Raw genomic sequence first — 102,852 nt, forward strand, 5'->3', positions numbered from 1 at the left:
AAGATCAGAGAGGAAATAAAATAGAGACCAAAAAACAATAGAAAAGATCAATGAAATCAAGACTTTTTTTGAAAAGATAAACAAAATTGATTTAGTCAGCTTCATTAAGAAAAAGAGGATCTAAATGAACAAAATAAGAAATGAAAGTGGAGAAATTACAAGCAATATCACATAAATACAAACAATCATAAGAGAATACTATGAACAGTTATATGCCAACAAACTGGACAACCTAGAAGAAATGGATAAATTCCCAGGAACATAAATCTTCCAAGACTGAATGAGGAAGAAATAGATAATCTGAACAGACATATTACTGGTATCGAAATTGAATCAGTAATCAAAATACTCCCAACAAGCAAAAGTCCAGGACCAGACAGATTCACAGGGGAATTCTACCAAACATATGAAGAAGGGTTAAAACCTATCCTTCTCAAACTATTCCAAAAAATGAAGAGGAGGGAATACTCCCGAATTCATTCTACAGGGTCACCATTACTCTGATACCAAAACCAGACAAAGACTTTACCAAAAAAAAAAAAAAAAAAAAAAAAGGCCAATATCCCTGATGAATATAGATGCAAAAGTTCTTAACAAAATATTAGCAAATAGAATTCAACAGTATATAAAAAGTATCATACACCATGATCAACTGGAATTTATTCTAGGGATGCATGGATGGTTCAATATCTGCAAATCAATCAATGTGATACACCACATTAACAAAATGAAGAACAAAAAATATCATGATTATCTCAACAGACACAGAAAAAGCATTTGAAAAAAATCAATACTCACTCATGATTAAAAATTCTCAGCAAATTTGGTATAGAGGGAACATATCTCAACATAATAAAGGCCATTTATGAGAAACTCACAGCTAACATCATACTAAATGGTAAAAAACTGAAAGCTTTTCCTCTAAAATCAGGAACGAGACAAAGATGCCCACTCTCGCCATCATTTCCTACTAAAAGGAACCAGGGCTCTTTGGAAAAAATGACTGATTCCAGGACAGGGACAGGAAATGTACAATATGAGTCTGGGCCATCTTGTGCCAGAAAGCAAGAAAAATATCAAAGATTAATGTGAACAAATCTAAAATACATATGAAACAACTTGAATAATTTCTCATTGGCCAAAAGTGGGACAATTTAATCATCAAAAATAATAATTAAAATAATTCAAATATATGAAAATCAGTGCGTTCACAATAATATTTTAAAAGTCCTCATCTGTCACAATTGGAAGGTGCTAGGACACCAGCTCAATATTCTGAAAATTGATAAATAAAACCTATCTTTCATCTACAAATTGTATGTCAGGGTAACAAAAAAGTTGATGAAAAAAGTTCTCTATGGTAGAATTTCAGTTAGTAAATTCAGAAGGAATGATAGAATTAGAAATTCTTTTTTTTTCAACCTCTAATGAAATGTTGGATCTAGTCACAATCATCAATTGCTAAAACAATCAGGTGAAAAGTTGATGAAAAACGTTCTAATGTTGGAATCAAGCTGACATCACTTAAACCCATGAGCTATATTTCATCATGAAAAATGAAACCATGAGACATTATGTTTCTCAAAATGTGATGGAATAGTAAGCATACAACAAGCACTATGAAGTATTCTTACCTAAAATATAGAGGCTGAATCTAATAAAAATTCTAGATCTAACTGTCTATCTACAAAAATAACAGGAATATCATACGGAAGCAATCAGCTAAATCCAGGAAATATTCTACAATACAAGTGACATAATTTCTCCAGTAAATTAATGGTATGAAAAAGAATGGCAGGGTACTAGCAAAATTGAGTAAAAGGGACTTAAGAAACATGACAGTCAGGTGCAATGTATGAACTTTGTTTAGATCTTAAATAAAACAAAGCAACTGTACAGAGGATCTGTGAGACAATCAAATTTTTTAAAAAATTAATTTATTTTATTTATTTATGTTTGGCTGCGTTGGGTCTTCATTGCTGCATGTGGGCTTTCTCTAGTTGCGGTGAGCGGGGGCTACTCTTTGTTGCGGCAGGCAGGCTTTTCATTGCGGTGGCTTCTCTTGTTGCAGAGCACGGGCTCTAGGCACGCAGGCTTCAGGAGTTGTGGCACGTGGGCTCAGTAGTTGTGGCTCGCGGGCTCTAGAGCGTAGGCTCAGTAGTTGTGGTGCACGGGTTTAGTTGCTCCATGGCATGTGGGATCTTCCCGGACCAGGGCATGAACCTGTGTCCGCTGCATTGGCAGGCAGATTCTTAGCCACTGCACCACCAGGGAAGTCCCCAGACAAATTTTAATATTTGCTGGATGATGGGTAGTATGAGGAGATTTTCTTAATTTTGGTGAGTGTGATAATGGCATGGTGGATATGATTTTATTTAAAGTCCTTATTGGACATGCATATTGAAGTTGAGGTATGATTTATAATAATACTTCAGCCAAAAAAAAAAAAGGATAAAATTGGAAACTACTATGAGTAAATGCCAACAAATTGGACAACTAGAAGAAATGGACAAATTCCTAGAAACAGACAACCTACCATGACTGAATCATGAAGAAATAGAAAATCTGAACAGACTGATTACTTGTAAGGAGATTGAATCAGTAACCAAAAACCTCCCAACAAACAAAAGTCTAGGACCAGACAGCTTCCCTGGAGAATTCCACCAAACATTTAAATAAGATTTATTACCTATCCTTCTCAAACTCTTCAAAAAATTCAAGAGGAAGGAACACTTCCAAACTCACTTTATGAGGCCAAACCAAAACCAGACAAGGATACCTCACGAAAAAAAAAATTACAGGCCAATATCCCTGATCAACATAGATGCAAAATCCTCAACAAAATATTAGCAAACCAAATTCAACAATACATTAAAAGGATCATACATGATGATCAAGTGGGATTTATTCCAGGGATGCAAGGATGGTTCATTATCCACAAATCAATCAATGTGATACACTATATTAACAAAATGAAGGATAAAAATCATATAATCATATTAGTAGATGCAGAAAAAGCTTTTGACAAAATTCAACATCCATTCATGATAAAAGCTCTCAACAGAGTGGGTAGAGAGGGAAACATACCTCAGTATAAGAAAGGCTTATATGATAAGCCCACAGCTAACATCATATTCAATGGTGAAAAGCTAAAAGCTTTTCTTCTAAGATCAGGAACAAGACAAGAATACCCACTCTCATCACTTTCCTTCAGCAGAGCATTGGAAGTCCTAGCAATAGCAATTAGGCAAGAAAAAGAAATAAAAGGAATCCAAATCACAAAGGAAGAGTTCTCTATTTGCAGATGACATGGTATTATGTATACAGAAAACCCTGAGACTCCACCAAATAACTATTAGAACTAAGAAATGAATTCAGTAAAGTTGCAGGATACAAAATCAATATACATATCAGTTTGTTTCTATATACCAACAACAAACTATCAGAAAGAGAAATTAAGAAAACAATCCCATTGGGCTTCCCTGGTGGCGCAGTGGTTGAGAATCTGCCTGCTAATGCAGGGGACACAGGTTCGAGCCCTGGTCTGGGAAGATCCCACATGCCACGGAGTGACTGGGCCCGTGAGCCACAATTGCTGAGCCTGCACGTCTGGAGCCTGTGCTCCGCAACAAGAGAGGCCGCGATGGTGAGAGGCCCGCGCACCGTGATGAAGAGTGGCCCCCGCTTGCCACAACTAGAGAAAGCCCTCGCACAGAAACGAAGACCCAACACAGCCATAAATATAAATAAATAAATAAATAAATAATTTAAAATAGCTTATAAAAAAAAAAAAGCCCTTTCCATCTCTAAAGTGCAAGGATTCTCTAATGGGGCAACATGGACTATAGAAAAAAAAAAAAGAAAACAATCCCATTTAAAACTGCATCAAAAAGAATAAAATACCTAGGTATAAATTTAACCAAGGAGGTGAAAGACCTATACACTGAAAACTATAAGACACTGATGAAAGAGATTGAAGAAGAAACAAATAAATAGAAAGATATTCTGTGCTCATGGATTGGAAGAATTAATATTGTCAAAATGCTCATACAACCCAAACAATCTACAGATTCAGTGCAATGTCTATCAAAATTCCAATGGCATTTTTTCACAGAAATAGAAAAAACAAATCTAAAATTTGTATGGAACCACAAAAGACCCTGAATAACTAAAGCAATCCTGAGAAAGAAGAACAATGCTGGAGACATCACACTTCCTGATTTCAAACTATATTACAAAGCTGTAGTAAACCACAACAACCAAAAAACAGACCTTGGGTGAAGGGGGTCAGAAGGTAAAAGGAAAAAAAATCTTTTCCCTGAAATGCAAAACTGTAGTCAATTTAACTGTATGTCCTTGGGTTAGTTGCTCAGTTGCACAAAGACTGAATTTTCTTATATGTAAAATGAAAGTCCTAACAACATCTACTCCATAGTCTCATAGAGCATCATATGAGAATTTGTATGTGCAAGTCCTTTGTGAACTGTAAAAAACTACATTAAGGTTAGCTGGGTGTTTATTTACACATGCTTTTGTATACACACATTTTGTGAAAGTAATGGGATTTCATTTGATCTTTGTAGAATGGGTAGGAGTTGACTTTGCAGAGAATAGAAGAGATGAGTCAGTTGTGGGAAAATGGTATGATATAATAAAGAGCAATTAAAAAACAAAAAGACGGAGCTGAGTGAGAAAAAATTTTTTAATAAAATAAAATAATGACTAAATATTAATAAGAAGGAATGTAATGGAGGAAAAACATTCTTATTTAAAATTTAGACTATGACTACTTTTGACTTCTGAAGGTGGGGGAAGAGTGTGTAAGTACCATATCAATAGGAATATAAATCACATATCATTTCCTTCCATATTCAGGCACTAGTATATAGCAGAGGATGAAATTTCAAATTCGTCCAGTTCTGGGCTACTCAAGAGAAAGTCTCTGAGTATACTGCCTTAGAGATAATAGTGAGCAGTTAGATAGCTGAAGGCCAGCCCAGAGCCCAGGGATCAAGCTATATAGTGAGAAAATTCAGTTTCCTGAAGAGGTTTAGGGTGAAGGGTGCCCCAAAATGGAGTAGCCAGAGCAATGTAAAAAGACTCCTGAGGGGGGAACAGAAGAAAAAGAGCTTTAAAAAGAGCTGAGTTTTGAATCTAGGTTCTTTTTGGAGCAGAGAAAGAGAACAAGGATAAGAGTGAGATCCTTAGTTCAATGGGAGCAGAAATTCAGAGTCAGGGATGGCCACAAGAATGAAAACTGTGCTCCCCCTGCCCCTGTCCCCCATCTTTTTGCCCCTGCTCAGAGCTTTGCAGATCCCTGGAGAGGGAACTGGACTTCCCATTTGATGTGGGTAGAACTGTCAACACATTTACATAAGAATGTCTCCTGACAAAGAGATGGGACCAGGGAAAATGTATATAAAAGATGAAAAAAACACACAAATGTATGGTATTGGCATTAAAAAAAGACACATAGATCAAGGGAACAGAATAGAAAGCCTAGAAATAAATCCACACATATATGGTCAATTAATTTATGACAAAGGAGCCAAGAATATATAATGGGAGGAGGATAGTCTCTTCAATAAATGGTGTTGGGAAAACTAGACAGTCACATACAAAAGAATGAAACTGGACCACTATGTTACACCACACCAAAACTCAGCTCAAAATGGATTAAAAATTTGAATGTAAGACCTGAAACCATAAAACTCTTGGAAGAAAATATAGGGGGGAAGCTCTTTGACATCTGTCTTGGCAATGATTTTTTGGATTTGACACCAAAAGCAAAGGCAACAAAAGCAAAATAACACGTGGGACTACATCAAACTAAAACGATCTGTACAGTAAAAGAAACCATCAACAAAATAAAAAGCATTCTACAGAATGGGAGAAAATATTTGTAAATCATATATCTGGTACACTATATGTATTACAGAAAAAGAACAAACAATTCAATTAAAAAGTGGGCAGAGGATCTGAATAGACATTTTCCCAAAGAAGACATACAGATGGTCAACAGGTACATGAAAAGGTGCTCAACATCACTAACCATCAGGGAAATGTAAATCAAAACCACCATATCACCTCACACCTGTTAGAATGGCTATTATCAAAAAGACAAGAAATAAGTGTTGGTGAGGATATGGTCAAAAGAGAACCCTTTGTGCAATGTTGATGGGAGTATAAATTGGCGCAGCCACTGTGAAAAACAGTATGGAGGTTCCTCAAAAAATTAAAAATAGAACTACCATACGATCCAGCAATTCCACTTCTGGGTATTTACCTGAAGAAAATGAAAACACTAAGTGGAAAAGAAATCTGCACCGCCATGTTCATTGCAACATTACTTAAAATTACCAAGATATGGAAACAGCCTAAATGACCATTGATAGATAAATGGATAAAGAAAATGTGGTGTATACATATATACGTATATATATGTGAATATTATTCATCCATAAAATGAAGTACATCTTGTCTTTTGCGACAACATGGATGAACCTCAAGGGCATTATGCTGAGTGAAATAAGTCAGACAGAGAAAGACAAATTCTGTATGATCCCACCTACATGTGGTTTCTAAAAACCGAAAATAAAAAAACTGACTCATAGATACCAAGAATAGATTAGTGGTTGCCAGAGGCAGTGGGTTGGGGGGGCGGTGAAATGGTCCAAAGGCGTGAACTTTCAGTTACATGTAAGTCTGGGAGATCTAATGTACAGAATAGTGACTATAGTTAACAATACTATATTGCAGGTTTAAAAGTTGCTAAGAGAGGGGCTTCCCTGGAGGAGCAGTGGTTACGAATACGCATGTCAATGCAGGGGACACAGGTTCAATCCCTGGTCTGGGAAGATCCCACATGCCGCGGAGCAACTAAGCCCATGCGCCACAACTACTGAGCCTGCGCTCTAGAGCCCACGAGCCACAACTACTGAGCGCACGTGCTACAACTACTGAAGCCTGCGCGCCTACAGCCCGTGCTCCGCAACAAGAGAAGCCACAGCGATGAAAAGCCTGCCTGCTGCAACGAAGAGCAGCCCCCGCTCTCCACAACTAGAGAAAGCCCACGCGCAGCAACGAAGACCCAATGCAGCCAAAAATAAATAAATAAATAAAATTTAAAAAAGCTGCTAAGAGAGAAGATCTTAAAAGTTCTCATCACAAGGAAAAAAGACTGTAACTGTGTGAGGTGATGAATGTTAACTAAACTTCCTATGGTAATTGTTTCATAAAATATACATATATCAAATCATTATGTTGTACACCTAAAATGAATACAATGTTATATGTCAATTATAACTCAGTAAAAAATAAATTTTAAAAAAAGGCAAAATGGAGGGAATTCCCTGGCGGTCCAGTGGTTAGGACTCCGCACTTTCACTGCCGTGGGCCCAGGTTCAATCCCCTGGTGGGGAAACCAAGATCCTGCAGCCAAAAAAAAAAAAAAAGAAAAAGAAAAAGAAAAGGCAAAATGGGGGGGGCACAAGAATATAAAAATGTTGATAATTGTTGAAGTTGATAATTATTGACCTAATCAGGGCTGAGGTTGATTATACTACTATCTCTATCTTTGTGTATGTTTACCTTTTCCCACAAAAAAAAGTTACAGAAAAAATTGAGCTGTCTTTAACCTGGGTTGGTGTAAGTTACTGATTGGGACTACATTAAAAGTGGGTTCAACATTAAGGTAATGTTTGTTAACAACAACAATGACAACAAAAAACAACTCAGAGTGTAATTATATTAACCCATTATATTTATATACATTATGTAAATAAATCAATAAATCATTATAATGAGGAATGATTCTAAAGTTTTATGTTATATTTCTTAAGATGATCAAGTTTTAACTGGATTAGTGGGTAAGTTTTAAATCATAAGCTGATAAAGTGGGTGATAGATGAATTTTCCTGAATATATACAAAGTCTATTTAAATATTTTATTTTCATAAGGGAACCACCTTGGTAGACAGCAAACCTGGTTCGACGTACGTGGGGAAGCACAGCGCATGTGTGCATCTGGCAGAACACCCAGTACAGAAGAGAGCAGGTGCTGTTTTCCAAGACACCTACTTGTGCGTGTCCCGATACTATAGTTAGAAAATGGCTCAAATTTTTAGTTGCTTTTCCCAGAACTTGAAGATCGTCTTCCTGTTTATCTTGGTGAGATGCCTATGTTGTACTTGTGATCTTTCTGTTCTCTGTAATGTATTAAAACAAGATTGTCACAGATGGGGAAACAAGAGGGCATTAGTTAACAATCAGATGTGTGATTTCCTGAGCAGAAAAGACGCTCTCTTGTGCATTTTAAACATTTTTAAAGGAGAAATAGGGCTAGTCCCTTGAGGGCAAAGCCTGTTCACTGGGCTTTCCTCAAGACTCGACACAGTCATTTCTAAATTCATTTCCTCATTTAATTCTGTCCTTTGCATTTAATCTCAATTTTGCCTCTATTTTTTTGTAAGTCTCTCATCAGTTCATAGTGGTTACTGCTTTATAGTTTAAGTAAACATTGCCAGAAGAACAAAGGAAAGTGAAAGAGGCGGTCAATTAGCTTTCCTCCGAGTTGGTGTGATATGGAGATGACAGCACCTTTCCTTGAATTCATCCTTCAGGTTTTAGAACAGTTGATCTTCATTAGGTTTGGGGCAGGGAAAAAGTTGTACTAATTACTGGCTTTGGGAGACACAAGCCTTTGTTCTCCCCAAAGTATTAGGTAACACTCCTAGTGATACTCATCTCATTGCCTTACTCTTGTTTCATTTTCTATAAATGGACATAATAATGGTACCCACCTAAAGCGATTGTAAAGATTAAATGAGATAATATTTGTAAAATGCTTAGAACAGAGATTGGCACATAATAGTAAGTACCCTGTAAGTGTTTATAAGATAAATTCCTGCATGACAGTGTGGATCTTCTCTATAACATTTGAATAAATGACAACAGCTACATGCCGGTGGAGTTCTAGAATCTCCTTGATGAACTTGTCATTCACTGGCTATTGCATGGTCAGCAGATGGTTTGGTGAAACCTCACTAATTTGGAATGAGTTCATAGGTTATTAAACCTGAATAAGTGAAAATTCTGAAATCATCGATCTTTGGAAGTATTTGAAACACATTTTATATTTGTTCTATTCATGAAAAATTTGAAAGTGTCACATTTGACTAATTAAGTATTTTCAAGATACACATGTTCAGTTTGTGATTTTGTATACTTAATTGGAACAAAATGAAAGCTAATAAACGTTTTGATACGGACATCTAATCTTTTAGGTACATATCAACGAAAATACATGAAAAAAGCATAGAGAGATGTAAATACACTTCTTGGCATGCCGCAGACCTAAATAGTAATTTTTAAAGATATTGCTGGACTACTTTTAATATCTACAAATAACTAAACTTAGAAGAATCAAGTGTTTGTAGAATGAGTGTTCCCTAGCAAACTTGAGAATACTTAATCAGTTATCATTACTACAGCAAAAGGAGGCCAAGGAAGTCTTAGATTTCACTTGTATTGAAATTATATTTTACTTTTATAATTTACGTATGTCAAAACGTTTTAAAAGCTAACTTTTTAAGCCATTTTTAAGACTTTCTAAATTAATCGATTTGAAATCTTGATTAGTGCAGTGGGCAGGGCTAGCAATTCCTTTTTCTGTGTTCCCATCCCGTCCTATCCACCCTCTCTTACGGCATTTACTCTGAGCTCTAGGTTGTCATTATTTGTTTACACGTCCGCCCCCTGCACGGAACTTATCTGTCTTCCAAAGGCCAAGCTAATTGGAATTACTGTCCTCTTTCACCAGATTGGATCCCCAGGGTACAGTTTATTTATATGGCAGAATTTAATGACAGTTTTAAGTTCTGTGTAGTTGATTAAGAGTTTTTGGATTCAGGCTAGTTTTTAAAAAAATATTCTACAAAGTGGTTTATAAGTCCCTATATTATTCTGCTTTTAACCTTACACATGTCAGCTCTTGTGCTGTTAATCTGGAAGGCTAACATCTCAAGCACTGCTGAAGTTACCTGTAGTCTATTCAGATGCTACAGAAGCCCAGCACAGCATTTCCCACATTAGCAGGTGCTCAATAAAGATGGTGAACATCGCAATCACAGCCCTTTTTATTCCAAAAATAAATGACAGGGCGGAAAGAAACACCGCTGGCTTATTTCTGGTAAGGTTTTTATGTACTATAAAAGAAAGAAGTGTACTCATCAGCATAGCACAAATTCTAATAATAAGAGATACTTCTGTTTAAACTTCAAAGTCGTTAATGCAGTAATGCCCATTTGCCTTCCCTCCGCCCCGCGCCCCGGCCAGATCCACTTCTCAGGAGCAGTTCCAGCAGTTTGAGCTTAAGTGCCTGAATGTGGACCCTGAAATGAGCCTTGATTACCTTAGTCGACTAGGTAGCGAAACATTTTTTCACGAGGGTTTAAACTCCGCAAGATTTCACAGGATTTAAAAATGGTAAAAAAAAAAAAAAAAAAAAAAAAAAAAGCATCGAATTTCAGTACCTTTAAATTTGGATGAAACGGGGCACAGGGGCTTGGACTGACACCGCAGCAATACTTAGTTTTGTTTTTAACCATTTCGGGCCTTCCTGAAATACAGGCTGTATTGGCGTCATGGAAAAAGGAGCCTTGGAATCCTAGAGTCTGGTTTCTGGGTTCCGTCCCAGTTCTGCGTGACCTTGGGCAAGTTACTTTACTTCTCTGAATTTCCGTTCCCTCCGATGCAACACGACGATGGCAGCAGCCACCTTGCAACGTAGTCTGGAGCGCGCCTGGAACACACCCAGTCGGCCGCACACAAACAGCAGCCATATTAAGGCCGCCCAGCTCCGCGGCGACCTCGCGGCCGCGCTCTGCCCAGCAGGTGTCGGTACCGCCCGGAGCGCGGGCCCGGCGGCGGCGGCGCGGACCCCTCCCTTCCGCCGCTCTCGGGCCTGCCCCTCGGCGTCCCCGGGCGGGCCGCGGCAGCGTCCCGGGCCCGCCCCGGACGCAGTTGGCGAGGGCGGCGAGGGCCCCGAAGGCGCCAGACCGGGCTCCGAGCCCCAGCCGGCCGAGTGCGGGAGAGCGGAGGCGGCCAGGGCACCGCCCGCGCCCGAGCGCGAGCGCGCGGCCGCCGCCCCCTCGGCCCACCCCTCGCCCTGCCCCGCCCCGCCCCCCGCCCTGGCGCGCCGCCCGCCCGGGTCGCCGCGGGGCCGTGGTGTACGTGCAGAGCGCGCAGAGCGAGTGGCGCCCGCACGCCCTGCGCTGCTCCGCGGGCCGAGCCGGGCCGCCCGGGACGCTGAGGCGGCGGCGGCCGAGGCGGCGGATCTCGCGCGCCGGGCCCGCGTGCCCGAGCGCAGGTCGCCGTCCGCCGCGCAGGCCGCGCTCCCTCAGCCCGCGGCGGCGATGAGGCGCTGAGGCGGCGGCCGGCGCCGCGCGGCGGGACCGGAGGACGAGGAAGCGGCCCGGCCGAGGGCGCGGGGCGCCGGCCGCCCGAGGCGAGGGGCGGCGGGTGCATGGCGCAGTGACGGCCCTTGCGGCTCCGCCCGCTCCCCGGCCCCAGGCGAGGCCGTCCGGCCGCCACCCCTCCTGCTCGGCCGCCGCCGCCGCCGCCGCCGCCGCCGCCGCCGCCATGGCCAATGACAGCGGCGGGCCCGGCGGGCCGAGCCCGAGCGAGCGAGACCGGCAGTACTGCGAGCTGTGCGGGAAGATGGAGAACCTGCTGCGCTGCAGCCGCTGCCGCAGCTCCTTCTACTGCAGCAAGGAGCACCAGCGCCAGGACTGGAAGAAGCACAAGCTCGTGTGCCAGGGCGGCGAGGGCGCCCTCGCCCCCGGAGCGGGCCAGCCCCAGCATCCCGGCCCCGCGCCGCCGCCCAGGGCCGCCGGGGCCAGGGAGGCCAGGAAGGCGGCGCCGCGCCGGGACAGAGCCGCCGCCGCCGAGGCCGCGGGCCCGCGGGCCGCCGGAGACGCGGCCAAGGCGAAGGCGAAGGCCAAGCCGGCGGCCGACCCCGCGGTGGCCGCGTCCCCGCCTCGCGCGGCGCCCGGCGGCCAGGGCCCGGCGGCGGCGGCCGCCGCCGAGGCGGAGCCCGCTAAGGAGGAGCCGCTGGCCCGCTCGTCGCTGTACCAGGAGAAGGCGAACCTGTACCCGCCGAGCAGCGCGCCGGGCGAGGCGCTGAGCCACGGCGGCGGCCTGCGGCCCAACGGGCAGACGAAGCCGCTGCCGGCGCTGAAGCTGGCGCTGGAGTACATCGTGCCCTGCATGAACAAGCACGGCATCTGCGTGGTGGACGACTTCCTGGGCAAGGAGACCGGGCAGCAGATCGGCGACGAGGTGCGCGCCCTGCACGACACCGGCAAGTTCACGGACGGGCAGCTGGTCAGCCAGAAGAGCGACTCGTCCAAGGACATCCGAGGCGATAAGATCACCTGGATCGAGGGCAAGGAGCCCGGCTGCGAAACCATCGGGCTGCTCATGAGCAGCATGGACGACCTGATCCGCCACTGTAACGGGAAGCTGGGCAACTACAAGATCAATGGCCGGACGAAAGTGAGTGTGTGCCGGGAGTGGGCGCGGGGCGAGGGAACGCGGTGTCTGTGTGTAAAAGGGGTTTCCTTCTTGTGCAGCAGCCCGTGGAGCAAACGGATAGCATCCACCTCCGGCCGGCTCACACCCTCCTGCGTCTGATTGCACGGTCTTCTGGCTAAACTTAGGCTCTCCCTTGAACTTTGCAGTTTTCTCTTTTCCCTCGCACAGTGAGTCGGGTCAAGCCTCGCTGGAGCTCTAGGCGCCCGACGGGGACGATTAGAGTGCTCCCCGAAGCAAGTGCTGGTCCTGCATCAGCCTTGTGTTTGCAGCGGCTCTTAAAGTCCCCGTGGGCTTTGAACCACTCATCAGCTTCCGACTTCCACAGTCGAATGTTGTGTTTAGAGAGGAACCTGCCAGCCGACCACAGAAAGGTACATTTAAAATAAGCATTTAGGCCGAAGACTCCTTACGTTCAGGAAGAGCCTGGCTTTTCCCCTCCCCCTCTTACAGCTCTCATCCCTCTCCCTGTTCCTGCTGTTTTGAAACCCACTGCTATACGGGGGAAGAAGTATTTCCGTTTTCAGACCACTCAGTGTAGGTAGGTTACATTTTTAGCCTAGGTTTCCTTTATTTGCTTTTGTTAGTATAATCCCGCTGTTGAAAAAGAACTGTTTTGTAGCTTCCTGGGAAAAAAACCCAAAACCCCCATGGAATTGGAGCAGGAGAGAGGGCTCACTCTTAAGTCTCGATTTGGTGAAATCTTTGTTTTCTCTTGACTGTTGTAGTTTTTCCCCAACAGATTCTTCGGTTCCTACCTAGTCTGATGGCTCTTGCCTCCTCACCGTGGTAAATGATAGACTCTCCTTCTCTGTACTCTCTTGTGGTTCTTTTCCATTTTACTCTCCAGATCTTAATCTTTTCTTTGTATCCAGCTCCACTCCGGGCCACCCTACTCCACCCTCCTCCACCATCCATCTCTGTCTGATCTTGTGAGTTTGAGGAGATTGTTCAGGAGATCATCGCACGTGGGTGTTTGTACACAGACACTGACTCTTCCCAGTAGTTCTTTTGTGTGTGTCAGACCATCTGTTTTGACAGTCATTACGTGTGACTCTCAGACTGCCCAAAAGGCTAGCTAGGCATAGGCAATGAGGAAAGTTCTAAACGGGAAAATTTGGTGGGAAGAGACAAGGTAAAGTCTAGTTTACGCATTGCTGCTTCGTTGCTGGATGAAGGCACGTGTCTTAATATCATACGGTCGCCAAAAAAAAAAAAAAAAAAAAGGTGAACACTTGCTTAACACTAAGCTGGAAGGAAAAAAGAGCCTGATTAAACGCCAACTTCGGTCTTTAATGCAATTCTCATTTATATACATATATATTTTTTTAATTTGTTATGGATCAAATCTGAATCTAGCCATCAACCCTAGAGGAAGGAAAGCTTGAAAAAGCTTGAAGGCATATTAATGTAACTGTACAAAACTGACTGAAGTGTGTATGTAGTTGGGGCACAAGCTTCAGGTGAAGTCACGAAGAAGATAATGTCCTGAATCTTCCTTGCTCTGCTTTCCTTAGTTAATTTAGCTTTCTTTCCAAATTAAGCTAAATCCTCTTCTCTCCTATCTTCCTGTTTTTAACTGCCCTTCTCAGGGAAGGGACAGCAGGCAGCCTAGCTCTTACCAAAAGGGACTCCTAATGGGGAGGCTGTTAGAGAATAGCCACCTCTTTCCTCAGGAGTGCCAGTGGTTGAAGGACCATTTAGGTTTTAGATCACCTGACTACACAGGTCATGTGAAGGAAGGATGGATTTTAAACTCTTTAGAGTTTGATCTTATGCTCAGATTAATTTTAGGGACACAATTTCAGGATCTGTGAATGGTTTTAGGGAATCCCTTTCATTGTACTTCTTGGTTGAGAGAGGTTTTGGTAATCTTGCTTGATTGTGTAGTTTAAGCTTTCCTAAAAGAAACTAAAGTTGCTTGCTTGGGGGGAATGGAAAGGCAATCAGATTACCAGCCACCATATATTGAGCAACCTCAGTGTGTTAGGCACCAGGTTAGGCTCAATACAGCCGTGGTCACAGTAATTTTAATCCTATGACATCGGTAGGATTATTCTTACTGTACATTTGAGGATATTTTAGCTCCGACTTGGCTACGGCCTACCACTTATGATAACCTAGCTGGGGTTCAAACTTAGGGTCATTCAGACATCAAGCCCTGTGCTTTTTCTACTACACTGGATATGGGTAGGATATTAAATGAGAAGATGTAGATTACTTAGCACACTATTGGAACTGAAATTTGATATACGTATTTTGTTGACAGTGAGAGCATTAGCCTTGTATGTGAATAATTGTAGTTTATCTTTGGACTGTAGAAACTTCTTTTATTACAATGTTTGTTTCAGATAGTGACTGAAAAGCCAGTTAAATTTATCTGCCGGGATCATGCTTATACTCCTAAGAGAGGCAGAATATGGGTACTATATGTGATTGCAGAGAGGGTCTTCAGTTAAGGGTTTTATTATCCTTTACGACATTATAGTGATTTTAAAAGGTATTTGCCTCAAATGTGTGGTATTTTTCTCACATAGATTTTCACAGCAACTCTGTAAAATATTTAGGTTGTTGGTATATTATCCCTGTTTACAGATGAGGAAAGTGAGCCTCAGGAAAGGTCACTTGTTGGAAATCCTGCAGCATACCAGGACTTAAATTCAGGTTTTCTGACCGAGATTTGATGTTCTTCATTTACACTGTCTATTCTGTATGGTCTTTGTGCATGTCAGGGCCTGATAATCAGATGATGTATAATTTATAATTGGCTGTGGCTCATTCAGTATATTCTTGGATTTCTCCCAAGTTTCTGCTTCCAGCGCGCTTATCTGGCCACTGTTTGTCCAGCTACTTTAAAAGAGGAACTACAAGGGAAAGATGAAGAAATACAGGAAAAAAACAGGAACATGATCGTGGCCACTGAGCTCCAGTTTCCACTTTCTCTGGTCCTTTTTTGGGATTTTCCCCCTTTTTGCCCTTAAACTGCCCTTTGATCCTTTATCCTTTCTCACACCCTTTCTTCCATCAAGAAGACTTGCAGCGATGTCCAAGGGGAAGGAGTCACGGCCTGCTGATTTGTGAAGAGTAGCTTTGTGTGGGCTATAAGAAATCATAGGTGCCTTTACTTGGGGTAGAGGAAGAAGAATGCAGAGGAGTGCAGATCCTGGGAAAACGTGCAACTATTCAGTTGGAGTTTCTTTCTTTTTTTTTTTTAATTTATTTGTTTTATTTATTTATTTTTGGCTGTGTTGGGTCTTCGTTGCTGTGCGCGGGCTTTCTCTAGTTGCGGCGAGCGGGGGCTACTCTTCGTTGCGGTGCGCGGGCTTCTCATTGGGTGGCTTCTCTTGTTGCAGAGCACGGGCTCTAGGCATGCGGGCTTCAGTAGTTGTGGCACGTGGGCTCAGTAGTTGTGGCTCGCAGGCTCTAGAGCGCAGGCTCAGTAGTTGTGGCGCACGGGCTTCGTCGCTCCGCGGCATGTGGGATCTTCCCGGGCCAGGGCTTGAACCCGTGTCCCCTGCATTGGCAGGCAGATTCTTAACCACTGCGCCACCAGGGAAGCCCTCAGTTGGAGTTTCTTAATCACTCTGAAGGAAAACGTTTGCCTGTTACAATAAAACTACTAGAATCATATACATGTTTTTGGAATTTTGTCTGAAACTTACTCTGTTCAGTTAAAATGTACATAAAGGGAAGGAGTGATAAAATAAGACCAATAAGCAGCAGGTTCTATTCCTGAGATTTTTCACCAGTCCTGCAGTTAATTGGGCAGCTCTAGCTGATTATGGCTTTTAGAGCAAAGGGTAGGATAAGGACAGACCTGATCCTTTGTTATCACTACCATAGAGATGTGGTGTCAGTCCTCTTAGATGTTACAAACAACCCAAACAAGACTGCCTTCTCAATCTCCTTCTGCCACTTTCTCTATACTCTTGGCTCCCAGGATGTACTAATTGAAGCAGCTTGTTTAATGTTTTAATAGCTACGTCAGAGTTCAAGATCAAAGTCAATTATTCTGTATTCAGAAAGGCTGAAAATATTACAACTTCCATAATAGCAGTTTTGCATAGTGCTTTACTGTTTTAAAAGAGAAGCAGGTGGACTGGAAGAGTAGTCTTAATAGGTTGTGGCAACCAAGTTCAACTTTGTAGGAAAACATTTTGAACGGTGAATTAGTGTACGTGTAGTTTACGTATATGGTAACTTCTTTAATTCTAAAGGAATTTTAGTTTAAATTAACAGGTTGTTGGTTTTTCAAAAATGTTTATAGCTCTTCCCTTATCTACCGCCTAATAAGCCACAAAAATTTCCTGCAAAACCTTAGTCACACAGGAGGAGAGCATCTGAACATAGAAGGATAGTGGACTTTGTGCTGCTGTGAAACCTGGCTTGGATTCTGGATCTGCCACTGTTTCTGTGTCCTTGAGCCAGTTGCTTAAGCTTTCTGAGCCTCAGTTATTCCATTTGGAAAATGGTGTTAAATGATGCCTGCCTTTTCTGTCTCTCAGGCTTGCTGTGAGGAATGTATATAATCTTGAATGTAAAGGCACTTTTTAAATTGTAAAGCACTATGCAAAAGTGTCCTTAACTTACTCTTCTCATTTAGAAAATTTTCTACTTTTCTGGTTTCTTTCTTTAAAAGAGTTCTGTGCTTTTCCTGTCTTTTCCTCTTTAATAAGCTAGAGGAAAAAAGACTTTAGAATGATCACCCGTTTTTGACTTCCCCTCCGTAGACACACACACATACACACACACACACTTTTTTTTTTTTAAACAGAGGAAATAAGTCCCAGAGAGGTTAAGTGCCTTGTTCAAGGTCAGAGAGCTGGTTAGTGATTTACTTCATTCTTATATCTGCACCTTAATGCTGCATCTCATGTAAAAATCACGTGTTCCCACTTAACTAATTTTGGTGTCTTTTATGCCATTTTTGAGGCTACGCTTGAACATTTATGACTTCCTTTTCTTCTCCCTTTTACTCCTGTCACTCTACAGTTTGGCTTATCTGACATTCTCGTTTAAATTTTCCTCCTTTCGATAATTCCTCCCTAATTTCCCTAGATGTTCTTTATTTACCTCCTTTTTTCCTCTGTTGTTAAAGCCATTTTCCCTGAAGCAGGCCCACTCTCTCTTATTTCCTTAGTTGGAACTGTCTTTCTGCTCTGTGTTTCTGATTTAAATGTTTATTCTCTGTTTTCCTTTCCCCCCTTTTCCCCTATTAGGCATGAAGTCTGTCTTTGTTCATCTTCTAGCATGTTCTCTGAAGCCTGTGCCTTCCCAGTATGCCTTTGGATTGATGTTATCAGCTTAGTTGTTTTTATTTAATTTTTCTCTTTAGGCTTTTAAAGCAACACCAAATGTTTCAGTCTCCCTTTCATTTGCACACATTCTTGATCAGTGTTTCATAGATGCATTTTAGTGCTGCATTTGCATTCTACCTCCTTTTCCACTATGCCCTTGTTTCTGCACCTGAAACATTGTTTGTGACCACAGGATGGCATTCAGATGATTATTTGAACCATATTCGTGGCTTGTCTTTGACTCTTTCTGTTCCAGCTAAAAACTTTCTATTCTAAAAAACAAAACAAAGAAACAACCAAAAAAACTGACAGATGATTAACCAAAGTTTTCCCTTAAAATGGTTTATTTCACACCTGTATTCCTTAGCCCAGACTCTGAAATGTTCTGCCATCTTTATTGGAACGTTTTGTGTTTCATTATCACATTTTTCCAGAACCAAGTCACAGTTTTATTTCTGAAGAGCTTGGATCGTATCTGTACCCTGTGTCTGTTTGCTCGCTGAAATCACCGTAAAATTTTCTTGGGTTTGGCGTTCTCATTTTCCTTATTCAGTGTCCCAAGTCCCGTTTCTCTACCAAAGCGAAATACACGTACTCTTGCTCCTCCTGTCGTGTTCTCTGAGTCTTGTTTTGATAGTCTTTTCATGCGTTCGTTGAGTCAACAAATGACATGAAGTGAGTACTTTGCATGCACGGGTACTGTCCTAGGAGCTAGGAATACCTGAACAACAAGAACGAAAATGCCCCCATTCTCATGGAGCCTAAATTCCACTTGAGGCAGGTGAGGGGCGGGGAGAGACAGTTAATAAAGAGATGTATGAGTAAGCGCATGACACGTTAGGTGGTAAATATTAAGACAAAAAAATAAACAAGGTAAGGACAGAGTGACCAGGGGGTTTTCTTTTACATAGGATTGATAAAGTAATACGATATTACGTAGAGGCTTGAATGAAGTGAGGGCCCGGGTTACAGGGGTACGTGGGAGAAGAACATTCCAAGTAGAGGTACTAAGTAGCACATACAGCGGCCCTGACGTGGGGTGTGCTTGGCGTGTTCAGGACACAGCAAGGCGGAGGTCAGTGCGGCTCGAGCGGAGCGGAGGGGAGGGGACGGGCGAGAGCATGGTAGGAGGTGGGGTCAGTAAAGCGGGGCTTGGGAAGTAAGGTCGGTTCATGTGGGATTTCGCCTGTGAGCCGTGGCAGGAGCTCTGGGTTGTATCCTAGGTGACACGGGAGGCCCCTGGAGAGCTTGTTCTAGGAGATCTCCGTGGCTGCTGTGGGGGGCAGATGGGAGGGAGCGAGAGTGGAAGCAGGGGCACCAGGTGGGAAATTCTTCCAGCAGCCTTGGCCGCAGGAGGTGGTGGCTCACATTAGAGCAGCAGCTGCAGACCTGTGGAGAATTAGTTGGATTCTGGATATATTTTGAAAGTAGACTCAGTGAGATTTGCCGATGGATTAGTCGGAGGAATGAGAGAAAGGAAGGAGTTGAGAATGTCTCCATGTTTTTGGCTTGAGCCACTGGAAGGAGATAATTATTATTTCATCTTGCTCCAACCCTCCTGCTCTCCTCCTCTTGCCCGGCTCTTTCAGTTTCCGTTTATAGCAGATTGTTGACACTTACTTCGCAGCTCAGTCCGGAGGAGGAGAGTTCCGTGCTCTGCTTGGGCACATTCCTTCAGACTGGCTGTGCTCGCTGCCGCTGCTGTTGACCTCGCAGCGCCATCCTTTCTTCTGCAGAGGCTTTATGGCTTCTTTGCACAGTACGCTCTCATCAGCGCTGCCCCTGGGGCTGCCTGCGGGAATTACTGCAGGACATCTTGCTGAACTCCTGGTGCTGTCAGCAAGTAGGTCTGTGCTCTCTTACATGAACTGCTCACTTAAGATGGCTTGTAGATACAAATCCATGTAAAAAGAATTACACAGATTCTGAAATTTAGGGAAACATTGGAGAAAATTGAATGGTTCAACATGAGAGACAAGCATAGATTTAAATTTCAAAATAAAATTAGAAATAGAACATCTTTGTTTAAACATGCTGTTGGAAGTAAAGCTATTGTAGAAAATTGAGAAGAGGTAGGATGACCATGAAATATCAAAAATAATTCCTGACATATAGATGCAAACAACTATGTGATAGCTTAGTAGGAAAAGAAGGGGGAAGTTTATGATACCTTAGGGATCTGAAAAGATAGCAGAGAAATACAGCTCTCATCCCCTTGATGAGGAGCCTGACCCTGGAATTAGAAATAAAAGTACCACCTATCAGATGGGAAGAGATAGGGTTAAAATTAGAATATAGTATCCAGGCCTTTTAAGCATAGGAAACCTTGCTTTTGACTTTAGGGTAAGGGAGGGTCACAAAAGTATGGGTAAACATTAAAATACTCTATGTGAAATGATTAAAAAAAATTAAAACCTGAAAGGTCAAACTTGAGCTATAGAATCGAGGAACCTTATAATCTCAACTTAATTCAAACAACTTCAGTTTCAGCCTGATTTTTGTATACATGGGAAATGTCAGATCCGGCCAGTTAACTGAAAGAGTCTAATCAGGAGTTTGAGTTATTAAAAGATTGGCCGCATCTGAATTTTTTCTCATTAATATTGGTACTCATCTCCCATCTGTAGATGGTAACTAGAGGTTCTGAGTCCACAGTTTTGTCAGTAATTATCCTCTATTCTATCTCTAGGCATTTTTTACCATCTATTATGTCTTCCACTGACTTCTGTTAGCATTACTTCTCTGAAATACAGCCTTGAAAGTTACTTTTTAATTAGAAAATTGCGTGATTTTCCCCCATAGGCCAGGTCTTCGTGCTGCTTCAGTAGCACTATTGACCACCCCAACTCTAAAATCTTTGATCACTCATTTACTAGCCTGGATCTGAGCCTTTCACGTGTTGTTTTCTCAGCATATTTTTCAGAATTTTCCTTATTTTCTCAGCTTCTAACTGTAGTTTTTTCTTAAAGCTCAGTTCTTAGCTTTCTGCTCAGCACTGTGAGAAGACACATGTAGGGGGAACTTGAAGCATCTGTATTTCTAGACTTTTCTTCTCAGCTTATATGAGTTATCTGTTGCTATGCAACAATGTAACAAGTTGAACCAAAACGTAGTGACTTAAAATAACACACATTTATTATTTCAGTTTCTGTAGATCAGGAACCTGGGCACAGCCTAGCGGCTTCGCTGCCTCTCACGAGGCTGCAGTCAAGGCGTCAGCCAGGGTCGGTGGTCTCCTCCAGAGGCTCAAATGGGGAAGGATCTGCTTCCAGGCCCACTCAGTGGCTATCAGCAGCGTTCAGTTTCTCGTGGGTTGTTGGACTGAGGACCTCAGTTCCTTGCCATGTGGGCCTCTCCAACACAGCAGCTTGCTTCATCAAAGTATGCAAATCAAAAAGGCAGTAAAGAATCTTCTATCAAGACTGAAGTCCCAGACTTCTGTAACTTAACCACAGATGTGACATCCCATCACCTGTGCTGTATTTTTTTGGTTAGATAAAGTCACTAGGTTCATTTCACACTCAAGGGGAAGTAATTACACAAGGGTGTGAATACCATTTCTTAAATTGCTTCTTCCTTTATAGTGTTTGCCCCTGAAGTGATACTGTTTTTTTTTAAATTTATTTATTTTTATTTTATTTATTTTTGGCTGCGTTGGGTCTTTGTTGCTGCACACCGGCTTTCTCTAGTTGCAGCGAGCGGGGGCTACTCTTCGTTGTGGTGCGCGGGCTTCTCATTGCAGCGGCTTCTCTTGTTGCGGAGCACGGGCTCTAGGCGCGCGGGCTTCAGGAGTTGTGGCACGTGGGCTTCAGTAGTTGTGGCTCGCGGGCTCTAGAGCGCAGGCTCAGTAGTTGTGGCGCACGGGCTTAGTTGCTCTGCGGCATGTGGGATCTTCCTGGACCAGGGCTCGAACCCGTGTCCCCTGCATTGGCAGGCGGATTCTCAACCACTGCGCCACCCGGGAAGCCCTGAAGTGATAGTTTTAATGGTCTGTGGTTTGTCTTCTCTTTTTGCTCTGGTCTATATCTTTTTCTCCCTGGGTGATCTTATGTGCTGGAGGAAGCACAAGTTCTTAAGCTAGTTTGCCTGTGTTCAAGCTCTTGTTTTGCTACTTAATTGCTCTCTGGTTTTAGGCAAATTTTCTAACAAAGTATCGCTTTCTCATCAGTATATTAGGAGTTAATAATGGTACCTAATTCAGTAAGATTTGTTTAGAGATAGGTGAGATACATGGGAAATGCTCAGCAGGTTATCAGTGTTCATTTAATATTAGCTGTAACTATAATGACAGGAGGAGGAGGAGGAGAGCAACCATGGCTTCAGCTGTTAGGACCTCTTCACGCCTCCTCGAGCCGCCTGTCACCCTGGCGTCTGTAAGGGACTGATGGGCGTCTCCACTTCGAGTGTTCCACAAGTACTGCAGACCCAGCGTGGTTAAGACTGAAGTCTCCTCTCGGAGGGGATCAGCGTTGGTGGGGCTCTCTGATGGGAGAACAGGTTTAAAACTGAACCTGTTTGCAAAACCCATTTATTTTTTCAACAACTATTTACGGTGTCTAATATATGCCCGGATCAGTGCTAGGCACTGAGAGTACCACAATGCCCAGGTCAAGGTAATTCTCTCTGCCCTTCCCAAGTTTATTGTCGGAGGGGAAGATAACACTGAACCTGCAGTTCCATGTGTGATGGATGTTTATGAGATGCACTGGAGCCCATGGGAGCATGTTAGAGGAGACCTAGGTTGGTCTGCAAGCCAGGAAAGGTGTCCTTGAAGAAGCAGTTACTTAGACAGACTTCCGATGGGTGAGTTCATTTCAGTGGAATAAGTCCAGTGAAAGTCTTCAAGTCTGAAAAAGCATGATGTTTTAGAGGAGCATTCTTTCCTTTATCAGTATGTAAATTTTACTCACTTAAAAATTATTTCCTGTGTCTTGTTCCTCATTCCCGTTTACACTTTCCTAAGAGACTCATCCTTGTCTCTGTCCTAGATCATTAGAAACGCCTACTTTTTCTCTTTTTGTATCTTTCCTTGCCAGTCCAGTCTATCCTTTACCTCTCGTGTTATCTTTCTAAAACACAGATCATATCACTCTGCTGCTTGAAAAATATGTTTCCCCTTCGAGTCTTGGTATGCCATACAGATATTTTTTTTTAAGGAATGTTTCGTTTCCCATCGTGTACTTTCTGCTGCAGCCACTGGAGCCCACTTGCAGGTTCCTTGAACTGCATTCATCTTCTCTCTCTCTGCATGTCTACCTCTCTGCATTTCTGTGTGGAAAGGTAGTAGGGAGGCTTCCCCAGCCTCCTTCTTGCCCCAGTTCTTCTAAGCAGAATTACACCTCTGTCCTGTCTGTTGCTGTGGCACTTCTTACCACTGATGGAACACCTTCGACAGTGGTGGGTTTCCTCCACTACTTGTGAGCCACATTAGGATAAGACCCCTGTCTTACTCATGTTGATACACTCAGCTTCTTGCATCGGGCACTCAGTATTATATTTGGATTTTCACTGTACCACCCTAACTGAGATTTTTAATTGCTTTATACCTGGACTGTTATACAGTATTATTATTTAATTCATTCTTCTCCATGTACCACCTACATCTATCTAATATAAATTTACTAACACTTATAAAAATCTTACTCAAAAGTCTTCTGAGGTTTTTTTAAAGGGTACAATTTGATTCCTAGGCACTTAATGCTCCCCAGCTACTTAGGCCCACCGCACCTATCCACCCTTATTTGCTACCCGTCTTTGAAATACAGCCACTATTTCAGCCAGACTGTTTTCTGCCTTTTTGCTTCGCTTCTCACTCCTCCCAACACGTCTGTGAGTTCTTTGACTGGTTTATGCTCCCAGGATTCAGATCTTATGCGTCCCTTAGCATCTAGCTTAAGTCCCATCCCCCATATCTCCCTGAACTCTGAAACTCCATTGGTCTCTCTTTTCTCAAAAATTTTGTATATCTTTTATTCCTGAAGTATCTTCTCCAGAAAGTTATAAGGGCAGGGGAGCTGTATTATATACTCTTTGGTCTTACACAAAGCACCTTTTGTTGTTCTTGTTATTTATTATTCATATGTTAACACTTAGTGAATTGCCCTCAACCAACCTGCCATGTACCTCACCTCTGCTTCCCCTCTTTCTATCCATTTTCTAAAACTACAGTAAGACTTTTTGGAAGTCTGTGAGCATTTTCGTCCTATTGTGGTCACTCTCCTTTCTGTGCTTACTATGCTATTTCCAGTCCCTATTTTCCAGATAAAAATAACCCAGGCCAACATGGCCTAAACTATTTTTAACTCCAAGTACTGAGAGAAAGGTCTGAAAGTGAAATGAGGTTTTAACCATTGCCTTGGCCCACGGTCAGTTGGTAGGTTACGCGTTGTGGTTGAAGCCCGCACATCCATGAATCTCGAGGGCAGAGTGCATGTATGTCTTGCCTCCCTCATCCCCACCAGTGAGAATCCCCAGGGAACCTGTGTCACTTCAAAACAAAGCTGCATAATAAACACGATGTTGAAAGTGACCTCTTACATGCTCTTCTTTGTGACCTAGGAGAGAAACTTGTGCCTAGCAAGCTGACACAAAGCTCGACATTTTCTATACCATGGGATTGATGTGCAAAGTTAAAACTTTTCAAGAGCAAAATTATCATAGTTTTGATTTGGTTTTAGTATTTGGTAATTTATTCCAAATTTTAGATCACATTAAAGGAGTTGTATTTACATTTACATTTTTATGCTTAAAGAGAATTTCACTTTCCAGCTTTGCTTGATTTTGGTATTTAAAATGTGTTTTCATTCTCTGAGAACATTTTTCTAGTTGGAGGAAAGTAGCTTGAGATTTAATATTTACCGCAGATAATTTATGTGCAAAGAATGGGCGTAGTTTTGGGTGGCTACAGTCCAGAGTATTTGGAATCAAATTTCTTCAATGAAGAAAATTTTGGCTAAAAATCACGTATGATAATAAAATAGCACCCCTCTCCAGTAGCTTACACTTTTTGTTTCAAGGTAATTATATACACTTGAGGTTCATAACTTTGTTCTGCATCTGGACCCCTTTAGGAATCTAATTGTAGCCATGCACCTTCTCACCCTAAAAATGAACATACATGCGTGTTTTGCTTATACTAAAGCCCATCCATAGACAGTACAGTAAGAACCCCTGTTATAAGAAGAGTTCTAAAGAACAGAGCAAAACAAAAAACATTTTTAAGCTTTTCATGTCTGGTTATGGTTGAGTGAGGTTTCTGTATTTATTCAGTTGCTGTTCTTGCCCCATGTCCACAGAACTCTGCTTTGAATTTTTTCCCTCCATGGTAGTAGTCAATTTAAGTTATGGAGACCCAGATAAAGGATAACTTAAATCTAGTGGTATAGATGTACAGACTTCTGAAAGATGTTTGCCTTGTACAATCTGGCTATATAACAAAACAAAGTTAACTGTTGTGTACCAGGTTTGAAACCGTGACCTTAGGGAGAATGCCTTCCCAGAGGGCACACCTCTGCAAGTACGTCTGCTAGGTTATCCTTGCTTTCGAATTCTAGATGTGCAGTTTTGCCGTAAAGGACTGAGATCCTTTATCACCAATAAATAGCACTGGATCGTGATTCCTTCTCTTCTCCCTCTTTCCCTTTACACTGTGTTGTTTCCTGCTCCCACTGCACATGTCCATGTGTTCATGTGTATTTTGCTTTTTTTTTTTAACTTGTAACTGACATTTCAGTAAGATTAATCTGAACTTTTTAAAAAATAAAAACCTTGGTAATAATAGAGCATCAGGGCTGGGGGGATGGGGAGCAGGGGAGGAGTGCCCTTAAAACAAAAATGAAACTAGAACTCATATTGGTTGGTTTTGTTTTTATTAAAAGTAGTTGCTATAACTGTTAGATATGAAGGAGCTCTTGATAGTTTTGGTAGAAAATATTTTTAATACGTGTAAGAATAATTTGTCCATCTTGCTTATTGCAGGATCTGTGCTTTGGTGTTGCGTAATAACTGTAAGGTTTTTCTTTGATGTCAAGATTCTTGCAGGTGTTTCTTTATCTCAGAAGTGTCTAGAGTCAGGGGTGATTGTTAACAGAAGCCAGGAGTGGGAATAGGACCTGCGAGCAGTACTTTGGATGCTTGTCGTCGGGCTCTCTTAGCTCTGAGCAAGACACTCGGCACTCCTCCCAGGCTCCTCGTCTCTGAGATGGGAATGACGTTGACCTGATTAACACAAGATATGTGGAATAATTGATTATCGTAAGAAGCTTTTTAAAAAGGTCATTCTGGCTCTCATCAATGCCTTTTCAAGTCACTAGGCCTTGGCCTTGGCAGTCCTTAACTCTCCACCTTTGCCCCCGGTTGTTGTGTTGGTTAACCTTAGCATTACACAGTAAAGTTCAGTTTTAGATGAAGAATTCTTAACTTGCTTTTAACGGGACACCAGAACCTTATTTTTCATTAAGAGGAACCTGTTGTTGCTTAGGCAGTTGGTACGTAGCCTTGGCACTGTGAAAAAAGAAACTGCTCAGTTGATAAGGGCACCTTGAACTGAATTTCACAAGTTGTGTTACATCATGGGTAGTGAAATAACTCAGTCCGAGGGACACCTTGATCAAAGGCTCTTTCTCTCTCCATGTTCTCCCCTTTAGCAGAATGAAGTCAAATGGCAATAAATATTTTATTTATAATCATGGATTGAATTATTTAAGGTGCATTTAAAAAATTGAAACCTTTGGACGTTAATTACTTTTAAGAGCTAGTCGTGTATACAGATGAGCTAGTACCTGTAAAATGATCGGATCAAATCTCACACAAAGGAGTTTATACTTATTTTATAGTTTTTATTGGTGTAAACATAGATCAGATTGTTTGGTGATTTGTTGATATTAGTATTTACCTTATTTGCCATATAGGCTGTAAGTTAATCGGCTTTTAAAACAGAATCTGAGAAGTTAATTCTTCCTTCCCTGAAATAATGGGGGTGGGTGTTTGGGGTTAGCTATTTTTCAGTCATGCTTTATGTCTTTTTTTACTCTTAGTAATATCATCTTGTGGCTATTACCATTTCATAGCATTACTTTGGTGTCTGCACTGTTGAATTCAATTCATAATAATAATAATTGTGATTCTAGTGAAAAATGCATTTTAAGAAGCTCACGTTGTCCTTGATATAAGAAATTGCTTGTAGCTTCCACATTTTTCCTAAAATTGGTCATTTTTAACAATTGAAACCAGTAAGATGTGAACTACTCTACTTACATATTATGGGAAGTAGCTTTTTTATGTTGACACTGGACAAAATTATTTTAGTTGTTTACAAAGAAAATAAAGCTTATTTGAAAATAAAGAATTGAGAGGAAAGCAAAGTTAAACTACATGTATCCATATCTGTATTTTTCTTATAGAAATATATGCTATCGAGATATGGAAGAGTAATTTCTTTGAATTATACAATACTTTTAATAATATAGATTATATACGTGGGAATTTTCGTGCTTGCTCTCTTTTCAGCTTGGGAATTGCATGTATATGTTAACTGTAAAGATCTTACATATGAGAAGAGAGATTGCTCCTTTGTTTGTGACTTTATATGTTTTCTGATAATAAAAATAATCCAGTGCTTCAAAATCCATGAAGCCAAAACTGACAGAATAGAAAGGGGCAATAGACAAATCAAAAATTACAGGTAGAGATTTCAGTACTTCGTTCCAGTAATTGTTAGAACCAAGCAGACAGAAAATCAGCAAGGGTGTATGAAAGATTTGAACACTATCAACCAGCTTGACCTAATCGACATCTGTTGAACACTCCTCGAAATAACAGAATAAAATACACTTTTTGCAAGCACACATGGGGAATAGACCCTATGCTGAGCCATAAAACAGGTCTCAATGGACTTGAAAGGACTGAAATCATTTAGAGGCCGTTCTCAGACCACAGTGGAATTAAATTAGAAGTAAATAATAGGAAGAAATCTTGCAAATCCCATATATGTGGAAATTGAAAAACACATTCCTAAATAATGTCAAAGAAGTAATAGATATAGACGTCGAGGTCAATGGGCAGAAATAAGAATCCAGAAATAGACCCACATTCAAAACATCAATTGATTTTTTTTGTTTGTTTGTTTACAAAGACACTAAGCTAATTCAATGCAGGATAGTTTTTTTTTAATTTTATTTTTAAATAAATGGTTTTGGAATAGGTGGATATCTATATGGAAAAAGTAAACATGACCCTTACCTCACTTCATACAGAAAAAATTAATTCAGAGTGGATCACTGACCTAAATGTAAGACCTAAAACCATAAAAATTTTTAAAAGAAAGAATAAGAGAAAATTTTTATGATCTTAAGATAGGCAAAGATTTCTTAGGACCAAAATAAAAGGATGAACGATGAAGGAAAAAAAAAAATTGACAAATTGGACTTTAAACATTAAAGCATTTTGCTTATTGAAAAACACCATTAAAAAAAAAGACCCTTTTAGGAGAAAATATTTACAAGACATATCTGACAAAAGACTTTTATCTGGAATATAGAAAGCTTTCTTATAACTCAATAATAAGAAGGGAAACAACCCAACAGAAAAAAGGGCAAAAGATTTGAACAGATATTTCACAAAAGAAGATATGTGAATGACCACGTACGTGAAAAGATTCTCAACATCATTGGTTATTAGGGAAATGAAAATTAAAAGCACAATGAAAAATCACCGTATATACACTAAAATGGCTAAAATTTAACATACTGACAATACCACCTTTTGGCAAGGATGTGGAACAACTGGAATCCTTACACACTGATACATTCCTTCATCACTTGTGGGGATGCAGGGTGGTACAGTTACTTTGGGAAACAGGTCAGCCACTGCCCAAAAAGTTAAATACATATAGACTCATCATATGACCCTAAGTATCTAAGTATTCTACTCCTAAGTATCTACTAAGAGAAATAAAAACATGTCCAGACAAAGACTTGAGTATTACTCATTATCCTCAAAAATAGGAAACAACCCAAATGTCCATCATCCGGTGACTAGATAAATAAAATATGGTACATCATACAGTGGGATACTCTTCAGCAATAAAATGAACTACTCTTTTATTCAACAATGTGAATGAATCTCAGAAGCATTGTGCTCAGTGAAAGTGTACCATAAATTATTCAGCTCCTTGTGTTGGAAGTTTGGGTTATTTCTAATTTTTTGCTCTGACAAATAATTCTGCATCAGATATTCTTGAAGGTGAATCGTGTGCATTTTAGTAAGGTTTTTATAAGAAAAATTTCTAGAAGTAGAATTGCTGGGTTGAAGAATTTTATGTACTTATATTGCTAACGTTTACTCAATGCTTATTATGTACCAACCACTATTATAAGTACTCCTTCTACTCAGATTATCTTGTTTAATTCTCACAACAACCATATGAGGTGTAGATACTATTATCTTCCTCATTTTACAGTTGAGGAAACTGAGGCACAGAGTTTTTTTTAAAAAAACTTGTTCCAAATCACACAACTAGGGACTTACGAGCCAGGGCACAAACCAGGATAGTCTAACTGCAGAGCTTGACCTCCTAGGTAAGACATGTGAAGTATGTTTCTGTTTATGCATGTTTTAGGGGAATTGTATTTACTTTTATGTTTCCTACTTGATCTTGCTCAATGCATTATAGAAATTTCTTAATTTTAAAACATTGGGGATAAGCCAAATATTTATCAAGCGAGTCTTTCTCTTTCCTTACTGAAATAATTTCAGAAATGCACTATTGGAATGTTGTTTAATTTCAACATAGACAAACTCATACTCAAGAAAAATACAAACTGTTCACTTAAAAGAACAGTCTTTTGATAGTATACAAATATAGTGTACAATTCTTTGAACAGGTTAGTTTTTTCACATAGATCATAAAAGGTATTGGTCAAGTAGTAAAGTTCATATTAACCTGTAACGATTTTCAAATAGGCTGTATATGCAGAGGGTGTTGTAGTTCCTTTAAGTGTGTAAGCTTTGCATTAGAATCATGTTAATGTCAGGGGCCCCCTATAGATCTTCTGAATCAGATTTTGAATCCCAGGAGAAGGCCAGACAACTTCTTAAAACTTAATAGAGATCCTAGTTCATATTTGGGTCTGAGAAAACTGGTATAAGGTGTATTCTTAATTGATAAGGGATATAAAAAATGGGACATCTGATATCTCAGATATCCAAAGGACATTTATTAACTATTCTAAATACCTCTTAACCAATAAGTTGGCAAAGAAGAAATCGTTTATTAATGAAAACAGCTGGTTTACATTTTCTTGATTATATTAATCCCATAAATTAATGCTCTCTCATCTTTCTTCCCCAAGGCTTCTGTACAAGTAGGCAATACCATCTGCCTTCACTTGGTCATCACTTATTTATTCCTTAACCTACTTATCATGTGCGTTCAAGTGCTGTTTTGAAACTAATCTTTTGAAAGGTATTATTCCCCTGTTATAAGAGGATCTGTCCTTTTCTTTCTGCTGCCTTTTTTCTCCTGTTACTCTGTAGCACTTGATTGGAGGTAGTGTGTTATATTGGTGAAGAGTGTAGGATTCAGAGTCAGAATGCCTGGATCCTAAGCCTAGCTCTGCCATTGGCTAGTTGTGTGATGCTAGCAAGTTACCTGCCTTGTGTTCACATTTGTTTCACGGGATAAAAGGAGTGCTTATGTCATGATTGTGGAGAGGACTAAATGAGCTAATGTATGACAGGCATTGTAGCTGGCATGTAGTAAGCTAGCAGAATTCCCACTTGTTATTCACCCCTCCCTTTTCCTTTCTCCTTCCTCAGCTAACGTGATGCTGCACTGCCCTGGCTTTCTGTAATCTCTCAAACCATTCCTTCTCTGTTGGCTTCCTTTCTTCTAAGTGTAGGTATTTCCCTCCCTTTGGCATCAGCATTCTTCTGTTTACCCGTAATATGGAGATCAGCCACTGGCTTTGAGATCAAGCAGACCTGGGTTTCAGTTCTAGCCCTGCTGCATGTTAGCTGAATGACCTCAGATTTTAACCTGAATCCTTTCCCAAGCTCAGGTTTCTGACCTGTAAAATAGAGGCAGTTCCTTTTTTCTGGATTATTGGGAGGATTAGAGATAACAGAATGCCCAGTATAGGGTCTGGCACACTAGTCGCTGAGTGAATGGGATCCGCTGCTCCTGCTGTCATATCTAGCTTGTGTCATCCACTTGATCTCTTCCAGTTCTGTATCTTCAGATACCATCACTGAACTGTTGATTTTTTTTTTTTTAATGTTGTGTATTTTATTTATTTATTTATGTATTTATTTTAGGCTGCGTTGGGTCTTCGTTGCTGCGCGCGGGCTTTCTTTAGTTGTGGCGAGCACGGGCTACTCTTCGTTGCGGTGCGCGGGCTTCTCACTGTGGTGGCTTCTCTTGTTGCGGAACACGGGCTCTAGGCGCGCGGGCTTCAGTAGTTGTGGCACGTGGGCTCAGTAGTTGTGGCTCGCGGGCTCTAGCGCGCAGGCTCAGTAGTTGCGGTGCGCGGGCTTAGTTGCTCCGTGGCATGTGGGATCTTCCCGGACCAGGGATTGAACTCGTGTCCCCTGCACTGGCAGGTGGATTCTTATCCACTGGGTCACCAGGGAAGTCCCGAACTGTTGATTCTTAGTTCTGTTTCCCAAGTTGCATTTTCTTCTCTCCCTGTTAAGGTGCGCTTTCTCTATTTCTTACTGGTATTTTAGAGTTTTCATATCTGATATCAAATTAATTCTCTATCATCTTCCCTCTGAAACTTGCTCTTTATTGTGTGTTCCATTTTTTAATCCTTGTTCTTGACATCCTCCCAGCCATGGTACCTTAACATTGGGTTGATTCATGCTGTCTTTCTGTCTGTCTCTGCTTCCTGTCTCAGCGTGGGTTCCATTCTCACCAACACTGAGGCTCAAACACCCATCTTCGGCTTTCAGTTCCCAGTATCTTTTTTTGTGTGCTTTTTCCTAATAGCCATGAATGTCATCTCCCTGCTTCCAGTATTCCTTGTTCTCCCTAGTCTATCCTTTACATTCAACTTTACATTCATCTTCCTAAAGTGGGGGGGTTAGTAGATTTTTCCCAAAGTGCTAAGTGTTTTAGGCTTTGGAGGTCCAACATTCTTTGTTGCAGTTACTGAACTCTGCTGTTGTAACGGGAAAGCAGCCATAGCAATGTGTAAATGAATGAGCATGGCTGTGTTCCAGTAAAACTTTATTTACAAAAACAGGAGGTGAGCTAGCTTTGGCCCACAGGTCAGATACCATCTGCTGTCCTAAATGACAGCTCAGATTATTGTCAGTGCTTGCTTATATGACTTCAGGCATTCTGTAGCTTGAAAAATGAGTCTGAATTCCTTAGCATAGTATTTGAGATCTGCCTCGAGTTAGCTTTATTTCCCTTATCATATGTTGTTTATTCTACCAAATGAAACTACCTCCTGTTCTTCGGACACGCCATGCTTTATTAGGGCATCTCATGGTTCTTTTGTTGGTTAAGGTTTTAGAGTAAGCACTCTGTGTATTCTTTTTAATTTTCCTCCCTCCCTCCCTTCCTTCCAAATTACTGCTTCGCATAGTATTTCTTGAAATAGTTCCCTTTTTAAAATACTGACTGCCAGGTGGAACAGTTTTCCTAGCACCCTGCTTTCCTATTCTTATCTAAAGTATTTTGGTTTTAAGTGTTTTACTTCTCATCATTTGGAGAAGAAAAATATGATGCAATTACAAGGTTCCAGAAATATTAATTCTCATACCAGTTGCTCTGAATGGTAGTTCGTAACACTTTCTTAGCCATTCTAGATGCATGTGTGAGTGATGCAGTGGTACATGGAAATTCTTTGGGAAAATAGCTTTAGGTCTGATGGGCTTAGTGGCAGTTTCTTCAGAACCTGTTTTGACCTCTGTATAGTAGTATTCTTTTTCTCCTATCTCATCTCAGCCTTTCCGATCTCACTGAGTGATGAAGGAACATCTCTATTTTATTTTTTTCTTAAAAAAATTTTTTTAAATTTACAACTTCCAGAGAAGTTGCAATATTATTACAAAGAATTCCTGAATGCTATGCATCCAGATTTCCCAAATGTTAACATTTTAGTGCATTTGCTTCATTTTTTTCCTGTCTCTCAATATGTATTCTGAAATATTTGAAAATAAATTACAGGCCTGACACCCGTTACCAGTAGCTACCTTAGTACATTGTTTTATATAATCACACAACAATAATCAAAATCAGAAAATTAACACTGATAATTCTGTTATCTAATATACAGATCTTATCCTGATATGGCAGGTTATTCCAATAATGTCTTTTATAACAAATGAAAATCTTGGATCATGCATTGCATTCAGTTATCATGTCTTTTAAGTTTCCATTAATCTGAACCAGTTCCTCAGATCTCCTGTGTTTTATGACACCTACATTTTTGAAGTGTACAGGCCAGTTATTTTGTAGAATGTCCTTCAGTTTGGGTTTGTCTGACATTGTTTAACCATTAGATTAGGGTTATTTGACTTTGTCAGGAATATCACTCAAGTGTTGCTGTGTTCTTCTCAGTGCCTCTTACCAGGAAGCACATGATGTTGATTTGTCCCTTTACTGGGACATCTCTGTTGGATGCTGTATATCTTCCTTAGGGCTTGGGGGCATTCTGTGTCAACTTGGTGGACACGTGAGCCCCTTGGAGCTCCCTTATGAGCCCTTGGAGCTCTTCCTAGCAACATTCTAATTCCTTAAGTTAATATTTTTTAGTACTTTCTCTAGACATGTGCTGGGGACGTAAAGACAAGTAAAACACAATCCTAGCCTTAACAGTACTCATGGTGTAATGCAGGGGTCAGCAGACGTTTTCCCAAAGGGCCAGATAGTAGTTATTTTAGGCTTTGTGGGCTACATGGTGTCTGTTGCAACTACTCGAATCTGCGGTAACGTAAGTGGCTAACCATGGAATAGAATGTAAAATTGAAATGACTATTAGGATAAAACTGAGCCTTGCAAGAAATGTCTTGTTTATAGTGAGCTTCTTAGATCTGTATCTGCAGACCCTTCTGCTATTTGCTGGAAAACTTTGAAAAGCACTGCTAGGCGTTTTGAGCCATTGAAGGATTAGAGGAAGGCAGGGACATCAGATTTTGATTTTAGAAAGTTAACTTGGATGGAGTACAGAGAATGGTTTAGAGCAGGGCATGGCAGTCCTGGAGGCAGGGAGAGGGGTCAGGAGGCTGTTACTAGGAATCCAAGGAAAAGATAAGGACCTCTTTTAAGATAGAAGTACTAGCGGCGTAGAGATCCAGACATACATAGCAAGGGATATTTGATCTGATTGATTGTATAGGGCAAGGGAAGTGGAGAAGGGTAAGTCAAGGATGATTTCTAAGCTCCTCTTGGGAAATTGACCAAAGTTGCCACTTGGTAAAGGAAAGAATATATGAAGAACAGCAACTTGAAGACCAGGGATGACAGGCAAATAAGTTGTTTTGGAATTGTTGAGTTTAATATGCCTGTGTATGTACAAGTGGAAGTTGGTTTTATAGGTCTAAGGCTGCAGAGAGCCGTCTGGACTCTGGTGGTCAGCATATAGACCATAGCTGAAGCCACAGGATTGAGTGCCGTCCCCTGGAGAAAGAATTTTGCGTAGCAGTGGTAGTGCTAATTACAGAAGCCTTGTGGGAAGGAAAACTTCATTGGTGGAAAGGGCATGGGAGGAAAGCATATTGAAAGAAAGAGAAGGAAACCAAAAGACAGCGGTGTTTTAACCAAGGAAGAATAGAGGTGCAAGAAGATCAATAGTATGAAACACAGCAGAGAGGGTTAATTAGGATTAGAACTTGAGACATATATTGCTTTTATTAAAAAGGTTGGGGGGGGCATAGTTTGGGACTTTGCCCAAACTTTAATGGTATCTAGGAGTCATTTGAAGATCTTGTTAAAGTAAAGATTCTGAATCAGTAAGCCTGGGGTGAATTCCAAGATTCTGCATTTCCAACAACTTCCGAGCAGTGTGAACGCTGCTATTCTGAGAACTACCTAGACCACCCACAGTTATGAAATTGTGCATTAAGGCAGCCCAGGGCACTGTAGCAAACTCACAGGGGTGCCATGAATATTTTTAAATTTCAAGGGAAATACAGCAACATCTCTTGGACACCACACCATTAGGTCACTATATTCCTTTTGGTGATGTCATACCTTTGTGAAGCTGGGTTTTCAGTGCTTACTGTGATTTTTTTAAAAAAGTAAGTACTGCCTAAAAATCAGTGTGAAACAGGAAATGAGGCTGATTCCAAGGTTTGAAAAGTTATGCAGTGCCCAACAGACGCTAAATTATTAGGATTTAAATACTTGCTAAGTGGTTTGGCCCATACGACTTAATGAAGTGAACAATCAGATATTTCTTTTGGCCTAGGAGTGCCATGAAAAAATTACCGTGACACTAATTACTGTGTGAACCAAGAAAGTCTGGGAACCATTGGCATAACTGTTCTTCATAGAAACTTACCTGTGGAGCAAAACGGCCGAGAAGATTGGATGGTAGCTGAGAAAGGGCTTATTTTAAAGTAGAAAAGACAGGTATGTTACATGCTGGGGGAGGGAACAGCTGAGAGAGAAACAGATGTGAAAATATGGCAGATAAAGGTGTTGACTTAGAGTGAAAGGTCTCTGAGGAGATGAGACAGGATGGAATCTAGACCCTGCTTTTCCAAACCTTGCTCCAAACCCGCAGCACTGGTTTTCTGGAAGAAACGCAGAATCTCACGTCCCACTGCAGACCTCCTGAATCAGAATATGGATTTTCAGTAAGATTCCCAGGTGATTAAATGTGTGTTAAAATTTCAGAAGTACTGTATAGGCAGGATTATCCCTCCATAGGAGAAAGAATGCCCCTTTTGTTTATTCCATGACTGTGTTGTATATCTTGTACATGCCAGCCGTTCTGATTGAGGGAAGTGAGGTGATGAGGCCTATAGATTAGATACATTAAGAATTCTGAGAGTAAGAAGTTGCAGAAGTTTCTACCTGATTGCCTTAATTACCTCAGAGACGTAGGAAACATCTCCATCTATTGAATTAAAGAGTTGGAGCTGAAATAATGGCCGGAAGAGGTGAGTGATGGAGGTTTGGAATAATCATTTTGAGGAGTACAAATAAATTGACGAGGATGAAATTGCCAAGCAATTCTGAAGGTCCGGCTGAGGTCAGAGACCACTTTCAGTTGTTTAGGTGTTAGTCTGCATGGTAATAACTTTTTCCAGCAGTGCTGAGTAGCTTGGGTGTAAATTTGTTAGTTTGCAGGGTGAGGTTAAGGAAAAAATAAAAGGGCTAACAAAACCTCTATCCTGGATAAAGAAACAAATGAAGCCACAAGGAGAAATATGAGAAGGAGGGGTAGAAGGATTGGAGGTCTTCTTGAAAGCCTATGAGGTCACACATCCTGGATTTGGAGGAGTTCTGCCCTTGTTCTTATCTACCAGGAAGAGGAAAATTCTTTTTTGTCAGGCTGTAGAGATTTATCAGGACTTAGTGATTGATTGGGTAACAGGGAAGAAAGCTCAGTCTAGAATGACTCCTAGAATTCTGGTTTTAGAGACTGCTTAGAGTACATTATTAATCAGTGAGGAATTGATCTCCAGTGAGGGTTTTGTTTTGTTTTGTTTTGTTTTAGATGGGGAAGTGTGGAGGCAGGATAAGATCAGATTTGGAAATGTCAAATTTGAGGCTGGATAGGGGACTCTCTAGGTGGAGATGGCTAGTCCACTGGTAATATAGACATGCTACTCAAGAGAGGTCAAGTATGAAGATCAATTTGGGAGTCAGTGGTATAATAATAGCTTCTACCAATTGAGTGTTTACTCACTGTTAGGCAAAAGACTGAGCAGTTTATATGCATTATCACATTTATCCTCTCATCAAGTAGGCTTACACAAATTGTCCATGGTCACACAGCTAGTAAGTGGTAGAACCAAATCCACGCCCTTCTACTACATTCTGGGAGGTGATTGATACCAGGTGTGTTAGATCTTCTCAGGTGTAAATGACAAAAGAAAATGAAAATTTCCTCAAATGGGCTTAAGCAAGCCAAAAAAGAAATTAATTGCTTCCCATAACTATAGGTCTAGTGATTGACCTTCTGGCACAGTTGGAACCAGGGGCTCAAGCAGTATCATCCAAACTTGATCTCTCAGCCCTTGTTTTCTGTATTAGTTACTCTCTTGTAAGCTCTCTTCATCCTCTTCTCTTGCCAGTAGTTTCAGCCTTACATCCTGGAGATACACAGTTGACCCTTGAAGAGCAGGGGTTTGAACTGCGGGGAGTCCACTTATAGGATTTTTTTCAAAGTAAATACAGCACGACCTGCTGTTGGTTGAGTCCCCAGATGCTGAACCACAGACATGAAGGAACTATGTATACAAAGGACAGACTGTAATTTATACTTGGAGGTTTGATTGCTCGGGGGGTTGTTGTCCCTAACCCCGGCATTGTTCAAGGGTCAGCTGTACACAGAGAGAGAGCTTCCGTTTACCAGGGGCTCTGACAAAAATCCTTGAGTCGAGTCCCGTTGGCTCTGATTGGCCTGGGCTGTGTGCTTATTTGTGAACCAGTCTCTGGCCAGGCTTGAACCATGTGCTGAACCTGGAGGGTACAGAGTGAGCCTCACCCAGACATAGGCACTGAGGATGACAGATCAGCATTGCCCTAGGAAATGAGGCTGCTGGAACGAGAACAGGGGGAATGGACGCTGCGCAAACCAAAGCAGATGTCCGCACACGGGCAGGGATGAAGTCCCCCTGTGACTGTGTGAGGAGTGTACCAGGAATGATGATAGTGGCTAACATTCATTGGATGCTTACTGGGTACCACGTGCAATGCTAGCCCTTTATATGCATTCTCTTTTTAATCCTCACAGTAGCCCTTTGAGATATATACAGTCCACCCTCCTTATCCGTGGATTCCGCATACATGGATTCAGCCAACTGTGGATCAGAAATATTGGGAAAAAATATTCAGAAAGTTCCAAAAAGCAAAACTTGAATTTGCTGCAATGCTGGCAACTACAGTTGACCCTCGAACAACACAAGTTGAACAACACAAGTCCACTTATATGCACATTTTTTTCATTAGCAAGTACTGCAGTACTATACTATCGGCAGTTGGTTGAATCTGTGGATGCGGAACTACAGATCCGAAGGAACCTCAGATACAGAGGGCCAACTAGAAGTTATACTCAGGTGTTTGGCTGCGTGGCAGGTCAGTACCCCTAACCCCTGTTCAGGGGTCAGCTATATTCACATAGCATTTACATTGTATTAGGTATTATAAGTAATCTAGAGATGATTTTAAATATATGGGGAATGTGTGTAGGTTATTTGCAAATACTGTGCTATTTTATATAAGGAACTTGAGCATCCATGGATTTTGGTATCCAAGGAATAAATCCCCATGGATACTGAGGGACAGCTGTACTGTTGGTATCCCCACACGTAGCTAGTAAGTAGCAGAGCTGAAATTATAATCCAGGCTGGCCAGCTGCAAATCTTAATATACTTACTTAACCATTATACTATAAGTTGCTTTATCTCCTCTATACCACCATAACATTTCTATACCACCATAACATTTTTTTTTAAGGGCCTTTTATTTATTTATTTTTATTTTATTTATTTTATTTTTGGCTGCGTTGGGTCTTCGTTGCTGTGCACAGGCTTTCTCTAGTTGTGTTGAGCGGGGGCTACTCTTCACTGCAGTGCGCGGGCTTCTCATTGCGGCAGCCTCTCCCATTGCGGAGCACGGGCTCTAGGCGCATGGGCTCAGCAGTTGTGGCTCGTGGGCTCTAGAGTGCAGGCTCAGTAGTTGTGGTGCACGGGCCCAGCTGCTCCGCGGCACGTGGGATCTTCCCAGACCAGGGCTCGAACCCGTGTCCCCTGCATTGGCAGGCGGATTCTTAACCACTGCGCCACCAGGGAAGTCCCCGCCATAACATTTTATTTGTGTTTTTTTCATTGTATTTTTCACAGTTTGTCTATTATAGTTGGGGAGTTACAGCGGTTTAGAGCGTAGTGAATCAGACCTAGGTTACCATTTGTTCTATATAATATGCTTTTAATAAACATTTGTTAATGTGACTTAAATAACATTTACCTTAAATGTTATGGTGGAAATTCCTTGTTATTTTAAAAATTAAATTCTCATTTTTTCCCTTTTTAAAATGTTTTGTGCCATTTATTTATTTATTTATTTATTTGGGCTGTGCCGCACGGCGTGTGGAATCTTAGTTCCCCGACCAGGGATTGAACCCAGGCCCTCGGCAGTGAAAGCGCGGAGTCCTAACCGCTGGACCGCCAGGGAATTCCCTGTGCTTTATATTTTAACCTCACAAGTGGCTTTTTATATTTAGCCACAGAACACTTCTTTTTTTCTAAGACTTTTTATACCATCCTTGAATATGTAAAATTCTAGTTGAATTGTTGCATTTTAGTGTGTCTCTAGAGATTATGAAAATTTTTTTTGTTAATCTTGGTTGAGCCTTTATAACAGTAGTTTCAGAATCTTACCCAGTATTTCTGTAAATGTTTTTTTTTTTCAAAAAAACAAAACAAAATAAAGCTAATAGTGCTTCTGCAAGGCTTTTGTCATCAGAGTAATTTATTGAGGTCACCCCGTTTATTTATTAGAATTGGATATTCACAAAACTGAGCCGATATCCTAATGTGTCCGCATTTGAGATGTTTATTTTAAGCAGTGAGTGTTCTGTACTGACTAATAAAGTTTGAGTTTTTAGACCAATAGAAGTTATCAAGTACTGTTTAATTTTGGCATCCATTATTACGTGCGTTGTGATGCCAGTTATATTTCTTCTAATCCTGTCGGTTTGAAATGTCTCCTCTATGTCATTATAAAGGAAGCAGTGTAGGATTGGAAATTGGGAGACCCAGATTTTTGTCCTTTGGATCTCTAGTTAGAGGGGTCTCTTAACTGAAGAGTTTGGACCAGACCTTTATGGTCTCTTCCAGTTTTAAAATTCTAGAGTTTCTGTTTTCAATTTCTGCTATATCAGAAGTACTGCCAGATGGAACGTATAGTCTTCGAGCTAGATTGGAAGGTTATGTAGTCCAGGTTCCTCGTTTCAGAGCTAGAGAAAGCTGGCTAGACGACGTGGTCCACGAGCTCCGCCACTCAGCGGCAGATGTAGCAGGGACGGGGGGTTTCTGCCTCTGCTGCTCTGCACTCCTCTTTCCTCAGAAGAGTTGTGCCAAGGGGAGCACAGCTAGCATGCATTTATGTGACTAAAGAAACATTTTATTAGGCATGTTGCTAGCTGCCAAGATGCATAAACGAGGGAATGTGCATGAAAAGCCACATAGTGTGGAGCCTCAAAACTGGGCTGTGGAGTCCAGCAAACCTGGGTTCACAGTCTAGCTGGCTGCTTAGCGCTGCGGCCTCAGGTAAGTTAGCCATTCTGGATCTCAGTGGCCTTGTCCGTATATTGAGGACATTAGCATTCTATACAACTGTTGTAAGGATTAAATGAGATAATAAAGATTCTACCAATACTTCGCAAGGTGCCTGGTGCATAGTAGGCTCTTGTAGAGATTATAATGAAGGTGTTCATGAAGGAAGAAAGGAATTAAGATGTACAGAACTCTTTCCTTTGTTGTCTTGTTTAGCTCACGTCCTCTTGTGAGATAGTGCTAATTCTAATTTCTCAAATGAGGAGACAGCTCTGAAGGTTTGGGACTTCTCCCACGCCCCATAGCTGTCGGTCGTAGCTAACACGGCTAACGCTCTCTGTTTCCCAGGCTGTGTTTTAAGCACTTTTTGTGTCCTAGCTTATTTGCCATGCAGGTCAGGTATACCGTTGTTATTTTCACTTTACAGACAAGAGAAATCAGGCACAGCAAAGTTAAATAACCTCCCCAGTGACCCAGCACATAGAGTGCAGGCAGTCCCTGTGTCCTTCCTTTATTTCATGTGGCGTTTTGGGAATGTAAAAGCCATGTTGCAAACTGGAAAGCACTACGTAAGAAGGGGTGCTATTTTATCTTGGTCCCTGCACTCGGGAGATGACAGTCCACTGGGGATGTGTCTTCTCCATGCTAAACCTACTCACTTCTACCACTGTTACTTACGGGACGTTGTTTGGCCATTTTTTTTTTTTTTTTTTTTTATTTATTTATTTATTTATTATTTTTGGCTGTGTTTGGTCTTCGTTGCTGTGCGCGGGCTTTCTCTAGTTGCGGCAGTGTGGGCTACTCTTCCTTGTGGTGCTCGGGGTTCTCAATGCGGTGGCTTCTCTTGTTCCGGAGCGCGGGCTCTAGGAGCATGGGCTTCATTAGTTGCGGCACGCGGGCTCAAGCTGCTCTGTAGCATGTGGGATCTTCCAGGTGCAGGGCTCAAACCCGTGTCCCCTGCATTGGCAGGCGGATTCTTAACCACTGCGCCACCAGGGAAGCCCCATTTTTTTTTTCTTAATAATACTCCAGCTTGTCAGTATTCTTCCTCTAATGTGTCCCCAGAAATGGATACAGGCTTCAGATATGGCCTGAGTAGTACAGAATCTAGGAACTGTTTAATGTTGCTTAATGTCGCAGTAGCTTTTTAGTAACACAGTGGCTGGTTTAAGTTTATGGTCAACCCAAACTCCTAGATTTGGGGAGTGTTTTGTTTTTTAAGATATCTGTTGTCTAAACTGTCTTACCCCCATTTTATAGTTTACTCTGCCCCCCAGGAGTTGTGAGAATTAAATGAAAGAATGACTATAAAGTTCTTGGCACAGTGACCGGCATGTAGTGATACCTCAATAAATGGTGGTGGTTTTCCTGTTATATATATTTATCTAAACTCTTCCCCTTCAGGAAAGTTATACTGATAGATTCTTCTATTTTTGTGATTCAAGATCATTGATAATGATCAAAATTTGTGGTCAGGTTTCTGAGTGGCTACATTTGGGTAGAAATAAATGTAATTGAAGTTAAGTTTAAGGAAGGGTTGTAGAGAAATGGGAAGTAACATTTGAGAATCATATAAACTATTCTCACGCTTCTACTGTTTGTTTTAAATTCTGTTAGGTAATTTTAACCATTGTGGTTTGGTCTGCATGTTAAGTGTTTGGGAGAAGAAAAGTTTGTATTGTTGCAGTACTACCCTCTGCAAAGCCTTTTAAGATATGAGATGTTTACACACACACACAAAAAAAAAAATTGATGAAAAGGTAGATTAGGTAGAGGCTAAAGACAGAATAGAATCTCCAGGCAGACAGGGGCCAGATGTGGGATTTATAGAGAAGCAACCTGTTAGTTTGTCCAGCTCATGTTCCACCATCTTATCAATCAGATATATGAGAATTTTTTCAAGGTGTATCTGGTTGGTTCTTCATAATTAATTTACTTAAAATTCTCTCAAACTGTATACAAAAGTGGAGCCTCACCTTAAGACTTCTTGCAACATTCTCTGCAAATTAGTCACATCCTTATAACAGTGGCCCATCTCATGGCCCATCAGTGACTTTGGTGAGAGTCACTGGGCCCCATCGCCCTCCAGAACCAAAACAAAACTTCCTCTTCCGTCAGCAGCGTATGTAGAGATAATATTGAATAACGGTAAAATTCTGCCTACAGTAGATTTACACATAATGATGTTGATCAGATGAGCTGGATAGATCTGTTATTAACAGGATTCAATAAACATTGTGACATAAAGATTAACCTGGGCCAGCGGAAAACTGTAGCTCAAAGAAATAGGTGGCTCTGAAGAATAGGGGAGAAGAAGCAGGGTGGCACAGATGCTTGTTCTGGAGGGCAGTGGGAACAAGGGTTGGGAATACTGGATGTCAGTACTTAGTTACTGGCAATATGCCTGGAAGTCACTAGGCATAAGGGTTTAGAGAACTTGAATTCTTAATAGTTGTTATGGAAATCTTGTATTCCTTTTAGACTGTTTTTCTAAACCACTCACTAGGTACACTTGAACATTCTTAAAAATAAGCTATGCCTAGGGCCAAAATAAAGTCACATGGTACTGAATGAAAACCAGTCTGTAGGCTTCATTTAGTAACCCTGCCTGTGTGTGTGTGTGTGTGTGTGTGTGTGTGTGGTGTGTATGTTATTTTTGTCATTCCTTGCAAGTAGAAAGCTGTTGAACTTCAAATTTACTTCTTATGACCTAATAATACTTCTGTCAACCTTTAGCATAGATGGTAAAACTCAACTTCTATTTTAAATGTATTAAGGTTGTTTACATTATTCCCAACCTCCCCCCTTAGTCATTAATTGATTTATTCAGCACATAGTTGAGCACTTACGTTTGGCACAGATTAGGAAAGCCTGGTTCATGCCCTGTAGGAGTCCAAAATCTGATCGGAAAACCCAGAAAATAAGTATTATAAAGGTGTCTAGATATGGCGATTTATAAATAGTTAAGCAAGTATCCTCAGGATGATATGAAAAGCAAAGAACGTTAAAGAGCATTAAACTCACTCAGAGTGATAAAAGTAGAATAGAGGTTAACTGTATTTGAACCGGGCCGTAATTATTTTCTAAGACCAGATCTGGCTCTTACATGGATTACATTCCCGTGCAGTGATTTGGAGAGGCATATTAAACCCTTCAGCACTTAAAACAAAGCCCAGATAGGTTTATTTGTAAAATGTAGATAGTCGCTTTCCTGCATGACTCATGGAGCCGTTGCAGGACTGAAATGAGATGCGCTGTATGCAAGTCCTGTAAACTGGAGTTCTCTCCCAGTAAACTCGTCCTCACAAATGCTGCAACCTGAATCTCTGTCAGTCACGCCACAAAAGCTTTTCAGAAGTGCTTGGTTCTCTGCCTACAAAGAGAGTTGTGCTGTTATTATTGAAAAAAAAAGAATCAACTCATTATTGGAATTATTGATTTCTTAAGAGTCTGGAGTTATGTTTTTATGACCATGAGTTGTATGTTCTTATGAACTCAGAAAGAGTGCTGACTCTGTCTATTAAATCTTAAAATGAAAAAAGCATTTTAGTGACTACTGAATATCTCTCCAAGCATTGAGGTTAGGGCTGAGTTTAAACTTTTAAGTACTGCGTTTGAGCCCATTCATTTTGGGAATATTTTTTAAAATCTGACTTTTGTTGTTACTGTTGCATTGATTCTACATCAAGAACATTAAAAATAAAAAACAAGCATTTTGATAAACCATTATGGAAAAGAATATAAAAAAAGAATGTCTGTACATGTGTAACTGAGTCACTTTGCTGTACAGCAGAGAGGGGCACAACATTGTAAATCAACTACACTTCAATTAAAAAAAAAACCCACAGGATTTGGAATCACAAAACAAAACAGAAAAAACAACCCAGGGGCTTCCCTGGTGGCGCGGTGGTTAAGAATCCGACTGCCAATGCAGGGGACATGGGTTCGAGCCCTGGTCCGGGAAGATCCCACATGCCGCGGAGCAACTAAGCCCATGCACCACAACTACTGAGCCTGCGCTCTAGAGCCTGAAAGTCATAACTACTGAGCCTGCGCTCTAGAGCCCACGAGCCACAACTACTGAAGCCCGTGCGCCTAGAGCCCGTGCTCCACAATGAGAAAAGCCACCGCAATGAGAAGCCTGTGCACCGCAACAAAGAGTAGCCCCCGCTCACCACAACTAGAGAAAAGCCCGCGCGCAGCAACGAAGACCCAACGCAGCCAAAGAAAAAAAAAAACCCAACATTTTTTCCTCTATAGAGTAACCCAAAAGAGGAAACAGCTAGCTGTTTGCCAGCTCCAGAAAGAAAAGCAGACTCATTACTTTGCAGCTATACTTTGGTGCTACTCTATCACCTACTCAAGTGAATGAAAACTCAGAGCTGATTGTATCACTTCCTAGCTCAGAACTCTTCGGTGGCTCCCTATTACCCACCAGATAAAATCAAGTTAATTATCGAGGAGCACTCACCTTCCGGGAAGGGGCTTTGCCTGTGTCCAGCCTCGTGCTCACACTTTGGGCTCCCCCTGCTTGCAGTTTATACACAGCACACGCCCGACCTCGTAACACCGTGCTGTTCCTTGTCTTCATTTGTGACTTTTCCTTTTCCTGGAATGTTCTCCCTCTCCTCTTTGCCTAGCTAATTTGTACTCTTCTTTCAAGACCCATTTATCGAGAAGTTTTCCCTGATCCCAGCTTCCCCCAGTGGAATAATGCTCAGTGCCTAGTCTGGTCATTTTAATTGTTGGTTGTGTTGAAATGATTAGTTTTCCTTTCCGTTCCGCTGGAATGTAAGTTCTTCATGAGCAGGGACTGTCTTCCTACCAGCGTGCTCGTGAACCCTGAGTCTCCGCGTGTTCAGAACTGGACCCCTCGTCTCCCGCAGCCCCTGCCCTGAGCCTGTGCCGCCTGTTGTCTTCGTTCGTTTAGGGTGGTTACCGTTTTCCAGCTTCTCAAGCCAGAACCTTGGAGTCATACTCTCTCTCTTGCCCCGTGCCAGTCCCTCTGGGAATCCTGCTCGTGCCGCCTTCAAAACAGAATGAGAGTGCAGCCACTTCTTACCACTGTGGTCCAAGCCGTCAGCGTACTTCGCCTGAGTTATTGCAGTAGCCTTCTCACTCACCTCCTGCCTTCCACCCTTGCCAGCCTTCAGTCTGTTTTCCACATCAGGGGTTGCAGACTTTCTGCAAAGGGCCAGATGGTAAAAATTTTAGGCTTTGTGGACCAAACAGTCTTTGTCACAGCTACTCAGTCCTGTCGTGGCATGAAGACAGCCATAGATGATAATACGTAAACAAATGAGCGTTCCAATAAGAAACGGGCAGCGGGCGGTAGTTTTCCAGCCATTGCTCCACGTGGCAGCCAGATTGCTCAAAGCCCTCCAGCGACCTCTCTCTTACTTAGTCCTTTCAGTGGTGTCTGCAGCCCCCAGCTCTTCACCTCTGACCTCATCTCACACTGTCCCCTGCTTTGCTCTCTCCTCTCCAGGCACACTGACGCTCCTTTCCCTCCGACCGGCCAGGCACACTGTGCCTGGAACATTCAGTTCCTCATCTCTTTCAGATTTGCTCAGAGTCAGCTTCTCAGAGAGGTCTGCCTGACCACCCCATTAATAATTATAACCCCAGCATTGTACTCCCCATTCCTGTTTTTTTTTTAACAATGCTTATCTTCTCACGTACTATTTATTGTGCTCTGTGTTGACTTAATTATTATGTTTGTCCTTTCTCCTCCTAACAGAATATGTTCCCTGAAGGCAGTCGCTTTTTTAATCTGTCTGTTCATTATTGTACCCCCAAGATCTAGAACAGTGTCCGACATATAGTAAATGCTCAGAAAATAGTTGTTGAATGAATGAACAAATAGTGGATATTTTTAAGGTTGTTGTTGTTGTTTTTTTAATGCGTTCTTCCTTCTCTGTCACTGCACCAAATCCTGTCTGTTTCACAGTCTTAATTTTGCCTTAGTTTTCCTGTCCTCTCCAGTCCTGTGCCCCTTCATCCGGGCTCGCATCTCTCACGTGCATGTCAGTAACCTCTAATCCCCGGTCATCCACTCCATCCCCTATGAGTAGCCTGAGTGATGTTTGGAAAGTTGAAATATGGTTATTTTGCTACTGTTATTTGAAATTTGGCCCTCTGATAATCAGAATCCTATGGAGTGCTTGTTTAAAATTCTGAGATCGTAGGCCTCATCCCATACTTACTAAATCAAGATTTCAAGTATGGGGTTTGGAACCATATTTTAAGAAGTAGACCAGATGATTCTTAGTGAACACATTTGGGTTCACTGGCTTGTAAAACAAACTCCTGAGCAAGTCGTTGAGAGCCGTTCTGCCGGCCCCTGCCCGTCTATCCTGCCTCATCTCCCCCCGTCCTGCCCCACCACTTCACGTACCAGCGGTGCTCACCTGTTTGTGGTCCTCTCAGGGTGCCGTATTTGTTGCTGCTTTTTCCAAATATTGTGTTTACTCAGGATCTCCCCCTACTCTGGAAGAGTTCTGTGCTTATCCTTCAAAATTCTGCTCATTTGTCACTTTCTCCATCAAGTATTTTCTGCCGCCCCATTCCCACGAGTGCATTGATCATCTTTGCTGTCTGGATACCTTGTATAAAACTCTGTTTTGTTTATTACACTGTCCTGGATGCCTTTGTGTGACTGTCTCCCTGTTATGACCCGCCTGAGCCAATTCCGTTGTTTAGGTATTAGGCTCTTTTTGAGAGATACTGCTCACGTTTGCAGCTACAGATAAGTGAGTACTGTTGATCTCCTCCCCCAAAACTGAGCTTCCAGATGGCATGTTACTATGAAAACGAAACTCAGACTGAGCTCTGCCACACACACAAAAAGAGTCTTAGAGGCTGTTTTCTAAACTGGATGGAATCTCTAGTCTCCATTCGTTTAGAAACTCTGACAAGCACCTTTTATGAAAGGTTTATTCCAGGCAGAAGTGCTAATATGGTTTTAGTATTCATTTTAACCTAGATGAGATCAGACAACAGAATTCCCTTAGAGGGGACTAATCACAGAACCAGCAGGAACCTTAAGGCCTAGGGTACCATCCCAAAGCGTATAGGCCACTGGGTTCCCTAGACATCTATGTATGTGCTCATGCAAGAGCAGTGGTCCCTGTTTGATATCTAGCCAAACCACATGGCTTACTCACCACTCTTTTCTAATACTGTAGTCATTTCTAATATCGATTATGCTAATCACCAAACTCTCTGGATTTGAAGAGAGATAAGGATCCTGGGCTTACCTGAGGTTTCTGATTAGAAGCTTTCGGCATGAACCAATGACTGTCTGTATCCAGGAGTGGTTTTGCAAACGTTAACTGGCAATCCAGGATGAATATCAGGACCCTCTAATCCAAGCCCTCCCGTCCTCCGTTAAAACAAATGAGCACTCTCTATGCTGAAATAATTTAAATAGTTTAATCACACCTCTCTTCCAGACTCTGGAATTTCAGGAAGCAGGTGTTGAACTTTCATCTCTGTATCCCCAGGCCTAGCGAGGTGCTGAAGTGAATGAGGTGCTGAAGTGAATGTTTGTAACGTTAAGCAGCTGGGGGTTTTGTTTGTTTGTTTGAATGCTAAATTGCAAACTCTGCCAGAGAGTTATATCAATAATAAAACAAGTTTGCCATAGCTGTCAGCGACTGTGTCTTACCGTGCACCTCCTTGCGTGGGCTGGAATGCAGTCGTGTCGCTCCTGGAGATCCAGCTGAGGCCTGCCCGGGGTCCCCGCCTCCTTGTGCAGAGAGGTTGCTCTGTCCTCCTCCTCCGGTTTCAGCTTGGGGTGCTGCGGGTGACTGCCCTAGACACAGAGCCCGGCTTAGGAACCTGAGGGAGAGTTGTGCAGAGCTGGTGAGATTGCAGCCGAGGCTAACAAATGACAGGTCTCCTCTGACAGCAGAGCCAGGCGGCTCAAATATAAACTGCTTCCCCAGACCGATTCCTGATTTGTAAAGTAGAACTGTATCAGTTCCTTGCTAAAAGGGAAAAGGAGTGCAGTAAGGCATCATTATATATCTCTAGATTACACTGCCTGTTGGGACATTGCTCTTAAGCAGGTTGAGTTTTAAATGTATATTGAAGTTTTTTTTCTTTGGGTCTAGAATCAGGGCCCAATAAGGAAAGTAGTGTGTCTGGTGTTGGATTAAACAGTCCATCATGGTTGGGCCATTTGAGGAGTAATTTGCAGCAATACTGTTTATTATGTTTCCTTTTTTTTCCTGCATTTTTCATTCCTGTGAGTATGGAGAGAAGAGTCTCTTGGACTTTTTAAAACTTTAATTTATATTAGTAATCATTATGGTTACACTCTGCCTTACTACACAAATTATAACTAGCTTGTATTAAAATATTCTATAGGAGCATAGTAAAAATGTTGAAATTGTTCTTGTATTATATGATAGAAGATTAATAAAGAGCTCTCAAAAATCAGTAGAGAAATGATGAATAACCCAATAGGAAAGTGAATAAAGGATGTGAGTAAGCAGTCAACAAAAGAATTAAATAGCAAGTAAACATATGAAAAATGTTTACTCATAAATTGAGATGTGATTAAAACATTAATAATATAAGTTTTTACCTATTTTAAAAGAATAAAACTTAACAGCCGGGTTGGCATATGGGTGGGAATATATATGTACTCATACAAAGTATAGGATTCTGAAGGACATTTTGGCAATAAAAGTTTTTAAAGATTTATGTTTCACTTCCAGGAATTTGATTTCAGGGAGTTATTGAGGATGTTTACAGTGATTAGAGCTCCAAAACTCTTCTCGATCACAGTATTGTTTATAATAACAAAAAGTTTGAAAAAACATTTTAAGGAAACAACGTAAATGCCCTTATATGTCCTGTTTTATAATATGTCTTTAATCACTTACAATTAGTCAAAAAAGAATTAGTAAAAAAATTAGTCAAAATTCATTTACAATTGGTCAACTTTTGGCTAGTTATTTAACTGTTTTCCTGTGATGAGGAAAGCCACAAAGCTTAATGAGTTCTTACTCTAAATGAGCTTATTCCATAAGAACGTGTCCTCTGTTCCGTCTCTCCTCCCTACACTCTCTTCCTTCCGTGGCACTCTCCGGCAGCCGCATCGCCTCACCTGTCCCCTGTGAAGATGGCGCCGAACCCACATCTCCAGCCGTGACCTCTTTTTGGAGTTCCAGACTCGCATTCCCAACTGCCTTTTGAACATCTCCACCCAGATGGCCTAGCAGCATGGCAAACTCAGTATGTCCACAAAAAGGAACTCATCTTTCCCAAACCCATATTCCCTACTTCCATTAATGGTCTGTTCATCTCAACCAGACACAAACCCTCTTAAACCGTCTTTGACTCCACTCTGTCCCTTGCTCTGTCTGTGAGAGCGCGTACTAAGTCCGTTCACTGTTCTCAGTCTTTACCCCTCCCCCTTCTGCTGATACTGTGTCTTGCTCCCTCTTTCCCACACCCTTCACACAGCCCCTCCTCTCGATCAGGCTGTCATTTCTTTTCTTTGTCTATTGCAGTTGTGATCCGACTGGTATCCTCAGTGTCATTTTTCTTCTGCCCCCTTTCCCAAATCCATCCTGTATTCTACTTGTCATGTTTCTGAAGCACAGTTCTCTGATCATGTTGCTCCCTTGCCCCAAAATGATGGCTTCCCTCTACCTGTAGTATAAAGGTTCCTTATTCCTAAGTCTGGCCCACCTTACCTTTTCCGTTTTCTTCCCCCTTCTCATGAACCCTGGGCTTTAGCAAATCTGAGTAATGTTCTTTATTTTCTCGTTTAAAACTTCCCTTAGTTAATTCACTCCGTGAATTGAAGTGCCCTCTTCTTCCATAAAGTCTGCCATGATCTATCATAATACTGTCTCGGTACCTCCTTTTACATTCCCCTCTTTCTCCCTGGAATTAGTCGAGTAAGTTTTATCCAGTACTGAACTTCTGAATGGTCTTTATCGCCCTGTGTGGACTGGAGGCTTGTACCAGGAGAAACTGCCCTTGTTCTTATCGCTATTGTCCTTTTTCCCTGTGCTAGTTGTATTTTTTCCATGATACAGATTTGAAAAATTTACCTCCCCAAACACAAAGTCGAAGTTTATTTATGGTGAGATATGTTATTTATAACATTGAAGTTTAGCAAATAAGTCAAGAGACTTAAAATTTTAAATGCCTGTGATTGCCCTTCCTCATTACCCCTGTTTAACATGCTAATTAATGCAGTGAACAAAATTCATAACTTTATGAAGTTTTTAATTGTCTCTTTTAGGAAATGAGATGAACTAAGCAGGTGTAATTGAAATCTGCAGTTTTAAAAACTAGATTATTCTTATAGTAAATACCAACTTGCTGTTAGTCTAGTTCTCTTGATGACCTGTTTTCCCTGTATTTGAGCTAGATTTTGTGGACCCCAGAGGTAGTGATAGTGGTGGGTGCGTGTGCTTTGGGAATGAAGGAGGAGGAGACTTAAAAGCTGTAACTGCAGGGCTGGAGGCAACCTTCTGCAGCACATCTGGACGTGGGAGGACCGAGCCTTATGCACGTGTGTATCGCTGCGGCAGGTGGGCAGTCAGGCCGAACAGGGCCCCACTGGAGCCAGGAACTGGGGAGGCTGCAGAGCCGGCGATTTTCCCTCTGGGCTCCTCAGGGTCTCTGGGGCCTTTGGCAGGCTTTCTATTCTCATTATAGTTCAGTTTTCTGATCTCCAAAATGGAGACATTAATTGTACCTAACCTCATAAACTTGTTGTGAAGACGAGATGAGACGGTAATCCTTGCCTGGCTCAAGGTAAGTGCTTACTAAATGTTAACTGTCAACGTCTACAAAGGGCAGAGGGCTGGCGACCCTGGGGCAATATAGTTTAATAGAATACATTTTCAGATAGTAAAGCTTCTCCCCTCATTCAGGGTAAATATAGTACTTTGATAGCCTGTAAAATTTTACTTTTCTTAGCTTTGAATCAATGTTTTAAAATAATTCAGTTCAAAAAGGAAAAAGGAAAAAAGTTTCCTGGTTCAACTTCATATTGAATACAAGCCTTCCAATGCTAGAAATAAATGTCTTCAGATTCCAAAGAGGTATCGCAAGCCTCTTGCTTCCTTTTATTCTTAGAGTAAAAAAACAAATTTATGGTGTTTCTTATCTTAAGAACGCCCTCAATCACGTATATTTTCATATCAAAAAGGAAAAAATAGTATTTAATTGTTTTGCTTATGTTTAAATAGACTTTTCCTAATGGGAAACTGAAATATTTAAAGTTGGTGTCTCAAAGAGATGTCAGATTAGGAATGTACCTCAGAATGATATAGTAGGCAATTGCATTGTTTCTTTTTCAGGCTAATGTCTAGACTCTTCCACTGTCTTCCAACCCAACCCTTATAGGAGTGTGAGGTCGTGTCTGCTACTCCTCAGAAAGGACAGAAGGATAACCAGGGAGTATCGCTCCACTCCCCAACAAATCTCTAGGGATAGAGATATTTCACTTTTTCTTCGTAGACTTTAATGCCTTTCCTTATCCTTAGGACCAGTACATACAGTGTAAATCTCTTGGAACAATTTTATCCTTTATAGGTGTGTCTTAGTCCATTTGGGCTGCTATAACAAAATACCACAGACTGGGTAGCTTATTAACACAGAAATGTATTGCTCACAGCCCTAGGGGCTGGGAAGTCCGAAATCAAGGCGACCATGCTGGTCACTGTCTGGTGAGGGCCCTTTACTGGTTCGTAGCCAGCGACTTCTGGTTGTGTCCTTATGTGGGGGAAGGGGCAGGGTTACCTCCAGAGGCCCTTTATAAGAGCACTAATCCATTCATGAGGGCTTCCCCTTTGTGACCTCAGCACCTCCCAAAGGTCCCACCTCCTAAGTCTTTGGGGGTTAGAATTTCAACATGTGAATTTAGGAAGGAACACAAACATTCAGACCATAGCAGTGTGCATTATCTTACAATAATCTTTCATATAAACCCCAGAATAGGGAAGCTGCCGTCTTAAAAGCTTTTGTGGTGGCCATCGCCACCCAAGGACCACAGTGGCTCACTGCTGCTTACCTTTCATGTCCTTCTTCCTCTGCTGAATTGTCAAGATTTCATCCTATTTTTACCAAATTAACTTTACTACTTAAGTAATTAAGTGACAGAGCAGACCGTTATAAAAATACCCCACTGTCCCCTCAGCTGTTTCCTATGTTTGTCATGCTTATACTGTTTGCTTTTTATCCCTTCACCTTTCCAAATCACATCTGTCCTTTAAAGATAAGCTGGGGTCATGAGTAGCTCAGAACCATGTCCCTTTATTTTATCCCACATGTATAATTCCTTTTTTTCAGAATTCTTTTTCTGTTTATTATTTGCACTACTCAGTTTTGTAAGTTGATTTGTAAGTGCCTGGTGTTTTCTTTCTTTCCAGTTGCCTGTTGTTTTCTTTCTTTCCAGTTAAGTCCTTTCAGACAGATATCACACTGACCCTTTTTGTAGTGTGATATGGTAGGTATTCCATAAATATTTTTTAATACTGCTAATGACTTCTAGACTAATAACGTGCTCAAGCAGGTAAAATCAGGTGTAGAATGAGTTGTTATTAGTTGCTTTATCAAGAGATTAAGAGAAAATAAATTGAATTTATTAAAAGTATTGTGAATAAGAATCTTCTGCATATTAAAAACAAACAAAACAAGAACAGTAATATCAAGAGTCTTTTTTACACACATATATATAAAATATACCAGGAAGGGGCTTCCCTTGTGGCGCAGTGGTTAAGAATCTGCCTGCCAGGCAGGGGACACAGGTTCAATCCCTGGTCTGGGAAGATCCCACATGCTGTGGAGCAGCTAACCCCAAGCGCCACAGCTACTGAGGCTGCTCTCTAGAGCCCACAAGCCACAACTACTGAGCCCATGAGCCACAACTAATGAAGCCCGCATGCCTAGAGCCCATGCTCCACAACAAGAGAAGCCATGACAATGAGGAGCCCACGCACCGCAGCGAAGATCCAATGCAGCCAAAAATAAATAAATAAATATTTTTTAAAATTAAAAAATATATATATATACCAGGAAAACAAAATTACCAGTTAAGACATAAAGCATAAATATTATTTCAAACCTGGAAGCACTATGTTACATTTAAGGAACTTTAAATTTTGATAATCCAAACCATAGCTAAGGATAACTTTATTTAAATATGAATACTTATTTTAAATATAACAGCTTCCAGATTTCATGAGACGTTATAGAAATACCTTTTTGTGTTTTCTAGAATACAAATGGGGAGGAGTCTCAGGACGTACATGAATGGCTAAGTGCAGTTTCACTGTGTCATTTTTAGGCCACACAGATACTTGAATGAATTTATGACCCTTCCAAATCTTTGCATGTTTCCTACAAAATTTATCTTTCCCCGGAACCTCTAGGAGTTTGGCTGTTTCGGGTCTCAGGTTTTCCATGACGATCTGCTTTTTCTGGGTATGCTTGGCTCTCCTTTTTCCTCTTAGAGTCTCTAGTTGTAGGCACGGGAGGGCTTGTCTGTGTTCTGGGATCAGGATCGCCTTGCTTCCTTCTCATTTACGCATCCCTCTTATTTTATAGCCACCCGCAGTTAGCTGTAATTATTGAGAGGCCGTCTAGTTCGCTGGGTTACGCTGGCGTTTTGCATTTTATCCTTTTACAGTTGTACTAATGTACTACTGCCTTTCCTGCGGCTGGTATTGACAGGTCAAGCTGGCAGATAAAATGCAGGCCCTGTGTGTCACTGATCCCCTTCTCCTTCCTTCCTTTCTCTACATTTGGTGGCGTCCCTGCCACCAGAGCAGAGCTAAAGGGATGTAGGGAACAGCAGACCAGGCTAAAGTGGTAATGGCACCTCAGATAATACATTTAGGTGGGCGTGAGTGAGCTATATCAGGGATTACAAAATTTAATTAATACAATTGTTTAAAGCTTTTATTGCATCTTTTATTTTTTCCAAAAGTCTCACTTGGAATTCAAAGGACACAGATAAGTGCTGCCCCTAGTTGAAGGCTGGGGCAAGACCAAACAAATGTTTGGCCTCTTCTCATTTTACTGGACCCCCCGCCAGTGGCCACCCCCAGGTACCTCCAGTAACCCTAAGGAAAGCGGAGTAGAAGTGACTGACACAAACAGATCCCGTTTTGAGGCATAATCCTGGTGTCTTCAGTTCTGTTCTACTCTGGGATGTCTGGCTCATCGTGACTGTCGCTGAGAAACTCCTTTCCTACCCTGTGCATGTTACTAAAACCACTCTTTCACCTAGTGCTTCCATCTTGGTAAATAGTTAGCTGCATTCACTCAGTTACAGGCTGAAACCTGCAGTCACCCTTGACTCTTTCCTACTCTCCGCTTCCAGCCCCTGAGCACATCATGTTGGTTTTCTGCCTTCAGGATACATCCCACCTTGCCACCCTGGTCAGCCTCTTTTTTGTTTTTCTCCTAGAAACAAACTGCGGTAGCCAATTAGCAGTCTTCTTTTTTCACTCTCCCCCCCCAGTCCCCCAGCACACACACCACAGTCTAGTACAGTGGTCAGTTACACGGGTTCTGAAACCAGACTGCCCGCATTCACACCTGGGTCTACTGTCATATGTCATTAAGAACATTAATTAACCTTTCTGGGCCTCAGTTTCCTTAACAGTTAAATGAAGAGGAGGAGGATGGCACTAGTTACCGCATACAGTTGTGTCAGATAAGTTATTACACATAAATTACTTAGAGTATTGCTTGGCAAATAGTAAACGTCCAGTGAATGTTAGGTAGTGGGTGCTATTGAGGTTATTGCAATTGTTATTTTTTATTCATACAGAATCTAAAGTGACCTTCTTCAGACACTCATCAGATGTCTGCTCCGTTGGCCTCCTGTCACTTTTAGAGCAGTACCCAGAGTCCTCACCACGGCCTGCTGGACCCCCTCTGACCGTCCTTTGCCCGCGCTCCTTTTCCTGCAGCGGTCCTGCTGCTGTTCTCCACCTGCCCCGCCACTTCTGCCTCTGTGCTCGTGGTCCCTCTGCCGGACGTGCTCACCCCGCACACGGACACACGACTCGCCACTCCCTTCCTTTCGTCTCTGCTCAGTGTTAGCCCCTCAGAGCAGTCCTCCCGGGCCAGTGTTCCGGAGTATCGTTCTGTCATTTTCTGTATCCTTCAACCTAACACGTTATTGACCGGAGATGTATTAACGCCACAGACGTTAGTTTCTGCAAAAATCCCCCAGTCAGTAATGTGTTATCTTTTCACAAGATATGAAGAAAATTATCGCTACCTAACATCACGTTATATATCTATTTGTTTGTTGATTATTTACCCCACTATGCTGAGTGCCATAATAAATGAAAGCAAGAGACCTTGTTCATCATTTTAGCCCCAGGGCCTTTCATGTACATAGTAGGTGCTCAAGAGGTGTTTGTTAAATGGAGGGATGGGATGGGGTGGATGATCAAAGAAGGATTTTCCCATTTGTTCTTACACGAGAAATCCTGAGGTTACAAACCAGATAGTTGGAGGGAGGCCTGAGTAAACTTTCTCGAGGTGAGAACTCCTTAGGGAAGAGTTCAGGTTGATTTTTCTTTTCTTTTCTTTTTTTTTCCTTCTTTTTTGTTGATAAGAATGTATCAAGTAACTTACCATAATTGTCTCCATTAATCATATACGGATTAATTGTGTTATTAAATTAGTACCTTTTTATAGTTACTGTTCAAGGTCTGCTACATATGCCTTTCCTTTGCAGCTAATGACAAGGAAATTGGGTTTATCTTTTATTGAGCGTTATTAAATGCAAGAAGCATGTCATTCTCCCTCTTATTGCAACCTCAGATCACAAGAAAAGGGATTTAAAGTCTGTCTAGAATTATGAAAAATAGAGACATAAGTAATCGTCACCAAAAATTCTTCTTCTGGTAAAGAGCAGTAGGTCCAGGTGTCTATGAAAATGTGATATGTTTTTAAGCGTTCAGGTTTAAAATGCTTTCTAGGCCCTCAGAGATAGAACAGAGTTATTTGTTCACTTAGGAATTTTAAAAATTAGCATTTGCCGTTTATCTTAAATAATGATGTAATTTAATTACTGTTTGGTGACTTTATACTAATTCATTGACATTAATACTGATCCATTAACTCTAACACGTGGAGAAATTAGAGAAAGAATTTCAAGAATAACTGGTAATCTTGAGCATCTTTGTTTTTGTTTTCTTTGTAATTCCTGAGATTTGAAAAAAAAATTACCCTTACTAATTTCACTTGATTATAATGTACTACATTTCTAGGACATGCAAGTTATTTGGTGCTTTTTATTTTGGGCCTCTCTTACGCCTTCATACTTAAACCCAACAGTCTTCTGAACTACATCTTGCTATAACCTGAGTGAAAAAATGACTTTCTGATTTGAAGAGGGGTTCGTCACATGCTAATTTGTCATTTAGCCTTTTTTTAAAAATCACTGACGTTAAATGAGTTAATGTTTGGAGTTGATCTTCTAAATTGTGCCTGTCCAAATTGGTACCACTCAGAGATGGTATCAGAGGAGGTGTGTGACTGTCGGACGGTAACGCAGGTGTTCTGTGGCGAGCTCAGCGAGGGTGGCCATCTCCCATGGAGCAGGACAAAGCCCACCTGATCTTGATTATCGGCATGAGTAACGATCACGAAAGAGGATCCTGCAGGCTTTCCGATCCTTCCACGTCAGCTTTTCCCATTGCTGTAAGGCAGAATTCACCACACTTTGCATTGTTCACCAGCCTACCCTGTGTTTTTTATTAATGTCAACATAGAAGATTTTTACCTCTTCTATCTACAAACATGATTTTTATTAGACAAAGAATTTAAGTGTAAGTCAGAGTAGCCAAAAATCAGAGATCTTTGCTGTAAGCTGTTTTCCCTTTTTATTCATACGTGGACTTTTTAATTTATTATTGTTATTATTATTATTACAGGCCATGGTTGCTTGTTATCCAGGCAACGGAACGGGTTATGTACGTCATGTCGATAATCCAAATGGAGATGGAAGATGTGTGACATGTATATATTATCTTAATAAAGACTGGGATGCCAAGGTATGCCACCTCATTGAGCATTTTTTTTTTCTTACAGGTATTTTTTCCTCACAAGTAGTGTTAAGATTCATACTCCTCATAGGTGAGACTGTATTTAAAACGTGGAACAGTTAAACATTTCTCCTTAGATATGTTTCATTCAGGTATTAGGAGTGGATCTTTGTTAACATGAAACAGATCCTAATAGAACTCAAAAAGTAGATTCCCTTATTTCGGATGTTGAAACATTCATATCCAAAATTTAACTTTTCCAGAAGTATCTTCTATTAAAGTAATATCCCTTCTAATAGTTTTTATAAAAACACTTCTGAGAATGTTTGTTTTATCATGACTTTTGCGGGAGATTATGTATTATGATTATGAAGAGTTATTTGCTCTTTAGCGCCTGCATTTTGTGCTTTGCATTGTTGCAGAGGTGTTGTCTGGCACTGGGCTATGGGTTATTGGAGGCAGGATTTCTTCGTCCCCGGATTATGAAAAACTAGAAGTTTATCGGTACTGAAAAATCCTGTAAAACCAGTTAGAATGTACAACGCATCCAGTTTCTCGTGTTACAAATATTTATTCCCTTAACATCAGCCTGAGTTTCACTTAAGTTTAAATTATTTAAACTTTAGAAGTGTGTCATGTATTATTGCACTGGAGATTGTATAAACTAATTTTTCGTTGATTTTTTAAAAAAAAACCTCTTTTTATTTACATGTACTGAAGCAAAATATTTAGATAGAAAAGTGAACATAATGTATAGCCCAGTGGATTTTCAGAGAGTGAACACACTTGTGTAGCCAAGGTAATTTTTAAAAAATCAAATAACCTTTAAAACACCTTCTTCCACCACACACATACACACACAAATGGAAATCACCAGGTCTTAAATGTAAAAAACTTAGTCCTGTTCTAAAAGCAAATCCTAAAACTTAGAATATGCTCACAGTGATCCAGTAATCTTTCTATATCATACTGATTTAAAGAATTTCCTCTGTCCTTGATACTCTATGTAGAAGACCCTAAAGATTCCACACAGAAACTGTTAGAACTGATAAATGAATTCAGCAAGGTAGCAGGATACAAGATTAATATACAGAAATCTGTTGCATTTCTTTACACTAACAATGAAATATCAGAAAGAGAAAGTAAAAAAAATTCTGTTTAAAATCACATCATAAAAAGAATATATCTAGGAATAAATCTAACCAAGGAGGTGAAGGACTTACATGCTGAGAACTATAAGACACTGATAAAGGAAATCAAAGATGATGCAAGGAAAAGGGAAGATAGTCCATGCTTTTGGATTGGAAGAATTAATATAGTTAAAATATGGCCATATAACCCAAAGCAGTCTACAGATTTAATGAAATCCCCATCAGATTAGCCATGACATTTTTCACATAACTAGAACAGATCATCCTAAAATTTATATAGAATCACAAAAAAACCAGAATTGCCAAAGCGATCCTGAGGAAAAAGAACAAAGCTGGAGGCACAGCCCTCCCAGACTTCAGACTATACTCCAAAGCTACAGTAATCAAAACAGCATGGTGTTGGCACAGAAACAGACATATGGATCGGTGGGACAGAATAGAGAGCCCAGAAACAAACCCACACACCTATGGTCAATTAATCTTTGACAGAGAAGGCAAGAATATACAGTGGGGAAAAGACAGTCTCTCCAGCACGTGGTGCTGGGAAAGTTGGACAGCCGCGTGTAAATCAGTGACGTTAGAACACATACTCACACCACGCACAGAAATAGACTCAAAATGGCTTAACGACTTAAATATAAGACATGACAACATAAAACTCCTAGAAGAGAACACAGGCAAAACATCCTCCGACATAAATCGTACCAATGTTTTTCTCAGGTCAGTATCCCAAGGCAATAGAAACAAAAGCAAACATAAACAAATGGGACCTAATCAAACTTATAAGCTTTTGCACAGCAAGGGAAACCATAAACAAAAAGAAAAGACAACCTATGCACTGGGAGAAAATATTTGCAAACAGTGCGACCGACAAAGGCTTAATTTCCAGAATATACAGCTCATACAATTCAATAACAAAACAAACAAACAACCCAATCAGAAAATGGCAGAAGACCTAAGTAGACATTTCTCCAAAGAAGACATGCAGATGGCCAACAGACACATGAAAAGATGCTCAGCATTACTAATTATTAGAGAAATGAAAATCAAAAGTACAATGAGGTAACACCTCACAGAATGGTCAGAATGGCCATCATCAAAAAGTCTACAAATAATAAATGCTGGAGAGGGTGTGGAGAAAAGGGAACCCTCTTGCACTGTTGGTGGGAATGTAAATTGGTGCAGCCACTATGGAGAACAGTATGGCGGTTCCTTAAAAAACTAGAAAGAGTTACCATATGATCCAGTAATCCCACTCCTGGGCATATATCTGGAAAAGACGAAAGCTCTAATTCAAAAAGATACATACACCCCAGTGTTCATAGCGGCACTATTTACAATAGCCAAGACATGGAAGCAACCTAAGGGTCTATCAACAGAGGAATGGATAAAGAAGATGCGGTACATATATACAATGGAATACTACTCAGGTACAAAAAAAGAACAAAATAATGCCATTTGCAGCAACATGGATGAACTTAGAGATTATCATGCTAAGTGAAGTAAGTCAGACAAAGGCAAATATTATATGATATCACTTATATGTAGAATCTAAAAAATATTACAAATGAACTTATTTACAAAATAGACTCAGACATAGAAAACAAACTTATGGTTACCAAAGGGGAAAGGGGGGAGGGATAAATTGGGAGTATGGGATTAACAGATGCACACTACCTATATATAAAATAGGTAAACAAGGATTTACTATATAGCACAGGGAACCGTATCCAATATCTTGTAATAAACTATAATTGAGGGCTTCCCTGGTGGCGCAGTGGTTGAGAATCTGCCTGGCAATGCAGGGGACACGGGTTCGAGCCCTGGTCTGGGAGGATCCCACATGCCGCGGAGCAACTAGGCCCGTGAGCCACAATTACTGAGCCTGCGCATCTGGAGCCTGTGCTCCGCAACAAGAGAGGCCGCGATAGTGAGAGGCCCGCGCACCGCGATGAAGAGTGGCCCCCACTTGCCGCAACTAGAGAAAGCCCTCGCACAGAAACGAAGACCCAACACAGCCATAAATAAATAAATAAATAAATAAACCTAAAGTTTAAAAAAAAAAAAAAAAAAAAAACTATAATTGACAAGAATTTTTAAAAAAATATAGATATGCACACATATATGTATAACCGAATCACTGCTGTACATCTAAAGCTAACACAATATTGTAAATCAACTATACCTCAATAAAATGAATAAAGTTTAGAATTAAAAAAAAGATCAAGTAACAAAACAAATGCAAGAATAGAAAGTAGTATAGAAGTGTGACAAGTAGTTAAAAGTAAAAAAATGTTACTTTTCTGGGAAAAAAAGAATTTCCTCTGTCCTACTCCAAGTTCAAAGTAGAGGTAAGTTTTACTGCTAAGTATATTTTGAGGCATTATGTCAACAAACATCTTTTTTGTTATAGCTTTTAAAGTTTGAAATAGAGACATAAATTTGGTAATTCACCTCGAGCCCAACGCACAAAACAAATTGCTATAAATTTGGTTAAAACTTAAATTTTTTTTCTGATTTTGTGAGTATCTAGAAAACTAGGAATATGTTTGATCAACTCTTAAATTCTACATTTTGTTAGAATCTAGGTTCTTTCTAGGCTGATCTTTTAATTTTTATATGACCTGTCCAGGGTCATTAATACATTGTTTTTGAATTAGCGTATAAGCAGAAAAAAGTCTTCAGTATTTTTGTATGTAAAACTGAAAACTTTCACTGCAAGATTGCACTGAATATGTCAGAAGTTGTTCTTGGTGCTGGAAACAGAGCAGAAATAGAACTGTCCCTCCCAGAGCTTGGGCTGCAGTGGAGGGTACAGATCAGTAGACGGACGATTACAGTTGGCTTTGCCAAGTGCAGGACAGATTGCTGTGGGAACACGTGGGAGGCCGCCTAATGCAGCGATCAGGGAACGTTTCCCAGAGGAAGACTGGAAGCTTCAGCTACGTGTCTCTGAACATTTTCAGCATGTTCTCGGTCACAGTCTAGAGCTCCTTTAGATGTCTGCATGAGTGCTTTGGGAGTCGCTCGGAACAACGCTGGAACCTGAGGAAGGAAGGCAAGGGAGCCGAGTAGCTTGAATCTACCTTACTTGACAGTGAGCCTGTAAACAGCTTCTCTGGCTGTAGTGGAACCGAGGAATAGCCTCAGCCTCCATGGTGTCTTGATCAAGTATCAATGTGCCTTTCAATTTAAGAGTCTACCTGTTAGGAGTTTAGTTTTCCAAGGGTGAAGAGCTACTCACTTGGGTGGGGTTTACCTTGCTTTACTCCCCCCGCCCCCCAGATTATAATTACCACAAGGACAACATCTGTCTGAATTATTTCCTACTCTGCACCCAGGGCCCAGGACAGGTCCCAGAACAATAGACACGCAGTCAGTATCGGAGTGAATAGGTGAGTCCACCTGGTCCCAGACAGAGAAGGATATTTGCTGGCGTAAATAGTAATGATCCTTTGTGAGGGGAGTCATCGATGTGTCAGGCCCAGTCTGGGGAGGGAGAGCTGCAGTTTCTAATAATGACTGCAGCGCTGAGGACAAATGACACTTTCTACTGATTTAGTGAATTCCTTAAAAGGCATTAGATTTGTGACTGCCCAATTGAGGGCAGAGAGCTAGTTCTTTGACATACTTAAACCGTTTGTAGTAATTTAGTCAAGATGACTAGATATGGATACATTTTTAAGAGTAGGTTAAGCAAATCATCGCCATACATAAATAAGAAATGCTTACTAGTTTTTCAGGCTTTCAAGTGTCATTTTAAGACTTTTGAGTTCAGATCATATACATCTGTCTCATCAAGTATTTACAAAATTCCCTAAAAGAAGGAATGAATGTTTCCTTGTATTGGTGCATGTACTTGAAATCTCAGCTCACCTTCCGACCTCGTTAACCGAGATATATTTGTGAATAATCGGTTTAAGACTTCTGATATCCTGAATCGGTCTTTTTCCCCCCTAAATTTAATTTTGTAGCATTCTTGGTCACGCATGCTTACGTATTTGGCCCTTTTCCTAGGTAAGTGGAGGTATACTTCGGATTACATACTTGGCCCTTTTCCTAGGTAAGTGGAGGCATACTTCGGATTTTCCCGGAAGGCAAGGCCCAGTTTGCTGACATTGAACCCAGGTTTGATAGGCTGCTGTTCTTCTGGTCCGACCGTCGCAACCCTCATGAAGTACAACCAGCATATGCTACAAGGTAGTAGTCCTCCCTTTAAGGAAGAATTGGTGAAGAGCATGGCAGGGTAGGAGGGGACAGCTAGGATAAACGTGAACGTTTTCTAATGCGTATTTTCCTGTTCTTCACTTGCCTTTATCATAGGGCCTCGGTCGTAACTGTTTAATTTGAATAATTCTATAAGATTGATTCACAGTTGGTACCAAATGCTTGTGAGTCTCTTTGCACAGCCTCTTCTTGTCTGGGGTCAGACAGGGAAGCACGGGGCTCCCGTCTTCCCAGCCCTGTTTCCTTGTTCTGTGCATCTCTTAACTACTATCCGTTCTCGGATCTGGTGAGAGTATTCACGTGGGGAATAAAGATTAGATAGAGAAGGGAAAGGGCAGCTTTGTTAAAGGTGGTCCGTCAGGGGTGGGGGGCAGAGGGATGACGTAGAAAAATGATACAGAAAAGAAAAACACATAACCAGAGAGTAGACATACAGAGGAAGAAGAGTAGAGCAAAGACAAGTAGAGAAGAGGTATTTGGGAGTTAATGTTAGAAAAATCACCCTTCAGCTTTAACAGTAAGCATCTGTCAGGCTTGTTACACGCGTCTCTGCATTATTTTCTACGTTACACTCTCTTCCTACAAAGTTTAGTTTTCTAAACCTATTATGTTTAATGTATTCTTAAAAACATTTCTTTTACCATTTACCATGACCCAATTAAAATGTTTAGACTATTAAAATGGAAGATGTTACAGACATTGTTACCAAAATGAATATTTGGGGGAAAAAAAGTGCTACTCTTTAAATACCTATTTTTCATTATAGAAGGGACTTTGAACATTACAGTAGTGAATCACTGGCATGCAGTTGCCGAGATCCCTTAGGTACGCAGGGAGAAGAGCTGCCTCTTGATAATGATGTCAGAGACGGGCCAGCATTTGATGCGGTTCAGACTCTGAAGACTCTGTCACCTGTCCCTCCTTCTTGCGTCTCTCCGAGCCGTGTTGCCTCAGCCCTGATGCATCGTAGTGAGTGCCGGCTGAGCAGGGTGGCTAGCGGCCAAGAGAGTCCCTGGGTGGAGGCCAGGGTCCCGTCACATCCCACGGCGCGCCGTCCTGAATCGCCTTCTCGCCTCTCGTTCCCCCCAGTGCCCATCTCTGCCCCTACTGCCTCTGCCCCAGAAACCGCTTCATAGACCTTCCTTTTAATGGAATCTCGAACACGGTGTGGTTGTAGCCTTTCTAGATGAAGATAGAACCAACATTTTAGGTGGTAAATAGATGCCAGACGATTATGGAGTGCTCCAGGGGTTTGGAGGAGGGAGACGGGGCTGTTGAATTGGAATCGATGGGTCCAGTGTCGCCACTGGGCCTGGAGTGAGGAGGAGCTGCGAGTAGGGCAGCGTCGGCAAAGGCCGGGAGCGAAGGGCGAGGCTGTGGAAGTCCCAGCAGAGGTGGACGTGGGGAGGAGGAGCCTCTAGACAGATGGGTGGGGGGATAGGGCAGGAGAAGCAGGGCGACGCCTGGTACTTTACAGCTGTCTTCTGGGAAGGCCTTGGGGCAGGTATGAGAACTCTGATGACTAAGTAACTATAAGTTTAGGGCAGGTGCAGAAGACACAGGAAAGTGTTTGTCTGTGCACCTTCCCTATTGCCACGGCCGCCTGACAGGATAGAAGAGGCTGCGTGGTAGGAGAGGGGCTGGAGCTCTGGAAGCCGGGAGGCAAGACCTCGAGCTCAGCTCTGTCCCTTTCCAGCTGAGTGGCTTGGGGCTTTGGCCTCCCCCGCTGCCCAGACTCCCAGACTCCGACTCTACTCTGCCTTTGACTCGCTGCTTCCGCTGTGTTACAGGATTTAGTTCTGTCACGTTTGCTGGCTCTTCATTTGATCAGTCAGTGTTGCTTTCCCCCCAGCGAACACTGGCCAGAAGCCGCAGGACACTCTGACCGATTGCTACGTTCTACTCAGGAGCTGATCATTTGTAGCGTGCTTTTACTTCCTGTGGTGTGTGCACATTTTCCATGTTATTGGTACCAAAAGCTGTAACTGAGTGCCTTGTGGTATTTAATAAACCAGAGATTCTTCATTATTTGTGAAATGAGATATTCCAAGTAAATGATGAAATTTTCAGAAAAATGAAACAAAACATAGTATAATTGCTTTGATAAAAATCCTAAAAAATGCTTAGCATAATTTAACTTTCTGGATGACTCCAGGTTGTAAAATTGTAAACCCCCATCACGATTCTTTGCCGGTATGTGTGTAGTGATGTCCTTAGAAGTGGTGGAGACTGTCAGCCCTCCCTTGCTCTACAGGGCCCCTGGCCTTGAGTCCTTCTCTGTTTCTCTTCTTGTCTTCTAGAACTTGTGCTATTTATTGATAGTGTGCTTTTTCTGTAACAGCCACTCTTACCTTCTTATTGTCTGTTTCTGATCGCTGTGGGCTTGCAAAACAGATAATCAAGTAGGTTAAGTAGGTATTAAGAAAGTCATAAAAACTCATCAACTCTGCAACATAAATTTTAGCTACTCCTGGTTCTCTGCGATACTCCTGAGCATTGGGACGACTGATTAAGTAAGTGGGTTGTTACTGTGCTCCCTTATCATCTGATGTCATCCCAAGTTAGGCATTGTTTTGGCATTGCAAGTTTTAGTAGACCTTTGCAACAGCATACGCTTTGTTTTCCCCAGTGTGATCATTCTTACGCTATTCTGAATTTTCTTTTAGGTACGCAATAACTGTTTGGTATTTTGATGCAGATGAGAGAGCACGAGCTAAAGTAAAATATCTAACAGGTAAACATTCGGGGCCAGGGTACACTGGAAGGAAGAGACCCCGCAGCCAGGCAGCGCTTTCCATGAGCCAGAAGACTCGCTCCTTGTTTCCGGCAGATTCTTAATTCCCCTATTTAAGAAGACTGCTCTTAAGTCATCTTCATTGTTATCTTGAACCATCAAAATTGCCCAAAGATGAGGAAAGTTTGAGACAAAGAAGTCTGGGAAAATCATTTGAGTACAAGCTGAGTTTTTCTGTGATAATCCTTTTCAGTCACAGGCTGGCTTCCTCTCATTCTTCCCGCAGAGGAAAGGTAATAATATCCTTTCCTTTTTAGATGTACATGCTCTGAAGAGTACTCCAGGTCTTCCATGTTAAATGTGGACATGAAGAAAATTAATACAAAGGAGATGAACTGAGATGCTGAAATCAGTAAAGCAGACAGGCATGTGGAGTCCATGTCTGCCAGTGGCGTCCATAGGTCACCCCCAGTTACGGATTATCTCCTGGAGCGGTTGGGTCTGAGGTTTCCATCAGATGGACCCCTGACCTGTCTTGCCTTTAACCCTACCTTGTATCTCCACAGACCTGCTCAAGTTCGTTCATATTACTGATTTAACTAGCTGGATTTTCATGAGCCCGTTGATAATCCCGCATCAGCCTTTTATAAAACTATAAAAGTCAAATGTTCGCGCATTTTCTGTGCATTTTTAAAGTCACTATTTGTGCCAGAAGCCTAGTAGTGCGCTTTCGGTGATGCTGGACACGCTGCTCTTACAGCACTTTGAGTTGCTTTTCAAATAAAAGGAGACAAAAATCGTTCTCTCTGTGTAGAGGATGATTTTTCCCTTTGAGGGTTTACTAGTTCAGCGTCTGTGCATGCCTCGTAGTACAGTCCTGAGGGTAGCTTTTGGAAGTGCAAGCGTGATCATTTTCAGATGATGTGTGTTTGCAAAGCTGAAGCACTGTGCATACTGTTAGGGACTCAGTGGGAAGCAGTAACAAGCTCTCTGGTGCTGACTGGATGAATGAATTCTTTTTTTTTTTTTACCTTGCAGGTGAAAAAGGTGTGAGGGTTGAACTCAATAAACCTTCTGATTCAATCAGTAAAGACGTCTTATAGAGCCTTTGATCCAGCAATACCCCACTTCATCTACAGTAATTATTGACGCTATTTGTTAACTTGTGAATACGAATAAATGGGACAAAGAAAATAGACCACCAGTTGGCAATTTAAGGAAACAGAAACAACTTTTTTGTGTTGCATCAAAACGAAGATTTTGACTGTGTGGCTTTGTACTGCATGATTGACTCCTGTGATGGGAGGAATATAAGTTATCAGCTGAAAGTGGTATTTACATCCGGACATGAAATAAGTGCCCTAGGTAGAATTTTTTCATTCTTATATTTTGCCAGATCTGTCATCTAGCTGACTTCATTTCATCTCTCCCTTTTTTATATAGTCAAGTTTGAATTTGAAGTAATTTTTGTATGATCAGGTACAATTTATCAAAACTGAATTGAGAAAAAAATTACAGTATTATTCCCCAAAATAGCATCAATCTATTTTTGTAAACCTCTTCGTACTATTAAATTTTGCCCTAAAAGGCCTCTTATAATGATTGTTGCCAGTGACTAATGATTACTTTAATTTTCTTTTTACTTAAAATAAGAAAAGGAGCACTTTAATCACCAACTGAAAAATCAGATTGTTTTGTAGTCCTGTCTTACACTAATTTGAACTCTTAAAAATTGCTGCTGTTGTTTTTCTGACATTGTTAATAGTGAAACATAACAGTAAAACCATCACCGTTGACTACCAATAACCTTCAGTTCATGTTTTGTAAGAAAAAATACACAGTAAAAAGGTTTTATTTTGTAAGTTACATTTAAAAAAAACTAAAGTGACTGGCACTAAATGAACTTGAGGTTATCCTCAGCATCAAGTTCCCAAGATAAAGGGCTTTCTTATGCTTTCAGGTATATATATCCTATAGATGTAGAAGATACTGTCCCCTTTCCTAAGACTTTTCCTTTTGCTTCCCGTCAAGTTGATTGTACTTTCAATTTTGCTGTTACGTTTTCTCCCTACTCCTGTGCCCATCTGGTCAGCAGGTCAGAACCTCGTTCCTGTTGGGTAGCGTCAAGGGGAGACTGTGCGCATCCAGACTGAACGGTGTTGTTACCGACTTAACGTTAGTGACGCCTCAGACCAACGCTGACGCACTCCCCAGACACAGCGCTCTTCGTCAGTACGGAAAGATGGCTGTTTAGCTTAAAAACACAAAACACGAAGCAAAAAAACACACACTTTTATGTTTTATGAGTTTGCTTTTTTACTTTTCAGGAAAAAAAGAGGGAATACTACAAAATCACACAAGGCCTCCCAGACTTCTGTTATTTAACACCTGAATTAGGACGGGTGTCTTAGACTTCAGTTTCCTAGGCTCTTCAGCAAAGCCCAAAGGGTGGTATCTGTATTTTGCAAGAATTATGGGTGTAAGACCTTGCCCACTTCAGTTTTCTATCTCTGTCCTTGATCTTCTTTGCCAAAATAATGTGAGTGTACAGAAATATTTCTGTATATTTCAACCTATGACAGTTTTAGCATCTGTATAGTTTGTACTCAATTAGAGACCTTTTCTATGGAAAGCTCAGTAATTTTTATTAAAAGATTGCTATTGTTCATGTAAAACATGAAAAAAAATTGTTTAGTGAACTGACAGTGTGGACTTAGGGTGGGATTAAATATTCAGTATTGTGATCTCACTTCCGGAGAACTTGCAGGAGACAATTACAGTTGACCGTTGTTTTTCCTCACCCATGTGCAGTTTCGTTCCACTTCCTCTCCTAGTTCCATATAATACAGCGGAACGTCTTGACAGTAAGTGCCTCTGCCCCCTGCCCTCCACCCCTCCCTGAGCGCAAGTTGTCTTTGCCACCTGGCCTGCAGTGCAGTGCACTGCCTGAGGCCACAACTCAAAAGCGCTGTTCTTTTTAGGTCTAGTAGAAATCGTATGATGTGGATGGGAGGCTTGTCTGTGAAGGTGTACAGCAACAGCCTTTTAATCTGGGAGCCCCTGTGTCATTCAGATGTGTTTCTCTGCAGTTGTGCAAAGTGTCAGATTCTATTACCTGTGGGTTTTGCTCGCCAGACAGGTTTTAAGTTTTGGGTTTTTTTTTGTTTTTTTTTTTTTTTGGAAAAGTTTATATAAGTTCTTGGAGATTGTTGTGAAAGGATCGAGAAATCGGGATAGCCATTCCTTTAATATCCATTTAAAATCTGTTCATTTCATGTTAGTGGGACCGTTAACTTGTCACCAAGCAGGACTCTATATAAAACAAAATTTAAAACTTTTTGTGGCCTATATGTGTTTAATCCTGGTTAAAGATAAAGCTTCTAATGCTGTTTTTATTCACCGTATTAACCAGCCGTAAAACACAGACCTTTATCAACAGCAGGCAAAGAACTTGAGGATTCATCTATAGATAGACTATAAAGTCATGTAATTTGAAAAGCGGCGTTTCATTATGAAAAAGCTCTCAAGATGCTTGTAAAGCTAATCTAATTAAAAAGATGTATAAATGTTCTTGAAAAAATTATGCTTATTTCCGCCTGTCTTCTGTTGTTTTTTTTAATCCTTTATCATACACTGACTTTCTTAATGGGCCCTTCCGTCAGATAATGTGCTTTTCTATCACACATCTCTGGTTCAGTCCAGAGCATTTGGTATTGCTTTTTATAAATGATAACAGGGGGAAGAGAGAGAACAGTAAACACGGGAGTCCGACAATTTCAGCAACATCCTGGGAGTACCGGGACTGGGTCCCCGGGCTCCATGAGTTCTGTCTGGATTCTCAACATTTGGATTCTTGCCCTTTTACTAGGATTTTTACGCTGTCGAGCATATCTGTGTCGCCTCTCTGCTGCAAAAAATGGAAGGGCCACTAGGTTTTATCGATGACCGTCACAGGTGTCCTATGTGTGTATGCAAGAAACTGAAGAGCTCTCACAATATGAGGTCAACATACATGTTCATTTATCTCTTATTTAAAATATTTTTTGGTATGGTGTTTTTGTTATATCCCAACCTATCCTAGGGCATTTGGACAATTGTGCTGAAATATACCTGCGTGGATTAAAGGAGAGGGCAGATGAGTTAGGGATGAAGACTTAAATTAAATTTGGTAGTGTGGTAAAAAGAGCCCAGACAGGATTGACAAATCTGTTTAGTTCTGGCTCAGCCACTTAATTGCGTGACCTTCGGAGCCCTTTTCATCTGAAAACAAGCACAGTAGCTCCAATCTTAGAGTTGTGTGTGACCTAAGTGAAACACATTTTTCCCAAGACGCACAGGGTTCAAGGATGAGAGCTGTATCTCGGTTACGGATGGCAATTATATGTATTTATACCACATATTTAATAATATAATTGTACATGGACTTTCAGAAGTACCCAGTCTCCACTGCTTCAAGAATAGGTTTTTAGACATCTTAATGCCAGGAATATGTTCCCCAGATTCTGCTGTTGATTTTAAGGCAGAGTCTTCTCATGATGTTGACCAACAATTAAATTTCACCTGAAACATGGCAGTGCTCAAGGACGGACCACTGGACCAATGATATGTATAAAGGGCATGGCCTCATGAGCCGGGAAGAGTGTTACAAGTAGAAAACACTTAAATATAAACCAGTTCATAAGACAGGGAGAAGGGGCTTCCCTGGTGGCGCAGTGGTTGAGAATCTGCCTGCCAATGCAGGGGACACGGGTTCGAGGCCTGGTCTGGGAAGATCCCACATGCCGCGGAGCAACTAGGCCCGTGAGCCACAACTACTGAGCCTGCGCGTCTGGAGTCTGTGCTCCGCAACAAGAGAGGCCGCGATAACGAGAGGCCCGCGCACCACGATGAAGAGTGGCCCCCACTTGCCGCAACTAGAGAAAGCCCTCGCACAGAAACGAAGACCCAACACAGCCATTAAAAAAAAAAAAGGGAGAGCCTACACAGCTGCAGGCGGCTAAAGCTCTTACCGAATGGATCATTTCTGCACTCTGAACAGGTGGTGTAGACGTTATTGGATAGGGAGTTACTGGATGAGATCTCTCTTTCATTGAGATTAGGCCTCTTTCTGCCAAAATTGTTATATTTCTATGCTCTTCTATAAAATGCCTTTACGGTTTTCTAAGTCAAAGGTATAAATGCACACGTAGCTAAGTCAACTTGTTCTGTAAGGGTTGTTGAGGAAAACAGCCCCTTGTGTTCTTCCCCTGAGAAAAGATTTCAACTCTTCTAAGTGATTCTTTGAGTATGTGCCCGATTAGTTCTTAATAATACAGTTGCGTTGCTACACTCTTGATTCTTCAGTGTTTGACATTTATCCAACTTCCCCACATGGGAGGTAAGAATACAGGTGTCTCTCCAGCCCTCCTCCACTGCCCCTGCCACACCTCCCCGATCTCCTTACATAATTACATTGTAACTTAGGTCACATTAATGTTAGACTATCTGGGACTTCCCTGGAGGTCCTTCCCTGGTGATCCAGTGGTTAGGACTCTGCGCTTCCACTGCAGGGGACACGGGTTCGAAGCCTGATTGGGGAACTAGGATCCCGCATGCCACGCGGCGCAGGCGAAAAAAAAGAAAAAAAAAAAAAGGCTATTTGTGCTAATTCAAAGGTGAGATGCAGAATAAACCATGATGACTTTCCCCCAGTTTACTTTTTTCTTAATGTCTTGCTTGATCTTTCGTTTTCCCCTGTGGCGTCTCACCTGCAGGAACCTGGAGTGGTTGTCCTTTGTGCCTGGTGCACAGCTGCCTTCCCTAGACGTCCTTCCACATTGTTCTGGAGGTCCTATCACCACTCTCCGTTGGGTCTCCCATTACCTGGGTCCCATGTCTTCCTGCATCTTGGTTTACTTCCTCAATCTGGTGTGCCTGGCCTTCAGCACGTTCTGTGAAGGAGTATGTGGGAGCTCAGTTTTCTGAGACCAATGTCTTTTCTTTTTTGACCCTCACATTGAATTGGTAACTTGCCTGAGTTTAGAAATCTAGCTTGGAAATAATCATCCTTCAGAATTTTGAAGGCATTGTCCAGGTTCTAAGTTGCAGTGTGGGTGCTGAGAAATCTGAAGCCGTTCCTATTTCTAATTCTTTACACGTCATCTGCTTTTCCTCTGTGGAAGCTCACGGAGTAATTCTTTGTCCCCAGGGCTCCACCGTTTCACAGTGTGCCCGTTCTCCGCCAATAACGCTAGGTATGCGAACTGCAAATTCGTGCCGTACATTCGGGGACGTTTTCTTAAATTGTTTCTCCCCTGCATCCTCTCTGCTCTTTCTGAACCCCCGTCGTTCAGACAGTGCACCTCAGGTTTGAGCCAGTTGCTGTCGTCTGCTTCCTCTGCATCTTTGTCCTTTACCGAGGAGACATGTCTTTTTCAGTTCTGCCCGCAAGGGTTTCATGTCTGCTCTCACGTTTTTAATTTTCAAGAGCTCTCTTTTATGTTCTCTGAATTTTTAAAATATAGAAAAACCTATTCTGTTGAATAGACATAGTGTTGAACATTGTTTTCTGTTTGTTTTAATTTTTGTCTCTCAGGTTAGAAGCTTTCCTCCCAGATCTGATAGTTCAGTTCTTGCTTGTGTGTTCATATTGAAGGGGGGAGTACTTGAGCTTCTGGTTTTCCAAGGAATAGCAGTTGCTGCCTAAATCCGAATCTCTTTCACTGTCTTCCCAACCAAGTCACCTGTAACCTGTACCTGCAGCATAACTGTGAGACACAGAAAAAAGTTCAGCTTATGGGAAACTAGAGCCGGCATCAGAATTCCTATGAAGGCAGAGTCAGGTGGAAACTATATGGTAAAGGGACAAGGGCAGGGGGCCTAGCGGTGGCAGCACGCAGGGCAAAAACAGGGCCCCCAGCACGAGTGATGGGGATACTGGCACCTCACACCAGTGCATCGCAGCGCTGCCCACTGGAGCATCAAGGAGAAGTCTGAATGAGATTGAAGGGGGCTGTGTGAGGAAGGTACCGTGTCTGGGACAGGGGGAGATGTCTCCTGGAGGCTTGATGATAAAATGAAAGAAGGAAGTAAGGGTCTTAGAAAAATAAAATTACAGAATCAGGTGAGACTCCAAGCCCCTACCCCCTCACAAAGAAAAGTGTCATCTCTGAGAAATACCATATTTCACTGTTCCGACAGAAGAAAACACTCTTGAATCAGAAACCCCCCATTCTTGCCTACATCGAACCAACTGTTTCTGCAAGTCAAGGAAAAGAATACCTTTCAAAATGAGCCGAAAAGGGAAGAAAATATCTACAAACACTACTATCTATAAGAAGAAAAAAAACGAGAAGTATAGCTGCTGAAAATTCTCCCCTCAACCATAAGGCAGAAGAAAACTGCAACAATATTCGGTGTGAACTAAATATCCTCCAACAGGACTTGACTTGGCAGGAATAAAAATTAACACCTGAAATTCGAAATTCAAAATCTCAGAACAAAAATGGACCAAAAGATTCCTCAGGAAGCTGTGAAACAAGAGCTGATGTAACTCAGTAGAGAAATTGAAAATGACAAAATTAAGAAGTTTAAATTGTGAGATACCCCAGGAAGAACAGATTCAACTGAACATATAATGAAGGTCATTAAAAAAAAAAAGTAGGAAAACAGCCCAAAGTACAAAATAAAATAGGCACAAAGAGTTAGAAAGCAGAATGGACACATACACGCCTGCTATACCAATGAGAATGAACAGTCTACAAATAACACCGGTGGCACTCACAGACGTGCCAAGAAGCTGGACTCCATCCTCCCCTCGGGGATCCTATGGAGGTGGCTATTTGAATATCTGATGTTAAGAATGCAACTGAACAGGTGTCTGGGTGCATCTTACCTATGGAATTATTTTAAATGTATACAAATACATAAAGGAATCCTGTGAGGAATCTTTTGTTAAAAAAAAATCCAGTTTTCTTTCATGTAGATGCAGATTTTCATATATTTAGTTTGCAAGGCATGCTTATAACCTGGAATGATTTGGGTCTTAAGAATATCCTATCTTGAAAATACACACACTTTGATTCTTCAGGGAAGTATGGAGAAGAGTCAGTGTTACATTCAGATGTTTTTGCAAAAGCAGGTAACGATGGAAGTTGAGAAGTGCCTCGCCATGTCATTCACTAAACACCAAGAATTTAACAGCAGGCTGCCCTTAGTTCTCCTGGACCTCTGATACAGGGGAAAAGGGCATTACGTCCTAGGAAGCTTTCAGACTAACCTAGATGATACACAACAAAATAAGAAGTGCCAGACATTCAAAGGAAGAGTACTGATTTTGAAAGCAGTAGAAAGTATAGGTCCCACCGTGTCTGGAAGACTGTCTGTTGGGCAGCACCATGTTTTGCCGTATGTTCGTTAGGGTTCAGAGTGGAACGTGAGGTGAAAACAAGTCTAGGGAGGTTAAGGTGCCCTGTAGATCGGTCCTCCTTTGTTTGAACAAGCACACACTCTTGGCCATGCTGTGTCCCCTCCTCTCTCAGGACTTGAGATCCTAACCTATCTTCTCCCTTTGTGAGTCAAAATTAGCAATTACTGTTCCCGTTGACGTTTCTCCCTTATATCCTTTTGGCTTTGCTTTGCCTCCGGTTTTTCAGAGAAATTTAATTTACTAAGAGCGCCATCTGGTGTTCAGTTAAGCCAGAGGTTATAAATCTTTTGGTAGGTTTATTAGCACCAGAACTGAAGAAAGCGAACAGCGGCTTGTTTCTGTATTACAGTCTACAACGGTGTAAATTTTAATATTGAGATGATTCCTGAGTCACTTAAGAAGATCAAGTCTTTCACTTTTCATATCAAAAGGTGTGTGATGATGTGTATGGAATTATATAACTTCTAACATTCTAGTGGAATGTTAGAAAAAGAAAAGAAAACCAGAGCTGATCTCCACATCGCATCCTTTTCTGTTAATTTCAACTCCCCAGGCAATTTAATCTGTAATAATAATTGTCCGATAGAGTTTCACTTCATTTGGTGGATGTGCTACTTAGTCAACAACAAACGCAACCAATTGCTAAAAAGGCACCAATAGCCTCAAGGACAAAAAATTGAGACAAAGAACAACAGGAACCCACTGCCCCTCAATAAGGACTAAACTGCAAAAAGAGCTCCGCTTTTTCACCAAGCAGCCCAGTGAGAGGAGATACCGCGTATGCCCCAGGCACAGGATCCCAGCTGGGTACTAAATCTGCAGGAAAATACAGCGCCGGTTTCACTTTGACATTCTAATTTACTTAAAACTCCTCTAAGCTTTGGGGAAAAAAACAAAAAAACCACAAGCTCAGAGCTTTAGGACAATGGGATACTCTGAGATTTTTGTCCCATTTTCCCACCCATCTTAGAATTTCCAGTTAGGATACGCATTTATAGTCTACTATAAAAGTCTACTATACTTTCTAAGTCTAAAGTTGCTTTGCTAGACATTGTATAATCTTGACTTTAAAAAACAGCGAATTCTTGTAGAAGTCAAGTCTGCTCCGCTTCTCCCCACCCCCATCTCTCCAACATGAAGGGCAACAACATTTAAAGGTTGACCCCAAATTACTAGCTGTTATTAGGATAGGAAATTTGCTTTAAAGGGGAAAAACAAACCAACAGAACAGAAAACTTTTTTTTCTAATATAAATGACAGATTTGGGAGTATCAGAATTCTGAGCGATTGACGCGAAGTCTTATTTAATCCCAAATTTAAAATTAACTTCCGTTTTCTTGCCAGCTAACATATTCCCATCATCCCTTAAAACTGACCAGCTCTTGATTTTACAACCTGAGTATTTCTCGAACCCACCTGCTCTCTCCATCCCTGCCACTGCCCCCCTTTCTTCTTCCTGTCTCTGTTGCCCCCGGAGAACCCGTCAAAACACTTCTCGGATGTTCCTGGCTGGCTTGCAAGCCTTCCCAACCCTCCCTGCACCAGCCCCACCCGAAATCACCAGATGTGTGGGAACAGGGACGATACACACCGGACGTGAAGTGGAGAACGTGTGACAGAGGGGTCTCTTTGCCCCCCAGCTCTGCTTACATCCGTCCTGTCTGCAGTCCTTCTCCTTCTGCCATCTTACCCCTCACATCTTACACACACTCTGTCCACTGGGAACGGCTTAGTTCTCCCAGTCGAATGTGCCGGTCTGTTTCCAAGCCTTTGTGTTCCTTCTGTGCAAGGTCCCTTCTATCCTCCCCCCACCCCAGGCGAACCTGACTTGCCCTAGAAGACTCAACCGGATGTAGAATTTGTCTCCTCCATCCCCTGAAGCCCTGGGCTATTACGCTGATTGTCCTTTTAAGTAAGTTCCCACAGCACCTAGCAGAAGCCCATCAGAGCACTTACTATGCTGAAACCGCTCTGCTTCTGTCTCACTCCCCAGCTAGGCTGTAAAGCTCCTTGAGGACATGGGCTCTTACTTACTTCACAGCCCCAGAACCTTGTACGGTTTTGCACCCCTCCGCCCCCCAAAAATGTTTAACTGCACAAAATTTGTTAAATTGAAGTAGAGAAAATGATCCTCTATGAAAGTGTAACGGTATATATTCAACATAATACACATTTTAAGTCATTTATCTATAAATATTTATTAAATACTATTGTGTAACTTCATGCTTAAGAAATATCAAAACTCGTAAACACTCAACCAGACAGGCTAAAACGAAAGGGACTGCTGAACAACAAGCTCTCATACACTGCTGGCAGGACTGTAAACTGGCAGCATTTACTAAAGCTAAACACAAATGCACCTGGTGACCCTGCATTCCAGACTGGGGATATGCTCAGCAGAAATGAGTAAGAATGTTCTTAGCAGCATTATTCAGAATGGCCAGCCCCAAACTGGAGATAATTCCAATGTCCATTAATATCAGAATGATAAATAAACTCGGGCATATTCATACAAATACTACAGAGCAATGAAAAGACTGAACTTCTGCTACCCATAGCAACAAAGGTACTACTTCATGAAGTTTAAAAACAAGCTAAACTAACCTGTGGTGACAGACGAAAACAGTGGTTACTCTGGGGTGTTGGGTGTTGACTGGGAAGGGGTGCCCATGAGGACACTTCACAGCAACTGAAATGTTCTCTAACTGCCCCCGGGTCGTGGGCACTCAGCGGGGAACCCAGCTGCACCTTATGTTATGTGAAGTCATGTTGCAACAAAGTTAAGAAGAAGAGAACCTGTGAACTAAGGCCCTGAAACTATGCCAACACACTGGTGGTAGAGCCATGAGACAAAAAAGTAAATGGATCAAACTATCTCTGACCCTTTGCTGGGACGTGGAAAAGAATGTTTTTTAAAAGAAATATACTTTTTTACATACACAAATGATATTCCTAAATGGTTTCAACTTTGGCTTAAGGTTCGTAATACTGTTTCCAGATGATGGTCCACTTGTACATAAACTAGGCCACTTGGTTATGTTATATATGCCAGTTACTTAGTACTGAGTTTTAACCAGTCATTTTGCTAAAATTCTGAGAAATCAGCTCAACTCTGGCCTACAGAATTACAGTGGCTATTTGTTACTAGCGATATTCCAAAAGAAATTTATTTTACTCTGCTTATCTAATTTAACGTAAAATCTGCTGCCACCTTTTAGTGAAACAGAGAAATTAAAATCTTTATAATATAGGAAATGTATTTCCTGTTAAAATTTTGAAGGAAAAAAAAAAAAAAAAAAAAGAAAAACCAAAAACCTTGAGTACCGGAAAACAACTAGGTTGTATTTTTGGTCAGTATGTCCGATACTATGAATATTACCAGTTCTGGGAATGAGTTTTAATATTAAAAAAGGAATATTCAATTTAACCAAACACCTGACAGGATTCCTCACTATTTTAAGGAAAATAGGCAAATAAAAAGATTAACAGATTTAAATACTTTTAAAAGCAAGAAAGAACAAAAGTATCTAAAAATTATACATGTATGCATCCAGAACAAACTCTGGGCTACAGCATACCTAAGAGGGAATTACAGCACCTTTAGACATAAAATATGTTAAGTTACGATCTCGTATGTGTATACATAAAACAGAGCATTGCATATGGGTGAACGAGGCGATAACCTGCACTAAGCAGAAATCCCTGAGCGGCCGGCACTGTGCTCTGAGGTGATACGGGCGGCCGGCTGAGACCCACTCATTCTTCAGAGAGTTTCTCAGCTTCTGACTTGGAGGCTCCCGCCGGCAAGGCACCAGTCCAAGTGCTTGTTAATCTGAGACTCCACAACTTCACTCTGACACACAGGACAGTGAACCATTCTGCTCTGACTGGGCGAACCGCTGGCACTCGGCGCTGCAGCTGCAGGACGTGAACCACGCTCCGGCACGTTCCCGCCGCTCTGCGTTTGCTCGTTCTTGATAAAAAAGTTCTCGAAAACAGTCCTGTCTTCGAGCCTGGGTCGTTTACTTGGGAATTTATCTTCAGGCCCACCTGCATCCTGGGGTGCAGTCACAGATGTCGATTCCACTGCTTTTAAAGGATTTCTTCGGGGTATCTTAGAAGATGTCACCCTCCTTTGAGAACTAGAAGAGACCGAGTTTTTAGTGATGTCACCAACTGTGAGGCTTTTCATCGGAGACCCACTCACACTTCTGAAAGCCTTGTGCTGGGAGACAGAGACTCTCGAGAAGTAGTTGCTGACAACACTTTGGTGACCGGAACTGAGGGCTGCGGAGACTAGGGAGGTTTTTCCACGTGAACCGTTCTGTTCAAATGTCACCTCAGGTTTCGAATTGGGTCTTAAGGCATTTGCTGAATGGCCCTGATTTAAAAGATCCTGGGTTTTAACAGCATGTGAAGTGATGCATTTCCCAGATGAAGGCGAACTGCTGGTTTCCCCTAGAACATACCCTTTCCCACTGAAAGGGATTAACAACTGTCTCTCCCCTCTGTTTGGTTTACCTGCAAAAGAAGCAAATAAGATTCTTCCTTGGCTCAAAATTCATACCATAACAAATATTAAGCTAATGGACAGCTTTTCCAAATGAAGAAACACTACTTCTGTTCTGCATTAGAACTGGGTTGTAGCTTTCTACTACTGGGAGGCGGACAATCCTCGGCAGTAGAAAGCTGTGGTACTGAGAACACACAGGACAAAAACACCCTCTCGTATTGAGATAAGCAGTTCCATCACGCAAACATCGACAGCAAAGTCACTTTTACCTTGAAAATTGCTTTTGGTATTCTTAAGTGTCATTCCAGAAAGGAAAAATCTGCTACCGCATTCTTATCTTCCCAACTCACAAAACTGAGGACATAATCTCTCCACATAAATTCTTCTATCACTTCTCAACTTACTAATAAACACTTCAGAATTTGAGAAATACAGCACGTGTCTGTTGAGTCCTTATCACATCAAATCCACAACTTCCCAAGGGAAGAAGCATTAACTTTAGTAACCTTGTTACCCCTTCAAAAGGCAGTTACTCTAGGGGCTTCCCTGGCGGTCCAGTGGTTAAGACTTCGCCTTCCAATGCTAAGAGGTGCAGGTTTGATCCCTGGTCAGGGAGCTAAGATCCCACATGCCTCCAGGCCAAAAAACCAAAACATAAAACAGAAACAACACTGTAACAAATTCAATAAAGACTTAAAAAAAAAAAAAAGTGAAAGACATTATAGAGCTAAAAAAAATTTAAAAGAAAGAAAAAAAAAAAAGGCAGTAACTCTGAACTGCACAGGAAAGGGATAAATCTTGAAGATGAAGTACTAGCATAATACATGTCATATCCTTTTCCCATTCTTCTCCCAGTGAAAATACATACATCAACAGAAGTCACTGGAGAGACTCCAACTGCTAGGAGGGGGTGTAGCTAGGACTTACATTCCGGGCATTGTTATTTGAATTACTGTTTTCATTTTGACAATCTTTTTGCCTTCTCTTTCTATCCTAATGACCCAGTGAGTCAGGATAGGGAAAGGGACTTTACCCTCAAATTTTAGCAGTGGAAACTACGTCTACTTTTACTCACATCTATATACAGCAGACGATATTTTTCTACCACCATTTCATGGACAATGGGATTTTTTTTTCCCCTTAAGTCCACACTTGAAAACGTCTACACTAGAAACGATCCTTAAGCTCATCTAATGCCAGTTCTCTGATGGACAGCACTGTCTTTGCGTTACAGCCACAGCCGTGGAAAAGTTGGAAGAATATAAGCAGAGTTACCTTTATTCTCTGCTTCTGATACCGGCTGCTTTCCTAGTTTTGTCTTTCCTTTGCCTTTTTTTGAGTAGCTCTCGGGTTCCTTGATTTTTATGTAGGTGCCTCCACAGGTTTTCTGGTGCTCAGCCCACCAGTAGTCATGAGCAGAGGGTGCCCTGTTGGTGGCGCGTTTCACGTAGCCGTAATATGGCTTCTTGTGCTGACACGGCCCATTGCAGCGCCACCAGTGTCGCCGGTACTCATCCACCTCGTCGTGGAAAGTATGGTACACCTGGGTCGAGACAAAGTTGTCAGCATGAAGTAGGCAGGTTAACAAGTGTAAGAAAATAGATAAGCAATATATAAGCGGCCCCCCGCCCCCTTTTTTAACTTTCCAGTTTCCCAGAGCTTTCTGAAGTTGTGTTTTGGGAAAGACAGTAACGATATTTAGCTTCTCTTCAAAAGTTCATTTTAATGGGAAACAGCAGCACTTATTTAGTGCTTCATAAACTGTGTAAAGACAGAAAAAGGTGAGACTAGAAGACAAAGAAGTTAAAAATAAAAAGACCAAAAAGCTTCTATAAATGCCAGAAGTTTTAGAAACCCTATTTCTAAACGATGAAAAACCAGGATAAAGACAAGATTTTACATAATGCTGTAATAAATAAGAATTGTTCCCACTGCCAAGTTGGAATCTTCCCCTGTAAGTAACCGAAGGGTTCTGAAGACTATTTCCTGTAAATGCTGGACCCAAACACAAGCGCCAGGCCTCGCGCAGCGCCTGTCACTGTCACACCCGCTCTGCACGAGCGCCCGGCCCCGCCCATTTCTTCATAATAAGCCTGCGGGCTATCACTTTATCTGATCGTAGGTGAAAAGCTCTCCAGGACTTGAATGTTCTCAGCCGGTACCCCTAGTGGCTATTGCCGGCCTGGCACAGGGAAGGTGCTCTGTCTGACTGAGTGAAAAGCTTCATTGAGTCAAATAAAATTCTCTGTAAATGTGCTTTTCAGTCCTTAAACAGGATCCGTTTGTTTCACCCTCTAGATGAAATCTTACTTAGAACCTAAGCAGGAGACAGAAAGGACGGTTAGCCCTCCCACCCTGGTAGTACTGAGGATGGCAGGGCGCCATTTTAAAATTGATACTCCTGAATGACTCTGAGCACCTTTTCCTTCTGTCCTCTGAGTGAAACATGACTACTTATATAAGATAAGGAGGAACAGCATAGGAGTTTTGCATTTAACTCTTTAGTAAAGTCCCCTTGTGGGAAAGAATGCTAAGCTTTCTATAACTCTACAGATAAATAGTTTCATAATCACCATCTCTCCATTATAAGCAAACAAACTCTATTATTTGGCAAGCACGCAAACAATGCAAATTATAGTAGGTGCAGAAGAGACTGGAGGACAGAGAGTCTGGGAGCAAGGAGGTTTGTAAGACCCTGCCCGCTCTCTCATGTTGAGAACACCCCGCTTAACAATTCAGCGGCAAAGACGACAGGGAACTGGATCTGTTTTGCTTCCGACTTCTGTAATTCCTATAGCCTGGGGATGTAACTTTTTAACAATGCAGTCACTAAAATAAAATTGTTCTCAATGTGGATGCCCTGTGGAGTCTGCTGTAACCTGATGTAACCCGTGAAAGCAAGGGGTGTCCACCTGATTAAACCTCCTAGATGAAAACACAAAGACATCCAAGTTAAAAGGGCATATCCTCTTCCAACTGAACAACAGGAAGTATACTAAGATTTTGCTTAAAGTGTAAAATTCTAATGAAGAAACTAAAAGTCTTTTATACTAGCAACTCCGTAATTCTTTTGCTAATCTGGATTTTATGTGATTGTGTTAATGCAAGCCGCTTCCCTGATGTTGAAGGAACTCTGTCCGGTAATTAAATGAGCTCTCTAGAAAATTAAACTGACGGCTAGAAAATAATACACGGGGGGTGAGCACTTCTCACTTTCCATCACACTGGCCTTTATTGCCTTTCAAAGGAAGGAAATATCTAAACACACCAAGGCGTTTAATCTTTGTAGGAATTAATATTTCTGTTTGGTTCCATTCAATTCAATATTTGCTAAACGCCTGCAGAGGTGCTACATTACACATCTTATGCAGAGGTATGTAAAGATAGGCAAGAGCCACCCCGTGAGAGGTATGAAAGGAGAATAAAATAGTGTAAAAGGTTAAATATCTGCTGAGGAGGTCCCGAGGAGGGAGAAGTTATATCTCACTGTAAAGATGGAGATCATTTTGACAGAAAATAGGAGAAGTGGCATATTTTAGGAAGAGGGTATATGAGGACAGGCACGGAGGTGTAAAGTCCAGTTAGAAACGTTAAGACATAAGCAGGGGGATGGCAGAAGGTCAGAGAAAAGGAAGAGCAAGGTTATCTGAAAAAATGAATCAGTAATAACAAAAACAACTAATATTTAATGAGTACTCAAACTGTGCTAAAATGTTTTGCACGTACTTCCTCTAAGCCTCACAGGACCCAACAGGTAGGTGCTGTCATTACCCTCCTTTCACGTGAGTAAGCTGAAGCGTAGAAGAGATCAGTGGGTCCCACAGTGAATCAGTGGCGCCAGCGTCTGGACGCAAGCAACCTGACTCTTCCTGCTTTTTTGACCCCAGGCTCCGCCACCTCCTACGATATCATGCAGAAATACGAATCAAAGACTTCTGATGAAGGGAATGACATATGAAACGGTAGCAGAATATGGGACAGACTGGAGGGGGAGACGACAAGGAGGCAACAAAATCAGGAGCGGACGGTAGTCGTCCAGAAGAGAGGCACGCAGGCCTGCAGTAACCCTGTGCAACGCGCTGCCCCAGTTGTGGCTGGAGCCTTCGGGTATCGCTGGTGCGGCTGCCGTCCGCCTACTGGTCCCCGACAAGCCAGCCAGCTTCTCTGGGCCTCTCACTTGCTGTGGAAAATCCTCAAACACAGTATTCGTTTCTACCCACTTCTCTGCTTTCAGAAAGTCCTGAATAAATAACTACTGAATATCATAAATGTGTGTGGCTTTATATACCGTTATATTGGCTCCCGTCAGGCGATTGATGCGATGCATATGTTTACAAAACTCTGGACCGTGCCCTTCCCGATCTTTATCGTTATTCGTGACAAATAAATAGGCATGTATCATTTCATGCAAGAGGGTCTGAAACAGAAAACAGTCAAATTAATTTGTTATGGTGCTTTTGAAAATAAAAATGCATTTTCTTACTCTACCTGGGGTCTTAACCTTCTTTGGATCACAGGCTCCATTCAGATACTGAACAAAGTCATGAACGATCTTTCTAGAAAACTTACATAAGCACACATTCACAAAACTTTGCCTCTATAATATCCAAAGCTCTGTAGGTCCCAGGCTAAGAACTCCCTGTTCCAAGAAAGCCTTTTTAATTATTAATCAAAATCCAGTAGAAAAGACTGACAAATTCAACTACATGAAAATTTAAAAATTCTGTATAGGGAAAAAATTTTATAAGTAAAGCGAAAAAACAAACTCAGAAAAATATATGTGCAACCATCTCACAGCCTATTAATTCCTAAAATATAAAGAACTCCTAAAAGTCCACAGGGAAATGACCAACAATCTAATTTTAAAATAGGCAAATGTCACGGACAGGTCAGAGAAAATGAAACATAAATGATCCGTAAACATATGAAAAATGTTCAACGTCATTTATAAAAACAGAAATGCAAATTAATACATTAGTATACCACTTCTTGCTTATCAAGATTGGTAAAACTCCTAAAGTTTGACACCATTAGTAAAGCTAAGGAAAAATAAGCACTCCCATATATCACTGGTAGGAGTGCAAAATGGTTCAAATTCTCCTCTCCCTGGGGAGGAGAATTTGATAACATCTAACAAAATTACAAATCCATTTATCGTTGAACTCAGCAATACCCAGACTAAAATGAAAGGCCGTACATATGAGGTATTTTCTCGGTGGCACTGCTTACAAAAGCAAAAGAGTGAAAACAGTGTTTAGCAATAGGGGCCTTGTTGAAAGAAGAGCCACATAATGGAATTCCATGCAGCCATAAAAAAGAAAGAAAAATTTCTCTATGAAATGATTTGGAGGAGGCTACAGACTATCATTTTAATGAAAAAAGGCAAAGTACAGAAGAGTATACACAGAATTTTGTATAAGAAGTATGCTCTGTGGTGGGGAGGGGATAACAGTGGAATATTGGCAAATATTGGCAAAACAGAACAACAATAGAAAAAAGAAACTAATAACAGTATCCTTTAGTAGGTAGAGAGTTCAGAATAGAGGGATGGGGGAGATCAAGATTTCTTTGTGTACAGCTTTCTATAGTTTTGGGATTCTGAATCATGTAAAAATTTAAAACAAACAGTAAAACCTGCTCATTCCACACCAAGGATGCGTTTAGGTGCAAAGTTAACAAAAGCACTTAAGGCTGCTATTTCATACTTTATTCTGAAAAAATGTGAATACAAAAAGTGAAAATCATAAAGGTCTTCAAAAGCATACCTTTTTCATAATCCTCCATAGTTTTGTGAAAAAAAGAATTTCCATCAGAAGAACTAGACTGGCATTAATGAATTTTAGTCTTATAAAATTATGCTGAACGGCAAAATGGGAGAATCAAACATTTTAACTTGATCATTATGAAACCATCCCTTTTAAAATTATCAACTCTATCTTTTCAAGAAAATGTCACTCTATTGAGACTTAGAGTCAAAAGCCATTCTACATTTCAGACGTCTCTCAACATTCTAAAATAATGATAACTATTCTCAGAAAGGAGAAACTACTTAGGTTCTTGATTTCTGGTCCAATTTAAATACATCTCGAAAATGGGAAATGGCATTATACTGAACACTTCTATTTTTATATATCTACCATTTTCTGCATTTAGGCTCTACACAACACGGTCCCAAAATACCTCTATTTCCCACCACTGTTCTATATCTGGCCAAAAACAACTACTTCTGGTCCTAAACATGCCATAAGTTTAGTGGCCTCGCTTTTGTTCACAGCACTCCCATTCCTTCTGCCAAGATAGTCTCCTCTACTCTGTGTACATGTGAGAATCCAATCTGTCCTGTCAGGCTCACCCCCATGTTTTAATTTGCAGCAGGAACAGTTCTAAGGGGACAGGACAAGAGCTTTAGAGCAGGGAAACCAGAGCCTAAACCAAGGATCTGGTACTCACTCTCCACGTGACCCTGGACAAGTTACAACTCGCTCCTCATCCTGAAAATGGAGATATCCTAATCTTGCAGGGCTGTGGTAAAGGCAAACACTAGAATAACTAGGTTAGTCTGGCACACAGTAGGTGCTCAATAGTGAGTGGTAGGCGTGGTGATGTTACTAGTAATAAAATCCACATCTCTGAAGCTTTTCTTGACCTCCTCAACCAGTTTAAGTCTTTTCCTTTTCTGAATCCTACTGATTATAATTTAGGCAGCTACTTTCAATACAGGCCAGAGTCCCCCTATTCTTCCTCTGTCCACCTTCCTGATCTGATGTTAGAACTTTCTGCCAACAGCAAATGCTCACTTGAAGCATTAGCACCTATTTCCCATTTTCATCTTGCCCATTACCTTAAAAAGGAAAAAATTGTTCATGTGTTAATTTAATCATTTATGCAACAAATATTCATTAAGCAGTTTTCAGTTAGGGCTGTTCCAATTAGGGCTCCTGGTAGGGTTGATCTGGTTAATCATATTCAACTTTTTGTTTTTTTTAATTTTTACTATTTTCTTTTTCTGCTTATTCATTGAATTACCAACGGAGTTCTGTTAACATCTGCAACTATGACTGTGGATTATTTCTCTTTTTGTTTCTGCTAATTGATGCTTCATGTCGTTTAAAGCTATGTTATTACTTTTAGGGTCATTATGTGTTTTTACTTAATAGATTATTCTATCATTATAAAATGTCTCCCTTTTTTCTAGTAAAACTTCCTCCCTTAAAATCTTTAGATTAATACTAATAAAGCCATAACAGCTTTCTGTTGTCTAGTATTTGGATGATATGCTTTTTCTCATCCTTTTATATTTAACATATGTGTGTCTTTATTTTAAGCATGTCTCTGTTAGTCTAGGATGTCGTTTCATGTTTTTAACTGGAGTGTTTGGTCCATGTACATTTAACACAATAACTGTTGTTTTTATGTCCACCTGTCTCTTTATTTGACCTGGGCTTTGTTTATTCCTTTCTTTCTTATTAACTAAGTTATTTCTGTTGTACCATTTTACATTTAGTGGCTATTTACCTTTTTAAAACTGTGGTTAAAAAAAAAAAAGTAACATAAAATTTACCACCTTAACCATTTTAAGTGTACGGTTCAGTAGTGCTAAGTACATTCACGTTGTTGTGAAACCCATTACCTTTTATTACCCTTAAAAACATATTTCCAAGCATGTTTTAACTTATTTCCCATCCAACCTCTACCACCTATGCCCTCTAGTGCACACGTTTCAGGTGATATAATTGGGGCAAGACCACTCACACTGGCTGTATCTTGGGGATCTTCAGGCAACTAGTCGACTCAACTAAACATAGTCTGACAGCTCCTACGGCTCCATTTTGGCAGTAGGGGTGACCACCAGCTCTAGATATGCAGTGTGCCCTCACGCTGGTTTGTTCTGCCAGCTCAGCTACACGTCCTGGGAGGACACCATGGCGGCTGAACAGAGGAGAATCAAAATCTGTGTGTCTCAAAACAAAGATCTGGATCCTAAGTTTTTCTCTGCTTCTAAACCAACTACTTTGCCTCTCTGAACCTTGATTATCTCATTTATAAAAATGAGGACAACACACCCTGAACGTAAACAGGATTACCGTAAAGATCAAATTGGGTGACGAACCTGAAAGCCTCTATCTTCGAAACACGATAAGAATATAAGAAAATCACTATTATTTGCCCCACAATAAAAGTTCGCAGTGAGGGAAAACGGGTTTTTTCTTCTTCACGTGCACAAGTTAATTTACAGCAGTCTAAACCAGTAACACGCGTTTCTAAATTACTGAGCTAAGCATCAGGTTCACGCAAAGAATACCTCCACCAGATCCTTTCTTGGTCTCAACTTTAAGAGGGGTTCACTGAGGCGGATGGAACACATTCCGCCCCTGCCTTCGTAGCTGCATATCCCAGCGCACCTGGAAAACAACCACCACAAAACCGTCGCTTAGCAAACATACGCGAAAGGGAAGCGGACGGCAAAGGGCAACCGCTGGTTCCTTCTCGCACGGTCCAGACTGAGCGGGCTCTGGGGCGGGGTGGGGGTGGGGGCTCTCTCGAGAGCGCACGCGCAGCCGCTCGGCGGGGCGGTCCCTGCCTTTAGCGCCAGTTAGGGAGGCACGTGAGCAGCAGGGGCTCCCCGAACCCCAGCCGGGCCGTAAGAGCTCGAAGAGGGCCGTCCCGGTCTGACGCTCCCCGCCTCCTCCCTACACGCCACCGTCGGTCAGTCGTCGGTGGCGGTGACGGCCAGGTCTCTAGCAGCCTGTGTCCAGAAGTATCGAGGAAACCCACATACGCAGCAGCATGGCACTAGAAACACACTTCCGTGTCGTACCTTCATCTCTTACTTCAGGGCGCTTCGCCTCCATCCAAGAGCAAGCGCGGTGGCCTCGAACCGCACCGTCAACTTCTCAACTCCGTTCGTATGCAAGAGCAGGTTACCTGGAGCCGGCATTTCCCGGACTCGGCGTGCCGGAAAAGGCTGCTTTGAGACGCACCCCGCCCCCCCCCCCGAAGATCCCCTGGACCCAGAAGTAGGGAAACGCCAGCCCCTTCCCCACCCCGACCTGCGAGCTCGCGGCCCAGCGGCGGAACCCGCCGAGCCCGGCAGGAACTGCACGCCTCCCGGGGAAGAAAGCAAAGCCGCGGCCCAGGCCTCTTTTCTCAGGGGCAGGTTCCGGCTGCTTCTCCCGCCTGGGTCCTAAAGCGCTCCCGTAAGCCCCATCAGGAAAGGGTCAGCTCATCGTCCTAACGCCAAGGAACGTCCCCTTACAAGCCAAACCGCCGCGGGGTGGGCCACAGGGCTCCCCTAACGCTGTCTGGGCGGGACAGACAAGGGCATGGAAGGGAAGGGACACAGGACCGAGAGGCCGCCTGCCCCCAGCTCCAGAGCCCGGGCTGAGGCCGCCGGCGCCCCCCGCCCCCGGCGCGGCTCGGGACTCACAGCGTCATTCGCATGCTCCACTTCACCTCGACCGCCTCCAGACGGCCCCAGAAGAAACGGTCGTTGAACTGCACAAACAGGGCCTGCAAATCGGGGGTGGGGTCCACCAGCTCCCAGGACGCGTCCACCAGAGACAGGGGCTCCTGGGCCGGATCGCGCTCCGAGACCTGCAAGTTCCACTCCTCCTGAAGCCGCAGCGCCAAAACCAGGTCCTCATCCATGGCTGCCGGGGTCCAGGCCGGGGGACTCCACGTCCCGGAGCCTCCGACGGCCGGGTCGAGCTCCTCCTAGGAGATACCGGCCCGCGGGTCAGCCCGCCGATCTCGCGAGACTCAGGCAAACGGGCTCGAGAGCGGAACTTCTCCCAGACGCCAAAGTCAAGCTTCTGGGGCTCAAAAAAAAAAAAAAGAACTCACCATGACAGCACCTCCCAGTGGGCTCAAAACTTGGGTTCCCAGGGCTTGAGCCGGAGGCAGGTTTCAGAAACCTGGTTACCGCCTTCACAGTTCGCGAGTAACGTCAAACACCAACGTCACACTCGGTTCTGGCGCAGTACCTACGTCTCTCTGCCCCGCCCTCCACTCGCTTCCGCGATAGCTTCTCCGGCGCATGCGCCCTAGGCCGCTGGCCCTGCTGCGCAGGCGCAGTGCCTGAAGTTCATAGCCGGACGCAGGCGTACTCGTCTCTCTGCCAGCCTGCTTCCGCAGCCCTGGAGTTGGACCCGGCTTGGGTGGGCCTCGACAGCGGCGGCACCGGCGACGGCGATAGTGACAGGGACTGCGTGAGTCCCGGACGGACATGGCGATGGCGATGTCAGACAGCGGGGCGAGCCGCCTGCGGCGGCAGCTGGAATCGGACGGCTTCGAGGCGCGGCTGTACGTGAAGCAGCTCTCGCAGCAGTCGGACGGAGACCGAGACCTGCAGGAGCACCGGCAGCGCATCCAGGCGCTGGCGGAGGAGACGGCGCAGAACCTGAAGCGCAACGTCTACCAGAACTACCGACAGTTCATAGAGACGGCCCGCGAGATCTCCTACCTGGAGAGCGAGATGTATCAGCTCAGCCACCTGCTGACCGAGCAGAAGAGCAGCCTGGAGAGCATCCCGCTTACCCTGCTGCCGGCTGCCGCCGCCGCGGGGGCCGCCGCCGCCTCCGGAGGGGAGGAGGGGGGAGGCGGCGCGGGGGGCCGCGACCACCTCCGGGGCCAGGCTGGCTTTTTCCCCAGCCCCGGGGGCGCTTCCCGCGACAGTTCCGGGCCAGGCGAGGAAGGAAAGCAGCGCACTCTCACCACCCTGCTTGAGAAGGTGGAAGGCTGCAGGCACCTGCTGGAGACGCCGGGACAGTACCTGGTGTACAACGGGGACCTGGTGGAGTACGAGGCGGACCACATGACCCAGCTGCAGCGGGTGCACGGCTTTCTCATGAACGACTGTTTGCTGGTGGCCACCTGGCTGCCACAGCGGCGGGGGATGTATCGCTACAACGCCCTCTATCCCCTGGATGGTTTGGCCGTGGTCAATGTCAAGGACAACCCGCCCATGAAGGACATGTTCAAGCTGCTCATGTTTCCCGAGAGCCGTATTTTTCAAGCGGAAAACGCAAAAATCAAACGAGAGTGGCTGGAAGTGCTGGAGGAAACCAAGAGGGCCCTCAGTGAAAAAAGACGCAGGGGGCAGGAGGAGGCAGCTGCCCCTCGAGGGCCACCCCAGGTGACTTCCAAGGCCAGCAACCCATTTGAGGACGAAGACGACGGCGAGCCAGCTGTTCCCGAGGCAGAAGAAGAGAAGGTGGACCTCTCCGTGGAATGGATCCAGGAATTGCCTGAAGACCTGGATGTCTGTATTGCCCAGAGGGACTTTGAAGGGGCCGTCGACCTGCTGGATAAACTGAACCGTTACCTGGAAGATAAGCCCCGCCCACCTCCTGTAAAAGAACTGAGGGCCAGAGTGGATGAGCGCGTCGGCCAGCTCACCGAGGTGCTGGTGTTTGAACTGTCCCCAGGTCGGTCCCTGAGAGGTGGTCCCAAGGCCACCCGCCGGGCGGTTTCTCAGCTAATCCGGCTTGGCCAGTGCACGAAGGCTTGTGAGCTCTTCTTGAGAAACAGGGCAGCGGCTGTGCATACTGCGATACGCCAGCTTCGCATCGAAGGTGCCACTTTACTCTACATTCATAAGCTCTGCCACGTCTTCTTTACCAGCCTTCTGGAGACCGCCAGGGAATTTGAGACGGACTTTGCGGGCACCGACAGCGGCTGCTACTCTGCCTTTGTGGTCTGGGCGAGGTCAGCCATGGGCATGTTTGTGGATGCTTTTAGCAAGCAGGTGTTTGATAGTAAGGAGAGCCTCTCCACCGCGGCTGAGTGTGTAAAAGTGGCCAAGGAGCACTGTCAGCAACTGAGCGACATCGGACTAGACCTCACGTTCATCGTCCATGCCCTCCTGGTGAAAGACATCCAAGGGGCCTTGCACAGTTACAAAGAAATCATCATCGAAGCCACTAAGCACCGCAACTCTGAGGAGATGTGGAGGAGGATGAACCTGATGACCCCGGAGGCCCTGGGGAAACTCAAAGACGAGATGAAGAGCTGTGGCGTGGGGAACTTCGAGCAGTACACGGGGGATGACTGCTGGGTGAACCTGAGTTACACGGTGGTTGCTTTCACCAAACAGACCATGGGCTTCTTGGAAGAGGCACTGAAGCTGTACTTCCCGGAGCTGCACATGGTGCTTTTGGAGAGCCTGGTGGAAATCATTTTGGTCGCTGTTCAGCACGTGGATTACAGTCTTCGGTGTGAGCAAGATCCAGAGAAGAAGGCTTTTATCAGACAGAATGCATCCTTTCTGTATGAAACGGTCCTCCCCGTGGTGGAGAAAAGGTTTGAGGAGGGTGTGGGGAAACCCGCCAAGCAACTCCAGGACCTGAGAAATGCATCGAGACTGATGCGTGTGAATCCCGAAAGTACAACGTCAGTGGTCTGATGCCTGGACCTGTTTATGTGTATCCGTGTATGTTGCTTATGGATTATTTATATTAAGTTGCAGTAGCATATTCTTTATAGTCTCAAACATGTCTTAAAAATAAAAGATGTCCTCTGGGATAGAAGTGCAAAAGCAAAAGGAGAAAGAAAAAAATGTTAAATTAAGGCCATATGACAAAACGTTGGAATTATTGAAATATATAATATGCTTTCCTTTTAGATTATGCAGCTCTCTAATGCATATGTCATCACACTGTAGCATCTCAGCTTATCCTTTGACTCACGACACACTTTCTGACAGCGCAGATTATGCAGCGCCGATAAACAATATCTGTAAATACAAAGTTTAAGTATGTTGTGAATGTCTCCCCGTTCACAAAAATGGTAGGTTTCTTAAAGGGTACCGTGCCATATAAAACACCCTGCGCCCTATATTTCCACACCTTAAAATGTGTTTGGACAATTTTGGAGAAAGAAAGGAGTTGAGGAAATTGGTTTTAGGGTAAACTTTGGTCAAAAGAATTCCTTCGTGAAGGTAGCTAGTGTGTGGACTTGAGTACTCCAATCCTTATAGAGCGCAAGAGGAAACTGTCATAAACACAGTTCCAACGTAATTTAAATGGTTCATCACTTTTAGCTGCTAATTAACAGCTTGATAACCCTTGATTTGGGAGCATTTACTTGAAAATCTTAAGAACTATCATCAATTTTTTTAACATATTTCTGAGTTGTCTGAAGTTCCCTTTTATCATATTAAAGAAAAAAACAAGACACATCGAAGAACCTGACAGCGCTTTTGGTGTGGGTTACACGTAGTGGCTCAGACTTCATGCAAGCGGGAGAAAAGTTTTCAGATTTCAGGGTCTGGGCGGGTGGGAAATTAGGGAAAATCCTATGCAGACCCCACGATGTTCTTAAGTATGACTGCTTTGAGCAGAGATTTGTTTTTGTTTTTTCGTGGCTAAGTGGATAGCTTTCCGTGGCTAAGAGTAAGTGTTTTTTCGTCTCACAGAAAAGTGAGACAGTGTGCCCAAAGGAAGGAGGGGAAGAACCTTTGGTGACGCCTAAAATGCTCCAGGCTGCATTTTTCTTGTTTTATTTTTAAATTTTATTTGTTTTTCAAACTGAATATAATGCTTACTTCAGATTGTTTAGTAAACAAAAATAACTAAAGAAATTTGAGCTTCCCGAGGTTTCTAAACTTGCATCCATTGTATATTGATTATCTGGCCTTCCTCATACTTGGAGACAAACTGCTACGACCCATTTTCCCCCTAACTTATAGTTGTGATTCTTGTTCCTAAGTGTCATTTCTGATGCCGATGACTTCAAAAGGTCGTTTCCTTTATCTGAAGGAAAATAGTGGTATTAAGACTGTGGAAATTATGTAAAACCCAAAATAGCTTCTAATAGCAGGTTAGGGTTGTAAAGCTCCTTGACTTAATTACTCATATGCCAGACGAACCTCTTATTTTATATTTAGCTATGCATATCTGAAAGGTTGGAAATTATCAAAGTTAAAGATTTTCTTTGGCATTTTTTTCACATAACTTTAGCATTTGCTAGATAGTAACTGTAACTGGATATCTCAGTTGAACAAAAACAGTTATAATCTGCCTTTTTGTTTTTTAAGATCACTGGAAACTTGAATTTGATAAAAATTTTATGATTATTTTGTGCCGCTTAAAGTTTCTAAAATCATATTGTATGAAACATGTGTTGTGTCAGTATTTGATGCTGGGTCCATGAAATGATACTTCTGGAATCAAAACTTCTCTTACGGCATGAAGTGGTAAAAACCTTAGTGCGTATGCGCTCAGATGCTATTTAAATGGTAGACTCTTCACAGAACTGTCTGCTTTTTAAAACTGGAAGTACAGAATTTTCTTGTGTTAAAAGTTGTGTGTTCTGTAATCAGAGTTGTAGCTGGAGGAATTAGGCTGTTGGTGAATCAGGTCGTGTGGGAAATTGATTAAAGACCATCGATGTTGCAACGTGCCTTTGTGCCAGGACAGAGCAATTTCGCTGCATTTCCTCCAAGTGGGGTCAGAGCTCTTCTCTCTAGTTCTCGTTCAGTTAGACACCAAAACAAGGTCTGAAAATGGAATGCGGTTAGAGATTGCCCAAAAATATAGTACATACGGTATTATACCATTTAAGTGTTGATTGCCTTGTCTGGGTTGCTTCGAAGATAACACTGTCACTTGAGCTTGAAATCAGACTTGATTGAATTAATTAGTGTTGAAGAAAGACACCCTGTGGAATTAAGTCTGTTTTTGATTAAAGCCTCATTCCACTTAAGTGCTGAAAACTCACTTATTTTTGTTTAAAACACTACCTATCGTTGTCATCAGCACTTGTACTTTGCAACTTGCTTTCCTGGGATTGGGAATTCGGGACTTGACGTGTAGTATAAAATCAGTATGTGTACATTTTTGCTTATTGGTATGCTGTGATCTGAGGGAGTCTTGAAATGTTTTACCAAAATAAAGCTGAAAATTTTTCTTACACTGGATAAAATCGATTGATACTACAATGTTATATTTATTTCTTTTCTTTAATGAGGATTTAATATTGTTATGTTCATGTTACTGAAATGTTTTAAAAGCCTAGGTTGTTTTCTAGTTTTTGTTTTTCTATATGAGGAGTAATAGGTACAAAACTGTTAGCTTATTTAAGTAAGTGTTCTGCTACTATCAGAACTGTGAATTAAGTCAGATTGCAACTTTTTAGGATTCCCTTGAACAGGAGATTTCAGATGTACAAAATGTGAATTTACTCTAAAAACTGGGTGTTAGGGACTTCCCTGGCGGTCCAGTGGTTAAGACTCCACGCTTCCAATGCGGGCGGGGGACGTGGGTTTGATCCCTGGTCAAGGAACTGAGATCCCGCATGCCACAGGGCGCAGCCAAAAATAAATAAATAAGTAAAAATAAAAATATAAAAAGTGGGATTCATACCATCTGCACATCTTTAAGTGAAGAAAATATAATGTGGGCTATATGACCTAGGAACTAGGATCATAAATGACAAGGATCTCTTTTTTTTTTTTTTTAAACGTGGATATTGCGGGAACTATCACGCATAATTGATTTAACAGTATTTAGCGAATGCTATGCCTCACATCGACTAAAATGCGGGGTGGGGAGGACAAAATAAAGTTAAGCATGCTTTCACTTAATATGCTTAAAAATTGGTGAAAATAGAGAATAAAAACTTGGAAAAAATAAATTAGCAAATGAAAGGCAAAACTGTTGCAAATTAAATTCAGCAAAATTAATTAGTTTATCAATAAATAATTGAGTAATTGCAAACCGTGTTGGAAAAAAAAACAAAAAAAACAAGACCAAACAACCTGCGTGTCGCAGTTTAAGTGCCATGGGAATGCTGAGAAGGAAGAGGGCAGTGTTATTCTGAGGAGTTTGGAAAGGCCTCGTGGAATTGTTGGCCTTGGAGCAGGTCCTGGAAGAAGGGACAAGATTTAGGTGTGCAAGGAAGATGGGCGTGCAAGTGTGAGCAAAGACACGCAGCAGGAGCGCGTGCGTGCTTGGGACAGTCTTGTGAAGTAATGTCACTGTCACAGCGCCGTTGCAGATGTGCTAGAGATTTGAGGAGAGGAACGCTGTGTCTGTAATTCATCCCTACTAAGGAAGCTTCCATCATGCAGAGGGTAGGAAGTAAAAAGTCGACGTCATCCTGCCCGAGCCCCCAGTGACCCCCTCAGCATAGGTGCCACTGGTAAGAGCTTCTCATACATCTTTTCCCCAGAAATTGGACTGTACGGCACCCACTGTTGAGCTCTTGCTCTTATTCAAGTGCCACCAGTTCAATATTTCTCAGAAGTGCTCACATCAGTACCTCACCGGGCTGGATTTTTCTGTGACTGAACAGCACCCAATCACAATGAATGGATCTGTCAGGATCGCGCACTTTCCAATTACTTTGCTGTCTTCAGGTTTTTTTCAGGTTTTTTGCCAAAAATCCTGAAAAAAGCTCTCGGTGCATGTATCTTTGCTTACATGTGTGACTGTGTCTTAGGACACATTTCCAGAAATTGCTCGGCCAAACCGTACATTTTAAATTTAGGTAAATGGGACTTCCCTGGTGGTGCAGTGGTTGAGAATCTGCCTGCCAATGCAGGGGACACGGGTTCGAGCCCTGGTCCAGGAAGATCCCACATGCCTCAGAGCAACTAATTTACATCTTTTAACTCAATTTTGAAGTGTTTTCACACACACACACACGCACACAAATTGGCATGCAACAGTTGTCCTAAGGTAAAACACAGTCACCTTAAAACTGTTGCAAGTATTTTCACCCAAGGTTGAAAAATTGTTTATCCTGAACATGAAAACCTGTAACAAATTTAAATTAATTATATAAAACTCGTTACTTGCAGTTTTCTCCTTGCAAAGATCCAAAAAAAAAATGTCCAAGTAACTAATATACATCAGTCACAACATGGTCCTGGATCATCCCCACACCAAAACTAGATGCTCCTTTAATTTTAAACCCATCATTAGAGACCAAGAGAACATCATTTCGTTTTATACAAAACAAAATTCACATGTGCCGAAAAAGAAAGAGCCAAAAAAAACAGAAACAAAAACCCTAGTACTGACAGTAACGTTCAGTACACTAATTAGTGGCCAAAATGCCACTGATCAAAAATAAAATAGTGGCCGTATATCACTGCAAAGAAATCCAAGAGGCTTTTAACCCTTTGACATCAGAAATCCAGATTTTTCCAATTATGTGAATGCATACCTCCTACGTGCCAAGAATAGAGAAAGTGTATGTGCCGGCATAGAAAGGAAAAGAACTACCGTTCACTGCACCACCCAGAGAATTGGCTTTAACAGAGACTTCTTACAAGTTTAGGCAGAAACCAAAAAATGGTTATTAGCTGCTTGTGTCAACAATTTTAAGTGGAGGTGATTGAGTTCTAAGGTTCAAAGTAAAACTTTAAAGGGGAAAAAGGTTAGGCTGGATAGAAAATGTCAAGATTCAGACTGTTGTTTCTGATAAGGACTCAACAAAATGAATCTTTAATGACTTGAACTGCGGGATAAGGGATCCCAAGGATGCAGTCATTTTTAGTAAAGTGCTATCAGTAAAGTACTATTCTGAGCAAACTGCATTTTATGATGAAAACAAAAGGAAAGAAGATATAATAAGGACTATACACCTATATTCCACTCACAGTGTTTGAGTTCTGGAAGGACCTGTATAATGAAGGAAGAATTCAAATATGAAATCATGCCAATCACATGTCAAATTTTCACTATAACTTTCCTAAAAAAGTGTTTTCCCCCAATATCTGTTAATCACAAAGAAACAGAAGCTGTGAATGTACAGTTCAGAAAATAAAAATGGAGAAACTAATGACATTATTATGACCAAGATGTTTGGTAAACAGTGAATTATGAATTTGGGATCAACAGGAAAAGGCTTTTTAAACAACCCTCCGGACTTCAAAAAATCTCTTCAGGTAGTAGATCTGTCCCAGTGTCATAGCAACTAGAACAAGAACTTCAAAGAAGGACCAAAGGACCACTCTGCTGTTTGTGTTGTCATTGATTGCTCTGCATCTTCTCTCCCAAACTTCCATGTATTCCTGTTCATGCTTTACAGCTGTCATCGCCACTGCGAGCTCATTAATCATTTCGTCTAGCTTGTTCTGTTGAGCTTCTGTTTCCATGTCTTGTCCTTTTGGAGCCTCCCCAGTATCAACGGTGAACATCACTTTGTCTTTGGGGTCATAGTGGACATCCTATTGCTAAAACAAAACTTATTATGTTCCATCCACGTGAGCAGCAAATGTGTATTTCCCACTGGACTCCCGGTCTCCTTTATAAATTCCTGTATTATCAGGCCCTGTAATTTCCACGTCGATGTCCAGGAAGCTGCCCTTGGCCACCTCCAAGATGAGGCCCGTCTCGGTGCCCGAGGTGACCCGCTGGAAGAAGCACTCCTTGGCAGGCCCGTCGATGCGGACGAAGTAGCCCGAGGCCGTGGCCGGGAGGGCGGCCAGGAGTGCCAGCAGTTCAGCGGGCGTCCTCATGGTGGGGCTGGGTCCGAAGCCAGGACCCAGGACCGGGACTGCGGCCTCCAGACTATTCCGATTGTAATAAGATTTATTCATTTTTGCTCATCTGTGAAAAAAACTTTCCAAGTTTTGTTTGTAATTTCTATGAGTGAGATTCAGCAACCTTGTATTTCCTTTTTTATTAAGCTCCCTACATCTGTCCTTTGCCATTCTTTTCTTAGATGATCTTTGTCTTATGATTTTGTAGTTTATAGTATATTTAGGAAATTAATTTTTCATGTGTACTAAGTGTTACAGATATTTTTCCCCTCGTTTGTCATTTATTCATTTATCTATTTATTTTTGGAGTACAGTATATGTTAATCTGTTATGAAGCCAGACTTATCTGAGTTTTTTCTGTGTGATTCCTATGTTTTCGGTCAGACTTTGAAAGGCCTTACTCACTTTCGGATTCCGAAAACATTCATGCTTTTCTTCTAGCAACTTAGTATATTGTAGTATTTGAAATTTTGCTCCGTCTGTAATTTGTTTTAAAGAATGATGTTAAGAATCCCATTTTCCCACAACTATCAATAATTAGCAAATTGCTGCAGTAATTTTGAATCATCCTTCTTTTTCCCCCCCTTACTTGAAATGCCATTTTAATAATTTATTATAGTTGTACTAGATGTGTATCTGGGTACATTTTTGGCTCTATGTTCTGTTTCACTGATATTTCTGTGCCATTATCAACCTGTTTTAATTGTAGATTTATAACTTAATAACTATTAGGACTGGTCTCATTCTTCTGCTGTTTCAGTTTTTTCCTAAGTATTCTTACATGTTTATTATTCAAATCGCATTTTGAATAATCTAATGACATTCCTTACCATCCTCCAAAAGAGTTGGCATTTTGATTGAAATCATATCGAATGTAGATCAATTTAGGGAAATTTGACATCTTTATAATTTTGAATCTTCTTATTTATTTATGCAAGTGTACTTTCCTATTTCAGCAGCATTTTCAAATTTTCTTCAGGTAGATCTTGCACGTTTCTTGGTGAGTTTATTCCTCGGTACTTCATCTGTAATGCTTTTGTGAATGAAATCTTTACCTTCATTATGTTTTCTGATTGTAGGTAAGAAATGTACTGATGTTAGTTTTCTGGGTTTTTTTTTTTAAGAGTTTTCCAGTATATAATCACATCACCCAAATAAGGATAATTTTGCCTCTTAAAGTTTTATACATCTTATGGAGTTCTCTTAATATTCTATATTAAGTTGAACATCCAAAACTATGTTAAATCATAGTTTTTGCTTGATATTAATATCAAGGAATTAGAAATTATACCAGATATGTATCTACTAGAAGTGTTTTTCCTGTTTTTTTTTCCCTCAAAGCCTGATGTTAAGGAAGTGATCATCATCTCTTCCAGTTAACTAAGAGTTGTGGTTTTAATTTTTTTTAGGTCAGGAATGCATGTTGAATTAATAAATGAATCTCAGCATCTATTGAGCTAATCATTTTTCTCCTCTGTCATATTAATTTGGTAAGTTTTTAAGATAGATTTCCTAACACTGAACCACATTCACACTCTATGAATTAATTCTATTTGGTTGTAACGCATAATTCTTTTAATATAGTGTCTGATTCTAATGAATATTTCCTTAGAATTTTTGCATTGATATCCAGTGCTTGTGTCATTCATCAGATAAGTGTGTGCAGCATGATAATAATGATGGTGAAGTGATGAGACACATCCGCATTCCTTTTCATTTCTGAACAATGAGAATGAAAAATCATACAGTGTGACACAGGTGACTTGTGTCACTTCACGTATAATGAGCCACCCTAAGCTTCCAGGACAGTCAGAACTCTTACAAGGAGGTAAGGAGGTATCCCATTGAATCTCTCCCCCATTTCAAACTGTGTCAGAGATGTACGGGATACGTAAGCTGTCTGTATGTTAAATACATTCTGTATGTATTGAGAAACACATGTATGTTTCATTCACACAGAATATTTGCATTTCATTTTTTCCCATCAACTTCCCTAGAGCAGTGTTGGGCATAACATAGATGATAAAAGCTTATTAAATAAATACTATTGAGCACATTTCTTTAATAACTAATGACAGTTCTCATTTATGAGGTGACTAGTTTGCACCAGGCCCTTTTTTACATGCTTGATCTCATTTGATCCTGACAATAACCTGGAAAATAGATATTGTTTTACTCATTGTACAGATACAGGAAGAGACTCAGCGAAAGCCATATACCTGGCTAAGGTGTCTCCCCACTGAGTGTCAGGCTGTGTTCAAGACCAGGTCCCAGGCCCAGTTTTTTCACTCTGTCATTAACCAGATGACCACTTACATACAGAATTATTTCAAGCTGGTGTTTCTAAGTAAAGTTTCTGACGACAAAATTATTTTGGCATGTGCCTCAATCAGTAAGAATCAGAGGGCTTCCCTGGTGGCACAGTGGTTAAGAATCCGCCTGCCAATGCAGGGGACAAGAATCCGCCTGCCAATGCAGGGGACACGGGTTCGAGCCCTGGTTCGGGAAGATCCCACGTGCAGCGGAGCAACTAAACCCGTGTGCCACAACTACTGAGCCTGCGCTCTAGAGCCCGTGTGCCACAACTACTGAGCCTGCGCTCTAGAGCCCGCGTGCCACAACTACTGAAGCCCACGTGCCTAGAGCCCGTGCTCTGCAACAAGAGAAGCCACCACAATGAGAAGCCCACGCACTGCAATGAAGAGTAGCCCCCGCTCACCTCAACTAGAGAAAGCCCGCGCGCAGCAACAAAGACCCAACACAGCCAAAAATAAATAAATAAATAAAATTAAAAAAAAAAAAAAAGAATTAGAATATCTGCATGAAAAAAATTCAAGTATGACAAGCAATGTGTGGTAAGCCCCTTTAACAAGCTGTGTGGTAAGCCCCTTTAACAGGTTATTTAGTCTTCACATCAGTCTGTGAAGGAATTGCGGTTTTGTGAAATTAAATAATTTGCAAGTAATCCAACCTACAAGGGGGTCCCTAACTAAGTGGCCCTGGAGGGACTTGAACTCAGAGGACACTCCTCTAGGGCTAGTGCTCTAAGCCATTGAGCTGTGTGATTGGATCCTGGCTGATGTTGACATCTCACCAGGATAGATTGCTCTTTTTTCCAAAGGCTTATCCGTACACATTTTGGGTACTCTGTTAAAATTATACGTATTATATTATGTCAGAGGATATTATTATTTTTTATGATTTCCTTAGAAAAAATAAAGTGGCAGGTTTGAGTTAATGAGACAGTTAAAGTTAGATTATTGCCGTTAACACCAATTTGTACATCATCAGTGATGTTAAACAGGCTCAAACATGCAGAAACTGCATCGGGCATTAAGACGGGTGTAACTTAGCTCCCTGCAGAGGCGAGAGAAGCTCCTAAACCACTGGGCAGGTGTCATTTTTTAAAAATTTATTTGGCTGCAGTGGGTCTTAGTTGAGGCATGCGGGATCTTTAGTTGGGATCTTCAGTTGCAGCGTGCAAACTCTTAGTTGCGGCATGTGGGATCTAGTTTCCTGACCAGGGATCGAACCCGGGCCCCCTGCATTGGGAGCACGGAGCCTTAGCCACTGGACTGCCAGGGATGTCCCCAGGTGTCATTTAAGTAGAAAAGTTGCAGGAAAAGAGCTGTGTTTCTCGTGTCAACCTTCATTAGTTTTGCCTGATAAGTTGACTTACTTTCAGATTATTATACCTGCTAAACACATTAAACAAAGTTATAGAAGCCAAGCCAGAATTGATATTCGTGTCTGTGGTCTCATACATTGCTGGTGGGGATTACTGTAAACTGATTCACTGGATAATTTGAAAATGCAGAATTATACAAGCCCTTTCACCTGGCAATCCAGTTCTGGGGATTTTTCCTACAAAAATCTTCACGTACTTCCTAAATGAGGTTTACCCGTTAAACAAACGTAGATGCGGTTTATGAACAAGTTTTTAAGAACACTTCCAGTCTCCGGTCCGGCACGTAAGGTGCTTGGAAGTTGCCGCTCTATTCTAACAGGTAAAAAGCTGAACAGACTGAAAAATCAACACCTCTTCTTGGATCCATAAGAAGGGAGGACATAGGGCAAACGAATGCCCCCAGGATTGGAGAGACAGGCAGGCAAACACAGGGGGGTCTCAGGTTATGGGACCAGAGGCTCAGAGTGAAAGCCACCAGCGGCCGGTGCCCCTGGTAGGACACCAGAGCTGGGCCTGGTGAGGTGCTGGCAGACCAGCGCAGACAAGTCTGAGAGTTAAAAACTCCAGGGGGACGCAGTCCCAGGAGAGGGGGCAGTACTGTGAAATTTACCTGCCACCAAGCTCGAACTGTGAATATCAGAGGAAAATCCCTCAGGCTTCTGGCACGGGGAGGCGAACGGGACAACTGGAAATAGGATGGAGCACTCTCTTCTTAACAAGCCTGCCCTCAGGAGGAGCTAGTTAACTGGAGACTAAGCTGCCAGGGTACTAGCAACCTAGCTGAAGGGAAATCCCCAACTTCAGCCCGCTCTAGCCATCCTGTCCCAGCTGAGCGGGGAGAAGAACGCTGAGAAACAGTTGTGAAGTTCACGGTCCAGGAGCACAGGCTCCTTGAAAGAAAGAGACGTAACCCCAGGGCTATTAGCAGGCTCCCACTACGCCCACACTCACCATCACATCACTAAAGGCCTGTTTCCAGCAGCTCCTGTCACCTGGTACATCAGGTCTGGCTGTCAGGAAATAAAACTGCAAGGCGTACCCAAAGGCAAAATGCACAATGAAGAGAGAGAGTCAGCGTCAGATCAAGGAGTGGCAGGGATGTTGGAATGATCAGACCGGGGATTTATTACGACAGTCATTAATGTGTTAAGGGCTCTCATGGACAAAGTAGGCAGCAGGCGAGAACAGATGGGCAGTGTAAGGAGAGATGGGAATCCTAAGGAAGAATTTTAAAGAACGCTAGAGATAAAAAACAGTCATAGAATTGAAGAATGCTTATTAGTAGACTGGACCCAGCTGAGGAAAGACTCTCTGAGCTGGAGGACGTATCAACAGAAACCTTGAAAACCAAAAAGCAAGGAGAGCAAAGACTGGGAAAAAAAAAAACAGACCAGAATATGCAAGGACTGTGGGACAACAATTATGGGTAACATACCCCTAATGGGAATACAAGAAGGAGAAAAAAGGGAGAAAGAAACATAAGAAGAGATTGAACAAGTTTTTATTGTAGCGTTTTTTGTAACAGCAAAAGATAGGAAACTACCTGGGACTTCCCTGGTGGTCCAGTGGGTAAGACTCCACTGCTTCCAATGCAGGGGGCCTGGTTCAATCCCTGGTCGGGGAACTAGATCCCACATGCATGCTGCAACTACGAGTATGTGTGCTGCAACTAAACATGCCACAGCGACAATCCCGCGTGCCGCAACTAAGACCCGGCGCGACCTAAATAAATAAATATTTAAACAAACAAACAAACAAAAAAAGATTGGAAACTACCCAAGGGCATATCCATAGGGGACTAATTTAACAAACTTCAGTGCTTACATACAATGTAACACTATGCAGCTTAAAATGAATGCCTTCTCTCTGTACTGATGTGGAAAGGTGTCTAAACTATGTTGTTAAATATAAAGCAAGATGCAGAATAGTGGGATAGTATGCTACTTTAAGAGTAAAAAAGGAGAAAATACAATTGTATATTATATTTAGCTAAGAGTGGACTCATCATAAACTGTAATTGGATTAAGGGGATTTGAGGTTGCTAGTTCCTCTAGTGGTCTGCCAGAAGCAAATACCAAATCTTTCACTGAGGATGATAAAATTCTCAAAGAGTCTGTAGTTTTTTTATGTACAGTGTTTAGCCCTCAAATAAAAATCATGAGGTCTATGAGGGAAAGAGACCATTTGATTAAAACCCAAGAGAAACAGTAGATAATAGAAACAGTCTAACAGAGGACTCAGATAAAAGAGT

At 41.9% G+C, this 102,852-nt stretch overlaps 3 protein-coding genes and 1 pseudogene across 7 annotated transcripts; 2 read left to right on the forward strand and 2 right to left on the reverse strand.

Moving 5' to 3' along the window:
• The first annotated feature begins 11,305 nt into the window (after window positions 1-11,305).
• Window positions 11,306-82,623, forward strand: EGLN1 (egl-9 family hypoxia inducible factor 1). Of its 4 annotated transcripts, XM_061182614.1 has the most exons (5): window positions 11,319-12,555; window positions 57,281-57,400; window positions 62,606-62,742; window positions 65,436-65,503; window positions 66,542-69,033. In XM_061182614.1, the coding sequence occupies exons 1-5, from the start codon at window positions 11,641-11,643 to the stop codon at window positions 66,604-66,606; spliced, it is 1,305 nt and encodes a 434-aa protein (XP_061038597.1). In that variant the 5' UTR covers window positions 11,319-11,640; the 3' UTR covers window positions 66,607-69,033. The 4 variants fall into 4 exon arrangements, with proteins under 4 accessions (XP_061038616.1, XP_061038589.1, XP_061038597.1 ...); XM_061182606.1 differs by lacking the exon at window positions 66,542-69,033 and having other exon boundaries at window positions 11,317-12,555; window positions 65,436-65,856; XM_061182623.1 differs by lacking the exon at window positions 65,436-65,503.
• Window positions 76,097-88,410, reverse strand: SPRTN (SprT-like N-terminal domain). Of its 2 annotated transcripts, none has more exons than XM_061182590.1 (6): window positions 88,267-88,400; window positions 87,851-88,137; window positions 86,726-86,825; window positions 82,712-82,840; window positions 79,699-79,966; window positions 76,097-78,431 (listed from the first exon to the last, which is right to left on the reverse strand). In XM_061182590.1, exons 1-6 carry the CDS (start codon window positions 88,267-88,269, stop codon window positions 77,686-77,688), a joined length of 1,533 nt encoding a protein of 510 aa, XP_061038573.1. In that variant the 5' UTR covers window positions 88,270-88,400; the 3' UTR covers window positions 76,097-77,685. The 2 variants fall into 2 exon arrangements, with proteins under 2 accessions (XP_061038573.1, XP_061038577.1); XM_061182594.1 differs by having other exon boundaries at window positions 77,946-78,052; window positions 88,267-88,410.
• Window positions 88,411-88,558: 148 nt separating this feature from the next.
• EXOC8 (exocyst complex component 8) lies at window positions 88,559-92,192 on the forward strand. Its single transcript, XM_061198658.1, has one exon. The coding sequence runs from the start codon at window positions 88,649-88,651 to the stop codon at window positions 90,824-90,826; it is 2,178 nt and encodes a 725-aa protein (XP_061054641.1). The 5' UTR covers window positions 88,559-88,648; the 3' UTR covers window positions 90,827-92,192.
• Window positions 92,193-96,280: 4,088 nt separating this feature from the next.
• On the reverse strand, window positions 96,281-96,889 carry LOC133096857 (transmembrane emp24 domain-containing protein 2-like; annotated as a pseudogene).
• Window positions 96,890-102,852: the final 5,963 nt, after the last annotated feature.

Source organism: Eubalaena glacialis, chromosome 1, assembly GCF_028564815.1.
Source record: "Eubalaena glacialis isolate mEubGla1 chromosome 1, mEubGla1.1.hap2.+ XY, whole genome shotgun sequence".
Lineage (NCBI taxonomy): Eukaryota > Metazoa > Chordata > Mammalia > Artiodactyla > Balaenidae > Eubalaena > Eubalaena glacialis.

What these genes read in the sequence shown, in the direction of transcription:
- EGLN1 (XM_061182606.1), top strand. Translation starts at nt 11,641, where the DNA reads ATGGCCAATGACAGCGGCGGGCCCGGCGGGCCGAGCCCGAGCGAGCGA. An exon ending in AGATCAATGGCCGGACGAAA is followed by an intron (nt 12,556 to 57,280) that starts GTGAGTGTGTGC and finishes TTATTATTACAG; the next exon opens with GCCATGGTTGCTTGTTATCC. An exon ending in CAACCAGCATATGCTACAAG is followed by an intron (nt 62,743 to 65,435) that starts GTAGTAGTCCTC and finishes ATTTTCTTTTAG; the next exon opens with GTACGCAATAACTGTTTGGT.
- EXOC8 (XM_061198658.1), top strand. Translation starts at nt 88,649, where the DNA reads ATGGCGATGGCGATGTCAGACAGCGGGGCGAGCCGCCTGCGGCGGCAG.
- SPRTN (XM_061182590.1), bottom strand. An exon ending in TGGAGCATGCGAATGACGCT is followed by an intron (nt 86,826 to 87,850) that starts GTGAGTCCCGAG and finishes GTTGTTTTCCAG; the next exon opens with GTGCGCTGGGATATGCAGCT. An exon ending in TGACGGGAGCCAATATAACG is followed by an intron (nt 79,967 to 82,711) that starts GTATATAAAGCC and finishes GTCTCGACCCAG; the next exon opens with GTGTACCATACTTTCCACGA.